Consider the following 144,179-nt stretch of genomic DNA (forward strand, 5'->3'; position numbering starts at 1 on the left):
TGTCAACATACCTATGTAACACATCACAAGCCCATGAAGGATGCAAGCAGATGACACACGTTGGTAACCACACCTGTGAAACCGTAATGGAAATGTACCACTCAGTTAGCAAATACTGCATCAAATTGACAGACAGGATAGAGGTAGAAGTGTGAAAGTAAATATATTAGTAAAAAAATTGTTCTCACCTGTGTGTCACTGGAAATTTTGCTGTATGACAGAGTCCCTGTTATCAATGTCTTCTTCCTCTGCTTCCTCTTCATCACAGTCCACAGGCTCCACAGGCTCCACAGCTGCCACAACACCGTTATCTGGACCATCCTCCTGCAGAAAAGGCACCTGGCGTCGCAAAGCAAGATTGTGAAGCATACAGCAGGTGATGATGATCTGACACACCTTCCTTGGTGAGTAGAATAGGGAACCACCTGTCATATGGAGGCACCTGAACCTGGCCATCAGGAGGCCGAAGGTGCGTTCGATCACCCTCCTAGTCCGCCCATGGGCCTCATTGTAGCGTTCCTCTGCCCTGGTCCTGGGATTCCTCACTGGGGTCAATAGCCATGACAGGTTGGGGTAAGCAGAGTCCCCTAATAGCCACACACTGTGCCTCTGGAGTTGACCCATCACATAAGGGATGCTGCTATTCCGCAGGATGTAGGCGTCATGCACTGAGCCAGGGAACATAGCATTTACCTGCGAGATGTACTGGTCTGCCAAACGTACCATCTGTACATTCATCGAATGATAACTCTTCCGGTTCCTGTACACCTGTTCACTCTTGGGGGGGGGTGGACCAAAGCCACATGGGTCCCATCAATGGCACCTATGATGTTGGGGATGTGTCCCAGGGCATAGAAGTCACCTTTCACTGTAGCCAAATCCTCCACCTGAGGGAAAACGATGTAGCTCCTCACGTGTTTCAGCAGGGCAGACAACACTCTGGACAATACGTTAGAAAACATAGGCTGGGACATCCCTGATGCCATGGCCACTGTTGTCTGAAATGACCCACTTGCTAGGAAATGGAGTACTGACAGCACCTGCACTTGAGGGGTGATACCTGTGGGATGGCGGATTGGTGACATCAGATCTGGCTCCAACTGGGTACACAGTTCCTGGATTGTGGCACGGTCAAACCTGTAGGTGATGATTAAATGTCGCTCCTCCATTGTCAACAGGTCCACCAGCGGTCGGTACACCGGAGGATTCCGCCATCTCCTCACATGTCCCAGCTGACGGTGCCTAGGAAGGACAACAGCGACCACAGAGTCAACCAATTCTGAGGTATGTACCCACACCTACACAGAACACGACACAAAATACAAAAATCTTCCTGTATGTGTGTTGAGTCCAGGCCTAGGTATGTGTGACGCAGTTGTAAATGAAGCCATGTGTGTCCCTGAAATGGCGGATGCCTGACCTCTAAAGTGGGACAATGGGATGTGAGGTAACTGCGCTGGCGTTGTACACCGTCGCGGTAGGCGGTCAAAGACCGCAGCACAATGCTGCATTGGTTAACATTGGACCCTGTGGGTCCCAGGAGCCAATGACGAAGTGCGCCGGCGGTGATGATACGCACCGCCGCGGACGTCACCGCCGCGGACGTGACCGCCATTTTCTATCTGTTCAATCACTCGATACCTGATCTTCGACAGGAGAGGACCTACACTGCAAGTGCTGCTGTGACCTCGGTCTGGAAGAGACAATGGCACGTGCGTCTGGGGAAAGGGCCCCTGCCTTCACTGCACAGGAGTTGGAGAAGCTCGTGGACGGGGTCCTCCCCCAGTACACGCTACTCTACGGTCCTCCAGACCAACAGGTGAGTACATAGGGTGCAAGTTGTATGCCTGGTTGGAGAGGGCTGGAGGTAAGTAGGAAGGGGGCAGAGTAATGTAAGCATGAAGGACTGTGAATGCATGTGCCACATGGCAAGGGTAGGGATGTGGGCCACTCACTTCGATGGTGCAGTTGTTAATGACTTCTCTTCTTCCCCTGTACATTTCATGTAGGTCAGCACCCACCAGAAGAAGGATATTTGGCGTGCCATCGCCAAGGAAGTCCGGACCCTGGGGGTCCACCAGAGACGGAGCACCCACTGCTGTAAAAGATGGGAGGACATTCGCCGCTGGAGCAAGAAGACGGCGGAGGCTCAGCTGGGGATGGCCTCCCAACGTGGGAGGGGTGCCCGTCGCACCATGACCCCCATGATGTTCCAGATCCTGGCGGTGGCCTACCCTGAGTTGGATGGGCACATGAGGGCATCACAGCAGACACAAGGGGGTGAGTACACTCACATTATCATGACTTTGCGCGCAGTGGAGGGGTCTGGGTGTGGGAGGAGGGCTGTGGGTTTCCCCAGGCCAGGGCGAGTTCCGTAGGCTGGGCCCCTCCGTAATGCAGGCAATGTGCCACTCCACTCCACCTCTGTAGAGTGCTAAAAACAGGTATACATGCCCCTGTGTCATCTATGTGGGCAGATGACACTCATAGGCAAGTAGGCCATATCCCAGGAACTGCATCTGTAGAGGCCAAGAGCACGGCGTAGTGCAGGGGGCAGCTGTGTCTGTATTGTCCGCCAACGGTAGCGGTAAGCCATGCATTCAACCTGTCTTTCTTCTGTTTCCCCACCCCTTTTTGTGCTCTCCCTGTTCTTTTGTGCATCAGCATCATCAGGCGGAGGTACAGGGGCACCGGAGCATGAGGGGGCTGCGTCCCACATGGCCATGGAGGGCCACACCGCGGACTCCGAATACACCAGTGGACGGAAGGGCGAGGGGAGCTTCACGGCGGTCAGCGGATCAGCAAACAGCGACACGGACTCGTCCTCCGATGGGAGCTCCCTTGTGGTGGCGGCACCATCTGTGTCTCCCACTTCTGCAGGTACAGCCGCCACCCCCCCCACCAGCACCGTCCTCCCAGCAGCCCCACAGCCTTCGGCCCGTGCCCGCTCATCCAGGAGGGTGGGCATCACCTTCGCCCCAGGCACCTCAGCCCCTGCCCCTGTCACCCCTGCTGCCCTCAGTGAGGAGGCCATTGACCTCCTCAGGTCACTCACTGTTGGGCAGTCTACCATTGTGAATGCCACCCAGGGTGTAGAAAGGGAGTTGCAACACACCAATGCATTCTTGGAGGGCATTCATTCTGGTCAGGCTGCCCATCATCGAACCCTGCAATCTCTGGCCTCAGCACTGATGGCAGCCATTGTCCCTGTGTCTAGCCTCCCCCCTCCAACTTCCTCCACCCAGACCCAATCTCCTGTACCCCAGCCTATCCCAAGCACACCATCAGACCAGCCTGCACACACCTCACCACACAAGGGCAGCTCAGGCAAACATAGGCACCACACATCCCACAGGCACTCACACAAGCATCACCCACATACAGACACAGCAACATCCACTGCCTCCACTGTGTCCCCCTCCTCCTCGTCTCCCTCCTCCCTCCCAGTCTTGTCTACACTCTCACCTGCATGCACTACCACAACAGCCACTAGGACTCGCACCAGAACACCCAGCACCACACCCCGCTCACCTGCACTCACCTGCACTCACCACCCCCACTACCATTTACACGTCCCCTGTGTCCTCTCCCAGTGTGTCTGTGATGCCCCCTCCCAAAGTACACAAATGCGGGCACACACACACCCAACATCCATCCACTTCACGACAGCCTCTAGAACATGCACCTGCACCCAAATCACCAAAAGTTACACCTCCTACAACCACCTCCTCTTCCTCCACTCCCAGACCCCCTCCAGCTACCCGTCCCAGTGTTCGTCAGAAAATTTCCTGTGCAACCTTGACCTCTGTCCCATCACCCCCCACCCCTCCAATTCATAGGTCCCGTAGTAGCACCTCAGCCAAAAAGATTCCGGTACCAGTGGTGCCTGTTCGAGGTATGTGGAGTGCACCGGGCACCAGGGCAGCCTGTGTGACACTGAGCCAAAGCACTGCCAGTCCACCCCCTGTGAAGCACCAGAAGTTGGTCAGTGCCCGACGGGAGAGGGGAAAGACAAAGCCGCCCACAAGGGTCCCGGGGGGAGTGTCGAGTCAGCTGTGACTCCTCCCAAGGTGGTTAAGGGGCAGAAGAAGTCTCCAAAGTCTGGGAAGAGCAGCACGGCGGAGAAGGCCGCCATCCTCCCCGCTGCCCAAGACACCACCGCCAGCCCCATCGTCACTGGTCAGGAGACCACCGCCAGAGTCAGTGCCCAGGAGGGCAGCACTATCGTCACTGGTCAGGAGACCACCGCCGGAGTCAGTGCCCAGGAGGGCAGCACTATCGTCACGGGTCAGGAGACCACCGCCGGAGTCAGTGCCCAGGAGGGCCCCGGCAGCCACAGCCCCGCTGGGCAATGAGGGACCGCCATGGCACACACCGCAGCACAGGTCAGAGACAGCAAAGTCAAGCACCGCTGAACAGGGCAAAGACCGCCATTGCAAGCACCGCTGAACAGGGCAAGCACCGCTGAACAGGGCAAAGACCGCCATGGCAAGCACCGCTGAACAGGGCAAAGACCGCTGAACAGGGCAAAGACAGCCAAGGCAAGCACCGCTGAACAGGGCAAAGACCGCCATGGCAAGCACCGCTGAACAGGGCAAGCACCGCCAACTCAAGCACCGCTAGCCCATGAGCGGCAGGGGCAGTGACGCAACAGGGACCGTCACGGGGTGAGTGATGCACTCTGGGCACCAGTCCCCCTCCAGAACCAGTGGAGACATGCATCCACTCCATCTATCCTTGGCAGGATGAAGCACTCTGGGCACCAGTCCCCCTCCAGAACCAGTGGAGACATGCATCTACTCCATCTATCCTGCACAGGATGAAGCACTCTGGGCACCAGTCCCCCTCCAGAACCAGTGGAGACATGCATCCACTCCATCTATCCTTGGCGGGATGAAGCACTCTGGGCACCAGTCCCCCTCCAGAACCAGTGGAGACATGCATCCACTACATCTATCCTTGGCAGGATGAAGCACTCTAGGCACCAGTCCCCCTCCAGAACCAGTGGAGACATGCATCCACTCCATCTATCCTGCACAGGATGAAGCACTCTGGGCACCAGTCCCCCTCCAGACACTCTGGGCACCAGTCCCCCTCCAGACCCTGTGGAGACTGTTATCCACTTGAGAGACTTTGGTTTTGCACTCCCCAGGATGGTACAGTGGGCAAGCCCCCCACTGTAGAGACTTGTGAGACTGTGGCTTTGCACTCCCCAGGATACAGCAGTGGGCAAACCACCCACTGAAAAGACTTGTGAGACTTTGGCTTTGCACTCCCCAGGATACAGCAGTGGGCAACCCACCCACTGTAGAGACTTGTGTGACTGTGGCTTTGCACTCCCCAGGATACAGCAGTGGGCAAGCCACCCACTGTAGAGACTTGAGAGACTGTGGCTTTGCACTCCCCAGGATCTATCAATGGGCATGGAGCCCCGTTGTGGATCTGGCGTGGTGCAGTCATCCGGCTGAGGTGCCCCCCGTTCCCTTCCCCCTGAGGTGCCTGTTGTATTTCTATCTGATGCCCCTGCAGTGTTCTCTCCGTTCCAGGACAGGTATCGTGTGTGGGCCTCGCCCATGCATTTGGGGCCCAGTGGTCCACGGACATTGAAATGTGCATACCTGTACTACTAATCGTGATGTATATATTTGGAATGTGTATATATTGATGTATATATGAGCTAACTGTTTTTTTGATACATTACAATGGTTAAACTCATTTCCTTTTGTCTTAGCATTCTTCCGGGGGGGTTGGAGGTTGTTACTGTGATGTTCGGAAATGCATTGGTGTGTGTGTTGTAGTGGGTGAGGGTCGGGTTGGGGGTGGGGGTGTTGCATGTGTGTGTCCGTGACTTTTGCCTCCCCCCTCCCCTATGTCGTAGGTGCAGTACTCACCGTTGTCTTCGGCGCCGCCGTTGCTGATGTTCGTAGAGGAGCAGGAAGACAAGCGCAGGGAGTATTTGGAGTTCCGGCTCCATGGTGCCCTCCTTCCTCGTGGAGTTTGTTCAGGTGAGCGTTTTCCCATTGATATGTCTGTTTCCGCCGTGTTTTTATCCACGGTGAATCCGCCCCGGAAAAGGTGGCGGATTGGCCTGTTGTAATACTGTGGGCAGTACTTTGCCTTCCGCCTGTCTGTTGGCAGTGACCGCCGCGGTGTTTGTCTGTACCGCCATGGCGGTCAGAGTGTTAAAGTGGCTGGCTATGTTGGCGGTTTCCGCCATGGTCATAATTCCCTTTCTTTTCCGCCGGCCTGTTTGCGGTCTTACCGCCGCTTTAACACCGTCCGCCAGGGTTGTAATGACCACCTTCATCTCTACAAGAAGGGCTCCTTGTGCGGCAAAATTCGACGCACAGCCTGCCAGAACTGACGCACAGCCTGCACTGCAGTGAAAATTTCACTGCACGCCGATCCGGAACGACGCACCCCGACTTCACAACGAGAAGATCGACGCAGCGCCAGCGTAGCAACTGGAAATTCGAAGCACGGCCCACTGGAACGATGCACAAGCGAACCGGAACAACGCTGCCCGACTTCAAGAGAGGAATCAATGCAGCGCCTGCCGTGCGGTAGAAAATTAGATGCAACACCCACCGAATCGACGCAGCTCCTGTGACTTCGTCCTGCCAGTACAGGAAATCCACGCATCGTCCCAGGGGCGTCTGAAAACCCCACAACCCGAAGAGGATCCACAACTGAGCGCCGGAAATCAATGCACAGCCGTCCCTGCATGAGAACTAAACAACCCATTGCCGTGTGCAGTCTGAGAATTCGATGTACACCCCCCTTTTTCCACGCATCTCCTCCTCTGCGGTTCTTTGCAGAAGTTTTTCACGTGAACCAGGTACTTTGTGCTTGAAAAAGACTTTGTTGCTAAAAGCCTTAAGACACTTTATATCACTTTTCAGTGATATCTCAACATTTACTTATTGCATCTTTAATCGTTTTGACCTGCATTTATCCAGATAAATATTATATATTTTTCTAAACACTGTGTGGCGTATTTTTGTGGTGCTATATGGTGTTATTGTATGATTTATTGCACAAATACTTTACACATTGCCTTCTAAGTTAAGCCTGACTGCTCAGTGCCAAGCTACCAGAGGGTGGGCTCAGGATAATTTGGATTGTGTGTGACTTACCCTGACTAGAGTGAGGGTCCTTGCTTGGACAGGGGTTAACCTGACTGCCAACCAAAGAGCCATTTCTAACAGTGGTGTAGACATCAATATGGCAAGATGATCATGATTCCCCAGCCACACTCATGACTTTTTCAAGGCTGTAAAAATACATAGAAACATATATGACAAAACTATATACACAGATATGGAGGATGATAGCATAAAAAAATGTATGTATAGAAGTAGTGTTAATTTTCTTGTGACGAAAGGGGCAGATAGTTGATCACCCCTACATGAAAGAAGAAGAGGGGGGAACAAGATTGTTGTCCATACTTGCGATTAGTTAGTGGTAGAATATAAGACCAGTGAATAATGTGAGTGGAAAAGAGAAAGAGAGAAAACTCAAAAGAACGCATATGTAGTCCAACCTATAATACACTGAGTGAATAAAACCATGACGGACAGAAAATAGATGAGCCAAAACCAAAAACAATGGAATTAGTCGGTTACAGTGATCCATGAATGGTGTAAATAGCTGTTAAAATTCAATGCAATGTCCTTAGAAACCTGACTGAAAGTGTACAGGTAAATGTAAGAATATTTCAGTACCTTACTACGTCAATAAACAATAATGCCAAGAAAGCAACATCATGCCTGTAAGTATGGACAGTCCGGTGTCTAAAAACAAAAAAGCAAAAAACAAAAAATCAAATGAGTGAAGAAAGAAACCCAGTGGGAGGTATATGTAGATAACCAACAAGGTACTCAGCTTACTCTAGATATGTATAGCTAAAACAACCAAAAGACCATGATAAGTCCATTCCTGGAGGGGAGGGGAAGAAAAGAAACCACACTAAGGTATAATAGCAGCAGAACTAAGTAGTACCTATTGGACATGAGAAATTCTACTAATGAGAATATATAGAGAAAGGACCAATAATTTAAAAACCTGCAAAATAATATCCCCATCAACACATATAAAATGGGAATATGTGGTCGCAGTAATGGGACAGCCCAGAGAAATAATAAAGAACCATTTTTTTTTTTGTGAAAATAGAGTGCTTGAGCACACACTGATAAAGTGTGTCACCGTCAACAATTGAAACCGGCCCTGCACGATACAGTATGAAAGAACAAAAATCAAAGAAATTGAAACCAGGTTACTCATAAAGAGACTACATACAAAATCCCTTAAATGAAAAAAGGCTAGCACAAAATAAGTTAAGACGATTGAAATGTGGCAAAACCATAGGTCTAGTAAAGTCAGAACAACTACAAACGTGCATGGCGAAGATACGGTAAATTCAAATTAAACACGATGGTTACAGAAATGCAGAAGACATCTAAAATCTGCATAGCGTCAGGATAGCAAGGTTTGCATACAGAAGAACTGACGCCTAAAAGAACGAGTTACTTACCTTTGGTAACGACTTTTCTGGTGGATACATTAGCTACCTGTGGATTCCTCACCTAATGAATACTCCCATTGCGCCAGCATTCAACGGAAATCTTCTTCCTAGCTTCTGCACGTCGACGAGGACGTCACATTTGCCCACGTGACGCCGTCTGACGTCATACAGGCAATAAGAGGTCCTCGCCGACGTGCCGACGTCAGTACCAACATTTGTTACGTGCCTGAGAATAATAGGCCATTGAGATAAAAGAACAAATAGCAATATTTAATGATATTCCAAATAAATACATCATTCTAAGAACTTAATTCTTCCTCTTTTTTTTTTTTTTAAATCAAATTAATAAATATATGAACAATATATATACATATGAACATATATACAAAATATATACAAGTCCTCAAAACCAAGAGGAGCACACTCAAGAATTACTTGGTTAGACCAGACAGGCAACGGGGAGGCGGGTGTAACCGTGAGGAATCCACAGGTAACTAATGTATCCACCAGAAAAGTTGTTACCGAAGGTAAGTAACTTGTTCTTCTGATGGATACAACTACCTGTGGATTCGTCACCTAATGAATAGAGTCCCAAAGCAGTACCGCACTCGGTGGTGGGTGTCCGAATGGTCAAACCAAGAAATCCTGCAGCACTGACCGTGCAAAATGGCCGTCCCTTCTGACCTCAGAGTCCAAATAGTAATGTTTCGCAAAAGTGTGAAGGGACGACCAAGTTGCGGCCTTGCAGATGTCGACCACCGGAACACCTCTGGCCAAGGCCGAAGTGGCCGATTTAGCTCTGGTGGAATGAGCTCTAATACCATCAGGAGGATCCTTCTTTGCTAAAGAGTAACACATTTTAATACAAAGAACAACCCACCTGGAGAGTGTTCTCTTGTGGACCGCCTTGCCTCTCCTCTTTCCCACGTATCCGATGAAAAGCTGATCCTCCAGCCTGAAATCCTTTGTCCTGTCTATGTAAAAGCTTAGCGCACTCTTTGGGTCCAAGCGGTGTAGTCTCTCTTCTTCCTTTGAAGGATGAGGCGGAGGATAAAACGTGGACAGAGTAATTGTCTGGGCCAAATGAAAGGGTGAAACAACCTTCGGGAGGAAAGCAGCCTTGGTCCTCAACACCACCTTATCCCCATAAAAAGTTGTATAAGGGGGTTTTACCGATAAAGCCTGCAACTCACTCACTCTCCTTGCAGTAGTTATAGTAACCAGGAAGACTGTTTTAAGAACTAACAATCTTAAGGGGCAAGAATGCATAGGCTCAAAAGGGGACCCCATAAGGAAAGTTAGGACCAAGGACAAATCCCATTGAGGCATAACGAAAGGATTTGGAGGAAATGTATTCATAAGGCCCTTCAAGAATCTAAGTACTATAGGAGATTTAAATAACGAAGGCTGGTCTGGAAGACAAATGAAGACTGACAAAGCAGACAAGTAACCCTTAACCGTAGTCACTGCACAACCCCTCTGTGCTAAAGACAAAGCAAAAGATAAAACGTCTGACAAATGAGCACGTAAGGGATCAATCTGTCTCTCTCCACACCATACCACAAATTTAGACCACCTATTAGCGTAGATAGATTTAGTGGAGTGTCGCCTGGCCGCTAAGATAACATCCACTACATCAGGCGGGAGAGAAAAGGAACTCAGGTTGCCCCGTTCAATCTCCAGGCATGAAGGTGCAGACTCTGGAGGTTGGGGTGTAAAACCTGCCCTTGCGATTGCGAGAGGAGGTCTGCCCTGAGAGGGAGACTGAGCGGAGGGCACTTTGAGAGTTGGAGAAGGTCGAAATACCACACCCTCCTTGGCCAATCCGGAGCAATTAAGATTACCTGGGCCCGATCTTGGCGAATTTTCCTCAACACTCGAGAAATCAAGGGTATGGGGGGAAACGCGTAAAGCAACTGGCCGCACCAGGTTCTCCGAAACGCGTCCCCCAACGCTCCTTGCACCGGTTACTGGAGGCTGCAGAATAACGGGCAGTGCGAGTTCTCCCGGGTGGCAAACAGATCTATCCGAGGAAACCCCCACATCTGGAAGATTAAATGGGCTTGATCTGGATGGAGACGTCACTCGTGGTCGGCTGAGAAATGGCGACTGAGATTGTCCGCACGTACATTCAAGACTCCGGCCAGATGATTTGCTACCAAGCAAATCTGATGGTCCTTTGCCCAGGACCATAGTCGAAGAGCTTCTCTGCAGAGAAGGTACGACCCCACTCCTCCCTGTTTGTTTATATACCACATCGCGGTACCATTGCCCGTCAGGACCTGAACAGACTGACCGCGAAGGGATGGGAGGAAGGCCTTGAGAGCCAGCCGTACAGCCCGTAACTCTAACAGATTGATATGAAACATATGTTGCTCTGGAGACCAAAGCCCTTTGATCTCCAGGTCCCCCAGATGAGCTCCCCACCCTACAATGGAAGCATCCGTTATGACCGTGGTCACTGGTGGAGGCTGCATGAACGGCCTTCCCTGGGAAAGATTGTCGTCCGCAATCCACCACTTCGAATCCGTGGCAGCATCTCTGGAGACCTTGACAGAACCTTCAAGATCTCCGTTGTGTTGAGACCACTGCCTTCGGAGGCACCACTGAAGAGCCCTCATGTGCCAGCGAGCATGCGTGACCAACAGTATGCAGGAGGCAAACAGACCGAGCAGACGTAGGACCTCGAGGACTGGAATGACCGCTCCACTTTGAAACATTGGAACCAACACCTGAATGTCTTGCATCCGCTGAGGCGGAGGAAAGGCTCGATTCAATGTTGTATCCAGTACTGCCCCTATGAACAGGAGGCGCTGAGAGGGCTCTAGGTGAGATTTGGGCACGTTCACCGAAAAGCCCAAGTCGAACAACAACTGGGTTGTCGACTGCAGATGATGCGATACAAGCTCCGGGGACTTGGCTTTGATCAACCAGTCGTCCAGGTAATGGAATACCGCTATCCCCCTCCTCCTGAGCTCTGCCGCAACCACCGACATCACCTTCGTGAAGACTCGAGGTGCTGAAGTAAGACCAAACGGGAGGACCGCAAACTGATAGTGCTGCGACCCTACTACAAACCGGAGATACTTCCTGTGCGACTTGAGTATCGGGATATGAAAATAAGCATCCTGCAAGTCGACAGACACCATCCAATCTCCCTTGTTCAACGCCAAAAGCACCTGAGCTAGGGTCAGCATCTTGAACTTTTCCTGTTTGAGGAACCAATTCAAAATCCTCAGGTCCAGGATTGGTCTCAACCGACCATCCTTCCTGGGAATCAGGAAGTACCTTGAATAACAACCTTGACCCTTTTCCTGCTCTGGAACCAACTCCACTGCGCCCTTTAAAAGGAGGACTTGAACCTCCTGTTCTAGCAACAGGAGGTGTTCTTCTGAACAAAAAGATGGGTGGGGCGGGATGGGGGGCGGAAACTCCTGAAAGGGAAGGGTGTAGCCTTTTCTCACAATGCTGGTAACCCAGGTGTCTGATGTGATGACCTTCCACTTGTGAAGAAAATACAGTAACCTTCCCCCTACATGAGAGGAGTGAGTGGGAATTGGTGGAAGCCTAAGGCTGCTTCCCCTGCTGCACCCCTCCAGAGGAAGAGGAAGAGGCGGAGTGCTGCTGAGAGGCTCCCCTGCTACGGACCCTACCCCTCCCTCTAAAAGATCTATAAGAGAGAGAAGAGGTAGGCTGCTGGAATTTCCCCCGAAAGGAGGAGGAGGATGAGCCACGACCAAATCCTCGAAACCTCCTAAAAAATCTGGAGGAGGCAGAAGAAGTGGCTTGCAATCCTAATGACTTGGCCGTGACCCTGCTCTCCTTAAACCTCTCCAAGGCCGAATCTGCCTTGGCACCAAAGAGCTTGTCCCCATCAAAAGGGAGGTCCAGCAGGGTCGACTGTACATCTGATGAAAACCCTGAGTTACGAAGCCAAGCCTGCCTTCTCGTAACTACAGCCGTGCCCATCGCTCTAGCCACAGAGTCAGTTGTATCCAACCCAGATTGGATAACCTGGGTTGCAGCAGCTTGAGCGTCCGACACGAGATTCAACAGCCCTTGAGGAACCTCTGTATGCGTAGATGTAATTTCGTCCATCAGAGCATAAATGTACCTCCCTAAAATACACGTAGCATTGGTGGACTTTAATGCCATGCTACAAGACGAGAACACCTTTTTGGATTGCATGTCCATCTTCTTGGAGTCTCTATCAGATGGCACAGATGGAAAAGACCCAGGCGCAGACCTTGCCGAGCAGGAAGCCTGGACCACCAAGCTTTCAGGCATTGGGTGTCTGGTAAGAAAGCCAGGGTCAGCCGGTGCAGCCCGATACCTCCTGGCCACAGACCTATTGACAGCCTAAGAAGACACCGGCTTCTTCCAGACCTCCAACACAGGTTCCAGCAGCGCCTCGTTGAACGGCAAGAGAGGTTCTGCTGATGTAGAGGCCGGATGCAACACCTCTGTCAGCAGATTCTACTTCGCCTCAGTCACCGGCAAAGGCAGTTCCAAAAAGTTTGCTGCCTTCCTTATAACAGCATGAAAAGTGGCCGCCTCTTCCGTATACTCCCCTGGAGATGACAAGTCCCACTCAGGGGAAGCATCAAGGCCACTAGCCGTGTCCAGCCCATGAATACCCTCACCAGGGTCCTCAATCTCTCCTTCCTCCAGGTTTTGCTGATACTCCTGTTCTTCCAGGAGAAGGAGAGCACGTCTCCTCGAGTGCAGCCTCTCCTCAATCCTCGGCATCGACATGGCGTCAGCAGATGTCGAAGAATGACTCCGATCTCCGGATCCGTCCGACGTCGGGTCAACAGGCGCCACAGGCAACTTCGGCGCCGAACCAGGAGTCAGATGGAGAGAAGACTGCTTCGGAGTCGCAGAAGGCCTAGACGGCGTCACTGGCCGAAACACCGAAGCCGCTGGAGTCGAAACTCCCGGAGCCGAAGTCTCTGGAACCACCGGAGCCGACACCGGCGCCGAGCCCACGTTCCCCAGGGGGAGAAAGGGCATAAAGGGTGCTGGTCGCAGCGGAGCCGGAGCACCCATGTTAAAAGCCAAAGGAACCGAAGGCCCAGCCGGTGCGCCACCTGGAGCCATCTGCTGAAAGATGGAAAACATCGCATTTAAAAAATGCGGTATTATCGGCTCCAGGGGCCGGAAAAGCTGGATACTGGGGTGCCTGGATTGAAGGCGACACCGACGCCAGCCTTGACGTCTGCAACGTCGGAGAGAACATTTGAGGCTGTGGAACCTCAAATACTGAAGGCGGTTGGCCCGAAGACCCGGGCGAAGTCGGTGAGGCTGGAGAAGGCAACGGCGTCGACGGATGGGGAGTGACTGTGGGACTGACCTCCCAAGTCTTCCGACGCCGAGTCGATGGCGACCTCGACCGAGACCTCTCTTTACTCGACCGGCGCCGTGATTCTCGACGGCGCCGGGAGTCCCGATGACGCCGATGAGACTTCGGTGACGAGGATTTCCGATGGGGTCTCTCTTTTTTCTTCAACTTCGCCATAAAAAGCTTGGCCTCACGCTCCTTCAGGGCCTTCGGATTCATATGCTGACATGAATCACACCTGCCAACATCATGATCGGAACTTAGACACCAAAAACAGTCGGAATTTGGGTCCGTTACTGACATTTTGCCCCCACACTCTCGACAGGGCTTAAAACCTGACTTCCTCTGAGACATAGTAACCTCAGAGAAAAAAAAAACACAGCCAAAAAACACACTGTAACTGTCGAACAGCAACAGTAGCTCCCTCGAAGATAACCGTTTCGAATGGCACGGAAAAAAGGGAACTGACGTCGGCACGTCGGCGAGGACCTCTTATTGCCTGTATGACGCCAGACGGCGTCGCGTGTGCAAATGTGACGTCCTCGTCGACGTGCAGAAGCTAGGAAGAAGATTTCCGTCGAATGCTGGCGCAATGGGAGTATTCATTAGGTGAGGAATCCACAGGTAGCTATTGTATCCATCAGAAACATGCTTACCCGATGTGTGAGGATATCGAAGTAGCGTCCCGGAAGAATGTGGACGCTGCGAAAGAGTCATGACAGTTAAAAGATGCACAGAGACAGAAGACGGACAAAGGCTGTCCTGGAGATGTGACCCAAAGAACATGGTGGCCAACTTGAACTACGTTAAAAAGTGCAGAAATGCAACAGATGTTATCCCAAGGGATATGAGAAAAGGAGAAATCACTCACAATATGACGCCAATGCTACTTATAGGATGGTGTCATAATTGTTGGTAACCACCGTACGTTTGCCCGTATGTAAATGCGGCCTAAAGCAGTAGTGGAGGATATTAGTCAAGCAAGGATACCTATTAAATTGTCCAGAGTCGTAAGTTGTTGCAACGGCCATCTTAAAATCATGCCGGTCGGCGGAGAGTTAGGTAGAGAATAAGACTAAGAGCCAAAGCATTTATGAGCAGCACATACATTTGTATTGCTAACAAATGTCATCCCATGAGTGAAATGCAGTCATAGTGGACTGTGGGACAAAATTATAGTGTAAAAAAAGGGTGTGCCAGACAAGAGAAAACATGTCTCAAGTTAATGTGACATGTGGTGGCTTATTAGGCCAGTGCTGGTAATTGGAATGTATTCACGAGGGAGAGCACATCGGCTAACAAATAAACTCTGATGAGCAATGCTCAAAAGAAAACAAGATATGAAAATAAAAGTAAGAGGTACCATCCATGTGGTGGAAATGTTAGTAACGAGAATGGTGAATGGTGATACAAAACAGGGCAGGATTGGTAGGAAAGTCCATGGGATTATTGGAACCCCAAACATAGTAAGGAACAACACCATTACCGAAACTGATGACATAAAAGGTAATTGTAAATCAGGATATATACATGAAAACAGAATATAAAACTGTTCATTGGTTGTGGTCAATGTTTAAAAACACACATGAGGCAATTGTTAACAAAATAAGAGTGTACATTTCCACAGGCCTCAGCCCATGCAGCAGGTGAAGCCTCTGGGGATCATCTTATTTGCTGGGAGAAGGGCTAAGGCTCCAGGTACTGGGGCAGCATGTGTGCCGGTGTTTCCCCACTGTTACTGGGCCTTTCTACCGGGTTTGGCTCACGACATACCACTGGCAGGACATTTAGATAAAGACAAGACCTTTGCTACTTTTATTGGCCCAGAATGAGGACAGCCTCAGATACATTCTGCAGGTCCCGTCCCAATTGCCAGGCCAGTGGGAAGTCAGGGAAAAAGCTGAAGGATCCCCTGAGCCCAGTTCCCGTGGTTGACACCACCTTTGAAAGGGTGGGCATCAATGTCATTGGTCCATTGGACCAGACAGCCCTAGGCAACAAGTTCATCCTGATCTTAAAGGACCAGCCCACCTGCTACCCAGAGGCAATCCCTCTGAGGATGGTGACTGCACCGGTGGTGACCAGAACCTTAAAGAGGATCTTTACCCATATGGGGTTCCCCAAAGGGATAGTGTCTGACAGAGGCACTAACTTCATGTTTGCATACATGAAGTCCATGTGGAATGCATGTGGTGTAACCTACAGGTTCACCACACCATATCACCCTCAAACCAATGGTCTAGTTGAGAGGTTCAACAACCTTGAAGGGCATGATTGCAGGCCTACCTGAGGCCATGAGGGGAAGTGGGACGTCCTGTTGCCATGCCTTCCCTTACGCTTACTGAGAGGTGCCCTAGAAGCCGATAGGGTTTAGACCCTTTGAGTTTCTCTATGGCTACCCTGTTAGGGGGCGTTTAAGCATTATCAAGGAGGCGTGGAAGAAAGATCCCTGGAACCCCCTCAGGATGTGGTCAGCTACATGTTGGCCCTCTGCAACCAGATGTGCCGCTTCTGGAAAAAGGCCAAAAGATATCTTGAGGCCAGTCAAGAGGTAATGAAACGCTGGTACGATCAGAAGACCACTCTGGTGGAGCTTCAACCTGGAGACAGAGTATGAGTCATGGAACCAGTAGAGCCCAGAGCTCTCCAGGATCACTGAACTGGCCCATATGAAGGAGTGTAAGGGGGTGTCCAATAACATGGTGGACCTCCAGGCCCCTAGGAACCCCCTAAGGGTGCACCATGTAAAGAGACTGAAGTCTCACTGTGAAAGGTCTGATGTCAGAATGCTCCTAGTGACAGATCAGCGAGGTGACTGTTACCAATTACTGGACCAGATTTTCTCCCTATTTTCCCTCATTCCTGGCTCACAAATCTGTGCATCCATGATGTTGACACGGGAGACAGCCCCCATGTAAAAAAACTAAATTTAAAGGTTGTCACACAGGGTGAAGGCCAGCATCAAGGAGGAAGTTGCCAAGATGCTAGCTTTAGGGGTAATTGAAACCTCTAACAGTCCCTGGTTCAGCGCAGTGGTGCTGGTACCAAAGGCTTCCCCACCGGGCGCCAAACGATAACTTCGGTTCTGTGTGGAGTACTGAGGTCTCAATTCCATCACCAAGAAGGATGCACATGCAATCCCCTGAACTGATGAGCTCATTGACAGGCTGGGTGCTGCCAAATTCCTCAGTACCTTTGATTTGACATCAGGGTACTGGCAGATTGCCTTGAGGGAGGAGGCAAAAGAGAAGTCAGCTCCTTTGAAGTGAGAGAAGCTTCTAGAAGTTTCCCTTTGAACTGCACAGGTTTCCTGCCTCCCCTGCCCTATCCTAGGAATAACCACAGACAGGATGCAGCCCTTTCTGTGGTGGCAGGGCACAGCCTATTCAAGTGTAAGTAGGGCTGTGTGAAGCTCCACCCTCCCATCATGCCAGTAAAGGGCCGTTGACAAACCCCTAAACTCTCTATTGTGTGTGTTAGGAGGAATACACAAAGCCCAACTGTCAGTAACACACAGTCATGTGACCCAGAGACAGGCTACATGCACTAAATGATGAAAGAAAACGCAAACTTTCCAAAAGTGGCATTTTCAAAATGTAAACAAAAATCTAACTTCACCATAAGAGAAGATTTTTTATTACAATTCCAAAGACACTAATGGTTTCCTATTCTTATTTGGAAGTTACAGCTTATTAAATGTAATAAGGTAACTCCAATGTTATCTTACGTAAAAGGTAGATCTTGCAGTAGTGAAATACTAATTTAAGATTTTTTCACTACCAGGTCATGTACAACGTAAAAGTACATGCCGTACTTTTTCAATACATTGCACCTTGCCCTCTGAGCTGTTCAGAGCCTACCTTATGTGTGACTCATATGCATTAGAAAGAAAGGTTCGGGCCTGGAAAATGCTTTATTTTGCCAGGTCCAAATGGCAGTTTAAAACTGCACACACAGGCTGCAATGGCATGTCTGAGCCCTGTTTGCAAGGCTACTTAAGTAGGTGGCTGAACCATTGCTGTAGGGCCACTAGTAGCATTTAGTTATAGGTTCTGTGTACAGGTAGTACCACTTTATTGGGGACTCACAAGTAAATTAAAATATGTCAATTGAATGTAAGCCAATTCCACCATGTTTAAAGAAGTAGCAAATTGAAGGATGTATGTTGTGCATTCAGTACAAAGACATCAGATCTGTAACTTCAACAAATATACGCTGTACAGAGTTCTTATTTTGATATGAATCATATTTGTCCTTTCCTCATGCGTATGCAGAGGCAGAGATGTATAGAGTATTGGCAATTGATATGAGTGTTGGCTTTCTAGGCTCTGTTATGTGACTGGATTCTGAGGCCAGTGCAAATAGCCCCAGTGGAGGTGGAAGAGGGGCTAGCAGCACGAGATCTGAAAAAGAGAAAATGACAGGAAAGTTATAAGCCTACCTGAGGCCTATTCGCTGACATTTAACTATGTGAAGAGGGCATTGTCTGAAAATAAAGGTAAGACATATGTATGGCGGTGTTCAGCTACCACAATCAAAGATGCACACCTCCCAAGACTATGGATGTGACAGTGATATTAGTGATGCATACCTGGTTGGATGCATGGACTGTGTTGTGATGCCAATCTTTGGTGGAACGCGCTGCAGGGTAGAGGAGAGGTTGAAATTTGCCATTTCAGTCATCATCCAATGTGGTAAGCTGTGTGTAGGTGACATGTGTGAGATGGTTGCCTATATGTAAAGGGGGGATGTCTCTTGTATGACAACAGTGTGACATGAGTGTTATATCAGAATCTAGTTGAAACAGGAGGAGACAGACCATGAGGTTATCTATAGTTATTTACTGCAAAATTATCTACAAGTTCTGTCTAGTCCTCAGTGAAGTTCTTGTTTCTCTTTAGCAGTATGTTCAAGACAATGTTGTCTGTAGGTGAAAAGTTACACGTCACCTTGCAGCACAAGTGTAAGAGGACAGAGCGCCCTGTAGTTCTATGGTTTTAGTGGTAATATGTGTCAGTTGTGTGTAATTTCTCCAAGATGATGGCAGTTTTCCTATTATTTTCAAAGTGTAGTTGTACATAGCATAGACGGAGATGTCAGCTTACACTACGTAGAACTACTGTTATCAACATGTCTAATATACATCTATAAAGTTAGTATTAGTCACATTATAATAGTCATAATTGGAGTCATATGTATCCCACCTACTCTTTTAAGAAGGTGAGGATACATACTCCTACCACTGGGCATAAATCCCTGCTTGGAGAAATTGCAACAAGGACACATCTACACTACGTAGAATTACACTTATAGGTGTACGTCGAAAATATGTCTGTAAAGTTACTAGCAGTATTTTTACAGTTGTATTTTGAGTCATTCATATCTCAGCCACTAATGTAAGGGGATGAAGACACCTACTCCTAGTTGTGGGAGTAAATCTTTGCCTTGAGTTGCTGAATTGCAACTTGGAAGACATGTACTTTCAGGCATAAATGGAATGCCCCATGTGCAGAGGTCTATGACTGTTGCACTGGGTTCTGACCCAGCAGTACGCCCAGATTTTGTGCGTTTTTTGTTCCCCCGGTTTTTGGACTTTTTACTGTGGGTGAACTTCAATACCGGTGTCTTATCCACGGTAATCACCTGGTAAAGGACTGCACATGTGTATCGCCAGGGCCCATCTTTTAATATAAGGACACTGCAACACAGTAATGGTAAGGGGGACTTAGCTGGCCACATGTGAACACGTGCTGCGCGTGGGAGACTACTGTTGTGTGCAGCCCAGTAACAGCTCACAGGTAGCTTGGCACAATGGGGACTTTGCAGGTACAGGTATTCACCTGGCATAGGCCTCATGGGGATAGTGTACACTATTACAGAAGGTCGGTATACATCTACACATCTACACTACGTAGAATTACACTTATAGATGTACGTCGAAAACATGTCTGGAAAGTTACTAGCAGTATTTGTACAGTTGTATTTTGAGTCATTCATATCTCAGCCACTAATGTAAGGGGATGAAGACACCTAATCCTAGTTGTGGGAGTAAATCTTTGCCTTGAGTTGCTGAATTGCAACTTGGAAGACGTACTTTCAGGCATAGATGGAATGCCCCATGTGCAGAGGTTGCACTGGGTTCTGACCCAGCAGTACACCCAGATTGTTTGCGTTTTGTTGTTCCCCCGGTTTTTGGACTTTTTACTGTGGGTGAGCTTCAATACCGGTGTCTTATCCACGGTAATCACCTGGTAAACAGACTGCACATGTGTGTCACCAGTGCCCATCTTTTAAGATAAGGACACTGCAACACAGAAAGGGCAAGGGGCACCTAGCTGGCTACATGTGAACACGTGCTGCACATGGGAGACTACTGTTGTGCGCAGCCCAGAAACCACTCACAGGTAGCTTGGCACAATGGGGACTCTGCAGGTAAAGGTATTCACCTGGCATAGGCCTCATGGGGATAGTGTACACTATTATTGAAGGTCGGTATACTTTACTGTTTAAACTATAGTGACACACCATTATACACCTAGGGAGGGGACTACCTTAGAGTGTATTTTCCCTTCTCCTTGGCCTAGAGACACCACTGATGCCTTAAACTAAAGTATAACCTGTGCAGGAAAATCACATTTGCCACTTCCAAAATAATAACTGCACATCTTGTGGGTCATTCAGAGTTTTCATATTCCCCTGGCTCATCTCAGGATCAGAGCCCAGACCTGTTCTCACCCTGCTGTATCCAGTAATTTAATTCTCTCCGGCAGCAGGAACAAAGGCCGCCCCCACACAAAGGGAGCAATTAGTACTTCTTCTCCTTGCTCCCGAGGGGAAAAGGGGTGGATGCTCTGTATCAATTACTCAGCTGTCACATTGTAGCTGGGATGGATCTGCCCAAGCCCCCTGAACAAAGGAGAGTGCCCAGACAACTGGAGCCAAACCACTGGGGGCCGCCTTTGAAATTCTAGTGTGCAGGTCCCTGGCAGTGATATCAGCAAGGGTGGAGCTGAGACCCCAGGAGCTGGTGTGACCAGCATGCCCCAACATGCTGTGCAGGAATGGAGAGGTGATGTGACACCCCAGGATTAGTTAGGGGTGCCTGTATTCTGGAACCTTCCTCACCCCTTTATAAACTCTTGCACAAGGGGAAGACTTTCTACTTGCCCGCAAACTTTCTACCTCCTTTGATGCTGGATCCTGGGACTGCCATGGAGAGCTGGAAGGAGGAACCTCCTGACCCCACACTCAGGATCCAGGACTCCTTCCAGTTGACCCAGGGACCAGTGGGTCTTACCAGGGGCCAGTGAAGCTGGCCCGCTCACTCCCCCTAAGGACCAACAAGGGGAAGCCTTGGACTTTTCTGCACCCACCAACAAAGCGTAAAGGAAAACTGGTACAGGGAGCGAGGAGGACCAGCTTTTGGAGGACTACACCACTTTGGAGGTGAGGAGGATTGTCGCAACTGCCCCTGGTTGTAGAGCTCACCAACAGGAGTAGAATGAGCCCATGATCGTCCAAATCAGCCCAATGGGGCCCGAACTATGGCATTTAAAATGTTGGTAAACTTTGACATAATTCCTCCCTCAGAACACGTGGGACCCTGCCGCCGCTTCATTCATTTCCCCCGGGGTGGACCAGGCCCCGGGGATGGCGTAAGAAGAATATTTGCTCATGTTGGGGGGAAGGTGTGCACAGGGCCCCCTCTCCGTGCTTGTATCCTTCCTGGGGACCCCATCCCCCGGTCGGACTTATGATGGAGGGGGCTGAGACCCCATACCTGACCCTGAGTACTCTTGACCACTGCGGAAGCGCTGTTGCGCTTCCCTGGGATTCCCCAGATGGGGAAGCACTGTCACGCTCTCCTGACAGGAGGCAGAAGGGGTCCAGTGCCCATCCCTGGGCACCATGGCATCTACTAATGATGGGGGGACTGCCACCACCCCTCTGCCACGTGGCCAGTACTCCCATTTCACATGTCTGGGGGGAGCGGAAGGCGCCCACCAGCACACATGTCTTCCCGCTGGAGCGTATAGGCACCACAGTGGATTGCTGGCACCTGCAGTTGCACACAGGAGTGTGAGCCGCTAGGGGAGCCAGTGAGGGTAGCTGGGGTGGACTCCCTGTGCTACCCTCTAGAAACAGCCGGTTCTGGGGTGCCCAGGTGGGACCGAGCCTTAAAAAGTAATGCGGCACGAGGCCACATGTAAATATGAAGTAAAATAAGGAAAAGTTCATCGCAGCTCTCCCTGGCATAGCGGGAGAGCCGCTACTTTGTTATTCACTGCACTAGGTAAACATGCCCCATAATGTATTGCAGGCCTTTCATTGACTAACATTTTCACCCATAGCTCAACCTGTGTTGGTTCTACGATGATGGGACCACCACCAACATGTTCAGCACAATGTGCTCTTTCAGACCAGACGATCTTCCGGGTCTCCACCCTAGGTTGGACCCATAATTATCACCTCCCCTGGTTCCACTTGTATTTTCACACTCTCACATGGGTGGAGCTTTTTCTCCACAGCAGGGAGTAGTTTGTTTTGTGGGGGACTTTTGTAAGAAATTATTACAAAATGCCTGGAAGATCTGAGAATGTGTGTATTGTGCCCTCTGGGGACTGAATGTATAATTAAATGATAATTCTCTTAAATGTGATGACATGGCGATGATGTGTTATGTGGTTATGCCCTCTAGAGGCTTAATGTGAGGTTACCCTAAGATGTGTTTCTCCATATTGGCTCCATGTGGTTATGCCGTCTAGGGGCTAATTTTATGCTTACATGCTATGTTTTATTGTGGTGCCCCCTAGGGGCTGTTCTGAACATTACAATCTAGAAAGAATACCCAAATGTAAAAGTTTATCTCAGAAAAATGTTTTTATTGTGTTTACATGAGTATTGGAAATGTTTTATTGATCTATTATTATTGATATTATGACAATGATTGATGCCAAGGCAACATCCCTATCACTCCATGACTCTTTTTTGTTTGGGTGACCCCTCTAGGAGGCAAACATTGGGTGCACAATGTCAACCATGGTGCGTTCCATCTGCCAATGTATACTTGTAAATTATGGCATAGTATTTAGTAGTGTGTGCCTAATAAATGTACTTCTCCTTTTCTAAAGAAATAGTCCTGACTGGACAATCATTTATTGAGTGTTATTATTGCATGCCAGTGATTGGTGATTTATAGCCCACACCACCTCCCTTGAGTAAGCCTTAGACTGCTCCACCTCACTACCCTCTGAGAGTCAAGCTCTACAATGTGGTGTTTTGTTCCCACTGAGGACAATTGAGAAATTATTATTTGTGCTGGCAACACAACTAATGACCCAATGTACAACACTGACCATAGATTTTCCCTTGTGAAGCAGACTCCAAGGGTGCACATTGGAAAGAGAAAGAACCAGGGAATCAAATGTAATGCATCAAACTTCGCTTGTTATTCCTCATTCCTGCCCAGGTTTCCCTCAGAAAGTTTGGCTGCCCGAGAGAAACAATGGACCTCATTTACAAGACCTGACAAATTGGTGCATTGCGGCAGCGATGCTTCAGAAAAACCTGCTCTGTGGGAAAAAAAATTATGACACCATGGATGTGTTATATTTACAATAGGGCGGTCCATGGTGTAGGGTCCCAGAATGCGTCTGAAATACTGACACATTGGAGGGAAGGATGCCGCAAGGCATCCACTCAAAAACTGACGCATTTCTGAAGTTGGTGTCAGAACTGAGGTAACTTCAGCAATGCATCAAAAATCTGAGGCGATGAGTCAGTTCAGATTGGCGCAAGGAGCCTAATGTGTGAGTACCAATATTAAAGACTGTAAAATAGTGGATTGTATATCCCCATCTACACTTTTACATTGGTCCTGGATGTAAGAGGCAATGTAAGTATATGTTGGAATGTGAAGTGGAAATACATGTGTTACCTACCATAAGTGTGCACTTACCTGTTGTCCTTTGGAGTACACAGACCTGGACTTGGGTACCCAGTCCTCCTTGGAGAAGTGACAATCCTGGCCTGACCCTTGCAAAAAGTACACAACAACATATTGCCTTGCTGCAGTGGATGATGGGGTCATAGGTTGGTCAAAGGGTCCTACATCATGATTGGCACATGTGTGGACCTACTACAAACTGGGGGGAGATACATAACAGACATCTTCCAGGGTATGACTTCAACTGGTCAGATTCTGTTTTAAAGGCACTGCATGAGTCCCTACGCCAGGGTTTTGGTGGCGTAGGAATTCTGATGCACTACAGGCTATGTGTGATGCATCTTGAAAAAGTGCCAAAAGATGAAATCTTGTATGTACTGTTGCGTCAGTTGTAAGTGGCTTTTTCTGATGGAATGCCCACTCTGCATGCATTGAAATCTACGTGACGCATCCGGATCCCGTACAGGTTTTTTTGACGCAGGGCCAGGAAAGGTGATGCATTTGGACAAATGCATCCCTTTGTAAATATGGAGCTAGCACAGCGCCACTGCAGCATAAAAAAAAATGCAACATGCCGCAAGCTCCTTTTAAATAAACCTTTATGTGTTTCTGCATTACTCTTGAGTCTGATGTGCCTAGTAACTTCTGTTACTATGACCAAGGTCCATCTATGATTGCAAGCAACTCATAATGAGGCACTTAATGATTTCTCTACTATTTTCCACAATGTTTATTTAGAACCTAAGGAAAATCCTCAACCTGACCTACCCTGTGAAATAGTTTGTAAATTCTGTAGACAATAGTTACTACCCCACAGTACCTTTTAGTTTACCTCTATATTTTCCAAACATAATTTTGGTAACATATTTTTTAAATACCATCCATGCAAATGTCAACAGCACAGGCCGCAACCACATAATATCTAAGACAAATCAGAAAGTCCTTTATCACTGTCGAGGTCACCTATAGCAATATGCAGTGCAATGTTTGAGAAACTCAGTAGCTTGCGGGTTCAACTTACAGGCATGGCCATGTCAAATACTGGCCATACCACAAGCACAGTGACTAAAAAGTAACTATAAAACTTTGCATTTCTGGTTTTATAGGAAGGAAGCCGAAGCCCCGCTCGTTTTCGGCCACCCTATGTGACGTCTTTGGGGGCAATTTTGATTTACCCCCCTCTCTTGAGAGGAAATCATCATAAGGATAGGGCTTCAATTAGGAAGAAACGTCTACTGCATTAAATGCAACACCCAATGGAATGGACAGGACATGCCTGATTCTTACGGCCCATAGGGTTCCATGTGTTGGCACATCACCACAAAACATCAAGGGGGACTGCAGTGTAACATTATTAAGATCACCAGCTCAAAATAAAGTGGTCCTTAAGAAGGAATTGGAAGAGGGTCCCATGATTATCTTTGTAGGACCATTGAGCCGCTGTGATAAGAGGGGTTTAGCATGCACCTGAGGGCACTTTGCCAGTCATGAAGCAATGTATGATGATCTTCTTGTATTGTGCCCTACAAGACCATGAAACATTGTTTCTAGTAAAGCCAAAGGTACATTACACTCAATTCTGATATGTAGATTCGGTCTTGAAGCTTATAGTGCTGCTTTCAGAAGCCCTTGTTAGTACCCTTTAGGATGGACTTGATAACAGAGATGCTAAGCTTCGTAAAAGAAAGGGATCCCGAAGGTAGAGGTCCTTGCTTGGAAGGCAAACAAACATTAGGTCAGTCCTGTGGGCATTTTTGTCTTTTGTTCCGTTGTTGCCACACCTTGTCCAGTTAATACCTGCAGATGGTATACTACAAAAGTGTCATGGTCAAAATATTGTCTGATAGAAATATTGGGGCATATTTACAAGAAAGTGGTGCATTATAGATGATGCGCCACTTCTCTTGTGCCCCCGCTACCAGCACCTAATGACACCATGGTTGATACATGTTTACAATATGGCGCACCATGGCAGAGAAGTCACCCTAACGTAAATAAAATGACGCTATGGTTGCGCTAAGGTGGCGCAAGGGGCATGTAAATATGCCCTATTGTATTCTAAATATTGTTTAAAAATATCTTCCCATTGGTATTAATACTGGACAATTTACAGACAATGAAGTAATATTTTTGTAAACAATGTTTAGGACACCGTCTGTCAGAAAATACGTTCGCAAATTATATTGTGGCATAAAACCCAGGCGGAAACATTTGATTACTTGGATAAGTAGGGTGTGCAGACCAGCATTTAACAATCTGTTGTTGAATCCCAACTTAATTAGTTATGCTTTTGCCAAGTTCCTTATGGCTTTTTTTAGAGCTCACAGAGGTGTCAGGGGAATGATGCTTTTTCTATAATGTGCGAAATGTATGGAACCACTCTTAGTAACTGAATGACTATTAAATGCAATTTTTAAGAGACTTGGAAGCATTCCAGGAGACAAAATTTTATATATCTTAGAGCACTGAAAACCCTTGAACCATTCTTGCATAATTTAGCTCATCCGATATCTTTGAAATAGAATAATTTGCCTAATAACTGATTAACTTAAATAATTAATTATGACAAGGTGTTATCCTATTTGTTTATTTTTCTCATCCTTGATGGGTTGTTCATAGCATCCTTCCACTGGCCGCATGATACATCAAACAAAGAGAAACTTCCGGAACAACGATGCCGGAACCACAACAATGTTGTTAATGCAAGTGGAACCACGCTTGCGTTAACAACTACTCCCTTTTTATCTGCCTTAACCACGCATGCGCTGAACAACGCTGATAGCGCGTCCAGTCTTTATAAATTACTTATACTTGGACACGCCGGAAGTCGGTGAACCTTTTGACCGGGTTGGGTTCTCCTCATCCAAAGAATTGTCGGATCCCTCAAATCAATAATCAACAACCATTTATAATCAATTAACCAATACTCAATTAGTAATCAAACAACTAGTTAGTTAAACAGAAAATCAGTAATTAGACACACCATGACCTTTCAGTCATTAATAACCACACCTGTTTATTAAAGGTTAATGAGTTTATTTCCCTGTATTAACAAAGCTAACACAATATAAGTAAGTCTCAAAATCAAATGATATACATATACGGACATTACTAGCTGTCCATAACGACGGAAGAAATGCAATCTACGCAAAATTTTTATTATAATGCACTCGGTTATAGCAATGCAAATCACTAATAAAAATAACTTAATTTGACTAATTGCATACATTGGTTAGCATAACAATATTTCAATTCAGCATGGTGCCTTAAGTGAATACCTCAACTAACCTCTGATCAGCATTGGCATGTGGGGCTTCATGCAAAAGAATTTAATCGACATAAATTTAGAAAACTTCTAGCTTAGGCTCTGTCAAAATAAGCAGTTGGTACCTAAGAAGGAAAATACAATGAATAATACATTTATCCTTTCATAATTAACAAATACAATCAGCATTCAAGGTAAGTCTTCGTCCTTCAGGTACCGGTTCGATCAGCATGGGGCAGATTTCAAAGGGGCAAAGTTTAAGTCAGTTTTCCTTGCAGCAGCAAGGAAAATGGGGCAAAAGTTATCGTATGGGCAAGACGGGGTAAAGTTAAAGTCTCTAGGTTGAGAATTCTTTAAAGTCTCTCTCTCTGGGATAGAGAAAAAGCATCAAAGTGTCATCAAAATGGCTTCTCGAATCTGGCTTCAAAATGGCATCAAAGAAAAATGGCTGGCTTCTCTTTGTCCGGTGGGTTTAAGTAAGAAAACGTTCCAAATCCTTCAGGGTCTTCCATTGGGGGGTCCATGGGGTGGTTTCTCTTTAACCAATGAATAGTGTCCTTCTCTTAATGTTCACCTACGCATAAGGTGTCCTTGGAGTTTTGGAACACAAGTAGCAACAAAGTTTGCCAATTAATTCTGTATCAGTGTCTTTATTGTCTGCACCTGCAGAAACTGACCTTGCTTCAAAGGGGATGAAACTTGCCTAGCACGCAACTTTTGAGATAAGTGTATTAATCATTCTACTGGAAAAATACAGCTTTTAAAGTTTAAAACATGTCTTTGTTAATACAAGTGAAGACTACGCAGTTAAAATTGAGACCAGGCAACTAGGTCAAAGCCTCTGCTAAATTTCAAGAAATCATAAAATACATCTGCAATTATGACGGATTACTACATTGTCGATTCTTCATGATTAATCAAGCTCGTTTATACTAATGACGACCTACTTCGTGGGCACATTTTCTACACACATTATTTTTCTTTGCTAAAATCACATTGCCTTACACGATTTTGTTACTTGATATATGAATGTTTGTTAGCCTTTCTTTTTCTGCTTCATCAACGCACATGCGTGGTTAAGGCAGAGAAAAAGGGAGAGTGCATTGGGAGAGGATGCAGTCAGGTAAGTGGGGCTGAGGCAGGGTTGGGGGTAGTTTTTAGGGGTGGGGTGTGGATTAAGGGCTTGCGGCAGTGTAGTTTGTTTTTTTAGGGGCGGGAGCCGAGGGATCGGGGTAGTTCTGGTTTTTAGGGGCAGGGGGTTAAGGTAGTTCTGTTTTTAGGGGCGGGGTGGAAGTCGAGGTAGCTTTGGTTTAGGGGTGGGGGAGTCGGGGTAGCTTGGCTTTTGGGGATGGGGGCTGAGGGGATCGGGATAGTTTTCTTTTTGGGGGTGGGGTGACGGGATCAGGGTAGTTTGGTTTTTGGGGTTGAGGGGATGTGGTAGTTTTGTCTTTGGAGGTAGGGGTCGTGGTGGTTTGGTTTTTGGGGTGTGGGTGAGGGGATCAGGTTACTTTTGTTTTTGTTGGTGGAGGATCAGAGTAGTTTGGTTTTGGGGGAATGAGGTAGTTTGGATTTTGTGGGTGGGGTGATCAGGGTAGTTTGGTTTTTAGGGGCGGGGTGGGGGTGGGGGTCAGTTGTTTTTAGGGTGGGTGGGGGAGGTCAGGGAAGGATTTAGGGCTCAGGGTCGGTGGGAGGTATCAGGGGTAGTTTTGTTTTAGGGGTGGGGGGTTGGGGTAGTTTTAGTTTGAGGGCTGGGGTACTTCTGGGACTTAGGGCGGGGGGGTTGCATGCTAGTACCAAGCATGCCGTTCCCATACATGCCTCTCCTAAGCATGCTTTTGCAACAAAAAAACACTGTAAAGGCATGTGTAGTAGAGGCATTCGTGGTAACAACGTGGTCATTGATCCGACCGCGTTGCTCAGGCATGCGTGGTTCCAGCATTCGTTGTTCTATCATACATTCTCAAACGAAACCTACTCACACTAAATTAATTAGTGTAATGTCATAGGAAATATCGGTGCTTGACTTTCTTGGAAATAATACACTTTTGGGAAACCCCAAGCAAGGCAGACATTAATAGAAAAGTGTAAATTACTAGATCAGTGTTCTGAAGTGGCCATTAACCTGTGTTGTTTAAAAAATACTGCACCGCCATAAAACTAAATAAATAAATGTATTTCATTTCATTGTTAAGGTTGCAGATAGTTGACAACCTCTGTTGTTATATGCTGTAAGTCGGTGGTTATGGGTTTTAATTTTACTAGACCAACATTGCCTTTCATTCTTCTGGTAACACCTGATAGTTGCAGTGCTTAGGAAGAGCAGAATTGTGGTATGAAGCACTACACTCAAAGGGGAAGGAATACCAATCACATCACATTAACTCAAACGAGCTCCAGCCAGAATCCCCTTCAAAATGGCCTTCATCACCCACAAGGCTTGTTTACCGGCCTGCCAATGTAACTAAAAAACAAAGGGGCAACTTTATAAAAAGTGGCGCTACACCTAGTGCAGTGCCACTTTTCTTGCACCCCCCCTAATGCCACCATGTGCGCGCCGTATTTACAATGCGGCCAACCATGTCGATAGTCGGGGTACTAGTGCCATAATTTTTTACGCTAGTCAGGCGCTTTGCAGGATTCCTGTCAAACATTTTTACGCTAATCCTGCAAAGCACACAGAGGCCCATTGAAACCAATAGAAGCCTCCTTTTAACGACTGCTCTGAGCAGCCGTTAAATGTGCTGAAAAAAATGGTGCAAGGAAATATCTTAGATCTCCTCGTGCCAGTTTTTTTGGCTCCTCCTAACGGGGGAACGTCCCCTTTGCGGACATTGTGCCTGGTGCAGGTATAATGTGGCACAAAGGGTTAAAAAGTGGTGCAATGCATGCGATGCGCCACTTTATATATATATGGCGCTGCGTTTTTGGCCTTCTAATGCCACATTAGCACTAAAAAAGTACACTAATGTGGCCTTAGAATGTCACAAGGCCTTCTTAAATCTGGGCCAAATTACGCCTCAGAGAGGACGAAGTGGCCCCAGAAATACATCTCCTTAAATGACATCTCCTCCTGGAAGTTCTAAACTCTACAAGATCCAAGACAGCGAACCAGCCCTTCTCTCCCCAAGTGTCAAGACTCCGGATTAGTGTCCTGGTTAAACTAAGACTTATTCATAAAGTACTCTCCTTTCAGCAAATACTATTAACACACTGTTCACAGTGTGCATTAATGGCTAACTCCTCCCCCTGCAGCCCTCTTTTCCCCTCCTCTCCTAGCTAATCTTGCTGCATTCCTCCACTGACCCGTACTTCTCTCTCGTCTTTAAATGGTTACTCTTTCTTTTTAATTCTAGGTTAATCTGAAGCACTCTTTTGCCCTTGTGGCTAGGTTCACAGTATATACATAAATACATATAAAAACAAGTTATCAATATTATTATAGAACTTCTCAACACTGTTGCTGGCAGGAACGTCTTCTTGACCTTATCCCGAAAGGCTTTGTGTGTATTTTTTGCAGGTTGAGGATCAGTTAAATGCATTGGCTTCAGATAATGCCAGACAGAAGTCAATACCTCGTGAGAAAAGAGTCTCTCATAATGTATCTACAGATCCTGTGCACTGTCAGACCCCTTCATCGACCGAGGACACTTTGGCTTATACCATTCATGTGTGAAATGCGCATCAGTTGCTTTGAAGATTTGGTTTAAGTCTTCGTAAAGATAAATGGAAAGGTGCTTCAATGGCAGTATACAGTGGCCATTTTTTTGCAGCAAGCTTTAGCAGTCAGACAGATGACAATTTCTGAATAGGGACAATGATTTGGATGATTAGCATTCTATAGCATTTTGAAAGTTTTATAGTCATATATTTAGCCAGTTCTGTATCATGTGAATGCTGACTTCACATGTTCTTTTTTGCCAGTCATCGGATGTCTTTAAAATAGAATATTCTGTATGAGAACTGATTAACTTAATTATGTATTTAGTTATTTAGTTAACTATTTAATAATGACAAGGGGCATACTATTTGTTTGTCTTTCTCCTCCTTGATAGGTTGCTCATACCATCCTTCCACTGGTGGCAGGAGGCACCAAACAAAATCTGCTCATACTAAATTAATAAATTCAATGTCATAGGAAATATATGTGCTTGAGTTACATGGAATTAATATACTTTCGGGAAATCCCAAGCATGGTAGACAATCATTGAACATTGTAAATAAGTAAATCAGTGTTCTGAAGTTGTCATTAACCTGTCTTTAGTTGTTTAAAAAAAAATCCCTGCCCTCCATAAAATTAAATAATTAAATGTATTTTACTTCATTGTTAACCTAGCAGATAGTTGACAGCCTCTGTTGATATATGCTGTGAGCCGTTGGTGATGGGTTTACATTTTTTAAATATAAATGGAAAGGTGCTTCAATTACAGTGTATGGGGCCATTTTCTTCAGCAAGCTTTGGTAGTCAGACAGCAGACAATTTCTAAATAGGCACATTGATTTGTATTATTAGCATTCTATAGTAGTTTGAATATTTGTTAGTTCTATATATCTAACCAGTTCCCTCTTATATTAATGCAGACTTTACAGGTTTTTTGTTGTATTTCCCCCTCCCAACTTACTTCTTCAATACACCTTTATGATTGTGAGTCTTCAATTTATCAATTTAAAAAAAGGCAATTATTTTGCATAGAAATTTAATAAGCAATTCAGGCCTTCCTGTTCCTGGACCATATGCCACCTTCATCTCAGCTGATTTCTGTCCATGGATGTGGGACCTAGAAGGGAAGAAATGTCTGCAGAGAGGAAGTCTGGGATGGATGCAGTGAAGACTGCAGGTACAAACATCACCATCGTGTTTAGCTTTTGTGTCAAAGTCCTTGGGACTGCGAGCCTCGCAGTGATGGTTGGACTGCCAGAACTGCGGCAGTCTGACCACCACTTTACAACTCTTTCGGGTGGACCCGCCAACGTACGGCCGTTTCCCCCAGGAACATGGTTCCTGACAGAGTGATGACGGTTGGAGTTGTACTCAGCCAGGGCGGCTCTGAACTCAGTGCCACCTGGCTGATTACAACTCTGATTTCTGCAACCGTCCATGGCTAGGACCCTGCCATGGAAAGGCTGGCGGATATCCAGTTTTGGGGGCCACAGGGGGGGGGCCTGCATGCATGGAATGGGCAGTGCAGAGCCCCCCCTGCTCACCACCATCAGAATGCGCACTGTCTGCTTTGCGCATTCTGATGGTGCTGGAGGATCCCCATATGCAGCAGCATTGGCTTCTGTTCTATGTGGAGCCGAGACCAACCCAGTGAAAACCTTGTAATGGGGCTAGTGGGGAGACCTCCAGCTCCGCTGTGGTCTCCTCACTGTGAGTTTAATGAGTGTTATTATTGCGCACCAGTGATTGGTGATTCCTAGCCCACAACGCCTCCCTTGAATAAGCCTTAGACTGCTCCACCTCGCTACTGTGTGAGAGTCAAGCACTTCAATGGCTTGTTTGGTTCCCACTGAGGACAACTGAGGAATTATTATTTGTACTGGCAACACAACTAATGACCCAATTTACAACAGTGACCATCGATTTCCCCTTGTGAATCAGACTCCAAGGGTGCACATTGGAAAGGGAAAGGACCAGGGAATCAAATTTAATGCATCAAATTTTGCTTGTTATTCCTCATTCCTGTCCAGATTGTCCCTCAGAGAATTTGGCTGCCTGGGAGAAACTATGGGCCTCATTTAGAAGAACTGACACATTGGTGCATTGCGGCAGCGATGCATCAGAAATACTTGTGCTGTGGGAAACAAGTTTACGACACCATGGATGTGTTATATTTACAATACGGTGGTCCATGGTGTAGGGTCCCAGAATGCGTCAGAAATACTGACACATTAAAGGGAAGGATGCCGCAAGGCATCCACTAAAAAACTGATGCATTTCTGAAGTTGGTGTCAGAACTGATGCAACTTCAGCAATGCATAAAAAATATGAGGTGATGAGTCAGTTCAGATTGATGCAAGGAGCCTAATTTGTGAGAACCAATATAAAGACTGTAAAATAGTGGATTATATATCCCCATTTACACTTTTACGTTGGTCCTGGTTGTAAGAAGGAATGTATGAAGTATGGCTATCTGTCACATTACAATGGGCATAGTCTGTTTATGTGTATGCGGAGACCTGAGTACGTGTGACATGGTGAGTGACAATGTAATGTAAGAGAATATAAGTATATGTTGGAATCTGAAGTGGAAATACATGTGTTACCTACCTTGAGTGTGTACTTACCTGTTGTCCTTTGGAGTACACAGACCTGGACTTGGGGATCCAGTCCTCCTTGGAGAACTGACAATCCTGGCCTGTCCCTTGTAAAAAGTACACAAAATTAAATTGCCTTGCTGCAATGGATGATGGTATCATAGCAGCCATGGTTTTAGGTTGGTCAAAGGGTCCTATAACATGAGTGGTACATGTGTGAACCTACTACAAACAGGGGAGAGGTACATAACCAACATCTTCCAGGGTATGAAGTGACTTCAAGTAGCCAGATTCTGTTTTAAAGCCACTGCATCAGTCCCTATGCCTGGGTTTTGGTGGCGTAGGAATTCTGATGCACTGCAGGCTATGTGTGATGCATCTTGAAAAAGTGCCAAAAGAGGAAACTCTTGTACATACTATTGCTTCAGTTGTAAGTCACTTTTTTTCTGCTGAAATGCCCACTCTGCATACATTGAATTCTACGTGACGCACCCGGATCCTATACAGGTATTTTTGATGCAGGGCCAGGAAAAGTGACGCATTTGTCAAAATCCATCACTTTGTAAATATGGAGCTAGCAAAGTGTGACTGCGGCGTCAGAAAAATTGCAGTGGTGCCGCAATCTCCTTTTAAATAAGCCCCTATGTGTTTCTGCATTACTCTTGAGTCTGATGTCCCTAGTGACGTCTGTTACTATGACCCAGGTCCATCGAAAATTACAAGCAACTCATAATGAGGCACTTAATGATTTCCCTACTATTTTCCCCAATGCTTGTTTAGAACTTAAGGAAAACCCTTAACCTGCCCCACCCTGTGAAGTAGTTTGTAAATCCTGCAGACAATAGTTACTACCCCACAGTACCTTTCAGTTTGCCTCTATGGCCCTCATTACAACCCTGGTGGTAAATCCCGCATTCTGCCATGCAGAAGACTGCCAACATACCGCTGCAGCCGCGGAATTCCGCTACAGGTATTACGACCCACAGCTCGGAATCCGCCACAATGCAGACACCCACACAAGTCCGCCACACCAAAGGTCAGTGATAAACTGGCGATAGCAAAACCTACACCGTCACGCCAACAAGAATACGCCCACACTATCACGACCCACTAATCAATGCGGCGGTCATTCAACCGCGGTAAACCATTGGCGGTACACACCGCTGCGTTCAAAATACACACACACTAACAAAACACAACCACATTGGACAAATCAAAATACACACACCTGATACACATACACACACCACACCCAATCCAATATAAAGCACACACCCACATCACCCACAAACCCTTACAACCAAAAATTTGAAAGAAGGCCAGATAGAGAGACTACCTAAAACAACACCATCATCCACAGACACACAACAAAATCACTTACACAACATCCACGCACCTCAAACAACACACACCAACACATCCCCTCACACATCACAACAGACACCTCCTCACACATCACCCACACCACATCATGGCACCTCAAAGACACCCCAGGCTCTCTGAGGAGGAGCTCAGGGTCATGGTGGAGGAAATTGTCCGGGTAGAGCCACAGCTATTCGGATCACAGGTGCAGCAGACATCCATTGCAAGGAAGATGGAGCTATGGCGCAGAATTGTCAACAGGGTCAACGCAGTGGGACAGCATCCAAGAACACTGGATGACATCAGGAAGAGATGGAACGACCTACGGGGAAGGTACATTCCATGGTATCCAGACACCAGATTGCTGTACACAGGACTGGCAGGAGACCCCCACCTCCTCCCCCACAACTAACAACATAGGAGGAGCAAGTCTTGGCAACACTGCATCCTGAGGGCTTTGCAGGAGCAGCAGAAGGACTGGACTCTGGTAAGGAAATCTTTACCACTTTATCCCCCCACCTGCATGCCATCACATACCGTCACCCTTACTCTCACACCCATCACCCCAACAACCCACAGATACCCCACTAACACAACCCACACATCCCAAAACCAAGCGCTGCATGTAACACCAATGCATGGACACCCATCACCAAAGCATGTCCAGTAGAGAGACTCACTCATGCCCCAAAATCACCAATCACACACGGGCCACGGCAATAATGCAAGCACAGGAGTAGAGGGTCACTCACCCATTGCACAAGATGGCACACACAGATACAATAACTATGCATTTACACTCCAACAGGACCCATACCCAACGTCACTGGACAGGAGGTGCCAGACATATCCAGTCCCCCCACAGAAGAGGCCCACAGTGACGACATCAGCTCTGCACGCCTGGATCAAGATGACCAGCCCGGCCCAACAGGGACCTCGGGACAGTCGGTTCCCCTGACACAGTCACAAACCACCACTAAACCTCCCCCCTCAGGAAACACCACCACAGCACCCACCCAGCGGGCCCATCCCTCTGTCCCAGGACACATCAATCAGCAGTGTGTCCACCACTACAGGGAACCCAGGCAACCCCACTAACACAGGACGATCAGGGACCTGGGGGCAGTGGCAGTGGGCACACGGTTCAGGGGACAGAGGCACAGGATAACAGGGAAGCTGGGAGGACTGCTGTGCGACAGGGGGAGGACAGGCCCAGGGAACCCACTCTCCATGAAGCACTCTCCAACATCATGGGAGCTTACCACCATTCCCAGGAGACCATGGGCACGGTACTGGCCAAGTTTCAGGAGCCCCAGCGGCTGCAGGAGGAACACTGCCTGGGGATCAGGGAGGACTTGAAGTCCATCAACACCACCCTGGTCACCATTGCAGGGGTGCTGGCAGACCTCCTCAGCACCAGGAGGGATACAGTGGCACACCAACGGGCCCCTGACACTAGCCTGGATGATGAACAGCCCTCCACCTTCGCCGGCGCTAGTGGACAGGAGGCACTGCACAGGAACAACAGGACACCAGCACCCCACCCCCTGCAGATGGAGAACCACCCCGCAAACGGTCCCTGAGATCCAGGAACAAGACAGAGAACATTGCCAAGACCCCTGCCAGGAAATAAGACCCCCCTGAATGTCACTCTTCTGTCCCACTATGTCACCCTGTCCACCTTAAACTGCCATTGCTCCACTTCCTATGCCTCTTTGGACAATGCACCTGTGAAACAAATAGACTGGACTCTGCCATGGACATACCTCCACCATCACCCCAGCCCATTTTACAACACCCTCCACTTATTTGCACAGAAATAAACACACTTCAATGACAAAACAATCTGGAGTCAGCCTGTGCTTTCACAAATGTGTAATTGCAATATCTATGGAACATAGCAATGTCAATTTACTTGTTCACATACCAATGTAACACAGCTGTACGCCAGCAGTAAGCATAGCAGAGGGCACAAAGTGGGACCCAGGTCTGTGAAATGGAAAGTCAAAGTGACAAGTTAGTGTCCATACACTAAGTGAAAATGACAGACTTATGCTAGCTCCAACAATATTATGAGATGTGGGAAGCAGTTACATCTTCTTACCTGTGTCTCACTGGAAGTATTGCATGATGATGTTGTTTCGGTTGTCAGTATCCTCTTCTTCTGCCTCCTCTTCTTCTCTGTCCACAGGCTCCACAGCTGCCACAAGGCCACCATCTGGCCCATCCTTCTGCAGAAAAGGCACCTGGCGTCGCAAAGCCAGGTTGTGCAGCATACAGCAGGCCACAATTATCTGGCACACCTTCTTCGGTGAGTAGTATAGGGATCCACCTGTCAGATGGAGGCACCGGAATCTGGCCTTCAGGAGGCCGAAGGTGCGTTCTATTATCCTCCTAGTTCGCCCATGTGCCTCATTGTAGCGTTCCTCTGCCCTTGTCCTGGGATTCCTCACTGGGGTCAGTAGCCATGACAGGTTGGGGTAACCAGAGTCACCTGCAAATGTTGAGGGACAACTGTTAGACACACACTCACCCTTATGGACAACCCCATACCCAGACACCTATGTCAACTGTATTGGGACCTTGGCCTCACCTATTAGCCACACACGGTGCCTCATGAATTGCCCCCATCACATAAGGGATGCTGCTATTCCTCAAAATGTAAGCATCATGCACAGAGCCAGGATACTTGGCATTCACATGGGAGATGTACTTGTCTGCCAAACACACCATCTGCACATTCATCGAATGGTAGCTTTTCCGGTTTCTGTACACCTGTTCATTCCTGCGGGGGGTACAAATGCCACATGTGTACCATCAATGGCACCAATGATGTTGGGGATATGTCCCAGGGCATAGAAGTCACCTTTCACTGTGGGCAAATCCTCCACCTGAGGGAAAACGATGTAGCTGCGCGTGTGTTTCAGCAGGGCAGATAACATTCTGGACAACACGTTAGAGAACATTGGCTGGAACATCCCTGGTGCCATGGCCACTGATGTTTGAAAAGACCCACAGGCCACGAAATGGAGTACAGACAGGACCTGCACTAGAGGGGGTATTCCTGTGGGATGGCAGATAGCTGACATCAGGTCTGGCTGCAACTGGGCACACAGTTCCAGGATTGTTGCACGATCAAGTCTGTATGTGATTATGATGTGTCTCTCTTCCATTGTCGACAGGTCCACCAGGGGTCTGTACACCGGAGGATGCCGCCATCTCATCACCTGCCCCAGCAGACGTGCCCTATGGAGGAGAACAGTGAGCAGAGAGTCATCCAAAACTGAGGTACCACAATGTGTTATTTGCAGAAACGTTTGTAATCCGCAATGTGCTGGTGTCTGTCTGTATTCCCGGCCTAGATAGGTGTAACGCAGTTTTTATCCATCCCATGTGGCCCCCTGAAATGGCGGCTGCCTGACCTGTAAGGTGGGACAAGGGGAAATAAGGTAAGTGCGCTGGCGTTGTACACCGTCGTGGTAGGCGGTCGAAGGCAGCGGCGCTATTCTGCATTGGTTAACATTGGGCCCTATGGGTCCCAGGAGCCAATGACGATGTACGCCGGCGGTCGTGACTGCGATTTTCTGTCTGTTCCCTCACTTGATACCTGACCTTCAACAGGAGAGGACCTACACTGCAAATGCTGCTGTGACCTGTGTCTGGAAGCGACAATGGCTACAGTGTCTGGGGAAAGGGCCCCTGCCTTCACTTTGGAGGAGTTGGAGAAACCATTGGATGGGGTCCTCCCCCAATACACGCAACTGTACGGTCCTCCAGACAAACAGGTGAGTACACTGTGACCATGCTGCATGGGCAATGCCTGTTTTGAGTGGTGAGGATGGAAGATACATGGGGTGGGGGCTGAGGCCTGCATGTGCGGATGGTGAGTGTATATGCGTCAGGGCATGGGTGGAAACTGGTGGGCAATGAGTATGATGGTCCAGACGGGTGAGTAATCTCCTTTCCCCCTGTACCATTCCTCTAGGTCAGTGCCCACCAGAAGAAGGGTATTTGGCATGCCATCGCCAAGGACCTCCGGACCCTGGTGGTCTACCACAGACGGAGTGCCCACTGCTGTAAAAGATGGGAGGACCTGTGCCGCTGGAGCAAGAAGACGGCGGAGGCCCAGCTGGGGATGGCCTCTAAACGTGGAAGGGGTGCCCGTCGCACCATGACCGCCCTGATGTACTGGATCCTGGCGGTGGCCTATCTGGAGTTGGATGGGCGCTTGAGGGCATCACAGCAGCCACAAGGGGGTGAGTACACTCTCATTCAGCTGACTCTGCACGCATTTCAAGGTGTCTGGGTGGGGGAGGTGGGCAGTGTCTTCCCCTAGGCCAGGGCAAACTTGGTAGGCAAGGTCCCTTGCGAGGCAGGCTATGTGGCACCCCAACCACACTAGTGGTAAGAGCCATCTACACCTAGTCAGGCTCCTGTGACTTCCAGGTATGCAGAAATTGGGCTTTGGCCTCGTACCCTATGGGCATGTGAATTTTCTCAGAACTGTTAGTGCATGGCGTAGTGCTGAGGGCTGCTCCCTGTGTGTTTTGTCCGCCAACGGTAGTAGTGTTGCATGCCCTGAACATGTTTTTCTTCTGTCTTCCCCCCCTTTTTGTTGTCTTCCTGTTTTTGTGTGCATTAGCATCATCAGCATCAGGCAGCGGAGCAGTGGCACCGGAGCAGGTGGGTGCTGCATCCCACTTGGCCCTGGAGGGTGAAGCTACGGAATCTGAAGCCACCAGTGGGACGGAGGGCGAGGGGAGCTCCACGACGGGGACAGGAACATACACCAGTGACAGCAACTCCTCCTCTGATGAGAGCTCCCTTGTGGTGGCGGGCACCTCTGTGCCCACTGCATCAACAGGTACAGCTGCCACCCCCCCACCAGCATTGCCCTCCCAGCAGCCCCTCAGCGTGTTTCCCGTGCCCGCTCACCCAGGAGGGTGGGCATCTCCTTCACCCCAGGCACCTCAGGCCCTACCCCAGTCAGTCCTGCTGCCCTCAGTGAGGAGGCAATTGACCTCCTGAGATCCCTCACTGTTGGGCAACCTATCATTTTGAATGCCATCCAGGGTGTTGAGAGGCATTTGCAACAAACAAATGCATACCTGCAGGGCATTCATTCTGGGCACGCGACCCAACAGAGAGCATTTCAGGCTCTGGCCTCAGCACTGATGGCAGCCATTGTCCCTGTGTCCAGCCTACCCCCTCCAACTTCCACTACCCAGACCCAATCCCCTGTACCTCAGCCTATCTCAAGCATACCATCAGACCAGCATGCACACTCATCAACACACAAGAGTGGACATGGCAAACATAAGCACCACACATCCCAAAAGCACTCACACAAGCACCATCCCCATGCAGACACAGCAACAGCCACTGCCTCCACTGTGTCCCCCTCCTCCACGTCCTCCTCCTCCCTCCCTGTCTCATCTCCACTCACACCTGCATGCACTACATCCTCAACCACTACCTCCATCACCAGCACGCCCATCACCACACACCGCTCACGTGCACTCACCACCCCCACTACCATTCACACATCCTCTGTGTCCTCTCATAGTGTGTCTGTGAGCCCTCCTCACAAAGTACACAAACGCAGGCACACACCCACCCAACAGCCATCCACCTCACAGCATCCTACGGCCCATGCACCTTCACCCAAATTAAGCAGACGTACACCTCCTACAACCACTACCTCTTCCTCCACTCCCAAACCCACTCCATCTTTCCATCCCAGTGTGTCTAAAAAACCTTTCCTGGCAACCCTTGACCTCTTCCCTTCACCTCCCCCCCATCCTTCCCCTAGGTCCAGGCTTTCCAGTTCCCAGACCAGCACCTCAGCCACCAAATCCCCAGGCACAGTGGTCACATCAACTTCAGGGTCATCGAGTGCGCCACCCATCAGGGCTGCCAGTGTGCCACGTAGCGAGGGCAAGGACATTCTGCCACCTGCCAAGGTGAAGAAGGTGCCCTCATCCCGGAGGGAGAAGCCACACCTACCAGCCACCAAGTGCTCTGCAAAAACAAAAGGGGATAGTGGCAAGACACCTGCGGCACCATCAAAGGTGGGGAAGGGACAAAAGCAGAAGAGCAGGTCAGGACAGGGCACAGTGGCACCGACTGTGGGACCAGTGTCACCCCTTCTGGCTACGGCAACACAAACCTGTACGGCGGCGAACATCGCAAGCTGCCCCGCCACCAGTGCCACAACCAGCACCGCCACCTGCACCGCAACATGCACCGCCACCTGCACCGCAACCTGCTTAGCCACCGGCACGTCTACAGACTCAGCGACAGTCCCCAGCATCTTCCCCAGTGGGCAGCCATCCGAGGCTGCAGGAGACGTCTTGCTGTGTACCTCAGCAGGTGCTGACCCATGCACCACCGCCAGCACTGCCGCCACCGACACCGCCACCAGCCCCGCGACATGCTCGGACAGTGGCACCACCGCTGACATGGCTATCCTCCCCAGTAGTCAGTCGTCCGAGGCTGGAGGAGAGTTCCTGGACCCTTGCCAGCATCCATGAGGCATGACTGTCATCACTGTTTGCACCTGCAGGTGGAAGGTGAAGCCGCATCAGTGTGGGGTATGTCGCTGCCTCTATGGCGTATCATGCTACCTGTTCCTCCGTAATCTCGTGGCACACACACCCAGGTGAGGGAATGGTACCGGCCACACTGCACGTGGAGCACTCTGGGCACCAGGCCCCCTCCAGAACCAGTGGAGAAATACATCCACTACCTCAGTCCTTGGCAGGATGAAGCACTCTGGGCACCAGGCCCCCTCCAGAACCAGTGGAGGATGACATCCACTACCTCAGTCCTTAGTAGGAAGAAGGACTCTGGGCACCAGGCCCCCTCCAGAACCAGTGGAGACTGTTATCCACTTGAGAGACTGTGGCTTTACACTCCCCAGGACCAAGAAGTGGGCAACCCACCCACTTGAGAGACTGTGGCTTTGCACTTCCCAGGATAAAGCAGTGGGCAACACTGCACTCCCAGAGACTTGAGAGACTGTGGCTTTGCACTCCCCATTATAAAGCAGTGGGCAACCCACCCACTGGAGAGACTTGAGAGACTGTGGGTTTACACTCCCCAGGATAAAGCTGTGGGCAAACCACCCACTGGAGAGACTTGAGAGACTGTGGCTTTGCACTCCCCAGGACCAAGCAGTGGGCAAACCACCCACTGAAGAGACTTGAGAGACTGTGGCTTTGCACTCCCCAGGACCAAGCAGTGGGCAAACCACCCACTGAAGAGACTTGAGAGACTGTGGCTTTGCACTCCCCAGGATACAGCAATGGGCATGGAGCCCCCTCGTGCAGAAGTGGCGTTGTGCGTTCATCTGGCTGAGGTTCCCCCCCACCCCCTCCTCCTGGGGTGCCTGTTTATTTTCGATCTGATGCCCAAGCAGTGTTCTCCCTGTTTCCAGTCAGGTATCTTGTGTGGGCTTTGCCCATGCATTTTGGGACCAGTGGTCCACGGACAATGATTGGTACACTATCCGGACTTGTGTAGTTGGTGTACATATTTGTATATACTGAATTTTGAATTTTTTTTCACGATTACAATTGTTCCAATCATTTCCTTTTGTCCTTGCGTTCTTCCAGGGGGTGAGGAGGTGTATATGTAATGTTGCTGCATGTATTTGTGTGTATGTTGTTGTGGGTGAGGATGGGGGTGGGGTTATTGCGTGTTGCGTGTGTGTGTCACTCTCTTTTCCCTCCCCCCCTCCCCTGTGTTGTAGGTGCAGTACACACCGTGGTCGTCGACGCCATCTGTCCTGCTCCTGATAGAGCAGGAGGAAGAGCAGCATTGGTAACACCTTTAGTTCGGGCTCCATGGCGTCCTGGTTCCTCGTTGGGTGTCGAGAGGTGAGTGGTGTCCGTTCCTAAGACTGTTTCCGCCGTGCTTTTGATGGCGTTGGTACCGCCCCAGAAAAGGTGGCGGATTGGTGCCTTGTAATACAATGGGCGGTACTTTGTCCTCCGCCTGTCTGTTGGCGGTTACCGCCGCGGTGTTTGTTTCTACCGCCGTGGCGGTCAGAGTGTTAAAGTGGCTGTCTATGTTGGCGGTTTCCGCCATGTTCGTGATTCCATTTTTTCTTCTGCCGGCCTGTTGGCGGTATTACCACCGCTTTAACACAGACCGCCAGGGATGTAATGAGGGCCTATATTTCCTAAACATCATTAGGGTAACATTTTTTTTAATTCCACCATGCATATGTCAACAACACAGGCTGCACCCTCATAATGCCTAAGACAAATCAGAAAATCCTTTACCACTGTCGAGGTCACCTATAGCAATATGCAGTGCAATGTTTGAGTGGCTCAGTAGCTTGCAGGTACAACTTACAGGCATAGCCATGTGAAACACTGGCCATGTCACAAGCACAGTGACTTAAATTCAACTATAAAACTTTGCATTCCTGATTTTGTAGGAAGTAACCCGAATCCTGCTCATTTTCAGCCACCCCATGTGTCGTCTTTAGTGGCTATTTTGATTAACCTCCCCTCTCTTTAGTGGAAATCATCATAAGGATAGGGCTTCAATTAGGAACAGACATCTACCGCAGTAAATGCAACACCCAATGGAAGGGACAGGACCCGCCTGAATCTTACAGCCCACGGGGTTACATGTGTTGGCACATCACCACAAAACATCAAGGGAGACTGCAGTGTAACGTTATTAAGAACACCAGCTCAAATTAAACTGGTCCTTAAGAAGCAATTGGAATGGGGTCCTCTGTGAGTCTGAAAGTTATAGAGCCCGATTCATAAAGAGCCTCTGCAGTCATGGCAAAGTCTCTGCACTTGTGGCAGCACCACCACGATGAGAAACTGCAGTGCAGAGATTCTGCCATGACTGCAGAGACTAAGCCACGGCTGCGGAACCTCAACCACATGATCTTTGTGAATCAGACCCTTAAAGTTGTCCCTTTGGGTTATTGCAGGGGTAAGGGAAATAAATAGTTTGCTAAGTACACAAATATGAGGGTGTGATTCTTGATGATAACATTAATTGGGGGCCACTGCTTGCATCTAGGAGTGCCAAAATGGCAAAGACCAATGCTGGCATACCTAGAGTCTCATTTAAAGGAATCTGACGCATTGGCATCGATGTGTCAGATTTCTTGCGCTTCCCTAAGATCCCCTAACAATGCCTTGGATGCACTGTACTGCATTTACAATACAGAGCTCCATGGCACACGTTTTCACAGATGCATCAGAAATTCAGATGCATCTGTTGGAGCTAAACTCACCCACTACTGGAGTAGCGCTGTAAACATGACGCTACTCCAGCAATGCGGGGAGACTTCCGTTGGAAAAAGCCCTGCATCAATTTTATACCTGCTCTGACCAGGTTATAACATTCTCATGCAGTGAAGTCACAGAATGACCTAGTCAAATGTTGTAAATTTCACTGTGTAAGTTCATGGAAGCTCATTTACCCAGCATGCTTGTGGTGTGCCTAGTAAAAAAAACATTCCAAGTCTAACCTGTGGGAAAATATATTTGTTAGGAGAGTCCTGGCTCAACAGCTCTCCAAGAGGTTGGCCTTCAATAGGTAACAAGCAAAATTAACTGCACTCCATTGGTGCTCTGTTGACAGTCTGTTGTAAGCTCAGCACTCATTTCTTCAGTTAGATGCTTTAAGATTTTAAAAAAGTTACAGCAAACCCCTGGCATGATTATCTTTGTTGGACCATTGAGCCGCTGTGATTAGAGGGGTTTAGCAGGCACCTGAGGGCACTGTAGCAGCCATAAAGTAATATATGATCATCTTCTTGTAGTGTGCTCTACAAGGCCATGAATCATTGGTGCTAGTAAAGCCAAAGGTACAACACACTCCATTCTGATATGTAGAATCGGTCTTGAAGCTTATAGTGCTGCTTTGGGAAGCCCTTGTTGGTTCCCTTTAAAATGGACTTAATAGCAGAGATGCTAATCTTCACGAAAGAAAGAGATCCCAGAGGCAGAGGTCCTTGCTTGGAAGGCAGAAAAACATTAGGTCAATCCTGTGGACATTTTTGTCTTTTGTTCTGTTGTTACCACAGCTTGTACAGGAAATATCTGCAGACGGTATACTACCAAAGTGTCATGGTGAAAATATTGTCTGACAGAAATTTTGGGGCATATTTACAAGAAAGTGGTGCATTATAGATGATGCGCCACTTCTCTTGCGCCCCCGCTACTAGCTCTTAACAACACCATGGTTGCTGCGTATTTACAATATGGCGCAGCATGGTGGTCTTTAGCACAATAATGCAAAACAAATTACGCTATTGTGGCGCTTTGCTACACTACCACCAAAAATGCTGACGGTAATGCAGCACTGAATATAATCGGGTCGTCATTTTAACATCTGCTCTGAGCAGGCGTTAAAAATGATGGACATTATGGCGCAGTGAAATGTTGTAAATTTCACTGCGCCATTTTTCGAGTCTCCCTGTGCCGGAACGCCCCCCCAGGCATACATTATGCCTGACGCAGGCATAATGTGGCGCAAGGGGTCGCAAAGTTTGTAAATATGGCACAGCAGAGAAGTCACTTTAGTGTAAATAAAATTAAGGGACTTAGAAGCGTTCCAGGAAACAAACTTTATTTTGCTTGGAGCACTGAAAACCCTTGAACCATTCTTGCATAATCTAGCTCAGCCGATATCTTTGAAACAAAATAATTTGCCTAATAACTGATTAACTTAAATAATTGATTATGACAAGGTGTTATCCTATTTGTTTATCTTTCTCATCCCAGATGGATTGCTCATAGCATCTTTCCATTGGCGGCATGAGGCATCAAAAAAAGGGAAACGTCCGGAGCAGCGACGCCAGAACCACAACAACGTTGTGAACTAAAGCGGAACTATGCTTGTGTCAACAACGATTTCCTTTTTCTCTGCCTTCACCACATGCGTGGTTAAGGCAGAGAAAAAGGGAGAGTGCATCGGGATAGGACGCGGTCAGGTAAGAGGGGGCTGTGGCAGGGTTGGGGGTAGTTTTTAGGGGTGAGGGGTGGATTTAGGGCTTGTGGGGGTGGGGAGCGGGGTAGTTTTTTTTTTTTAGGGTAGGGGATCGGAGTAGTTCTGGTTTTTAGGGGTGAGGGACCGGGGTAGTTCTGTTTTTGGGGGTGGGGTGTGGAGGCGGGGTAGTTTTGTTTTGGGGGTGGGGTGGGTGGGGGTATCAGGGAAGTTTTGTTTTTGGGTGGGGGTCGGGTAGTTTTGTTTTTGGGGTGGAGGGATCGGAGTAGTTTGGTTTTTGGGGGTGGGGGATGTAGGCAATGTGGTTTTTGGGGGTGGGGCATCAGGGTAGTTTGGTTTTTGAGGGTGGGGGTGGGGTGATCGGGTAGTTTTGGTTTTGGGGCAGGGTGGGGGGTCGGGGTACTTTGGTTTTTGGGAGTGGGGTGGGGGATCAGTGAAGTTTGAGTTTTGGGAGTGGGGCATCAGGGTAGTTTGTTTTTTGGTGTGGGGTATCAATCAATAGTTTATTCGATCCAAATTTGGACCATTTGAATAGTTAGAAGTGATCATACATATAAAAAGATAAAAGCCATGAACCATCACTTAGTAAAAAAACATTTGGCAGTTAATACAGAAAGAAAACATTCATAAAATTACATAAAAAGTTTCATAAATAATTAAGACAAGGCTCTCAAAATAATCTCTGGATCTTACCCTGTGCAAGAGGCTAAGTACTAAAATAATGCTAACCAATTGTTAAAAGCATGAAAATCATTCTAAAACAGGTTTATATATAAAATAAGACATAAAAACTACATATAGTAGCTCCTATTGGCAAAGGCTAGAAGTGAACCAGTGGAAAATAATGCTATAAGTTAATCAGTTCTATTAAATAAGTTAATCGAATAGATTGCAACTTGCGATTTTTAAAATTATATATGCTGAGGAACTATGAGTCACTTCAGTTGGGGTAACCCACTAGCCATCATGCGCGGGGCTACATTCTTTCATCGTCGATAGGTCATACTAATCGTTTTACTTGAAGTCCCAGATTAATATAACAGGGTGCTAGTTCGCTAACTTCTAGACCGTTCTTCGACCGATGGGTTAAGATCTGTAGTAATCCTATTGCGGATTTTCCATGCTGCTGCCAAATATTTGGAAACAGAACTCACTATCAGCATGGAAGTATCATATTTGCATATTCTATATACACTGTTTCGGTTTTGTGATGGCAGTGTTTTACACAGAGGGATAATCCACTTCCCACGAGGGCATTTGTACAGAGGACAGAAAAATAGGACATGCTCAGAAGTTTCCTTGCATAGATGGCAGTTTATACATTTATCAGATAGAGAACTATTTGTTGACCAGCAAGCTGTGAAGCTGTTGACTGCCAATGTTCCGTATCTGAACTGAAGTAATAAGGAACGAGCACGGGCTGGCATAGGGAGATCCAGGAAGCTTTCAGGCAGAGGTTCATGCTTAACCAGCAGAAACTCTGCTGTCAACCGACCCAACCCAATTGAGCCGAGGGATTCCTCATGAATCTTTTCCCAATAGCGATCTTTGATCAGGCGTTTAGCATTGCCAGGGATCATCTCGGGATTCTCCCAATACTGGGCTAAGTTCAGTTTAACCCAAGCCGCCCTCATCTCCCTAAGCCACCGTACTTTTTCCCATCCATAGCAAGGTTGCAATAGTTCTTTAACTGCTAATCTGAAGGGTTCGAGTTCCTCCGTTTTCCATAATCTGACCCAGTACAGAAGTGGTTTTAGGTATGCTGTGTCCTTAATGCTATTTAGACCCAGGTCCAGTCTTAGGGGGAGCATCGGCGTGCCCTTCCCCAGTCTGGATATGCGTCTGAGGAAATTATTTTCTTTGGTTTGAAGAGTGTCCATTTGTCTGTGTAATCCCCAAAGTTCCGCTCCCTATAGGGCCGCGGCACGAATTTGGGCTTTGTAGATTTCAGAGATGAGGGTCAGAGGAGGGCTTGTTGCAGTACTAGCCTTACGTCCTATCACTCCACATCTTTGGATGATTGTTAGTGCCCCTTTCCTTATAGCTGGATCCCAGCTGCCCTTATCAGATAGTCTAATACCCAAATAATCGTATTCCATTACCCTCTCCAGATGAATTGAATCCATCCTAATGTTTGCTCTAAGCTTCTTATTCGGGGCACTGTATATCATGAGTTTAGTTTTCTTAAGATTAATGTCTAACCCGTAGTCTCTACAGAAAACACCGAACTGGTTGACCAGATTCTGAATTCCCATGGATGATTTAGACAGAAGGATAGTGTCATCTGCATAAAGTAGGCATGGTACTTTGGTCCCGGCCAGCTTTGGGGAATCATTAGTACAGTTTGCTAAATACTTAATACAATTATTTATGTATAGAAGAAAAAGGGTGGGGGCCAAAACACACCCCTGTCTGACTCCCCTCTCAATAGCCACTGCTTCTGTTAGGTCACCTTTCTTGCCACTCCTGATTTGAGCATAAGTATTCTCGTGTAGTCGGATAATGAGTTTAAGGAGGCCATGTGGGACACCCATATTAGCTAGTGTCAGCCATAGCTGATTTCTGGGGACCAGATCAAACGCGGCTCTAAGGTCAATAAAAACTACAAAAAGGTTACCTCCGCCTACTTCTACAGTCTTCCATTTTAATGTTAAAAATCTTAGCACCTGATCTATGGTACTAACTGTGGGCCTAAACCCTGCTTGCAAATCAGAAATGGCATTAGTTTCCAGAATCCATTCTTCTAAACAAGACAAAATTTGCTTAGCAAAAAGTTTTTGAAAGTTGTCAAGTAAGGAGATTGGACGGTAGTTAACAGGGTTAGACGGGTTACCTTTCTTAAAGATGGGAACTATCTCTGCTCCCCTCCAGGAGCTCGGAACAGGTGCTCCTGCAGTTACCGCATTGGAAATGAGGTTCAGATATGGGGCCCATATATCTGGGTTTGTCTTGTATAAATCGCCTGGTATTTTATCAAGGCCGGGGGCCTTTCCCCAGTTCAGTGAAGCGATCGCAGCCTTGGTTTCTGCCAGGGTAAATTCAATTTTGGGACTCTCAGTGATCATGGTATGGGTCAGTTCCCTAGAAGTAACACCAGTAATCCCAGAATATAATCGGGAAAAGTGATCTGTCCACTCTACAGGGAGTATTGAGGCTCCAGGCGAACAATTAGGATCTTCGCTGGCATCAGCCACTATTTTCCAAAATTTCGAGGTGTCGTTTATTTTAGCAGACTCCAAGAGGGAAACCCATCTAGATTCATCCCATGTCCTACGGGCTCTACTTTGTTCCTGTCTATACTCTTTCCTGGCTTCCCTTATATGGTCTGATTGGCCTCCTCTTAAAGCTCTCAGGAGTTTGTGTTGTGCTTCCCTACATGCGGCATTGAACCACCTTGCGTTACACTTCTTTTTAGCTTCTTTTGCAGACTCTTTAGTGAAATTTTTTTTAGAGAGTTAAAAAATTGCGTGTGTGCTGCTATAAGCACACCACTATCTTCTATAGGCTGAGATATACTATCCATATGATCAGCCAACTGCCTGAACACAGATGCCAAAGTGGCTGTGTCGGTGCTCAGGGATTCCCATCTAACATTTCGTCTATTGTTGGTCAATGCAAGCAGTTGTTCGTGGGTCTTGGAACAAGAGACTTCAAGTAGGGGTAATAGGCTCCTAAGGAATAAGATCAATGGTTCTTGGTCACTTTCCTCATGTTCTACAATGTTCATGTCGACCATATAGCCCCACAGGCGGATATCAAGCAAAATATAATCTATCTGGCTCTTCTGTGTCCCGCGCCTGAATGTAGGGTGAAGATTGGGATCCGAGCGGGAACGCCCGTTACAAGCCCGCAAGCCATGTGCCAGTGAAATGTCCACAACCTGGTGTGTTAATCTATTTGTTATTGGTCTTTTGCTAGATACCAGTTGGGGGATACCCCAGTAGGCGTCTTCATCTTTATATAATTCCTGGGCCAGCGAATAGGGTTCAAAAGTGACATTAAAATCTCCAGCAATAAGGATAAAGTGAGAAGGTGATTTATAAGAAAGAAAGCTGTCCAAAATAGTCAATGTGTCGGACTCATATTTGCTACCCAGGCTCCTGTTATAAATATTAATTATTAAAAGTGGTTTCTCGCTAAGGGATGGTATTGATAACCCCATTAAATCAGGACAGCCCAAGTCGATTATTTCAATCCGACATTTGAAGGAACAACTGAGCCATATAAGCAGCCCACCTGAGGGTCTCCCTGAATTCACCTTAGTTGCTGGGACCCAGTAACTTTTGTAGCCAATTCTGTATTTGGGCTCCAGAGCCCATGTTTCTTGGAAAATACATATTTTATGTTTGTCTATGAATTTGCCCCATTCAGGGTTGTTCATTTTATTCTCCAACCCTGCAATATTCCAACTGAGGATGGTATCTAGGCCATCTATTATGTCTTGAGGAGCTTCAACCGCAGGATTCTCTCTTGCAGATGGAATACCGTGGGGAAGTTTTATACCCTTTTCAGTTGCGTCTATACCAGCCGTATTTGGATTTCCCACTACAGTATTTCCCAAAGTATTTCTTGCCCCGTCTAGATCGAGGAATGACGTGAGCAGTTCGGGTGTCTGAAGTAGTGGTAGATATCCAAGTTTACTGAGGTCTTCTAAATCTATGGCTAAGTTAGTCTCCATCGCCTTGCGCTCTTTATTTGCACCCCCAGTACAGATTTCAGAACTCTGGGCACAGGAGGAAGGCCAGATGCTAGTTTCCATCTTAGAAGGATCTGACTGGGCAAGTGTAGGAGTTGGTGTAGGGTCTCTGGTGTCTGCAGTGGGGGATTGTTCAACCTCGGGATTACCCTGCCCTATTGCATGAGTTTTATTATTTTTAACTATAGAGTACTTTTTATCCCAATTATTTGAACCTTGGGGCTGAGATGAACTGTACTTAGTGCTGTCTTTTAGTCAATCAATTTCAGAAAGCGGAAGCGAGAAAGGGCTGGGTCTCGGCTGAGAATCAGTCTGTATCTGTGCCCTAGTGGGACCTCTGGGTGACATTGTTACCCCCTTAATAGCTGGTGCAGCTTTGTGAGGGTAAAAAGCCTGGAGCCTGCAAAGTGAGATTACTCCCCCTAGAGGGTTAGAATGACACACATTCAAGGAGAGCTGTTGGACAAGGGAAGGCGCATCAAAGTTAATAACAATACAATCCCCTGTACCGGGGTTTTTGAGTGGACCCACCCAACCCACCCTCCTCACCATTAATATTGAGGGTATCATGTGAAAAGCAAATCTAGCATATCTATGAAGCCAGTGGATGACCTTATTTTTCAGTTCTGTAAATGATTCGGGAATATTAGGCTTAAGCTTAGGAATATTCGTAATAACAAGCACATAAGGGCAAACTTCCGGTGGTAGGTGTAAAGTTCTCATATTGGTTCCTAGATCCCTATGCATCCGGTCTGCTGGAGAGTTTGTATGGACCTTGAGCAGTCTTGTGCCCATGTTCATTGAAGAAGCAATTTCATCAGTCCGCCTTGGGAGGAGGGAATCTCTCTTTGAGTGCCAAGTTTTAGGGGGTTGGCCAGTCTAGCAGTAGAAGCCCTCACTGGTTGATGCGAAGAATCAGGGCAAAGTGATTGGGAGATGTGGGCCATACTTTGTGATAGAGGAGGGTTACTGGCACTGTTGACTGGAGGGCAAGGGGGAAAATATTGTTGCGAATATTGTGAATCTAATGGGGGAGAATTATTTGGCTGATTAAGTTTGATGAGAACATCAAGTTTCTCCTCAATAGCTGATAGGCGCGTTGTTATAGGGTATAGTTTTTTGGAGAGCTCGTCTTTTATAAAATCTATTATGAAAGCTATGTCTAGGCTGCCGTTGTTAGTAGCTTGGGCAGGTGTACAATCCTTAGTCCGAGTAGGCACGGCATGATTGGGGGAGTTCAAAACGCGGGCCCGTTTGTTCTTTAGGTTTACCTCCCCGCGTTTCCTTTTGCCCTTTGAGCTATGCTCTGGGGAGGGTGCAGGCCTATCTGGCATAGACTGTGTAATTTCTGAAGGATATATGACCTTGTCCAAGGGCTCTGCGACGGGCATTCGGGTAGTTTGGATAGTTAGAGGTGGAGTTGGCGGGGCAGGCTGGAGAGCTGGTGGGTGTAAAGGTTGTGGTGGAATTTTCTACAAAGCCTCCGTTGGTGGGGGGGGCAGTCAGACGGCGCTCCACCAGTTCAATTTCTTTTTCTAATGCCCCAACCGCTTTTTGAAGGAAACCATCTAGAGTCTTGTTATTGTCGGCTTTTACCAAGGGCATCCCCCCCTTCCGTCTACCCATCTTGCTTTGATAAGGCACTTAAGTCCAGTCCCAAAGTTTGGCAGTTTATTTCCGTGGGTGCCCTTCCTCTCCTGCTCCCACCTTGTTTTAGCTCTACTGGGGCTTTGTTAAGAAAAACTGAGACACCAGGAGGGCCAGAAGTGCAGCTCACCTATATTAAGAAGGTGTCCGGGTGGGTAAGATATGTTCATCCACTGGTCACCAACCTCGGAAGTCAGGAAGAAAATAATCTGGCCCAGCCCGGCCTCTTCCGGTCGCTGACGGGCGCAGGACCCCCAGGGGGTTTTCTCCTCCCCCTAAGCGCGTCCCGCGAGGCGGGAGCGCTGTCTTCGATTTAAAGGGCTCCTGCCCGTCACGAGGGTTGCCGGGGGTTTTCTCCTCCCCCTAAGCGCGTCCCCTTAGGGTAGTTTTGTTTTTGGGGGTGGGGGATCGGGGTAGTTTGGTTTTGGGGGTGGGGGATCAGGGTACTTTTGTTTTTGGGCCTGGAGGGATTGGTTAGTTTGGTTTTTGGGGGTGGGGGGGGTCGGGGTAGTTTTGGTTTTGGGGGCAGGGTGGGAGAGTCGTGGTACTTTGGTTTTTGGCTGTGGGGTGGGGGATCAGGGTACTTTGGTTTTTGGGAGTGGGCGATCAGGGTACTTTTGTTTTTGTTGTGGGGTAGATTTGTTTTTGGGGGTGGGGGATTGGGGTAGTTTGTTTTTTTAGGGGCAGGGGTGGGGGGTCAGGGTGGTTTGGTTTTGGGGGAGTGGGAATCAGGGTACTTTTGTTTCTGGGGCTGGAGGGATCATGTAGTTTGGTTTTTGGGGGTGGAGGGTTGGGGTAGTTTGGTTTTTGGGGGTGGAGGATCAGGGTAGTTTGGTTTTTGGGGGTGGGGGATCGGGGTAGTTTGGTTTTTAGGGCTGGTGGGGGAGGCCAAGGAAGGGTTTAGGGCTCAGGGTGGGTGGGAGGTATCCGGGTTAGTTTTGTTTTAAGGGTCGGGTGGTTTTAGTATGAGGGGTAAGGTACTTCTGGGCCTTAGGGCAGGTGGGGTGTCGCATGCTAGAACCACGCATGCAGTTCCCACACATGCTTTTACTAGGCATGCTTTTACAACAAAAAATCGTTCTAAAGGCATGCATGGTAAAGGCATTCATGGTAGCAACGTGGTCGTTGTTCCGACCGCATTGTTCAGGCATGCGTGGTTCCAGCATTCGCTGTTCTATCATACATTCTCAAACAAAACCTGCTAATACTAAATTGATTAGTTTAATGTCATAGAAAATATCGGTTCTTGAGTTACTTGGGATTAATACACGTTCAGGAAACCCCAAGCAAGGTAGACATTAATAGAGAATTGTAAATGAATAGATCAGTGTTCGGAGGTGGTCATTAACTTGTGCTATTTAAAAAATACAGCACCGCCATAAAACTAAATAAATAAATGTATTTTACTTTATAGTTAAGCTGGCAGACAGTTGACAACCTCTGCTGATATATACTGTAAGTCAGTGGTTATGTGTTTTAATTTTACTAACACCAACATTGGATTTCATTCTTCTGGTAAGACCTGATAGATAAATTGCTTACGAAGAGCAAAATTGTGGTATGAAGCACTATACTCAAAGGGGAAAGAATACTGATCACATTACATCCACTCAAACGAGCTCCAGCCAGACTCTCCCTCAAAATGGCCTGCATTACCCACGAGGCCTGTATATTGGCCTGCCAATGTATCTAAAAAACAAAGGGGCAGATTTATGAAAAGTGGCGCTCCACGTAGTGCAGTGCTACTTTTTTTGCACCCCTTACTGCCCCCCCTAACGACACCATGTGGGCGGCCTATTTAAAATACGGCCAACCGTGGCAGTAGTCAGGAGTACTAATGCAATAATTTTTAACACTAGTTCGGCGCTTTGCAGGATTCCTGTCGAAAATGTTGACGCTAATCCTGCTGATCACCTACAGGCCCATTGAAACCAATGGAAGCCTCCTTTTAACGCCTGTTCTTAGCAGGCGATAAAATACAGAAAAAAAACGCACAAGGAAATCTCTTAGATTTCCTTGCGCCATTTTATTGGCCCCCTCTAACTGGGGAATGTCCCATTTGCATACATTATGTCTGGCGCAGGCAAAATGTGGCGCAAAGGTTTACAAAGTGTTAAAAAAAGACGCTAATGTGGCGTTAGAATGGCGAAAGGCCTTCTTAAATCTGGGCCAAATTACAGCTCAGGGAGGACAAAGTGGCTCCAGAAATAAATCCCTGTAAATGCCATCTCCTCCTGGAAGTTCTAAACTCTACAAGATCCAAGACAGTGAACCAGCCCTTCTCTCACCAAGTGTCAAGACTCCGGATTGGTGTTCTGGTTAAACTAAGACTTATTCATAATGTACTCTCTTTTCAGCAAATACTATTAACACACTGTTCACAGTGTGCATTAATGACTAACTCCTCCTCCTGGAGCCCTCTTTTCCTGTCATCTTCTAGCTAATCTGGCTGCATTCCTCCACTGTCCCTGTGCTTCTCTCTCGTCTTTAAATGGTTACTCTTTCTTTTTAATTCTAGGTTAATCTGAAGCACTCTTTTGCCCTTGTGGCTAGGTCCACAGTATACAAATAAATACATATAAAAACAAGTTATTAATATCCTTATTGAACTACTCAACCCTGTTGCTGACAGGTACTTTTTCTTGATCTTATCCCAAAAGGTTTTGTGTGTATTTTTTGCAGGTTGAGGATCAGTTAAATACATTGGCTTCATATAATGCCAGACAGAAGTCAATACCTTGTGAGAAAAGAGTCTCTCATAATGTATCTACAGATCCTGTGCACTGTCAGACCCCTTCATCTACCGAGAACACTTTGGCTTATACCATTCATGTGTGAAATGCGCATCAGTTGCTTTGAAGATTTGGTTTAAGTCATCGTGAGGATAAATGGAAAAGTGCTTCAATACAGTCTACAGTGACCATTTTTTTGCAGCAAGCTTTCGTAGTCAGAAAGATGACTATTTCTGAATAGGGACAATGATTTGGATTATTACCATTTTACAACATTTTGAAAGTTTGATAATCATATATTCAACCAGTTCTGTCTTATGTGAATGTTGACTTTACATGTTCTTTGTTGCCAGTCATCGGATGTCTTTAAAATAGAATAATCTGTATAAGAACTGATTGACTTAATTATTTAATAATGACAAGGGGCATTCTATTTGTTTGTTTTTCTCCTCCTTGATAGGTTGCTCATACCATCCTTCCACTGGTGGCAGGAGGCTCCAAACAAAACCTGCTCATACTAAATTAATTAGTTCAATGCCATAGGAAATATCTGTGCTTGAGTTACATGGAATTAATATGCGTTTGGGAAATCCCAAGCACAGTAGAGAATCATTGAACATTGTAAATTAGTAAATCAGTGTTCTGAAGCTGTCATTAACCTGTAATTAGTTGTTTAAAAAATCCCCCACCTTCATAAAACTTAATAATTAAATGTCTTTTAGTTAATTGTTAACATGGGAGATAGTTGACAACCTCTGTTGATATATGCCTTGAGCCGCTGGTCAATCAATCATAGCATTTGTAAAGTGCACTACTCACCCATGAGGGTCTCAATGCGCTGGGGGGGGTGCTGCTACTGCTCGAATAGCCTGGTCTTGAGGTGTCTCCTGAAGGTCAGCAGGTCTTGTGTCTGTTACAGGTGGATAGGAAGAGAGTTCCACGTCTTGGCGGCGAGGTGGGAGAACGATCTGCCACCCGCGGTCGTTCTGTGGATGCGTGGAACGGTGGTGAGAGCAAGGTCAGCAGAGCGAAGCTGGCGGGTCGGGGTGCAGAAGGTTAGTCATCTGTTGAGGTATTCTGGTCTGGCGTTGTGCAGTGCTTTGTGAGCGTGGGTGAGGAGCTTGAATGTGATTCTCTTGTTGACTGGGAGCCAGTGCAGGTCTCTCAGGTGGGCTCTGATGTGGCTGTGGCAGGGAATGCCCAGGATGAGGCGTACAGAGGCGTTTTGTATCCGTTGCAGTCTTTTCTGGAGCTTGGCTGTGGTTCTTGCGTAGAGGTCGTTGCTGTAATCCAGTCTGCTGCTTACGAGGGCTTGGGTGACCGTCCTTCTGGTTTCGGTGGGGTTCTAGCTGTAGATCTTCTGATGCATGCGGAGGGTGTTGGAGCAGGAGGAAGAGACGCAGTTGACTTGCTGGGTTGTTGATAGCGATGAGCCCAGAATGAATGGTTGCGTGCATGGTCGGTGGGTGTCGGTGCGGTTCCCAGTGTGGCTGGCCACCAGGAGTCATCCCAGGCGGAGCGGGTGGAGCCAAGGATGAGGACCTCAGTCTTGTCAGAGTCCAGTTTCAGGCAGCTGTTCTTCATCCATTCAGCGATGGCCTTCATTCCTTCGTGGAGGTTGGTTTTGGCGGTGGTGGGGTCCTTGGTGAAGTAGAGGATCAGCTGAGTGTCATCGGCGTATGAGATGATGTTGAGGTTGTGAGATTGGACGATGTTTGTGAGCGGAGTCATGTAAACGTTAAAGAGGGTTAGGCAATTTATCACTTTAAAAAAGGCAATTATTTTGCATAGAAATTGAATAACCAATTCAGGCCTTCCTCTTCCTGGACCATATGCCACCTTCAACTCAGCAACTTTCTGTCCATGCATGTGGGACCTAGAAGGGAAGAAATGTTTGCAGAGAGGAAGTCTGGGATGGATGCAGTGAAGACTGCAGGTACAGACATCACCATCATGTTTACCTTTTGTGTCTAAGTCCTTGTGCCTCATTACGAGGCTGGCAGTCCAGGGACTGTGAGCCTTGCGGTGATAGTCGGACCACTGCATCTGTGGCTGTCCGACCACCACTTTACAACCCTGGAAGGTGGACCCGCCAAGGAAAGGCCGCCCCCTTCATGAACATGGTTCCTGACATGGTGATGACGGTTGGAGTTGTACTCAGCCAGAGCGGGGCTAAACTCAGCGCCACCTGGCTAATTACAACTCAGCTTTCCTCCAGCCTTTCCATGACGGGGACCCCGCCATGGAAAGGCTGGTGGAAATCCAGTGCTGGGGGCCAGAGAGGGGCCCCTGCATGCCCATGGAATGAGCAGTGCAGGGGACCCCCTGATCAGCACCATTGGAATAGTCACTGTGTGCTTTGCAGACAGTGTGCATTCCGATGGTGCTGGAGGATCCCCCTGTGCAACATCATTGGCTTCTCTTCTATGTGGAGCTGAGACCAATGCTGCCGCACAGTTTCCACTGGACTGAGGTTTCCACCGGTCAACCCAGTAAAAACCCTGTAATGGGGCTAGTGAGGAGACCTACAGCTCCACTGTGGTCTCCTCACTGTGAGTTATTGAGTGTTTTTATTGCGTGCCAGTGATTGGTGATTCCGAGCCCACACCACCTCCCTTGAGTAAGCCTTATTCTGCTCCACCTTTCTACCCTGTGAGAGTCAAGCCCTACAATGGGGTGTTTGGTTCCCACTGAGGACAATTGAGGAATGATTATTTGTGCTGGCAACACAACTAATGACCCAAAGTACAACATTGACCATAGATTTCCCCTTGTGAATCAGACTCCAAGGGTGCACATTAGAAAGGGAAAGAACCGGGGAATCAAATGTAGTGCATCAAATTTTGCTTGTCATTCCTCGTTCCTGTTCAGATGTTCCCTCAGAGATTTTGGCAGCCCAAGAGAATGTATAGGCCTCATTTACAAGAACTGACACATTGGTGCATTGTGGCAGCGATGCATCAGAAATACTTGCGCCGTGGGGAAAAAGTGTACGACACCATGGATGTGTTATAGTTACAATACGGTGGTCCATGGTGTATGGTCCAAGAATGTATCAGAAATACTGACACGGAGGGAAGGATGCCACAAGGCATCCACTCAAAAACGGACGTATTTCTGAAGTTGGTGTCAGAACTGACGCAACTTCAGCACTGCATCAAAAATCTGACAATGAGTCAGTTCAGATTTACACAAGGAGCCTAATGTGTGAGGACCAATATTAAAGACTGTAAGATGGTGGATTATATTTCCCCATCTACCCTTTTACGTTGGTCCTGGATGTAAGAGGTAATGTATGAAGTATGGCTATGTGTCACATTACAGTGGCCATAGTCTGCTTATGTGTATGCAGAGACATGAGTATAGGTGACATGGTGAGTGACAATGTAATATAAGTGAATATAAGTATATGTTGGAATGTGAAGTGGAAATACATGTGTTACCTACCTTAAGTGTGTACTTACCTATTGTCCTTTGGAGCACACAGACCTGGACTTGAGGACCCAGTCCTCCTAGGGGAAGTGACAATCCTTGCTGCAGTGGATGATGGGATCATGGGAGCCATGGTTCTAGGTTGGTCAAAGGGTCCTACAACATGATTGGCACATATGTGGACTTACTACATCCAGGGGGGAGGTACATAAAAGACATCTTCCAGGGTATGAAGTGACTTCAAGTGGCCAGATTCTATTTTAAAGCCACTGCATCAGTCCCTACGCCTCGGTTTTGGTGGCGTAGGAATTCTGATGCACTGCAGGCTATGTGTAATGCATCTTGAAAAAGTGCCAAAAGAGGAAAATCTTGGAAATGCTATTGCGTCAGTTGTAAGTGACTTTTTCTGACGGAATGCCCACTCTGCATGCATTGAAATCTATGTGACGCATCTGGATCCTGTACAGGTTTTTTTGACGCAGGGCCAGGAAAAGTGACGCATTTGGCCAAATAATGGAAATATGGAGCTAACACAGCGTCGACGCGGCATAAAAAATGCTCCTTTTAAATAATCCCCTATGTGTTTCTGCATTACTCTTGAGTCTGATGTGCCCAGTAACTTCTGTTACTATAACCAAGGTACTTCGAAGATTATAAGCAACTCAGGAGACACTTAATGATTTCCCTACTATTTTCTGCAATATTTGTTTGGAACTTAAGGAAAACCCTCAACCTACCCCACCCTGTGAAATAGTTTGTAAATCCTGCAGACCTTTGTTACTACCCCACAGTACCTTTCAGTTTGCCACTATATTTCCTAAACATCATTTGTGTAAAAAAAATTAAATACCATACATGCAAATGTCAACAACACAGGCCGCACCAACATAATGTCTAAGACAAATCAGAAAGTCCTTTACCACTGTCGAAGTCACCTATAGGAATATGCAGTGCAATGTTTGAGGAGCCCAGTAGCTTGCAGGTACAACTTACTGGCATAGCCATGTGAAATACTGGTCATTTCACAAGCACAGTGACTAAAATTCAACAATAAAACTTTGCATTCCTGATTTTAGAGGAAGAAACCCGAAGCCTGCTTGTTTTCAGCCACCCCATGCGACATCTTTAGTGGCTATTTTGATTAACACCCCTCTTTTGAGTGGAAATCATCATAAGGATAGGGCTTCAATTAGGAACAAACGTCTATCGCATTAAATGCAACACTCAATGCAAGGGACAGGACCTGCCTGATGCTTACAGCCCATAGGGTTCCATGTGTTGGCACATCACCACAAAACATGAAGAGACACTGCAGTGTACCATTATTAAGATCACCAGCTCAAAATAAACTGGTCCTTAAGAACGAATTGGAAGGAGGTCCCCTGTGAGTCTGAAAGTCAGAGAGCCCGATTCATAAAGAGCCTCCGCAGTCATGGCAGAGTCTCTGCACGTGTGGCGACATCTCCGCAATGAGAAACAGTAGTGTGGAAATTCCACCACTACTGCAGAGACTCAGCCACAGTTGCGGAACCTCCACCACATGATCTTTGTGAATTAGGCTCTTAAAGTAGTCCTGTTGGGTTATTCCAGGGGCAAGGGAAATAAATGGTTTGCTAAGTACACATATGAGGCTGTTATTTTGATGATATCATTAATTGGGGGTTACTGCTTACATCCAGGAGTGCCAAAATGGCAACGATCAATTCTGGCATACCTAGGGCCTCATTTACAAGAATCTGACGCATTGGCATAGATGTGTCAGATTTCTTGCACTTCCCTAATATCCCCTAACAATGCCTTGGATGTACTGTATTTACAATACAGAGCTCCATGGCACGTTTTCACAGATGCATCAGAAATTCTGACACATCTTCTGGAGCTAAACTCACAGTTACTGGAGTAGTGCTGTAAAAATGACTCTACTCCATCAATGCAAGGAGGCTTCCATTGGAAAAAGCCCTGCATCAATTTTATACCTGCTCTGACCAGGTTGTAAACATCTCACGCAGTGAAGTCTAAGAATGACGCAGTCAAATGTTGTAAACTTCACTGCGTCCATTTAGGGAAGCTCATTTACCCAGCATTCTTGTGGTATGCCTAGTGAAAACCATTCATAATGCAACCTGTGAGAAAATATATTTACTAGGAGAGTCCTGGCTGTACAGTTCTCCAAGAGATTGGCCGTTCATTGGTAACGAGCAAAATTAACTGCAATCCATTGGTGCTCTTCTGTCAGTCTGTTGTAAGTTCAGCACTCATTTCTCCAGATAGATACTTTAAGAGTTTAAAAAAAGTCACAGCAAACCCCTGGCATGATTATCTTTGTAGGACCATTGAACCGCTGTAATTAGAGGGGTTTAGTAGGCACCTGAGGGCACTGTGGCAGCCATGAAACTATGTATGATCATCTTCTTGTATTGTGCCTTACAAGACCATGAATCATTGGTGCTAGTAAAGCCAAAGCTACAACACACTCCATTCTGATATGTAGATTCGATCTTGAAGCTTATAGTGCTGCTTTGAGAAGCCCTTGTTAGTCCCCTTTAAGATTGACTTGATAACAGAGATGCCAAGCTTCACCAAAGAAAGAGATCCCGGAGGTAGAGGTCCTTGCTTGGACGGCAAACAAACATTAGGTGAATCCTGTGGGCATTTTTGTCTTTTGTTACATTGTGGCCACAGCGTGCCAGGTAAATACTTGCAGAAGTTATACTACCAAAGTGTCATGGTCAAAATATTGTCTCATAGAAATTTATTGGAATATTTACAAGAAAGTGGTTCTTTACCGATGATGTGCCCCTTCTCTTGCACCCCCGCTACCGGCACCTAACTAACCATGGTTGCGACATCTTTACAATACGGTGCACCATGGTGGTCTTTAGCACAATAGTGTCAACATTTGTTATGCTATTGTGGCCCTTTGCTACACTAGCATCAAAAATGATGAATGTAATCGGTGCATCATTTTAACACCTGCTCTTAGCAGGCTTTAAAAATGGTCAGGGTAGTTTTGGTATGAGAGGTGGGGTACTTCTGGGCCTAAGGGCAGGTGGGGGGTCGCATGCTAGAACCACGCATTCCGTTCCCACACATGCCTTTACTAGGCATGCTTTTACAACAAAAAATCATTGTAAAGGCATGCATGGTAAAAGCATTCTTGGTGACAACGCCGTTGTTGTTCTGACTGCGTTGTTCAGGCATGCGTGGTTCCAGCATTCATTGTTCTATCATACATTCTGAAATAAAACCTACTCATACTAAATTAATTAGTGTAATGTCATAGGAAATATCGATGCTTGAGTTACTTGTAATTAATACACGTTCGGGAAATCCCAAGCAAGGTAGACATTAATAGAAAATTGTAAATGAATAGGTCATTAACCTACGTTGTTTAAAAAATACTGCACCGCCATAAAACTAAATAAATAAATGTATTTTACTTCATTGTTAAACTGGCAGATAGTTGATAACCTCTGCTGACATATACTGTAAGTCGGTGGGTATGGGTTTTAATTTTACTAAGACCAACATTGCCTTTTATTCATCTGGTAACACCTGATAGTCACAGTGCTTAGAAAGAGCAAAATTGTGGTATGAAGCACTATATTCAGAGGGGAAAGACTACCGATCACATCACATCAACTCAAACGAGCTCCAGCCAGAATCCCTTTCAAAATGACCTGCATCACCCACAAGGCCTTGATATTGGTCGGCCAATGTATCGAAAAAATAAAGTGGCAGATTTATAAAAAAACTTGCGCCCCTTAGCGCCCCCCTAACGCCACCATGTGAGCAGTGTATTTAAAATGCAGCCAACCACGGCGGTAGTCAGGGGTACAAGTGCCATAAGTTCTTACACTAGTCCGGCGCTTTGCAGGATTCCTGTCAAACATTTTGACACTAAACCTGCAAAGCACCCACAGGCCCATTGAAACCAATGGAAGCTTTTTGATGCCTGCTCTGAGCAGTTGTTAAAAGTGCAGGAAAAAATGGCACAAGGAAATCTCTTAGATTTCCATGTGCCATTTTTTGGGGCGCCCCCTTTCCATACATTATGCCTGGCGCAGGCTTAATGTGGCGTAAAGGGTTACAAAGTGGAGCAATGCATTCATTGTGCCACTTTGTAAATATGTTGCTGCATTTTTGGCCACCTAACGCCACATTAGCGTAAAAAATGACACTAATGTGGAGATAGAATGGCGCAAGGCCTTCTTAAATCTGGGCCAAATTACACCTCACAGAGGACAAAGTGTCTCTAGAAATACATCCCCGTAAATGCCCTCTCCTGCTGGAAGTTCTAAACTCTACAAGATCCAGGACAGTGAACCAGCCCTTTTCTCACCAAGTGCCAAGACTCCTGATTAGTGTCCTGGTTAAACTAAGACCTATTCATAATGTACTCTCCTTTCAGCAAATACTGTTAAAACACTGTTCACAGTGTGCATTAATGACTAACCCCTCCCCTGCAGCCCTCTTTTCCCCTCCTCTCTAGCTAATTTTGCTGCATTCCCCCACTGTCCCCGTGCTTCTCTCTCGTCTTTAAATGGTTACTTTTCTATTTAACTCTAGGTTAATCTGAAGCACTCTTTATCCTTTGTGGCTAGTTCGATAGTATACAAATACATACACATAAAACAAGTTATGAATATCAATATTGAACTACTCAACACTGTTGCTGGCAGGTACTTTTTCTTGATCTTATCCCAAAAGGTTTTGTGTGTATTTTTTGCAGGTTGAGGATCAGTTAAATACATTGGCTTCATATAATGCCAGACAGAAGTCAATACCTTGTGAGAAAAGAGTCTCTCATAATGTATCTACAGATCCTGTGCACTGTCAGACCCCTTCATCTACCGAGAACACTTTGGCTTATACCATTCATGTGTGAAATGCGCATCAGTTGCTTTGAAGATTTGGTTTAAGTCATCGTGAGGATAAATGGAAAAGTGCTTCAATACAGTCTACAGTGACCATTTTTTTGCAGCAAGCTTTCGTAGTCAGAAAGATGACTATTTCTGAATAGGGACAATGATTTGGATTATTACCATTTTACAAAATTTTGAAAGTTTGATAGTCATATATTCAACCAGTTCTGTCTTATGTGAATGTTGACTTTACATGTTCTTTGTTGCCAGTCATCGGATGTCTTTAAAATAGAATAATCTGTATAAGAACTGATTGACTTAATTATTTAATAATGACAAGGGGCATTCTATTTGTTTGTTTTTCTCCTCCTTGATAGGTTGCTCATACCATCCTTCCACTGGTGGCAGGAGGCTCCAAACAAAACCTGCTCATACTAAATTAATTAGTTCAATGCCATAGGAAATATCTGTGCTTGAGTTACATGGAATTAATATGCGTTTGGGAAATCCCAAGCACAGTAGAGAATCATTGAACATTGTAAATTAGTAAATCAGTGTTCTGAAGCTGTCATTAACCTGTAATTAGTTGTTTAAAAAATCCCCCACCTTCATAAAACTTAATAATTAAATGTCTTTTAGTTAATTGTTAACATGGGAGATAGTTGACAACCTCTGTTGATATATGCCTTGAGCCGCTGGTCAATCAATCATAGCATTTGTAAAGTGCACTACTCACCCATGAGGGTCTCAATGCGCTGGGGGGGGTGCTGCTACTGCTCGAATAGCCTGGTCTTGAGGTGTCTCCTGAAGGTCAGCAGGTCTTGTGTCTGTTACAGGTGGATAGGAAGAGAGTTCCACGTCTTGGCGGCGAGGTGGGAGAACGATCTGCCACCCGCGGTCGTTCTGTGGATGCGTGGAACGGTGGTGAGAGCAAGGTCAGCAGAGCGAAGCTGGCGGGTCGGGGTGCAGAAGGTTAGTCATCTGTTGAGGTATTCTGGTCTGGCGTTGTGCAGTGCTTTGTGAGCGTGGGTGAGGAGCTTGAATGTGATTCTCTTGTTGACTGGGAGCCAGTGCAGGTCTCTCAGGTGGGCTCTGATGTGGCTGTGGCAGGGAATGCCCAGGATGAGGCGTACAGAGGCGTTTTGTATCCGTTGCAGTCTTTTCTGGAGCTTGGCTGTGGTTCTTGCGTAGAGGTCGTTGCTGTAATCCAGTCTGCTGCTTACGAGGGCTTGGGTGACCGTCCTTCTGGTTTCGGTGGGGTTCTAGCTGTAGATCTTCTGATGCATGCGGAGGGTGTTGGAGCAGGAGGAAGAGACGCAGTTGACTTGCTGGGTTGTTGATAGCGATGAGCCCAGAATGAATGGTTGCGTGCATGGTCGGTGGGTGTCAGTGCGGTTCCCAGTGTGGCTGGCCACCAGGAGTCATCCCAGGCGGAGCGGGTGGAGCCAAGGATGAGGACCTCAGTCTTGTCAGAGTCCAGTTTCAGGCAGCTGTTCTTCATCCATTCAGCGATGGCCTTCATTCCTTCGTGGAGGTTGGTTTTGGCGGTGGTGGGGTCCTTGGTGAAGTAGAGGATCAGCTGAGTGTCATCGGCGTATGAGATGATGTTGAGGTTGTGAGATTGGACGATGTTTGTGAGCGGAGTCATGTAAACGTTAAAGAGGGTTAGGCAATTTATCACTTTAAAAAAGGCAATTATTTTGCATAGAAATTGAATAACCAATTCAGGCCTTCCTCTTCCTGGACCATATGCCACCTTCAACTCAGCAACTTTCTGTCCATGCATGTGGGACCTAGAAGGGAAGAAATGTTTGCAGAGAGGAAGTCTGGGATGGATGCAGTGAAGACTGCAGGTACAGACATCACCATCATGTTTACCTTTTGTGTCTAAGTCCTTGTGCCTCATTACGAGGCTGGCAGTCCAGGGACTGTGAGCCTTGCGGTGATAGTCGGACCACTGCATCTGTGGCTGTCCGACCACCACTTTACAACCCTGGAAGGTGGACCCGCCAAGGAACGGCCGCCCCCTTCATGAACATGGTTCCTGACATGGTGATGACGGTTGGAGTTGTACTCAGCCAGAGCGGGGCTAAACTCAGCGCCACCTGGCTAATTACAACTCAGCTTTCCTCCAGCCTTTCCATGACGGGGACCCCGCCATGGAAAGGCTGGTGGAAATCCAGTGCTGGGGGCCAGAGAGGGGCCCCTGCATGCCCATGGAATGAGCAGTGCAGGGGACCCCCTGATCAGCACCATTGGAATAGTCACTGTGTGCTTTGCAGACAGTGTGCATTCCGATGGTGCTGGAGGATCCCCCTGTGCAACATCATTGGCTTCTCTTCTATGTGGAGCTGAGACCAATGCTGCCGCACAGTTTCCACTGGACTGAGGTTTCCACCGGTCAACCCAGTAAAAACCCTGTAATGGGGCTAGTGAGGAGACCTACAGCTCCACTGTGGTCTCCTCACTGTGAGTTATTGAGTGTTTTTATTGCGTGCCAGTGATTGGTGATTCCGAGCCCACACCACCTCCCTTGAGTAAGCCTTATTCTGCTCCACCTTTCTACCCTGTGAGAGTCAAGCCCTACAATGGGGTGTTTGGTTCCCACTGAGGACAATTGAGGAATGATTATTTGTGCTGGCAACACAACTAATGACCCAAAGTACAACATTGACCATAGATTTCCCCTTGTGAATCAGACTCCAAGGGTGCACATTAGAAAGGGAAAGAACCGGGGAATCAAATGTAGTGCATCAAATTTTGCTTGTCATTCCTCGTTCCTGTTCAGATGTTCCCTCAGAGATTTTGGCAGCCCAAGAGAATGTATAGGCCTCATTTACAAGAACTGACACATTGGTGCATTGTGGCAGCGATGCATCAGAAATACTTGCGCCGTGGGGAAAAAGTGTACGACACCATGGATGTGTTATAGTTACAATACGGTGGTCCATGGTGTATGGTCCAAGAATGTATCAGAAATACTGACACGGAGGGAAGGATGCCACAAGGCATCCACTCAAAAACGGACGTATTTCTGAAGATGGTGTCAGAACTGACGCAACTTCAGCACTGCATCAAAAATCTGACAATGAGTCAGTTCAGATTTACACAAGGAGCCTAATGTGTGAGGACCAATATTAAAGACTGTAAGATGGTGGATTATATTTCCCCATCTACCCTTTTACGTTGGTCCTGGATGTAAGAGGTAATGTATGAAGTATGGCTATGTGTCACATTACAGTGGCCATAGTCTGCTTATGTGTATGCAGAGACATGAGTATAGGTGACATGGTGAGTGACAATGTAATATAAGTGAATATAAGTATATGTTGGAATGTGAAGTAGAAATACATGTGTTACCGACCTTAAGTGTGTACTTACCTATTGTCCTTTGGAGCACACAGACCTGGACTTGAGGACCCAGTCCTCCTAGGGGAAGTGACAATCCTTGCTGCAGTGGATGATGGGATCATGGGAGCCATGGTTCTAGGTTGGTCAAAGGGTCCTACATCATGATTGGCACATATGTGGACTTACTACATCCAGGGGGGAGGTACATAAAAGACATCTTCCAGGGTATGAAGTGACTTCAAGTGGCCAGATTCTATTTTAAAGCCACTGCATCAGTCCCTACGCCTCGGTTTTGGTGGCGTAGGAATTCTGATGCACTGCAGGCTATGTGTAATGCATCTTGAAAAAGTGCCAAAAGAGGAAAATCTTGGAAATGCTATTGCGTCAGTTGTAAGTGACTTTTTCTGACGGAATGCCCACTCTGCATGCATTGAAATCTATGTGACGCATCTGGATCCTGTACAGGTTTTTTTGACGCAGGGCCAGGAAAAGTGACGCATTTGGCCAAATAATGGAAATATGGAGCTAACACAGCGTCGACGCGGCATAAAAAATGCTCCTTTTAAATAATCCCCTATGTGTTTCTGCATTACTCTTGAGTCTGATGTGCCCAGTAACTTCTGTTACTATAACCAAGGTACTTCGAAGATTATAAGCAACTCAGGAGACACTTAATGATTTCCCTACTATTTTCTGCAATATTTGTTTGGAACTTAAGGAAAACCCTCAACCTACCCCACCCTGTGAAATAGTTTGTAAATCCTGCAGACCTTTGTTACTACCCCACAGTACCTTTCAGTTTGCCACTATATTTCCTAAACATCATTTGGGTAAAAAAAAAAAAATACCATACATGCAAATGTCAACAACACAGGCCGCACCAACATAATGTCTAAGACAAATCAGAAAGTCCTTTACCACTGTCGAAGTCACCTATAGGAATATGCAGTGCAATGTTTGAGGAGCCCAGTAGCTTGCAGGTACAACTTACTGGCATAGCCATGTGAAATACTGGTCATTTCACAAGCACAGTGACTAAAATTCAACAATAAAACTTTGCATTCCTGATTTTAGAGGAAGAAACCCGAAGCCTGCTTGTTTTCAGCCACCCCATGCGACATCTTTAGTGGCTATTTTGATTAACACCCCTCTTTTGAGTGGAAATCATCATAAGGATAGGGCTTCAATTAGGAACAAACGTCTATCGCATTAAATGCAACACTCAATGCAAGGGACAGGACCTGCCTGATGCTTACAGCCCATAGGGTTCCATGTGTTGGCACATCACCACAAAACATGAAGAGACACTGCAGTGTACCATTATTAAGATCACCAGCTCAAAATAAACTGGTCCTTAAGAACGAATTGGAAGGAGGTCCCCTGTGAGTCTGAAAGTCAGAGAGCCCGATTCATAAAGAGCCTCCGCAGTCATGGCAGAGTCTCTGCACGTGTGGCGACATCTCCGCAATGAGAAACAGTAGTGTGGAAATTCCACCACTACTGCAGAGACTCAGCCACAGTTGCGGAACCTCCACCACATGATCTTTGTGAATTAGGCTCTTAAAGTAGTCCTGTTGGGTTATTCCAGGGGCAAGGGAAATAAATGGTTTGCTAAGTACACATATGAGGCTGTTATTTTGATGATATCATTAATTGGGGGTTACTGCTTACATCCAGGAGTGCCAAAATGGCAACGATCAATTCTGGCATACCTAGGGCCTCATTTACAAGAATCTGACGCATTGGCATAGATGTGTCAGATTTCTTGCACTTCCCTAATATCCCCTAACAATGCCTTGGATGTACTGTATTTACAATACAGAGCTCCATGGCACGTTTTCACAGATGCATCAGAAATTCTGACACATCTTCTGGAGCTAAACTCACAGTTACTGGAGTAGTGCTGTAAAAATGACTCTACTCCATCAATGCAAGGAGGCTTCCATTGGAAAAAGCCCTGCATCAATTTTATACCTGCTCTGACCAGGTTGTAAACATCTCACGCAGTGAAGTCTAAGAATAACGCAGTCAAATGTTGTAAACTTCACTGCGTCCATTTAGGGAAGCTCATTTACCCAGCATTCTTGTGGTATGCCTAGTGAAAACCATTCATAATGCAACCTGTGAGAAAATATATTTACTAGGAGAGTCCTGGCTGTACAGTTCTCCAAGAGATTGGCCGTTCATTGGTAACGAGCAAAATTAACTGCAATCCATTGGTGCTCTTCTGTCAGTCTGTTGTAAGTTCAGCACTCATTTCTCCAGATAGATACTTTAAGAGTTTAAAAAAAGTCACAGCAAACCCCTGGCATGATTATCTTTGTAGGACCATTGAACCGCTGTAATTAGAGGGGTTTAGTAGGCACCTGAGGGCACTGTGGCAGCCATGAAACTATGTATGATCATCTTCTTGTATTGTGCCTTTCAAGACCATGAATCATTGGTGCTAGTAAAGCCAAAGCTACAACACACTCCATTCTGATATGTAGATTCGATCTTGAAGCTTATAGTGCTGCTTTGAGAAGCCCTTGTTAGTCCCCTTTAAGATTGACTTGATAACAGAGATGCCAAGCTTCACCAAAGAAAGAGATCCCGGAGGTAGAGGTCCTTGCTTGGACGGCAAACAAACATTAGGTGAATCCTGTGGGCATTTTTGTCTTTTGTTACATTGTGGCCACAGCGTGCCAGGTAAATACTTGCAGAAGTTATACTACCAAAGTGTCATGGTCAAAATATTGTCTCATAGAAATTTATTGGAATATTTACAAGAAAGTGGTTCTTTACCGATGATGTGCCCCTTCTCTTGCACCCCCGCTACCGGCACCTAACTAACCATGGTTGCGACATCTTTACAATACGGTGCACCATGGTGGTCTTTAGCACAATAGTGTCAACATTTGTTATGCTATTGTGGCCCTTTGCTACACTAGCATCAAAAATGATGAATGTAATCGGTGCATCATTTTAACACCTGCTCTTAGCAGGCTTTAAAAATGGTCAGGGTAGTTTTGGTATGAGAGGTGGGGTACTTCTGGGCCTAAGGGCAGGTGGGGGGTCGCATGCTAGAACCACGCATTCCGTTCCCACACATGCCTTTACTAGGCATGCTTTTACAACAAAAAATCATTGTAAAGGCATGCATGGTAAAAGCATTCTTGGTGACAACGCCGTTGTTGTTCTGACTGCGTTGTTCAGGCATGCGTGGTTCCAGCATTCATTGTTCTATCATACATTCTGAAATAAAACCTACTCATACTAAATTAATTAGTGTAATGTCATAGGAAATATCGGTGCTTGAGTTACTTGTAATTAATACACGTTCGGGAAATCCCAAGCAAGGTAGACATTAATAGAAAATTGTAAATGAATAGGTCATTAACCTACGTTGTTTAAAAAATACTGCACCGCCATAAAACTAAATAAATAAATGTATTTTACTTCATTGTTAAACTGGCAGATAGTTGATAACCTCTGCTGACATATACTGTAAGTCGGTGGGTATGGGTTTTAATTTTACTAAGACCAACATTGCCTTTTATTCTTCTGGTAACACCTGATAGTCACAGTGCTTAGAAAGAGCAAAATTGTGGTATGAAGCACTATATTCAGAGGGGAAAGACTACCGATCACATCACATCAACTCAAACGAGCTCCAGCCAGAATCCCTTTCAAAATGACCTGCATCACCCACAAGGCCTTGATATTGGTCGGCCAATGTATCGAAAAAACAAAGTGGCAGATTTATAAAAAAACTTGCGCCCCTTAGCGCCCCCCTAACGCCACCATGTGAGCAGTGTATTTAAAATGCAGCCAACCACGGCGGTAGTCAGGGGTACAAGTGCCATAAGTTCTTACACTAGTCCGGCGCTTTGCAGGATTCCTGTCAAACATTTTGACACTAAACCTGCAAAGCACCCACAGGCCCATTGAAACCAATGGAAGCTTTTTGATGCCTGCTCTGAGCAGTTGTTAAAAGTGCAGGAAAAAATGGCACAAGGAAATCTCTTAGATTTCCATGTGCCATTTTTTGGGGCGCCCCCTTTCCATACATTATGCCTGGCGCAGGCTTAATGTGGCGTAAAGGGTTACAAAGTGGAGCAATGCATTCATTGTGCCACTTTGTAAATATGTTGCTGCATTTTTGGCCACCTAACGCCACATTAGCGTAAAAAATGACACTAATGTGGAGATAGAATGGCGCAAGGCCTTCTTAAATCTGGGCCAAATTACACCTCACAGAGGACAAAGTGTCTCTAGAAATACATCCCCGTAAATGCCCTCTCCTGCTGGAAGTTCTAAACTCTACAAGATCCAGGACAGTGAACCAGCCCTTTTCTCACCAAGTGCCAAGACTCCTGATTAGTGTCCTGGTTAAACTAAGACCTATTCATAATGTACTCTCCTTTCAGCAAATACTGTTAAAACACTGTTCACAGTGTGCATTAATGACTAACCCCTCCCCTGCAGCCCTCTTTTCCCCTCCTCTCTAGCTAATTTTGCTGCATTCCCCCACTGTCCCCGTGCTTCTCTCTCGTCTTTAAATGGTTACTTTTCTATTTAACTCTAGGTTAATCTGAAGCACTCTTTATCCTTTGTGGCTAGTTCGATAGTATACAAATACATACATATAAAACAAGTTATGAATATCAATATTGAACTACTCAACACTGTTGCTGGCAGGTACTTTTTCTTGATCTTATCCCAAAAGGTTTTGTGTGTATTTTTTGCAGGTTGAGGATCAGTTAAATACATTGGCTTCATATAATGCCAGACAGAAGTCAATACCTTGTGAGAAAAGAGTCTCTCATAATGTATCTACAGATCCTGTGCACTGTCAGACCCCTTCATCTACCGAGGACACTTTGGCTTATACCATTCATGTGTGAAATGCGCATCAGTTGCTTTGAAGATTTGGTTTAAGTCATCGTGAGGATAAATGGAAAAGTGCTCCAATACAGTCTACAGTGACCATTTTTTTGCAGCAAGCTTTCGTAGTCAGACAGATGACTATTTGTGAATAGGGACAATGATTTGGATTATTACCATTTTACAACATTTTGAAAGTTTGATAGTCATATATTCAACCAGTTCTGTCTTATGTGAATGTTGACTTTACATGTTCTTTGTTGCCAGTCATCGGATGTCTTTAAAATAGAATAATCTGTATAAGAACTGATTGACTTAATTATTTAATAATGACAAGGGGCATTCTATTTGTTTGTTTTTCTCCTCCTTGATAGGTTGCTCATACCATCCTTCCACTGGTGGCAGGAGGCTCCAAACAAAACCTGCTCATACTAAATTAATTAGTTCAATGCCATAGGAAATATCTGTGCTTGAGTTACATGGAATTAATATGCGTTTGGGAAATCCCAAGCACAGTAGAGAATCATTGAACATTGTAAATTAGTAAATCAGTGTTCTGAAGCTGTCATTAACCTGTAATTAGTTGTTTAAAAAATCCCCCACGTCCATAAAACTTAATAATTAAATGTCTTTTAGTTAATTGTTAACCTGGCAGATAGTTGACAACCTCTGTTGATATATGCCTTGAGCCGCTGGTCAATCAATCATACCATTTGTAAAGTGCACTACTCACCCATGAGGGTCTCAATGCGCTGGGGGGGGTGCTGCTACTGCTCGAATAGCCAGGTCTTGAGGTGTCTCCTGAAGGTCAGCAGGTCTTGTGTCTGTCGCAGGTGGATAGGAAGAGAGTTCCACGTCTTGGCGGCAAGGTGGGAGAACGATCTGCCACCGGTGGTCGTTCTGTGGATGCGTGGAACGGTGGCGAGAGCAAGGTCAGCAGAGCGAAGCTGGCGGGTCGGGGTGCAGAAGGTTAGTCATCTGTTGAGGTATTCTGGTCTGGCGTTGTGCAGTGCTTTGTGAGCGTGGGTGAGGAGCTTGAATGTGATTCTCTTGTTGACGGGGAGCCAGTGCAGGTCTCTCAGGTGGGCTCTGATGTGGCTGTGGCAGGGGATGCCCAGGATGAGGCGTACGGAGGCGTTTTGTATCCGTTGCAGTCTTTTCTGGAGCTTGGCTGTGGTTCTTGCGTAGAGGTCGTTGCTGTGATCCAGTCTGCTGCTTACGAGGGCTTGGGTGACCGTCCTTCTGGTTTCGGTGGGGATCTAGCTGTAGATCTTCTGATGCATGCGGAGGGTGTTGAAGCAGGAGGAAGAGACGCCGTTGACTTGCTGGGTTGTTGATAGCGATGAGCCCAGAATGAATGGTTGCGTGCATGGTCGGTGGGTGTCGGTGCGGTTCCCGGTGTGGCAGGCCACCAGGAGTCATCCCAGGCGGAGCGGGTGGAGCCGAGGATGAGGACCTCAGTCTTGTCAGAGTCCAGTTTCAGGCAGCTGTTCTTCATCCATTCAGCGATGGCCTTCATTCCTTCGTGGAGGTTGGTTTTGGCAGTGGTGGGGTCCTTGGTGAAGTAGAGGATCAGCTGAGTGTCATCGGCGTATGAGATGATGTTGAGGTTGTGAGATTGGACGATATTTGTGAGCGGAGTCATGTAAACGTTAAAGAGGGTTAGGCAATTTATCACTTTAAAAAAGGCAATTATTTTGCATAGAAATTGAATAACCAATTCAGGCCTTCCTCTTCCTGGACCATATGCCACCTTCAACTCAGCAACTTTCTGTCCATGCATGTGGGACCTAGAAGGGAAGAAATGTTTGCAGAGAGGAAGTCTGGGATGGATGCAGTGAAAACTGCAGGTACAGACATCACCATCATGTTTACCTTTTGTGTCTAAGGTCTTGTGCATCATTACTAGGCTGGCAGTCCAGGGACTGTGAGCCTTGCGGTGACAGTCGGACCACCGCATCTGTGGCTGTCCGACCACCACTTTACAACCCTGGAGGGTGGACCCGCCAAGGAACGGCCGTCCCCTCCATGAACATGGTTCCTGACATGGTGATGACGGTTGGAGTTGTACTCAGCCAGAGCGGGGCTGAACTCAGCGCCACCTGGCTAATTACAACTCAGATTTCCTCCAGCCTTTCCATGACGGGGACCCCGCCATGGAAAGGCTGGTGGAAATCCAGTGCTGGGGGCCAGAGAGGGGCCCCTGCATGCCTATGGAATGAGCAGTGCAGGGGACCCCCTGATCAGCACCATTGGAATAGTCACTGTCTGCTTTGCAGACAGTGTGCATTCCGATGGTGCTGGAGGATCCGCCTGTGCAACAGCATTAGCTTCTGCTCTATGTGGAGCTGAGACCAATGCTGCCGCACAGTTTCCACTGGACTGAGGTTTCCACCGGTCAACCCAGTAAAAACCCTGTAGTGGGGCTAGTGAGGAGACCTCCAGCTCCACTGTGGTCTCCTCACTGTGAGTTATTGAGTGTTTTTATTGCGCGCCAATGATTGGTGATTCCGAGCCCACACCACCTCCCTTGAGTAAGCCTTAGTCTGCTCCACCTTTCTACCCTGTGAGAGTCAAGCCCTACAATGGGGTGTTTGGTTCCCACTGAGGACAATTGAGGAATTATTATTTGTGCTGGCAACACAACTAATGACCCAATGTACAACACTGACCATAGATTTCCCCTTGTGAATCAGACTCCAAGGGTGCACATTAGAAAGGGAAAGAACCGGGGAATCAAATGTAGTGCATCAAATTTTGCTTGCCATTCCTCATTCCTGTTCAGATGTTCCCTCAGAGATTTTGGCAGCCCAAGAGAATCTATGGGCCTCATTTACAAGAACTGACACATTGGTGCATTGTGGCAGCGATGCATCAGAAATACTTACGCCGTGGGGGAAAAGTGTACAACACCATGGATGTGTTATAGTTACAATACGGCGGTCCATGGTGTATGGTCCAAGAATGTATCAGAAATACTGACACGGAGGGAAGGATGCCACAAGGCATCCACTCAAAAACGGACGCATTTCTGAAGTTGGTGTCAGAACTGACGCAACTTCAGCACTGCATCAAAAATCTGACGATGAGTCAGTTCAGATTTACACAAGGAGCGTAATGTGTTAGGACCAATATTAAAGACTGTAAGATGGTGGATTATATTTCCCCATCTACACTTTTACGTTGGTCCTGGATGTAAGAGGTAATGTATGAAGTATGGCTATGTGTCACATTACAGTGGCCATAGTCTGCTTATGTGTATGCAGTGACACGAGTATAGGTGACATGGTGAGTGACAATGTAATATAAGTGAATATAAGTATATGTTGGAATGTGAAGTGGAAATACATGTGTTACCTTCCTTAAGTGTGTACTTACCTTTTGTCCTTTGGAGTACACAGACCTGGACTTGAGGACCCAGTCCTCCTTAGAGAAGTGACAATCCTTGCTGCAGTGGATGATGGGATCATAGGAGCCATGGTTCTAGGTTGGTCAAAGGGTCCTACTACATGATTGGCACATATGTTGACTTACTATATTCAGGGGGGAGGTACATAACAGACATCTTCCAGGGTATGAAGTGACTTCAAGTGGCCAGATTCTATTTTAAAGCCACTGCATCAGTCCCTGCGCCTCGGTTTTGGTGGCGTAGGAATTCTGATGCACTGCAGGCTATGTGTAATGCATCTTGAAAAAGTGCCGAAAGAAGAAAATCTTGGAAATGCTATTGCGTCAGTTGTAAGTGACTTTTCCTGACAGAATGCCCACTCTGCATGCATTGAAATCTATGTGACGCATCTGGATCCTGTACAGGTTTTTTTGACGCAGGGCCAGGAAAAGAGACGCATTTGGCCAAATAATGGAAATATGGAGCTAGCACAGCGTCGACGCGGCATAAAAAATGCTCCTTTTAAATAATCCCCTATGTGTTTCTGCATTACTCTTGAGTCTGATGTGCCCAGTAACTTCTGTTACTATAACCAAGGTACTTCGAAGATTATAAGCAACTCAGGAGACACTTAATGATTTCCCTACTATTTTCTGCAATATTTGTTTGGAACTTAAGGAAAACCCTCAACCTACCCCACCCTGTGAAATAGTTTGTAAATCCTGCAGACCTTTGTTACTACCCCACAGTACCTTTCAGTTTGCCACTATATTTCCTAAACATCATTTGGGTAAAAGAAATTAAATACCATCCATGCAAATGTCAACAACACAGGCCGCACCCACATAATGTCTAAGACAAATCAGAAAGTCCTTTACCACTGTCGAAGTCACCTATAGCAATATGCAGTGCAATGTTTGAGGAGCCCAGTAGCTTGCAGGTACAACTTACTGGCATAGCCATGTGAAATACTGGACATTTCACAAGCACAGTGACTAAAATTCAACAATAAAACTTTGCATTCCTGATTTTATAGGAAGAAACCCGAAGCCTGCTTGTTTTCAGCCACCCCATGCGACATCTTTAGTGGCTATTTTGATTAACACCCCTCTTTTGAGTGGAAATCATCATAAGGATAGGGCTTCAATTAGGAACAAACGTCTATCGCATTAAATGCAACACTCAATGCAAGGGACAGGACCTGCCTGATGCTTACAGCCCATAGGGTTCCATGTGTTGGCACATCACCACAAAACATGAAGAGACACTGCAGTGTACCATTATTAAGATCACCAGCTCAAAATAAACTGGTCCTTAAGAACGAATTGGAAGGAGGTCCCCTGTGAGTCTGAAAGTCAGAGAGCCCGATTCATAAAGAGCCTCCGCAGTCATGGCAGAGTCTCTGCACGTGTGGCGACATCTCCGCAATGAGAAACAGTAGTGTGGAAATTCCACCACTACTGCAGAGACTCAGCCACAGTTGCGGAACCTCCACCACATGATCTTTGTGAATTAGGCTCTTAAAGTAGTCCCGTTGGGTTATTCCAGGGGCAAGGGAAATAAATGGTTTGCTAAGTACACATATGAGGCTGTTATTTTGATGATATCATTAATTGGGGGTTACTGCTTACATCCAGGAGTGCCAAAATGGCAACGATCAATTCTGGCATACCTAGGGCCTCATTTACAAGAATCTGACGCATTGGCATAGATGTGTCAGATTTCTTGCACTTCCCTAATATCCCCTAACAATGCCTTGGATGTACTGTATTTACAATACAGAGCTCCATGGCACGTTTTCACAGATGCATCAGAAATTCTGACACATCTTCTGGAGCTAAACTCACAGTTACTGGAGTAGTGCTGTAAAAATGACTCTACTCCATCAATGCAAGGAGGCTTCCATTGGAAAAAGCCCTGCATCAATTTTATACCTGCTCTGACCAGGTTGTAAAATTCTCACGCAGTGAAGTCTAAGAATGACGCAGTCAAATGTTGTAAACTTCACTGCGTCCATTTAGGGAAGCTCATTTACCCAGCATTCTTGTGGTATGCCTAGTGAAAACCATTCATAATGCAACCTGTGAGAAAATATATTTACTAGGAGAGTCCTGGCTGTACAGTTCTCCAAGAGATTGGCCTTTCATAGGTAACGAGCAAAATTAACTGCAATCCATTGGTGCTCTTCTGTCAGTCTGTTGTAAGATCAGCACTCATTTCTCCAGATAGATACTTTAAGAGTTTTAAAAAAGTCACAGCAAACCCCTGGCATGATTATCTTTGTAGGACCATTGAACCGCTGTAATTAGAGGGGTTTAGTAGGCACCTGAGGGCACTGTGGCAGCCATGAAACTATGTATGATCATCTTCTTGTATTGTGCCTTACAAGACCATGAATCATTGGTGCTAGTAAAGCCAAAGCTACAACACACTCCATTCTGATATGTAGATTCGATCTTGAAGCTTATAGTGCTGCTTTGAGAAGCCCTTGTTAGTCCCCTTTAAGATTGACTTGATAACAGAGATGCCAAGCTTCACCAAAGAAAGAGATCCCGGAGGTAGAGGTCCTTGCTTGGACGGCAAACAAACATTAGGTGAATCCTGTGGGCATTTTTGTCTTTTGTTACATTGTGGCCACAGCGTGCCAGGTAAATACTTGCAGAAGTTACACTACCAAAGTGTCATGGTCAAAATATTGTCTCATAGAAATTTTTGGGAATATTTACAAGAAAGTGGTGCTTTACCGATGATGTGCCCCTTCTCTTGCACCCCCGCTACCGGCACCTAACTAACCATGGTTGCGACATCTTTACAATACGGTGCACCATGGTGGTCTTTAGCACAATAGTGTCAACATTTGTTATGCTATTGTGGCACTTTGCTACACTAGCATCAAAAATGATGAATGTAATCGGTGCATCATTTTAACACCTGCTCTTAGCAGGCTTTAAAAATGGTCAGGGTAGTTTTGGTATGAGAGGTGAGGTACTTCTGGGCCTAAGGGCAGGTGGGGGGTCGCATGCTAGAACCACGCATGCCGTTCCCACCCATGCCTTTACTAGGCATGCTTTTACAACAAAAAATCATTGTAAAGGCATGCATGGTAAAAGCATTCTTGGTGACAACGCCGTTGTTGTTCTGACTGCGTTGTTCAGGCATGCGTGGTTCCAGCATTCATTGTTCTATCATACATTCTGAAATAAAACCTACTCATACTAAATTAATTAGTGTAATGTCATAGGAAATATCGGTGCTTGAGTTACTTGGAATTAATACACGTTCGGGAAATCCCAAGCAAGGTAGACATTAATAGAAAATTGTAAATGAATAGGTCATTAACCTACGTTGTTTAAAAAATACTGCACCGCCATAAAACTAAATAAATAAATGTATTTTACTTCATTGTTAAACTGGCAGATAGTTGATAACCTCTGCTGACATATACTGTAAGTCGGTGGGTATGGGTTTTAATTTTACTAAGACCAACATTGCCTTTTATTCTTCTGGTAACACCTGATAGTCACAGTGCTTAGAAAGAGCAAAATTGTGGTATGAAGCACTATATTCAGAGGGGAAAGACTACCGATCACATCACATCAACTCAAACGAGCTCCAGCCAGAATCCCTTTCAAAATGACCTGCATCACCCACAAGGCCTTGATATTGGTCGGCCAATGTATCGAAAAAACAAAGTGGCAGATTTATTAAAAAACTTGCGCCCCTTAGCGCCCCCCTAACGCCACCATGTACAGCCAACCACGGCGGTAGTCAGGGGTACAAGTGCCATAAGTTCTTACACTAGTCCGGCGCTTTGCAGGATTCCTGTCAAACATTTTGACACTAAACCTGCAAAGCACCCACAGGCCCATTGAAACCAATGGAAGCTTTTTGATGCCTGCTCTGAGCAGTTGTTAAAAGTGCAGGAAAAAATGGCACAAGGAAATCTCTTAGATTTCCATGTGCCATTTTTTGGGCCGCCCCCTTTCCATACATTATGCCTGGCGCAGGCTTGATGTGGCGTAAAGGGTTACAAAGTGGAGCAATGCATTCATTGTGCCACTTTGTAAATATGTTGCTGCATTTTTGGCCACCTAACGCCACATTAGCGTAAAAAATGACACTAATGTGGAGATAGAATGGCGCAAGGCCTTCTTAAATCTGGGCCAAATTACACCTCACAGAGGACAAAGTGTCTCTAGAAATACATCCCCGTAAATGCCCTCTCCTGCTGGAAGTTCTAAACTCTACAAGATCCAGGACAGTGAACCAGCCCTTTTCTCACCAAGTGCCAAGACTCCTGATTAGTGTCCTGGTTAAACTAAGACCTATTCATAATGTACTCTCCTTTCAGCAAATACTGTTAAAACACTGTTCACAGTGTGCATTAATGACTAACCCCTCCCCTGCAGCCCTCTTTTCCCCTCCTCTCTAGCTAATTTTGCTGCATTCCCCCACTGTCCCCGTGCTTCTCTCTCGTCTTTAAATAGTTACTTTTTCTATTTAACTCTAGGTTAATCTGAAGCACTCTTTATCCTTTGTGGCTAGTTCGATAGTATACAAATACATACACATAAAACAAGTTATGAATATCAATATTGAACTACTCAACACTGTTGCTGGCAGGTACTTTTTCTTGATCTTATCCCAAAAGGTTTTGTGTGTATTTTGTGCAGGTTGAGGATCAGTTAAATACATTGTCTTCAGATAATGCCAGACAGAAGTCAATACCTTGTGAGAAAAGAGTCTCTCATAATGTATCTACAGATCCTGTGCACTGTCAGACCCCTTCATCTACCGAGGACACTTTGGCTTATTCCATTCATGTGTGAAATGCGCATCAGTTGCTTTGAAGATTTGGTTTAAGTCATCGTGAGGATAAATGGAAAGGTGCTTCAATGGCAGTATACAGTGGCCATTTTTTTGCAGCAAGCTTTCGTAGTCAGACAGATGACTATTTGTGAATAGGGACAATGATTTGGATTATTAGCATTTTACAACATTTTGAAAGTTTGATAGTCATATATTCAACCAGTTCTGTCTTATGTGAATGTTGACTTTACATGTTCTTTGTTGCCAGTCATCGGATGTCTTTAAAATAGAATAATCTGTATAATAACTGATTAACTTAATTATTTAATAATGACAAGGGGCATTCTATTTGTTTGTTTTTCTCCTCCTTGATAGGTTGCTCATACCATCCTTCCACTGGTGGCAGGAGGCTCCAAACAAAACCTGCTCATACAAAATTAATTAGTTCAATGCCATAGGAAATATCTGTGCTTGAATTACATGGAATTAATATGCGTTTGGGAAATCCCAAGCACAGTAGACAATCATTGACATTGTAAATTAGTAAATCAGTGTTCTGAAGCTGTCATTAACCTGTAATTAGTTGTTTACAAAATCCCCCACCTCCATAAAACTTAATAATTAAATGTCTTTTAGTTAATTGTTAACCTGGCAGATAGTTGACAACCTCTGTTGATATATGCCTTGAGCCGCTGGTCAATCAGTCATAGCATTTGTAAAGTGCACTACTCACCCATGAGGGTCTCAATGCGCTGGGGGGGGTGCTGCTACTGCTCGAATAGCCAGGTCTTCAGGTGTCTCCTGAAGGTCAGCAGGTCCTGTGTCTGTCGCAGGTGGATAGGAAGAGAGTTCCAAGTCTTGGCAGCGAGGTGGGAGAACGATCTGCCACCGGCGGTCGTTCTGTGGATGCGTGGAACGGTGGTGAGTCAGCAGAGCGAAGCTGGCGGGTCGGGATGCAGAAGGTTAGTCATCTGTTGAGGTATTCTGGTCTGGCGTTGTGCAGTGCTTTGTGAGCGTGGGTGAGGAGCTTGAATGTGATTCTCTTGTTGACGGGGATCCAGTGCAGATCTCTCAGGTGGGCTCTGATGTGGCTGTGACAGAGGATTCCCAGGATGAGGCGTACGGAGGCGTTTTGTATCATTTGCAGTCTTTTCTGGAGCTTGGCTGTGGTTCTTGCGTAGAGGTCGTTGCTGTAGTCCAGTCTGCTGCTTATGAGGGCTTGGGTGACCGTCCTTCTGGTTTCGGTGGGGATCTAGCTGGAGATCTTCTGATGCATGCGGAGGGTGTTGAAGCAGGATGAAGAGACGCCATTGACTTGCTGGGTTATTGATAGCGATGAGCCCAGAATGAATAGTTGCGTGCATGGTCGGTGGGTGTCGGTGCGGTTCCTAGTGTGGCAGGCCACCAGGAGTCATCCCAGGCAGAGCGGGTGGAGCCGAGGATGAGGACCTCAGTCTTGTCAGAGTCCAGTTTCAGGCAGCTGTTCTTCATCCATTCAGCGATGGCCTTCATTCCTTCGTGGAGGTTGGTTTTGGCGGTGGTGGGGTCCTTGGTGAGGTAGAGGATCAGCTGAGTGTCATCGGCATATGAGATGATGTTGAGGTTGTGAGATTGGACGATGTTTGTGAGCGGAGTCATGTAAACGTTAAAGAGGGTTAGGCTGAGGGATGACCCTTGGGGTACGTCGCAGATGATCTTGGTGGCTTCAGAGTGGAATGGAGGGAGGCGGACTCTCTGGGTTCTGCTGGTGAGGAAGGAGGTGATGGATTTAAATGTTTTAATTATACATGGAAAGGTGCTTCAATGACAGTATATAGGGGCCATTTATTGCAGCAATCCTTAGTAGTCAGACAGCATACAATTTCTAAATAGGCACATTGATTTGTATTATTAGCATCCTATAATAGTTTCAATGTTTGTTAGTTATAGATTTAATGAGTTCCCTCTTATATGAATGTAGACTTTACATGTTCTTTGTTGTAAGTATTTCCCCCTCCCAATATACTTCTTCATTACACCTTTTTGATTATGAGTCTTCACTTTATCAATTTAAAAAAGGCAATTATTTTGTATAGAAATTTAATAAGCAATTCAGGCCTTGCTCTTCCTGGACCATATGCCACCTTCAACTCAGCAAATTTCTGTCTATGGATGTGGGACCTAGAAGGGAACAAATGTCTGCAGAGAAGAAGTCTGGGATGGATGCAGTGAAGACTGCAGGTACAGATATCACCATCATGTTTAGCTTTTATACCTAAGTCCTTGGGCCTCATTACAAGTCTGGCAGTCCAGGGACTGCGAGCCTCACAGTGACAGTCGGAACTGTGGCAGTCTGACCGCCACTTTACAACCCTGGCGGGTGGACCTGCCAAGGTACGGCCATCCCCACCAGGAACATGGTTCCTGACAGGATGATGACGGTTGGAGTTGTACTCAGCCAGGGCGGCGATGAACTCTGCGACACCTGGCTGATTACAACTCAGCTTTCCACTAGACGTTCCATGCCGGGGACCCCGCAGTGGAAAAGGCTGGAGGAAATCCAGTGCTGGGGCCACATGGGGGCCCCTGCATGCCCATGGAATGGGCAGTGCAGGTGCCCCCCGCTCAGCACCACCGCTCGGCACCCCCGCTCAGCACCCTGGTGCGACAGCATTGGAGCCGAGACCAATGCTGCCGCCCTGTTTTCACTGGACTGAGGTTTGTGCCTGTCAACCCAGTGAAACTTTATAATGAGGCTATTGGGGAGACCTCCTCCTTGTCCCACCACCAGACTCGTAATAAGGCTTCTTGTTTTGGCCCCTTGTTTTGGAAGGATGTACCATGTCCTCCACTGAGCTCCAACATATTCAAACTCTCGCCTCAGGCTGTGGCGATAAAGGTGATCGTCCTTTTGAAAATCATTTTTCATTTTCCAGACCCTCCAATTGAACCTCCAGCTAGGGTGCTTCCCTCTTTGCAAAAGGCGCTGCCCCACTTTGTTTGGGCAGATGGTCACCTCGTATGAGTCGAGACCAAAGCTACTGACTGTTAGAAATGGGGTCTCTGGTTGGCAGTCAGTTTGCACTCTGTCCAAGCAGGAACCCTCACTCTAGTCAGGGCAATGGATAAACACACTGAGATAACCCCTGCTTACACCCTTGGTAGCTTGGCACAAGCAGTCAGGCTTATCTTAGAAGCAATGTGTAAAGTATTTGTTTCAACACACACAGTAATACAGTGACAACACTAAAAAATGGACACCACATCAGTTTAGAAAAATAGACAATATTTATCTAAATCATACAAGACCAAAAAAACAGAAATCCAACATACACAAGTCAAAATATGAATTTTCAAACGAATAAGAGTCTTACTCCGTATAAAACAATGGAAACGTTGATTTTGCACAAAGTACCTGGTTTGCGTCAAAAATGAATCCGCACGGGCTAGCGTGCATCGGAAACGTCAGTGCAGGTTCACAATGACTTTGACCCCGACGGACAATGCTTGAGAAATCTGGTCGCACAGTGTTAGAAAACCATGCTGCGTCGGGTTTGCATCATTATCAGCAGCCACAAGCGGGTGTTACATCGTTTCTCCAGCCATGATGTGCCGATCTCCCAGCCGATATGCAGGTGGAGCATCAATTTCAGCCGCAAAGTGGGTGGCATGTTGTTTATCAGCCGCATTGCAGATGGTGCATCAAAAAATGTCCTGCAAACTTCACCTTTCAATGGCCCAGGGACTGGCTAGGGCACCACTCGGCTTGTCAGCAGTCTCAGCAGAGAGTACAGGTGCTGCCAGAGGAAGTCGTTGATGGCCCTGAGACTTCAACAACAGGAGGCAAGCTCAGATCAAGCCCTGGAGATTCTTCTTTAAGCAGGAATACACAACAAAGTCCAGTCTTTGTCCCCTTTCACAGGCAGAAGCAGCAACTGCAGGATAGCCCAACAAACCACAGTCACAGGCAGGGGCAGCACTTCTCAGCTCTTCAGCTCTTCTCCTTAGCAGAGGTTCCTCTTGGTTCCAGAAGCGATCTAAAGTCTGGGGTTTTGGGTCCAATACTTATACCCCTTTCTGCCTTTCAAGTAGGTAAACTTCAAAGGAAATTCTCTGTTGTTTACAGGATCCTGACTTGCCCAGGCCAGGCCCCAGACACACAATAGGGGATTGGAGATTGCATTGTGTGAGCGCAGGGACAGCCCATTCAGGTGTCAGTTACCACTCCTCCCTCCACTCCAGCCCAGATGGCTCATCAAGATATGCAGGCTACACTCCAGCTCCCTTTGTGTCACTGTCTAGAGGAGATTCACAAACAGCCCAACTGTCAGTCTGACCCAGACAGGGAATCCACAAACAGGCAGAGTACAGCAAGAACATGCCAACTTTCTTGCATAGTTCAGCCGGGGCGGTGCGATGTGCGGTATCACCAGATCATGGTGCAGGCAGCATCGTCATCATTGCTAAAGTGCTGTCCTCGGTAGGCCTAAGTCGGCGGTGCGGCGCGTGACGGGCTCTGTGTGGCTTCCACAGATTGCAGTGCAGATGAATGTTGAGGACACTGGAGTCGATGGTGCTGGCGTTGGTAGGCCAAGGCTGCGGTGCGTGATGGGATGGTGCTTTGTGTTCCTCACAAGCGGTGTCCACAGGCCACAATTCAAGCAGCAGCGTCGTCGTCGGGGATGCCTAGGCTGCGGTGTGAGCAAGGTGATGCCAGAGTGTGGGGCCCACAGGTCCCGGTGCAAGCAGTGGCTCGGTGGCGGCGTAAGATGACGACGTCAGTGAGACCAGGGTTGCAGAGGGAAGCGCAGCAGTGAGACTCTGTGTGCAATCGGCAGGTCACGGTGCAGGCCAACAGCGTTGTTGCCGGCATCGCAGTGGTTTTTCTTCTTGAACAGCACAAAATCACAGTTCCCAGTGCTGTAGGCAGATGAAACGCAAGTCTTTGGTGTCCCTGAGACTTCCAACAGGAGGCAAGCTCTACTCCACGCCCTTCGAGAACTTTCTCACGCAGGATACACAGCAAAGTTCACCCTTTTCTCTCTTTTAAGGCAGAAACAGCAACTGCAGGCCAACCCAGCAAGTCAACACAGCAAAGGTCCAGTACTCCTCCTCCAGCTCTTCTCCTTGGAAGAGGTTCCTCTTAATTCCATAAAGATTCTAAAAGTTTGGGGTTTTGGGCCCACTACTTATACCACTTTCTGCCTTTGAAGTAGGCATACTTCAAAGGAAGGTCTTTGTTGTTCACAAGATCCTGCCATGCCCAGGCCTGGCCCAAGACACATTCAAGGGGGTTTGAGACTGCATTGTATGAGGGTGGGTACAGCCCATTCAGGTGTAAGTGACCACTCCTTAGTCCACTCTAACCCAGATGGCCCATCAGGATATGCAGGCTACACCCTAGCTCCCTTTGTGTCACTGTCTAGAGGAAATTCACAACAGCCCAACTGTCAGTCTAACCCAGATGTGGAATACACAAGCAGGCAGAAGCACAGAATGGTTAAAGCAAGAAAATGCCTACTTTCAAAAAGTGGCATTTTCAAACTAAATCTAAAAAACAACTTCAGTAAAAGATGTGTTTTTAAATTGTCAGTTCAGAGACACCAAACTTCTGATTTCTATCTGCTCTCAAAGGGAATCTACACTTTAAGAATATTTAAAGGCAGCCCCCATGTTAACCTATGAGAGAAATGCCTTGCAACAGTGAAAACCAAATTTGGCAGTATTTCACTACTAGGTCATGTAAAACACATCAGTACATGTCCCACATCTAACACACACTGAACTCTGCCAATGGGGCTACCTAGGGCCTACATGTAAAAAAGGGAATGTTTAGGCCTGTGAAGTGGGTACATTTGCCAAGTCGAATTGGAATTTCAAAACTCCACACAGAGACTGCAGTGGCAGGTCTGAGCCATGTTTACAGTGCTACTAATGTGGTTGGCACAACCAGTGCTGCAGGCACACTAGTAGCTTTTGATTTACAGGCCCTGGGCATCTCTAGTGAAACTTACTAGGGACTTACTAGTAAATCAAATATGCCAATCATGGAAAAGCCAATTACACATACACTTTACACAGGAGCACTTGCACTTTTGTATTGGTCAGCAGTGGTAAAGTGCCCAGAGTAACAAAAACAGTAAAAACAGAGTCCAGCACACAGTCAAAACATGGGAAGCAGAGGCAAAAAAGACAGGGGAGACCACGCCAAGGATACCAGGTCTAACACACCCACAGCAGAAGGAGGGCTGGGAATCTCAAATCTTCTATAATATTATCAAGTTGTGCAGCTTGGCTACATGGTGGAATGGTCAAGGGACGAGTATGAGAAACACTGGCTATTCATGGACTGGGTGATGGCAGGCACACCATTGTGGAAAGTTCTGTTTCTGAAATGGTCACAATGACCCTGGGGCCTTTATTTCTCCCCGGTCACCATGATGGTGTTAAGGGTATGGGATAACATAGCAACCTGAAATGGCCTGTCCAAGTTTCCATTCCCCCCTCATACCAATAATAGAAAATACAGACTTTACACCGGCCTAGATCAGGCCGCATTCTACCGGTGGGGAAGGTCTGGCTGTCAATCTATGGGCAATTTTTTTTAGGGGATGCCCTCTCCCCTTTGAACACTTTAGACGGATTATTCTCTCAGAGAAACAGAGCGATTGCGCTACTAACAGGTCAGGCATTGCCTCCCACACCCAACCATGCAAGTGGAAGCACAAAGACCACAAACATAATTTGAGAAATGGCTTTTAACCAAAACATCAGACAAATCATAAACATGGAATTATGTAGTATTTTACTACATGCCCCCACATTACCTAAAACACCAGCGCAGAAATGCTGGGAGCTGGAGTTAGGCAGGCAAATGTCACCTAAGGAGTGGGATGAGGTGTTAACCCCAGGGCAGAAATGCTGGGATCTGGAGTTAGGCAGGCAACTCCCCCCTAAGGAGTTGGGTGAGGTGTTTTATAGGGCGTGACACACAGCTCGCAACACTGCTAACATAGAGACATCTACCAAAATTGTCACCTACTGACATCTCACGCCAACCCGTATACAAAAAGGATGTCCAACTCGCAGTGCAGACTGCTGGCGCAACCGTGGGTCACCTGGGACCCTCCTCCACATACTCAGGGACTGCCCCAAGCCAGCGTATTTCTGGGATTTGTTTCTTACTGACATTGATACGCATCTAAACATGCAATTGCTCCTTTTTCCAGCCTACACAATCTTAGGCCTCCCCAACATACTGACCGTCCCACAGAGGCCGTCACACCGGTTTGGCATTAGGGGCAGCACTGGTGTTCCCCCGCAGTCCTGACACACCTGAGCTGGCTCCACTGTCTCTGGCACATCCTAGAAATGGAAAAGCTCACCTTAGTCCTGACTTCCTCCGAGGACTCCTTCAGAGATCTTTGGCACACATATATCTCTCTTCTCTCCCAAGAATTCAGAGAATTTATATGCCCTAAATATCTGCATTTGGCTAATCTGACACAACATCCATTTACTAAGCACTTTCCTATTGGCTGGAAGATAGTGGGAACCCTGGGGTGAGGGGGAAGCTAGGGGAGGGAGGGGGATAAAGTTGTAATTTTGTTGCAACATGTTCTATCACATTATTCGTCAATGCTGCTAGGCATCTTTAAGTTGGCTTAACTTTACCTTTTGGCAATAAAACAGATTTGAATCATAAAGTGCTATGTCCTCGGGTCTTTCTGAAATTGGAGCAGGTGGTGGTTGTCATGATTGATACAGGAATGTTGTTCAAGATCCTGCTTGTACAAATGGATGAGGCCCATTGCCGGTTTCTGATTTTTTGCACTTCTTCATCTCTAATTGTGCCATTTCAGCACTTGTGCTGAGAGCCACCAGAGATGGTGAGATTCTCAGCCCAAGAGGAAGTGGTGACTCTCATATTGGCTTTTTACATAATTAAGAGTACTGTTCATTGCTTAGTTGAGTTATTAATTACATTATTGTTCAGTATCAAGTCAGGGAATTACATCATCTAGCTGATTTTTTTATTCCAAGTAAAAAATACGAAATACGATGGGGCAGATTTATCAAAATGTCATGCAACACAGCGCAGCAAGACATCTTGCTGCGCTGCATTGCCTGACAGGGAGAGGACAGGAATGCTCTATGTTTGACATTGTATGGTTCACTCCAGCCTCTCCTTTTTTGCACACTATAAGCTGCCAAGCCCCAAGGCAGGCACCCTTGCACTCATCAAGTCTCCCCTAAGAAGGTGTAGCATTTTGACTCATTCCCAAGTCTATCACTCATAGTAAATGTAGAAATGCCCCAAAATACATGGGCACACCCACGATCCACCCATGGGACACCTCCTCAGGGCAGAGTAGTGCAAGGGAGCGACTCGCACTTCCTTGCGTTACTTCAGATTTACCAAGCCATGCAGGGTCACACAAGGTGTCTTGCCCTTCTTCAATGTATGTTAAAAAAGGATCAAGTTCTTGTACAGGGAGCAGTCTTTTCATGTAGAGATGGAGACACTATTCCTACTATAGGAGAAGCTCAACAATATTTATCCACCACTTACAAAAACACTATTAAGTGAGAATGTTACAGGCCTTCCATCTGGTACTTGCAAAGGTTTGCTTAAAGGGTCCGTCTCGTAACCCAAGCAGATGTCAACAAAGAAAGTGATGTTCTAGAATACTTATTCTTGGTGATTGTTAGTTATGTTGGACTGGCTAAAGAGAACTGTTTATTTCCCTTTCCTAGGTGGCCCCTTTAAATGCAAGATCACCTGACTCTGTCCCCATCAAAAGTAAAGAAAGACCGTGATCTTGTTCACACCAGGGTTAACACATGAAGGTATGTATGCCTTTAAAGGCAGAGAGATCATCCAGTTTTCCTTCATGGCTTAAACAATCATGATGATCATGTGACACATACATTTTAACCCCTTTACTGCTAGGCCTCCCTCCTCCCCGCTAAGCCATTTTTTATGCTATTTTTTGGAGTAGCTCACACTTAGGCTCCCATAACCTTTTGTCCACATAAGCTAGCCACACCAAATATAAGTATTTTTTTTCCATCATCCTGGGAATTCTAAAGGTACCCAGGGTTTGTGGGTTCCCTTGGAGGGGAATGAGAAAATAAGCCAAAATACCGCAATATTTTGCTTTTTTTTGGGAAGAATGGAAAGAAAGTGCTGCAGAAGAAAGCATCATTTTTTTCCCCGCAAATGGCTTCAACAAAGGGTTTGCAGTTCAAAATCATCACCTTCCCAGCTTTCAAGAACAGAGAAACTAGAATCAGAAAATCAAATTTTCAAACACGTTTTGGTATTTTGCTGAGAAATACCCCATTTGTCCTAGTTTTGTGCTATCAGCCTCTTTCCAGTTAGTGACAGAAATACGTGTAAAACCAATGGTGGATCCCAAAATGCTACCAATTGCAGAAAAGTAGACAAAATGCTGAATGTAGCATAGGGTGATTTGTGTAGATTCTTCAAGGTTTTCCTATAGAAGTGACATCTGTAACTTTTTCTAACTGGGGCAGATTTTTAAAAGCAGTGTACTGTTAGTCCGCTAGACCCTTCTGGTGGTGGGGATATATAGGGCTTGTAGACTCACCAAGAACCCGAAGTTCCCTAGCCAATAATTGAACTGCACCTTGCAATGGGTTGTCATTGTGTACCTAGTATAAAGAAATTAATTTGGTAAAATGTAATGAGTAAAAATAGGTATCAAAGAAACCTATGTATTTATGAAATGGGGACAAGATATGGAGTTTAGAAGCAGTGGTTATTTGCAAATCTATTTGCAAGTCTCTGAATTTGTGGGTACGCATACTAGCATGTGAATTAGAGGGCATTTCTCAAAATTACTTCTTTCTTACACACTGTCTTACATTTGGAAGGCGCAAATGCAGTGAAATAACAATTAGTAATAGCACTTGCTCTACTATTAAATGGTACCTCACTTGTCTGGGTAGGCCTAGTGCCTGAGGCAGGCAATGGTCCAAAATGCAACATAGATACATCACATTTTTCCACTGAAAACTGATTCATATTTTTCAATGTGCCTAGCTGTGGATTTTGGGCCCTAGCTCAGCCAGCACCTAGGGAAATCTAGCAAACCTGTACATGGCAACTAGAGGAATCCAGGATGGGGTGACTTGTGTGGCTCCCACCAGGTTCTTTCACCCAGAAGTCCTTGAAAACCTCACAATATGTCAAAGATGCATTTTCCTCTCATTTCTGTGATGGAAAGTTTTGAAATCTGAGGGAAGCCACAAACTTCCTTCCAACAGCAGTCCCCCTAGTCTCCCAATAAAAATGGTACCTCACTTGTGTGGGAAGGCCTAGTGCAGGCTACAGGAAACAGCTCAAAACGCAATGTGGCTGTCACCACACTTGTTTACCCAGAATCCCTAACCAACCTCAGAATGTGTCTAAAAACACATTTTCCTCAAATTTCTGTGATCGAAAGTTTTGCAGTCTGAGGGAAGCCAAAACCTCCTTCCACCCAGCATTCCCGCAAGTCTCTCGATAAAAATGGTACCTTGCTTGTATGGGTAGGCCTAGTGTTCATGACATGAAACAGGCCAAAATGCAACATGGACTCATCACATTTTTCCGTTGAAAACTGAGCCTTTTTTGTGGTGTGACTAGCTGTGGATTTAGGGCTCTAGTACACCTGGCACCTAGGGAAACCTAGCAAACCTGTACAATTGTGAAATCTAGACATCTAGGGCAACCCAGGATGTGGTGACTTGTGTGACTCTCACCATATTTTCTTACCCAGAATCCTTTGTGAAACTCAAAATTTGTCTAAAAAGACACATTTTCCTCTCTTTTTTCTGATGGAAAGTTGTGAAATCTGAGGGGAGCCATGAACTTTGTTTCTCCCAGCTTTCTCCCACGACAGGAAACAGCTCAAAGTGCAACATGAACACACCACATTTTTCCACTGAAAACAGACTTGTTTTTACAATGTGCCTCGCTGTGGATATTGGGCCCGGCACCTAGGGAAACCTAGCAAACCTGTACATTTTTTAAAAACTAGACACCTTCGAGAATAATTCACAATAAAGTCATCTATTTCTTGGTTCTTATAAATCAAATCACCCTACATTTGGCTAAAGACATAATGGAAACTGTAAGGCAACCTACTGAAATAGAGCCCCAAACTTCGTACAATACATACAGACAGCCCTATTCTCGTATGGCACAGCCTAACACTGCAGTGCATAGTTCTTCATAACAACATCATACTCTGTAAGTATAACAATGACTGCATATCATAGTGGGTAAAAATACAAACTACCTATAGTGGGTAAGATCACTCTTTTAACAATTATGATTGTTTGCTATTCACAAAGCGGCTTAGAAGTAGTGTCTTCACCAGTGCGAAGTCTCTGCACATAATAAAAGACCTATGTTTTTATGTGCAGAGACTCTGCACTTGTAAAGTTATTCTTTGTCATCTCTTTCCGAACAGCAAACAATCATAAACGTACACAAAAGTGTAACTTTACCTTTGTGAATCAGGCCCTCAGTGACTAATAACACATTGATGTGACCCCTCTTAAAAATAAATCCTGTAGGTATCATTAAGGCACAGCCCTGGCTGATCAGGGTTGGGTATCCATACATTTATGCAAAAAAGAACATTTAACAATAAGCTATACTGTCTCAACCTACTTCCCGCAGCAAACAAAATCTGACCTCCTTACTACTAACATGCCACATACCCAAGAAATGGGAGCATTCCCTTCCGAAATATCATGAAGAATAGTCTAACATTAGACATAATGTTGAATCTGAGAAATTGGCATACAAACAGCATACATTGAAAGTGTATGTTTATTTACTAAGGAAGCCAGGTCAACATGCCTAACCCACTGGCCCAGTTTTGAGTTTGATGGAGATGGTACTCCATTGCAACAGCAAAGGAATACCCTCTCCACCAAACTGAGGTCCATGCACCTCATTTGGAGTTGTGCCGACCTTCATTATGTCAACAGCGAAGACAAATCTGTCTCCACCACCTTCAAAAACCTCAGATGGGCTGACAGAGTAAGGACCATCAGAGTTTTGGCCAGGAGTCAACCCAGCCAATTTAAAGTTGGTGAACATGTGGCCAGTATTTACTGTCCGCACCAACAGGTAAAACCTGGCAGTAAGGCACAGTGAAAACTGCAAAATAACCCCTCACAAAGAATAAAACTCTCATGGCCAGGGGGGCATTGTGTTTTTTCATTTTCCCCCAAAAAATCCTACTTTGGGTTTTTGTTTGGAAAAAATAATTGCTGTGGGGCTCCTTCATGTTGATGGAGCTGTCCATCAAAGTTCAAATGTATTGACAGGAACCACTGTTGTGTTGATTCCATCCAATGCTAGAGATGTCTGCTGGGCCAACAGACATCTTGAAATTTAGCAGGTGGGGAATCTGTTAGGGTGACAGAGTACCTTACTATGTTAGCTTGATGGAGTAAAACCCCATATGCCAACATCTAAACTTGTTCTTAAATTGCCTTCTAGGACTAAGATTGACTATTAAAAGAATAGCAATCTTAGTTTTAGAAAACAACACGTAAATAAGGAAAGATCAAGGAGCAGGGTTGAACCATAAAAGTATATTTTCAAATATGTAATTCGGGTAAATGACAAACAAATGTTCAAATTAGTCTAAGCAGTTACAAGCGTGGGGCTAGCAAGGCCTCTAAAATAAAACATGTGGAAATTAACTTGCAAATTTACAGATAGTAAAATCTTTCAAGTGCCATTTCTTGTGCTATGAATTTATTAGGTAAATTAATTACTCAGAGACCCTAAACAAATGCCTTAATTTCTGTGAAGAAAAAATAAACTAAATATGTCAAGAGAGTAGATTTGCTGCTGGATTACTTCACATCCTACTGAAGAGTCTAAATAATGCTGGAACTGGACTTAGGTGCTTGTGTTCCAATTCAGATGACCTGGTTGGGCAGTCGGGTAGACTGTTCCTGAATTAGCAAGACGAAGGATGATTTTCATATGGCTGGGTAAATAGGAGGTGGCATAGCAGGCAAAATAACAATCGACCGGGATGAGGGCACAAGGTAATTACCAGTGGCTGAGATTCATTGAAGCATTCCATTCATTCCTTTTTTTTGTATTTCTCAGTGCTCTGCCCTAAGTACAGTGGTAATGCCCAGACATAGGTCCCGTGCTCGTTGTGTCACTTATACCAAGCTGCACCCAACTGAAGAGGCTGAATTAGACCAAACCTGCTCCTGGGTTGCTTCTGTTCAAATTCAAAGAGGACCTGGATTGGCAGTTCAGGCTGGATTGTTCCCAATGAAAAAGGACAAAGGCTGATTTGCCTATTGCTGGGTCTAATCTGAGGAAGAATGCTAGGCAAACAAAGTAGGGACTGGAATTAATTGCCAGTGGCTGAGATTCATGCAAGTGTTTCATCCATCACCTTTTTGTATTCCTTTGAGAAATTTAAAACTGCAAATAATCTTCAAATTTCGGGGATCCATGTGGCCACAGGGTGTCATTGGGTGTTTTTCCTCCACATAGAAGATGAACTGGCCTCCTTTGAGGACCTTGTACCATTGATTCTCAACCATTCACCTCAGTCCTTTCTGATGGCATCTGTGTTGAACATCAAAGGGGAAGGGGGCATTTGGGAAACCTCTTTGATGTGTTAAAGTCATAGACTTGTCAGGTCTCAAGCATTTTGACCATTTTCATCTGCCCTAATTCTATAAGAAGAAGTAAAGTATCAAATGCAGCTCAAGACACCTAACAATGCCAAATCAAGCCCTCAGGCCATGGATTGTTCCCATGAAGTGAATGCCTCCAATAGTCTTGTCCACTAGTCATCCTTAAGATGCATGCCCATCACTAGAAACAGTTTCAATCCAGGTATTTTCCCAGAAATTTAAAAGTTTATTCCTGTGATCCAACCATGGTTCTAGGTTTCCTCTTGGGTAGTTTTTTTTTCTCTAGGTCTGATAGTTTTCACATTACCAAGCAGAGGCATTGTGGTATGGAGCACCAACCAATTGTGGTGAGTGAAATATTTTTTACCCCGAACAATGAGTAATTAATTTCCCAGCTTATTCGTGGGGTAACCCTTTGCTCATTTTGAGATTTCACTCACACTATTTGATTCTTTGGAGTTGATAGAGCTCATGTTTGTGTCAGATTAGATGTCATCTCTATTACTTTTATTGCTTGACTTTCATGTCATAGTCCTGGTTTCCTGCCCTCCTCACCCGGTAAACATAATTTGACCACTGGACATTAAGAATGCTTAGTAATTAGAATGATGACTGGAGGTTTTCTCATTGTAAAGGGATTTCACCTCATAAGCAGCCTCCTCCAACTCAGTCATCACCTCTCTGGACCTCTACATGAATCTCTCTTGACTCGTCAGTAACAAAATCACTGCCATTCACGGCAACTTCAACCTGCAACTGGACCTGACAGAATTTGCCAAATACCTCTTGAGCTTGTGAGCGAACCAATGCTAACCACATGGCCTATCATCATCCCAGAAGAAATCGCTTCCAAAATGAAGTCTATCGAATCCAGGGTCCCATCTGACCCCTACCTCCACCACGCCTACAGCAGAGGACTGCAACCCTTTAGTGCCATGCTCACACCCATTCTAAATGCTTTACCACTTTAGCAACCTCCCCAGATGCCTGGAAACATGCAACTGTCCTCTTACTGCTTGAAGAAATCCTTTGCAGACCCTCATCGCTCACCAACTATAGACTGATCTCGTTGCTATCATTCCAGGCCAAGGTCTTTGCAAAATCATCAAAAAATGCTGAATACCTTAACAACCTCCACCTCCTCAACACCACTCAGTCTGACTTAAACCCAACCTCTTCAATTCATACACATGCCCTCTTTCCAGCATCATCCACTCTAATGGCATAAATGTCCTCTTGTACGCGATGACACATAATTTATTCACACCCTCAAGGACAAGACACCCAGTACCCTAATCAGGTTCAATGTCTGCAAAATTTAAATTTCCCATTGGAGGAAGAACAACTGTCTAAAGCTGAAAACAGACAAGACCTAAATCATGATCTTTGGGAAGAGCACTTCACTGTGGGACTCCACCTAGTGGCCACCAGAGCTAGGACCAACACAAACCCCCACCACCCATGCCATGAATCTCGGGATCGCTATCAAAAGCAAACTCAACATGACCACCTAAGCCAATGCCGCCACCACCTCATCCTTCCATACCTTGAAGATGCTGAGGAAGATTTTCGAATGGCTCCCAATCAGCACCTGAAAAACTGTCACACATGCCCTCATCACAAGCAAGCTGCACTATGGACACACTTTATGCTGTGATCAACAAAAAACTCACCTGAAAGCTGCAGACCATTCACAACTTGACAGCCAGAATTACTCTCAATCTTCCACGCCATTCTCACATCACACCACACATGAAAGAGCTCCACTGGATCCCCATACACAAACAGGTAGGATTCAAACTCCTCACCCATATTTGCAAGGAACTATATAAAACTTGTCCAGGATACCTCAACAATTGCATCTGCTTTCTCAAACCTTCAAGATGCCTTTGCTCGCCTGGACTCCTACTTGCAAAATATGGAAAACAAAATCGGCAGTCGAGTTTTCTTGTGCATTGCTCCCAAAGCATGGAAAGTCCTGTTGCTACACCAAATAGCCTCCTCTTCACTTCCTGAATTCCCCAAGAAGTTGAACACCTTGTTTTTCAAGTAGTCCCACTAGGTGCTAATTTCAGCTAGACACACACCCTCAGCACCAGGATACCCTCACAGGAGATAGTGCGCTCTACAAATCTTCAAAACACAACATATAATGAACAAAAAAATTTGAGGCTGAAAGTCTAACATCTGTTCAATGCAAAAATAGCCATTATGCAATAAAAATAGTAAGTGACGATTGTCATTTCAATGACTAGACCATCCACCTAAAAGCCAGTTGGAGCATATAATAATAAAATCATGGTTTTCACTGCAAGAATTGGAAGCAAGGCTATGTTTTACTATTAGATGCATAAAATTTGCAAATGTACATGACTAAATAAAATGGCTTCTCATGAAACATAGCATGTATATGAAAACAAATTAACACTTCAGATACGCACGTAATGATGTTTGGTATTACTGCAACATGTATGTACAATTGTACTTCCTCAGCACACCCTGGTTTGCCATGACCCAAAACCTTGCACAACAATTCATTTGTAAAATAGTGCAATACTTTTAACATCTTCATGATTGCTATCTCCATCATTCTCAAAAGTAGCTAGCAGAAAAGATTGGGCAGTGTCTTGATTTGCACAAGTGCATACTATGATGCGCATCAGTAACTTTATTAGCACATACATATTACCCACAATTAGAATAATATCAATGGTTTTCTCAACTACCTTCATAGCTCAGTTTCCACAGATACCCCTTAGCCACAATCAGCTGCCACTGATATTAAAATCGAGCCTGTTTTGTAGCTGATGTAGTTTCTTCATACTATCCTTGATGTGATCTATTTAGTTGTGTATGTTGAGTGAGGTTTAGTGAGAGAGACACCTCTTTGGCACTAGGAGGTAATCTAGAATGATTCTATTCTGCAAGAGTATAGTTTTATGCACATCTATTTGATCAGTGATTAATCCTACAACAATTGTGGTGGGATTTGCAACCTCCTTCAATATTTCAGCATTGTATTTAGTCTCTTGAATGGCATGGCACACTACATACATTGGCGACAGAATGCAAATGAATCTGAATGTCTCAGAAATCTCACAGCAGTCCCACATCTCTGAAGAGGGTGAAGTGTAAAATATCTGAAAGCACGCACAACAGAGGTAGGGTATCAGGTCCCAGTGCTAGTGCAAGGGTAGGCCCTACATCCACAGAAGAAATGTGCATTTCTTTGTTGATAATTGCATTTGTATAACAAAAAATCACTGGGGAATTTATATGAAGAATTATTAAAGTATTTGGCTTCCACAACAGTGTCACACTTAGTTCGACCCACAAACACTTTGACTACTCAGTATACAGTGCTCAAAAACCATCCCCTGCTCAGACATGGGGTGTTGGGTGATATGGGGTAGTAACATCCAAATGGATTGTTATACTTTTCAAATCCTTGATAGGAATCTGGAGAAATACTAGCACACTCTGACAGTCGGTGCCTATGGTAGAACAAGTCGAGATACGTTTTGTTCTTTTCAAGGGGCACTTCAGTCAAATGCACATTTCCTTCCATAGGCATGTAAGTGCAAATCCAGCAAGGGGAGCCATTTATCGTTTGCCTCTTTTTTCTGTCAACAGCATGCTGAATTTGTTTCCATATGCATAGCAGTGGTTCCATCCAAGAACAAATTCAGTACAATGAGTACTTTCCACAGCGATTATGTATCCCACCACTAGCCAGATGCTAAAGACAGTGGTGAAGATAGCAGGTGGACCCCACAATGGTTTGGAGGGGCAGGCAGAGAGAATGGACATGGATGACTTTTCCTACCAGCTGGTGGCAAAACAGTAGAGATAGACTCGACAGAGGGTCCTGATCCGATAGAAGGCACAGGTCCAGAAACAAAGGTAGAGCGATGTTGTCTCCAGGTGGAGAAACTCACTTGTGGTGAGATGACCAGACCCAGAACACATTTGGCAGCTACAGTTGTGATGAGCAGAATCTGGGAGAGTCCATGTCAGCGAGGTTGTAAAGAAGTCTTCCTCTGCTGAACCTGATCTCCAGGCTAAAGGTAGTAACAGGATTCAGTTGGGCACTCAGATAAAGATGCTTCTATCTGAAAACCGAAACTGTAGAGACAGCATATATGCTTTTTGCAATTTTATAAGACTGTATTATCATTTAATTGTTGAGTTAACCTTTTAGCTGAGATGAGTAGGTTTCTTAGGGGACTATTTCTTAGGGGATATTTCTTAGGGGCTTAGCCTCACTTTCTGAGAGGGAATTGCTCTGAGGGACAATCATAATAACAGCAGCGCATCAGGATATTTAACTGAGCTTCTGAACAAATCTTAGCTACCTTATTTTTGAGAGTTCCATTGTTCCTCTCTACTTTACCTGCTGATTCTGGGTGATACACACAGTGGAAATGTTGATCTTTTTATATAGTCTTGCAGACTTCCTGCACAGTTAGTGAAAGGGAATGTGTTCTTCGGACATTAGAAATTGGATTCTGTATTCGGAACTGAAAAATTAAAGAAATTGCTGAGCTGCTGTAATGGCATCTGCACAGGCATATGGTTATACTTTCACTCAACCTGAAAATATGCATGTTATCATCAAAACAGATGAGTAAGAAGCACACCTTGGCATCTGGATAAAATCCATCTGAAAGTGCATGAAGGGGGATAGTGAGCAGCAGGGTCTTAATACCATTAGGACATCTACCAATGAGTTGCTGCAGCAAATAATATGCCATCTCTATCAAAGGGGCCTCCTCCTTTGTACAGCCATGCAAGTTTGAGAAGTAAAATGTTGGTGTGACCTAACTCCCTGAATTGTCTCTCCACACACCCTCATATTCTCTTTCAGAACTCTGCTTTATCCAATATTATTTTCATTTTCAGAAGCTTGCTCCTGCAATCAGCAATTGGCAAATCTTTTAGTAATGACACAGGAAACACACCAGGACCCACAACACCTGGTCAACACCCTGAGGGGCTTTCAATGCTGTCAAGGTGGCTGGATCAGATACCCTCTTTCTTTGACACATCCAACCTTCAAGGGTCTACACTTTGGATCATGGAACTCCTGCTTTTCTTTCATGTCTGCACTACTTCTAGAGCCTACTTGCTCTAAACCATGGATTTCCACTCATAAACATTTCACTGACATTGACATTTTTTATGTAATTAATGTAATACTGATTTATTTTTGTTATATGCCACTTGTGAGCTGTTACGTTTGTAAAGGTATAGAGAGGGAAGTTAAGTAATAATTAATTAACAATTAACTATACATTGATAATTAATGAACTGCTTTTTAATTATATAATTTATAGAATACTTATTTGTCTCCTTATATTTTACTTGCAGGCTACTACGTTTGTGGGGGTGTATGGTGGGAAAATAAATGTGCAATAATTAAAGATTTATTATTGCTTGTTAATTATTTACATGATTTTTAATTATGTAACTATGGAATACTGATTTATTTAACTTATATTTTAGTTGTGGTGTGCTAGGTTTGTAAGGGTAGGGGGTAGGTATTTAATTAATTAATAGTTCAATAGCTATTGATTATTAATTATTATTTGAAAGTTAATGATATAGTTGCATTTTAAATATGTAAATTTTAGAATACTTTTTTAATTTCATTTTAATTTATTTGTGGGATGCTAAGCTTCTAGGTGCCTAAGGTGGGAAGTTAATTAATAATAATTAATTAACAATTGCTTATTGGTTACTAATTATTTATTTAATTTATTTTAAATATATAAGTTATGGAATAGTTATTTTCTCACTTATATTTTAGATACAGGCAGCCAGATTTGTAGGAGTACATGGCAGGAAGTTAAGTAATAATTTAACAATTATTATTTATTAACTGATAATTATTTTTATTGAATAGTACTTATGTCAATTGATTAATAGTTTGTGGTTTCGTAATCCAAATATATATATTTGTATGTGTGTATATGAATGTTTATATATATATATATATATATATATATATATATATATATATATATATATATATATATTTATATATATATACATATATATATGTATTTATGTTAATATTTTTTATAACAGTTTAATATTTTTCAACTTTCGTGGGGTTATTTATACATGTAATATGTTGAAGTGAAGTATTTCCCTACTCTTGCTTAGACTGCAGAAGAAAAAATAAAACTCACCTCTTTGCAGTTAACACTTTTCATACTGTTGCGCAGTTTGGAGTGGGAATAGTTAATTTCACCCCTCCAAAGCTCAACATAGTGGCCCTCATCATGAGTTTGGAGGTCCAAGGATCGCCGTGGTGGAGTTGGCGTTCGCATCGCCGCGGGCCCAGCAGAGCAGACCGCCATATTATGACCATGGCAGTGTTCCGCCTGGAACACAACCAAGTCACCACCAATACCACCAGTGCGGGCGGGCGGCCATGACCGGCGGTAGGCATCTCCAGGCCAGCGGTGAGCATGTTACCGGTGACCATATTACGAGGTCGCACACCCCAACACATGACCCCACACACCCTCTCACATACCACTCACACTACACCCATGGCACCACAAAGACAACCCAGGTTCTCAGAGGAGGAGCTAAGGGTCATGGTGGAGGAAATTGTCCGGGTAGAGCCACAGCTATTCGGATCACAGGTCGAGCAGACATCTATTGCAAGTAAGATGGAGCTATGGCGGAGAGTCGTGGACAGGGTCAACACCGTGGGACAGCACCCAAGAACAAGGGATGACATCAGGAAGAGGTGGAACGACCTACAGGGGAAGGTGCGTTCCGTGGTTGCAAGACACCAGGTAGCGGTACAGAGGACTGGCGGTGGACCCCCACATCCTCCCCCACAACTAACAGCATTAGAGGAGCAAGTCTTGGCGATCATGCATCCTGAGGGCCTCGCAGAAGTAGCAGGAGGACTGGACTCTGGTAAGTCAAATCTTTACTACTATATCCCCCACCATACATGCATGCAAACTCCTACCCCTACCCTCACCCCATCACTCCACCACCTCACATATCCCACTATCACAACCCACCCATCCCAATACCAAGCCCTGCATGCAACAACAATGCATGGACACCCATCACAGACCTGCATGGACACCCATCACCACAACATGCACACTCCAACCGAATCACAACTCACACAAGCCAAAGCTGCCTTGGTAATAACAACCATAAAGAGAAACATACCCATGCACAAGATGGCACACCAGATACAATAACACTGCATTTCATCCCCACAGGACCCCCACTCAACGTCACCGGAGAGGAGGTGCCACCAACATCCAGTCCCCCCACAGAAGAGGCCCACAGTGATGAAAGCAGCTCTGCACGCCTGGATTACGATGATCAACCTGGCCCATCAGGGACCTCTGGACAGTCGGTTGCCCTGCCACAGTCCCAAACCTCCACAAAGCCTCCCCCTTCAGGAAACAACAGCACAGCACCCACCCAGACGGCCCGTACCTCTGTCCCCAGGACACGTCAATCAGCAGTGTGTCCACCACTACAGGGACCCCAGGCAACCCCACAAACCCAAGACAATCAGAGACCTGGGGTCAGTGGCAGTGGGTACACAGTTCAGGGGACAGAGGCACAGGACAACAGGGAAGCTGGGAGGACTGCTGTGTGACAGGGGGAGGACAGGCCCAAGGAACCCACTCTCCAGGAGGCACTTGCAGGGATCCTGGGAGCATACCACTATTCCCAGGAGACCATGAGCCAGATAATGTACAAGTTTCAGGAGACCCAGCGGCTGCAGGAGGGACAGTACCTGGGGATCAGGGAAGACCTCAGAGATATCCACACCACCCTGTTCACCATTGCAGGGGTGCTGGCAGACATGGCCAACACCATGAGGGAGGCAGTGGCACACCAACAGGCCCCTGACACTAGCCAAACCGGAGAACATCCCTCCACCTCTGCCGGCGCTAGTGGACAGGAGGCCCCGCCACAGGAACAACAAGCCACCAGCACCCCGCCCCCTGCAGAAGGAGGACCACCACGCAAACGGTCCCTGCGATCCAGACAGAAGCCAGAGAACATTGCCGAGACCCACGCCAGGAAATAAGATTCTCCTGATTGTCATCCTTCTGTCCCACTCTGTTAGCCTGTCCACCTTGAACAGCTATTGCTCCCCTTCCTTTGCCCCATTGGACAATGCACCTGTAATACCAATAGACTGGACTCTACCCTGGACTTTCCTCCATCAGCAACCCAGCCCATTGCAATACCCCCTCCACTTATTAGCACATAAATAAACACCCTTGGAACAAATATAAGTATGAAGTCTGTCAATTGATTCAAATATGTATTCGTTTAACAAGATGTAAACATTGCAATTCAACTGTGCAGTCATGTATACATAGGTATGACCTGTAGTGGGCAGCAGTAAACACACCAGGAGCCAGAGTGGGGCACAGATATCAGAAAATAGAGATGTTAAAGGGTACAGTAGGTGGCCATAGAATATGGAAAATCAGGCTGCCATGTACATTGTCCAACACAAAACTGCACTGGAAAGTGAAGTTACAGTGTCTTACCTGTGTGTCACTGGAAGTACTGTTGAATGAGTGAACTTCTGTTGTCCACATCTTCTTCCTCTGCCTCCTCTTCCTCACTGTCCACAGGCTCCACTGCTCCCACAAGACCTCCCCCAAGCCTCATCTTCCTGCAGAAAAGGCACCTGGCGTCTCAAGGCCAGGTTGTGCAACATGCAACACGCAACGATGACCTGGTACACCTTCTTTGGCGAGTACTTCAGGGATCCACCTATCAGATGGAGGCACCAGAATCTGGCCTTCAGGAGGCCAAAGGTTCTTTCAATTATCCTCCTTGTTCACCCATGTGCCTCATTGTAACGTTCCTCTGCCCTTGGTCTGGCATTCCTCACTGGGGTCAGTACCTATGAGAGGTTGGGGTAACCAGAGTCACCTGCAAATATTCAAGGGATACCTGTTAGACAGACACTCACCCATAGGGACTGCCCCACACCCATATACCTACATCAACTGGGTGGGGACCATGGGCTCACCTATTAGCCACACCCGGTGCCTCTGGAGTTGAGACATCAAATATGGAATGCTGCTCTTCCTCAAGATAAAGGCATCATGCACAGAGCCAGGATACTTGGCATTCACATGGGAGATGTACTGGTCTGCCAAACACACCATCTGCACATTCAGAGAGTGAAAGCTTTTCCTATTCCTGAGCACTTGTTCATTCCTCCGTGGGGGGGACAAATGCTATGTGTGTACCATCAATGGCACCAATGATGCTCTGGTCAACACGTTTGAGAACATAAGCTGTGACATCCCTGAAATGGCGGCTGCCTGACCTCTGAACTCTGAGGAGAGACAAGTGAAAATGAGGTAATTCCGCTGGCGTTGTTTGCCGTAGCGGTCGGCGGTCGATGACCGCCGCGCAACTTCGCATTGGTTATCATTGGGCCCTATGGGTTCCAGGATCCAATGGCGATGTACGCCGGGGGTGACGGTATGCACCGCCACGGACGTGACCGCCATTTTCTATCTGTTCACTCACTTGCTACCTGACCTTCAACAGGAGAGGACCTACACTGCAAGTGCTGCTGTGACCTGTGTCTGGAAGCGACAATGGCTCAGGTGCCTGGGGAAAGTGCCCCCGCCTTCACTTCGGAGGAGTTGAGGAGACTGGTGGATGGGGTCCTACCCCAGTACACTTTACTCTATGGTCCTCCAGACAAACAGGTGAGTACACTGTGAGCATGATACGTGGGCCATGAATGTATGGAGTGCTGTGTGTGTAAGCCTCATGTAGGGGGGGCTGAGGGGCCCTGGCCAGAGTGCTGCTTGTATGGTGGTCAATGCATGTGCGTAAGGGAATGGGAGGGATATGGTGGGCCATGAGTGTGACAGTCCGGACGGTATGACTAATCCCTTTTCTGCTGTATTTTTCCTACAGGTCAGCGCCCATCAGAAAAAGGGTATTTGGCGTGCCATCGCCAAGGAGGTGCGGACCCTGGGGTCTTTGACAGGCTGAGCACCCACTGCCGCAAACAGTGGAGGACCTGCGCACTGGGCAAGGAAGATGGCGGGGGCCCAGCTGGGGCTGGCCTCCCAACGCGGAAGGGGTGCACGTCATACCCTGACTCCCCCTAATGTTCTGCATCCTGGCAGTGGCCTATCCGGAGTTGGATGGGAACTTGAAGGCATCACAGCAGCCACAAGGGGGTGAGTACAGATTCAGAATCATGACTTTGCGCGCGTTAAGGTTGTACCTGGGTGGGGGATGTGGACTGTGGGCCACTGCGAAATGTCAGGGTAGGTCCCTTGTTGGTCAGGCTCTGAAACACTCCAACCCCAATAGTGTTAGTGGGCATCTACTACTGGGCAGGGTGCTGTTGGTTTCAGATGTGCAGTTAATGGCGTTAGGCATTGTACCCCATGGGCTGGTGACTAGCTTTGTAACTGGTAGTGCATGGCCTAGTGCATAGGGCTAATCCCTGTGTGTTGTGTACGCCAACGGTAGTGTTGTTGCTGGCATTGACCAAGTGCATTCTCTGTCTCTCCCCCCGGTCTTGTTTTGTCACCCTGTCCTTGTGTGCATTAGCATCATCTGGCGGAGGATCAGAGACACCGGCGACGGATGTAGCTGCATCCCACATGGTCCTGGAGGCCTAATCCACCGGTGGTGAGGGCACCAGTGGGACCGAGGGGGAGGGGAGCACCACGACGGAGACAGGAGGGGACACCACGACAGCGACTCCTCCTTTGATGGAAGCTCCCTGGCGGTGGGGTACACCTCTGTGCCCACCCCAACAACAAGTACAGCCGCCACCCCCGAACCAGCACCGCCCTCCCAGCAGCCCCTCAGTGTGTTTCCCGTGCCCGCTCACCCAGGAGGGTGGGCTTCTCCTTCGCCCCAGGCACCTCAGGCCCTGCCCCAGTCAGCCCTGCTGCCCTCAGTGACGAGGTTATTGACCTCCTGAGATCCCTCACTGTTGGGCAGTCAACCATACTGAATGCCATCCAGGGTGTTCAAAGGCATTGGCAACAAACAAATGCATACCTGGAGGGCATTCACTCTGGTGTGGCGGCCCAACAGAGAGCATTTCAGGCTCTGGCCTCCGCACTGATGGCAGCCATTGTCCCTGTCTCCAGCCTCCCCCCTCCAACTTACTCTACTCAGTCCCACTCCCCTCAACCCCAACCTATCCCAAGCACACCTTCAGACCAGCATTCACCCAAATCAACACACAGAAGTGGCTCAGGCAAACACAAGCACCCCACTTCATCTCACAGGCACTCACACAAGCACCATCCCCATTCAGACACACCAACATCCACTGCCTTTACTGTGTCCCCCTCCTCCTCGTCGTCCACTTCCCTCCCAGTTGCGTCTCCACTCACACCTGCACGCACTACAGCCTTATCCACTACCTCCATCACCAGCACGCCTATCACCACACGCCCCTCACTGGCAGTCACCAGCCCCACATCCATGCACACGTCCCCTGTATTCTCTCCCACTGTGTTTGTGACCCCTCCTCCCAAAGTACACAAACACAAGCACACACCCACCCAACAGCCATCCACCTCACAGCAGCATCCAGCTCATGCACCTGCACCCAAACACAGCAGACTGACACCTCCTACAACCACTCCCTCTTCCTCCACTCCCAAACCTTCACCCTCTTCCCACCCCCGTGTCCCTAAGAAGCTTTTACTAGCCAACATTGACCTCTTCCCTGCCCCTCCCCCCTTCACCTCGGGCCAGGGTGGCCAGAACCAAGCCCCGCATCTCAGCCACCAAGTCCACGTCAGCTGTGGTTTCTGCAGCTATCAGAAGCTCTAAGGAGGCACCTGTCAGCCCAGCCAGTGTGCCACCAACACCTGGCAAGTCCAAGAAGGTTCCGCCACCTGGCAAGGGCAAGAAGCGGACAGCATCCAGCAAGGAGAAGGAGCCACAACCAGCCAGCAAGGCCAAGTCAAAGATTCCAGCTGGCAGAACCAAGGAGGCACCACCATCTTCCAAGGGCAGGAAAGGGCACAGAACACCAGCCAGGGCACTTCAGCTGTCCGAGGCTGCAGGTGAAGGCCTGGTGGCTACCAGCACAACTGGCAGCACAGCCACCAGCACTGCGGCGAGCACCGCCACCTGAACCGCTGCAAGCACCGCCACCTGAGCCGCCACCTGCACCACCACAAGTAGCACCACTGGCAGCAGCAGCAGCCCCAGTGGGCAGCCGTCCGAGACTGCAGGGGAAGGGCTGGAGCCTCCCCCCACCACTGGCAGCACCGCCACCTGAACCACGGCCAGCACCGCCAACTGCACCGCCGCAAGCACCGCCACCTGCACTGCCCCAAGTAGCACCACTGGCAGAAGCCCCAGTGGGCAGCCGTCCGAGGCTGAAGGGGAAGGGCTGGAGCCTCCTCCCATCACTGGCAGCACCGCCACCTGCACTGCCGCAAGTAGCACCACTGCCAGCAGCAGCAGCCCCAGTGGGCAGCCCTCCGAGGCTGCAGGGGAAGGGCGCGAGCCTCCCCCCACCACTGGCAGCACTGACACCAGTATCAGCACTGCCACCACTAGACAGCCGTCCCCGCCGGCAGATGGACTGTAGTCCTGCCTCCATGGAGTGTCATACATCCTGTCCACAGAAAATCATGTGGGTCTGACACCCAGGTGAGTGACTGTGACCTTGCATTCCCCAAGATCTGCATCACAAGGCACAAAGCCCCCTCCAGAACCAGTGGAAGAAGGCAGCCACTCACCCTATCCTTGGCAGGATGAAGCACACTGGGCACAAAGCCCCCTCCAGAACCAGTGGAAGAAGGCATCCACTCACCCTTTCCTTGGCAGGATGAAGCATACTGGTCACAAAGCCCCCTCAAGAACCAGTGGAAGAAGGCATCCACTTGAGAGACTGTGGCTTTGCACTCCCCAGGACCAAGCAGTGGGAAAACCACCCACTTGAGAGACTGTAGCTTTGCACTCCCCAGGAGCAAGCAGTAGGCAAACCACCCACTCGAGAGACTCTGGCTTTGCACTCCCCAGAACCAAGTAGTAGGTAAACCACCCACTTGAGAGACTGTGGCCTTGCACTCCCCAGGAGCAAGCAATGGGCATGGAGCCCCCTCCAGGATCAGTCACATTGTCCCATCTTCTGGCTGAGGTGCCCCCACTTCCTCGTCCCCCTGAGGTGCCTGTGTGTTTTCAACCTGATGTCCCTGCAGTGTTCACTTCGTATTGATGCAGGAGTCAAGTGTGGGCTTGGCCTATGTGTTTTGGCCCAGTGGGCCACGGACAATTTTTGTGTGGACATTGTCCCACCTTTTGTATATATTGTAAATCCTGCTATTGCTTTCTAAACGTATTTCTAAGTATTTCTAATATTACACTCAGTTGACTTCATTCCTTTTGTCCTTGCATTACTCCTGAGGGTTACGGGGTGTATATGTAATGTTGTTGCATGTGTTTGTGTGTATGGTGATGGGGGTGAGGGTGGGGGAGAGGGTGTTGTGTGTTGCATGTGTGTGTCACTTTCTTTTTCCTCCGCCCCTCCCTTGTGTGTTAGGTGCAGTACTCACTGTGGTCGTGGCGCCGGCGTTGGTGCTCCGGGTATATGAGCAGATACACCAGCATGGGGAAGACCTGCAGCTCGTGCTCCATGGCGTCCTTGTTCTTCCTTGAGTGTCGAGAGGTGAGTTGTTTCCCTTCAGAGTACTGTTTCCTCTGTGCTTTTGATGGTGTTGGTACCGCCGGAAAAGGTGGAGGATAGGCGTGTTGTAATGCAGTAGGCGGTACATTGTCTTTCGCCTGGCTGTTGGCAGTTACCGCTGATGTGTTTGTTGCTACCGCCGTGGTGGTCGGTGTGTTAAAGTGGCTGTTTGTGTTGGCATTTTCCGTTGTGGTCATGATTCCAATTTTTTTACCATCAGCCTGTTGGCGGTGTTATCGCCAATTTAGCACCGACCGCAAGGGTTGTAATGAGGGCCTTAATGTTGCTGCTTCGAAAACTACACTACATGACATGACTCGAGCTAAATTCACCAATTAAAAAAAAAAAAAAGAAAAGCTGGCCAGTGTTATTTACAGTTGTTATTCATTTATATTTTATATTATATTATTCCTTTTGTCATTTAACAAATATGTTCCGAAAGTTCTCATTTGGGTGGATATGTTGATTTTTAATTATTCCATCCATCCCACTGCTTTTGCTGTATATTGTGTGTTGTGTAATTGTGTTGTTCAGTTGGTTTGTTGTCAAATTATGGGGTGTGGAATGGAAATGTGTGGAGTTGAACTGTGTAGTGTGGAAGTTTGTGGTGCTGAGTGAAATTATGCTGGTTGGAATTATGTGACATGGTGTGGAGTGTATTTGTGTGGATTGGGTTACCAAGTTTAAAAATGATGAAACATAATTACAAAGAATGGTGAGCTTTCATTGCATGTAAATTCACAAAATTAAAACATGTTGCTTCCACCAAAAAATGGCAAAAATGCACAACATAAATCTGTGAGATATGGGAGACTCAGAAGGGCTTGTCAGATTCTGCGAGGTGAAGGAAGGGGCTAAAGCCTCAGGAAGAGACTAAGGGGGTCATTCTGACCCTGGCGGTCAGTGTTAAAGCGGCGGCCAATCCGCCAACAGGCTGGCGGTCCAAAAAATGGAATTCTGACCCTGGCGGGAACCGCCAACACAGGCCGCCACTTTAACACTCCGACCGCCACGGCGGCACAAACAAACAGCGCGGCGGTCACCGCCAACAGCCAGGCGGCAGACAATGTACCGCCCACCCTATCACAACTCACCAATCCGCCACCTTTTCCGGGGCGGGAGCACCGCCGATAAAAACACGGCAGAAACAGACTACGAAGGGGAAAACGCTCACCTCTATACACTCCACGAGGACGGAGGACAGCATGGAGCCCGAATTGAACATCCTACCTGCTCTCGTCTACCTGCTCATCTACCACGAGTACGAACTCCGGCACAGACGACAACGGTGAGTACCGCACCTACGACACAGGGGAGGGGGGAGGAGGAAGGGTTACGGGCACACACCTACGCAATACACCCACCCCCCAACTATCTACACACCAATGCAGAGCACCAACTCAAAGTGACCCCACCCAAACCCCCCGGAATAATGAAAAGATATAATTAAAGTGAGAAACTAAATTTATGTATAAAATAGGTTCATTGAAGTCATGGTAAAATAGGAAAATGAATTAAAAAAATTCAAGTTTAAACATTGCGTAACCGATAAATAGAGGCAATAAGTCCAGCACAGTCACTGAAATTTCAACTGTCCGTGGGCCAAAGTGTATCAACACATGGGCAAAGCCCACACAGGAGACCTGAGTCCGTTGGAGAGAACACTGCAGGGGCATCAGATGATAAAACTACAGGCACCGCAGGGGGAAGGGAAGGGGGGGGCACCACAGCCACATGAGTCCACGACGCCAGATCCAGGAAGGGGCCACCATGCCCACTGTTCAATCCTGGGCAGTGCAAAGCCACAGTCTCTCAAGTCTCTACAGTGGGTGGCTTGCCCACTGTCATATCCTGGGGAGTGCAAAGCCACAGTCTCTCAAGTCTCTACAGTGGGTGGCTTGCCCACTGTCATATCCTGGGGAGTGCAAAGCCACAGTCTCTCAAGTCTCTACAGTGGGTGGCTTGCCCACTGTCATATCCTGGGGAGTGCGAAGCCACAGTCTATCAAGTGGATAACAGTCTCCACAGGCAATGGAGGAGGCAGGGTGGCCCGAGTGCAGCGTGAACAGTAGCTCGACACAGAACCGGCAGTGTCATTGGGCCAGAGGTGCTTGAGACGGCAGGGCCCAGCGGAGCGGTGCTTGAGATGAAGGGCCCAGCGGAGCGGTGCTTGAGACGGCGGGGCCCAGCGGAGCGGTGCTTGAGATGAAGGGCCCAGCGGAGCGGTGCTTGAGACGGCGGGGCCCAGCGGAGCGGTGCTTGAGATGAAGGGCCCAGCGGAGCGGTGCTTGAGACGGCAGGGCCCAGCGGAGCGGTGCTTGAGATGAAGGGCCCAGCGGAGCGGTGCTTGAGATGAAGGGCCCAGCGGAGCGGTGCTTGAGATGAAGGGCCCAGCGGAGCGGTGCTTGAGACGGCGGGGCCCAGCGGAGCGGTGCTTGAGATGAAGGGCCTAGCGGAGCGGTGCTTGAGACGGCGGGGCCCAGCGGAGCGGTGCTTGAGATGAAGGGCCCAGCGGAGCGGTGCTTGAGATGAAGGGCCCAGCGGAGCGGTGCTTGAGACGGCGGGGCTCAGCGGAGCGGTGCTTGAGATGAAGGGCCCAGCGGAGCGGTGCTTGAGACGGCGGGGCCCAGCGGAGCGGTGCTGGAGATGAAGGGCCCAGCGGAGCGGTGCTTGAGACGGCGGGGACCAGCGGAGCGGTGCTTGAGACGGTGGGGCCCAGCGGAGCGGTGCTTGAGATGAAGGGCCCAGCGGAGCGGTGCTTGACAGGAAGGGCCCAGCGGAGCGGTGCCTGTCTTGGCGGGGCCCTGTTCAGCGGTGCCTTTCTGGACGGCGGGGCCCTGTTCAGCGGTGCCTTTCTGGACGGCAGGGCCCTGTTCAGCGGTGCCTTTCTGCACGGCGGGGCCCTGTTCAGCGGTGCCTTTCTGGACGGCGGACCCTCTTCAGCGGTGCTTGTTCTGTAAGTCAAGGGAGTCAGACCTGGCCAGGACTCCCTGCTCAGTCGCCCTCCGACCATGCAGTTGCTGGACCCTTCGGTGACGGTGTCCTGGGCCCTTGGGTGTCCTCCCTCACACCCGGGATGGGGCTTGTGGGGCCCTCCTGGTCCGCGCTCCTGCTGGCTGACTTCTCCGCCCTGCTGCCCTTGCCCTCCTTCGATGTGGCTCTCTGGGCCTTGCCTCCCCTGGATGTTGTGGCAGGTGAAGTGGCAGAACTTTGGTCCTTGGGGGCAGCCGTGTCAGTCTTCTCGTGGCGGCCCCTTACTTTATGGGTCTTCTTTCCAGGGGGGGGGGCTGGCTGTCCCCTTGCTGCTGACCGATGTATCACTGCTGGCAAAGGGGGGACTCCAAAATCCATGCACTACGGTGACCCTTGAAGCCGGGCTGGTGGTGGCTGAGGCGCTCTTGGGACTCTTAGCAGATGGAGGGGGTGGGTCAGGTGAGGGAAAGAGGTCAAGAGTGGAGAGGTAAAGTTTTTTAGGACCAAGGTAAAGGGTAGGTGTAGTGGTTATGGGAGTGGAGGAAGAGGAGGTGGTTGTAGGAGAGTCAGGTGTGCTGTCCTTGGGTGAAGGTGCATGGGCTGGAGGCTGTCGTGAGGTGGTTGGCTGTTGGGTGGGTGGCTGCCTGCGTTTGTGTGTCTTGGAAGAGGGGGTGACAGACACAGTGGGAGAGGACACAGGGGACGTATAAATGGCAGTGGGGGTGGTGACTGCACGTGTGCGGACTGTACTGGAGGGTGTGCTGGTGATGGAAGTACTGGCTGTTGGTGGTGTGCATGCAGGTGTGAGTAGAGACGTCACAGGGAGGGAGGAGGGAGACGAGGAGGTGGGGGACACAGAGGTGATAGTGGCTGTTGGCATGTCTGCATCTGGGTGTTGCTTGGGTGAATGTTTGTGTGATCTGTGGTGCTTATGTCTGGATGAGCTGCCCTTGGGTGTTGAGGTGTGTGCAGGCTAGTCTGATGGTGTGGATGGGATAGGCTCAGGAACAGGAGACAGAGACAGGGTGGAGGCAGTTAGAAGAGGGAGGCTGGAAACAGGGACAATGGCTGCCGTCAGTGCTGAGGCCAGAGCATTGAACGATCGTTGATGGGCAGCCTGACCCGAATGAATGCCCTCCAGGTATGCATTGCTACGATGCACCTCCCTCTCTACCCCCTGGATGGCATTCAAAAGGGTAGACTGCCCAACAATGATGGTCTGTAGGAGGTCAATAACCTCCTCACTGAGGGCAGCAGGGGTAACAGGGGCAGGGCCTGAGGTGCCTGGGGCGAAGGAGACGCCCGCCTTCTTGGGCGAGCGGGCACGGAGCGAAGGCTGAGGGGCTGCTGGGAGGGCGGAGCTGGTGCGCTGGGTGGTGGCTGTACCTGTAGAGGCGGGGGGCACGGATGTTGCCGCCACCGCTAGGGAGCTCCCATCCGAGGATGTGTCGGTGTCGCTGGAGTCACCACGGGTCCCCGTTGGGAAGCTCCCCTCGCCCTCCGTATCACTGGTGGCCTCGGTGTCTGTGCCATGGCCCACCGGGGCCTTGTGAGTTGCAGCTCCCTCGTGCTCCGGTGCCAATTCTCCTCCGCCTGATGATGCTAATGCACACATGCACAAGAAGATAAAGAAAAAGGGTGGGGGGAGAAATAAAAACAGGTTGAGTGCATGCATTGTCAACACCGTTGGCGGAGAGGACAGACACAGGAGCCTCATGCACTAAGCCGCGCAATCGGGGTACACTACTCAGTACTTGTGACTAGGCCAACAGGTCTAGGGACAACAAACGCGCACATGGGTGATGCAGGACCATGGATAGCTGTACTTGTCACCCTACAGAGGTGTGGGGCGGGGGCACAGGGACATGGCTAAAGGAGAGGACTACACTACAGAAAGCGCCCTGGCCTAATGTCACCCACAGCCCTCCTCCCCCACCCAGGCACCTCCACTGCGCGTAAAGATAGCTGAATGTGCTGGTACTCACCCCCTTGTGTCTGCTGTGATGTCCTCACGCGCCCATCCAAATCGGGGTAGGCCACCGCCAGGATCCGGGACATCAGGGGGGTCAGGGTACGACTGGCACCCCTCCTAGGTTGGGAGGCCATCCCCAGCAGTGACTCGGCGGTCTTCCTGGTCCCGCGGCAGATGTCCTCCCACCTCTTGCGGCAGTGGGTGCCCCGTCTGTTGTGGACCCCCAGGTTCTGGACTTCCTTGGCGATGGCACGCCAAATGTCGACTTTCTGATGGGCGCTGACCTATTTGACATGTACAGGGTGGAATTGGAAATATCATCAATTGTCCACATGATAGATGCGATTGGCCCCCCCTCCCCAACCTTGCCATGTGGCACATGCTCTCATCTGTCGTGCCTTGCACTCGTCATTGTCTCCCCACCCCACCATCTAATATCCACCCTACTCAACACAGGCATAGCCCATTCAACGTGCACACAGTGTACTTACCTGTTGGTCTGGAGGACCGTAGAGTAGCGCATACTGGGGCAGGACCCCATCCACAAGTTTCTCCAACTCTTCTGTAGTGAAGGCAGGGGCCCTTTCCCCAGTCGCAGCAGCCATTGTCTCTTCCAGACCAAGTTCACAGCAGCGCTTGCAGTATAGGTCCTCTCCTGTGGATGATCAGGTCTCGAGTGATTAATCAGATAGAAAATGGCGGTCACGCCCGCGGCGGTGCGTACCGCGACCGCCGGCGCACCTAGTCATTGGCTCGTGAAACCCATAGGGTTCGATGTTAACCAATGCGGCTTGGCGCCACGGTCTTCGACCGCCTACTGCCACGGTGTGTCACGCCAGCGCATTGACCTCACATCCCACTGTCACACTTCTCAGGTCAGGCAGCCGCCATTTCAAGGGCCCACATGGCTTAATTTCTACTGCGTCACACAGGCCTAGGCCTTGCATTGCCACTCATACAAGCCATTCAATGCATAGCGATTCGTGTACTGTGCAAGCTGTAGTTACGTACCTGTGGGTTGCTTGACTCTGTACTCCATGTTCTCCTTCCTAGGCACCGTCCGCTGGGACTTGCGAGGAGAAGGATGAATCCTCCCGTGTACCGACCGCTGGTGGACCTGTCGACAATGGAGGAACGTCATATAATACTTCGATACCGACTTGACCGAGCCACTATACATGAACTGTGTGCCCAGCTGGAGCCAGCACTGATGTCCCCCATCCGCCAACCCACAGGAATTCCCCCTCTGGTGCAGGTTCTGTCAGTCCTCCATTTTTTGGCAAGTGGGTCTTTTCAGACAACAGTGGCCATGTCACCAGGGATGTCTCAGCCTATGTTTTCTAAGATTTTGTCCAGAGTGTTGTCTGCCCTGACGAAATACATGCGGAGCTACATTGTTTTCCCTGAGGAGGGTGATTTGGCCACTGTGAAGGGTGACTTCTATGCCCTTGGACATATCCCCAACATCATTGGTGCCATTGATGGTACCCATGTGGCCTTAGTACCCCCAAAAGACGATGAGCAGGTGTACAGAAACAGGAAAAATTACCATTCTATGAATATGCAGGTGGTCTGTTTGGCTGACCAGTACATCTCCCATGTAAATGCCAAGTTCCCTGGGTCAGTGCATGACGCGTATGTTATGCGAAATAGCAGCATCCCCTATGTGATGGAACAGCTACAGAGACAACGTGTGTGGCTAATAGGTGACTCTGGTTACCCCAACCTGCCGTGGCTACTGACCCCAGTGAGGAATCCCCGGACCAGGGCAGAGGAACGGTACAATGAGGCCCATGGGCGATCTAGGAGGATCATAGAAAGGACCTTCGGCCTCCTGAAGGCCAGGTTTAGGTGCCTGCATATGACAGGGGGATCCCTAATGTACTCACCAAAGAAGGTGTGCCAGATCATCGTGGCCTGCTGTATGCTTCACAATCTTGCATTGCGACGCCAGGTGCCTTTCCTGCAGGAGGATGGTCCAGATGGTGGTGTTGTAGCAGCTGTGGAGCCTGTGGAGAGTGAAGAGCAGGAAGACGACGGGGACGACACGGACAACAGGGACACAGTCATACAACAGTATTTTCAGTAGCACACAGGTAAGAATCCCCCACGCCATTTTACATTTACTTCTGGCCTCCTGCATCTCTACTTTCTGTGTTTCCCCCCAGTTCCTTTCAACTGAATTGTGACTTTCCCTTCCCTTTTCAGAGCTGTATGACCCACTGCGTGACTTCTGCTTTGTTCGCCCATGGAGTAAAGCACATTGACATTGGTATGTTGTCATCACAATGTAACTGAACATTTTTGAACCGTTATGTGTAATACATTTGTTAAGAATACAAGCAGACTCCTGAGTGTTTTAAGTGCAATTAGTGATTTATTTAAAGTGCTACATATAGGTCCATGATAGTAAAACTTGATGGGTGGGGGTGGAGTGATGTCCATGGCAGAGTCCAGTTCTCAGTCGCACAGGTGCATTGTCCATATGCCTGTGGAAGGATGGAGCAGGGGCAGTTCAAGGTTGGACAGGGTGACAATGTGGGACAGTGGAATGACATCAGGGGGTATCTTATGCTGGCGGGGGTCTTGGCATCCTACTCTGTCTTCCTTTGTGATCTCAGGTTCCTCTTGCGGGGTGGTTGATCTTCAGCAGGAGGTGGGGTTCTGGTGGCCCGTCGTTGTGTGGGGGCCTCCTGTCCACTAGCGCCGGCGGAGGTGGTAGGCTGTTCCTAGTCCAGGCTGGTGACAGGGGCCCTTTGGGGTGCCACATGGGATGACTATTTGTGGTGACTATTTGGTTCAGGGCCAGGACGATTTCCTGAACTCCTCTCTGTACCCCATGTACCGTTCCTCCTGCTGTGCCTGGATCTCCTGGAACCTGGCCAGTACCGTCGCCATCGTCTCCTGGGAGCGGTGGTATGCTCCCATGATGGTGGTGAGGGCCTCTTGGAGAGTCGGTTCCCTGGGCCTGTCCTCCCCTCCCTGTCGCACTGCAGCCCTCCCAGTTGCCCTGTTTCCCCGGGCCTCTGTCCCCTGGACGGTGTGCCCATTACCACTGCCCCCAGGTCCCTGTTGTTGTTGGGGTGTTGGGTCAGCCTGGGTGCCCTGTAGTGGCGGACACACCGCTGATTGACCTGTCCTGGAGACAGAGGCATGGGCCCGCTGGGTGGGAGCTGTGCTGATATTCCCAGAGGGGGTTGGGTCTGCTGTGGCCTGTGTCTGTGTGTGGGGAACCGACTGTCCAGAGGTCCCCGATGGTCCGGGCTGGTCATCAGGTTCTAGGTCGACAGAGCTGCTGTCCTCACTGGGGGCCTGTTCTGGGGGTGGGATGGACATATCTGGACCCTCCTGGCCGGTGTGTTGGCGTTCGGGCCCTGCAGGGGTGAAAGAGTATGGTTATTGCTTCTGTGTGTTCCATGGCGTGCGATTTGTGGGTGCCATTGTCCCCCAGTGCTGGCATTCCCTTGTGGGAGGAGTGGTGAGGGTGGTTTGTGGGGGGGATGGGTATGTGCAGTGGTCATGCATAGGTGATGGGTGTCCATGGTTTGGGTTGGCATTCAGGGTTTGGTTTTGGGTTGGGTGGGTTGTGCTGGTGAGACATTGGCAGGGAGGATGTGTGCGGGGGGGGTTGGGGGTGAGGGGGTGGGTGTGGGTTGGCATGCTGGTGGTTTGGGGGGGGGGGGTAGTTGAGATTAGACTTACCAGAGTCCATTCCTCCGCCTACTCCAGCGAGGCCCGCAGGATGCAGGATGTTCAAGACCTCTTGCTCCCATGCAGTGAATTCGGGAGGAGTGGGTGGTGGTCCGCCGCCAGTCTTCTGCACAGCGATGTTGTGTCTTGAGACCATCGACCGTACCTTCCCCCGTAGGTCGTTCCAGCGCTTTGGGATGTCTTCCCGTTTTCTGGGATGCTGTCCCACAGCGTTGACCCTGTCGACGATCCTTTGCCATAGCTCCGCCTTCCTGGCTATTGTGGTGTGTTGCACCTGTGTGCCGAAGAGCTGGGGCTCTACCCTTATTATTTCCTCCACCATGACCCTGAGTTCTTGGTCCGAAAACCTGGGGTGTCTTTGGGGTGCCATGGGGTGGTGTGGATGAGGTGTGGGGTGGTGTTTGTGGTGATGTGAGTGGTGGTGTGTGGTGATGTGTGCGTAGATGTGGTGTGGTTGATGATGTTGGGTTCCTGTGTGTGTTGGGGTTTTCGATTGCTGTGCTCTCTCTCTCTCTCTCTCTCTATCGCCTTCTCTCTGATTTTCTAGTAGTGGGGGTTTGTGGGTGATGTGGGTGTGTGTTTTATAGTTGCTTGGATGTGTGGGAGTGGTGTTTGTATGTGTATCAGGTGTGTGTATTTCAAATTGTCCAATTTGGCTGTGTTTTGGAGCTGGGTGTGTATTTTGACCGCGGCGGTGTGTACCGCCAATGGAATACCGCGGTTGAATGACCGCCGCGTGGATTCGTGGGTCGTAATGGCATGGGTGTGTTTGTGTTGCCGTGGCGGTGGAGGTTTGGTCATCTCCAGTTTATCGCTGCCCGCTGATGAGGCGGCCTTCCGTGGATGTCGGGTTTTTGGCGGCTTGGCAGTTGTGGGTCAGAATGACCGTGGCGGTTTACCGCGGCCGCGGCGGTAGAATGGCGGTCTTCTGACCGGCGGTAAGAGCCTTTTACCGCCGAGGTCAGAATGACCCCCTAAAACCTCAACTAAATGTTAACCAGAACGAGAAAAACAGTTTATGGGTGGCTTCAGCCTACAATTCATTGCCTGTTTCTTCGTAAGTGCTGGTTGACTGTGACACTGGATGTGCTTTTTTATTGCAAGGATTTAACAGTTTTCCTCAAAGCATTGAAAGTAGATGGACGTTGGTCATCAATTTATAAATATATAGCAGACCTTTGTAGCCATGGAGAAATGACACTGTAAGTGTATTATGGGAGCAATAAAATAGTCATGACTATCACTGTAGATAATACCTTCATTTGAGGCAGTAACTGTTAGGGACCATTTTTGGGCTTTTCAAAATATTTTTTATTGATTTTCTGTATATATAGATGTGTTGTTTAAGAAATATAGGAGTGATTATGCATATATCTTTTTGTTTTTTCTTGTCACTATTTTTGTATAGTTTGTTTGTTATGCAGTGTGTGTATATATGTCTTTATGGTAGAAATGTGTGGAAAGTATATTAGAATATGTTTTTGTAGTATTCTTTTGTATATTGCATATGTTGTTTTTTTGTTTTTTTTAATGGGTGTATAGATTGCGGGTGTCCCTTGTCTGGATGTTAAGTTATTAGATAATGGGTTATTAGACAATGTTAAGTATGTCTTGTTTATTTAGAATATATGATATGTATGTGGGATCTTAATGTTAGGATATTGCATTTATTGTATTATAGCACTGAAGAAGTCCTGTGTTGAGGACAAAATGCGTTGGCTGATGTTGTTATGATATGCCTTTAAGAAAAAAGAAGAATAAAGAGAAAACAATAATGAAATTATATTGAATCATTGGACTTGTTTGGACATACCTAAGTGGTGCACCATCAAAATATATAAATTATATAGTTGGTGATCTGTTTTTTCACAGCAACCTAAAAAGGGATGGAAAGTTTTCAATATTTGTATGTGAGAACCTACATGCAGAAACTTTCAGAAATATGGTGGATTGTCAGTGTTGTATTTGCTAAACCTAAGGAAAGTTTGTGAGAAAAAAACTAAGCAACTTTGTATGCCATTAATTTCACACCACTGCCAGTCAGTGCTTACACTCACCACAAACCCATCACATTGTTACTGATGTGTCAGCTTCTGTTGACATTGATTACTTGAAAATGCATTCCTACATGTATACTTTAGCAGCATTTCAATTTGATTAATTCAGTTAACTGTAACAGTAACCTTCACCTACAGTGGATCGGCAGCAATGGAGTGTGGTTTTCACACTTAGCTATATGTTTGAAATAAACCCTATCAGTTTAGACCGACCATAAACATTTTCTAATTTGCAATATTATTGTTCCCAGAATGTAAAGTGAGGGTACCGGCTCCATAGTATGCCCCTGTTAGGTGAGTGCAATAGATGGACTGCCGCCTTATGCCTTACTGGTACCTAATATTTATGTTTGAAATTAGAGTCATGCAGCGGAAAACCGATGATTAATCAAGGAAATGGGCAGCTGCGCTGTCTGTGAGTTATAAAGCATACAGTGACAGCAGTGTGCATTCAAAATGTTAAACAAATAAAACACACACACAAGCTTTCTTCTCAAACACACAGAATGTTCATGCAAGTACTTAGCCAGATATAAACCTTTCAGGGACTCCCTTCTTATCACTCAGCAGTGACATCACAACTACTTACTGATTTCTGACAATTTGTGGGCACTTCACGGTGCATTAGTTTAATGAAGACTATACAAATTTTAAAGTCTGCGTTGCTGCAAACAAAAAGTTTTGCTTGTCGCTCACAGCTCATCATCCTTTCGATGTGCTGCGGCTTTCGTCTGTTCGTGTCAAGCAAGGATAGAGGCATTGTAGAGGCTGGTGTCCTGGAGGAGGCAGTGCTTTAGGTCTAAGGGAGACACACACCGCCAGGCACGAAAGAAGGGGGAGGTTGATATGGTATTCGCACAAATGTGGCTCTGACACAAAATGGTTTCTCTGGTGCTTGAGGGATTAAACAAAATTGGTATGTCTACACTTCCATACACCAGCTGTTGATGTTTCCTTTATTACGTGCTGTTGACCTTTTAGGGAAGTGGCTATGACACTGCCCTTTTCGAACATCTGACACAGACTGGTTGGTGGGGGCAGAAACAGACACGAGGGGGGGAATGAGATGAAGCATCAACAGGGTGGTAGGGGGATCGAGATAAAGCAGGGAATTTTAAAAGTGGCCATATGGAATGCAGCTAGAGAGCTAGAATGAGCAGAGTGGGTTGGGGGAGGAAGGGAAACAAAACATGCACACATAGAAAAACAAAGTCAATGCATGCAGCAGTTTGCAAAATGAAACTAGGCTAACCATAGTAGTATATGTTCAGGAGATGGGGCATTTTCAAAGGAGGGCATCACGGTATGCTCTTCCTGAGACGCCTTTAGAGCACTGAAGTGCCTTATTATGCCATCTGCGGAGGGCGTGGGTGGGGTCTTGGCATCCGCTTATCCTGTGTATTTATTGTAAATTTCTTTTAAAAACATGGAAGCTATGTGTCTTTGACCAAAAACTATGTCGTTAGCGGAGGGCATGGGCGGGGTCTCAGCATCAGTTCTCCCCTATATTTGTTGTTAATTACAGTAAAAAATGTGACTCAAAGTAAACAGAACACAGACACTTATCAACAAGGCGCCCAAAGTAAACATCAGAGCTTGGCGTCTGTGAAGAAAGATGAAACGTGGCAAATGAAGCGCCACAAGCCTTTCTTTTATCAATCCGGTGCACGAGCAGAGGCAAAAATAAAAAAAAAGTTCACACAAAGTAACATAAATAACAGCCCTGTTTATAGCAGAGCTTGGTAAGCCATAAGCACTCTCCTCAGTGCTCCAGATGAAAGAGAAAAGTAGTCCCTGAACACATCCTAAAATGGTGACGAGTGTATTTACATACTACTTAGTCCTTGCTCCGCTGGAAGAATGGAAGAGAGAAAGGAGGGACAAAGGGGGAGGACTGACCACTAGCAAGCAAGGATTTTTAAAGGACACTGACATAGATGAAGGAGAAGCAATGGCAAGCAATGGGTGGACTTGAACCTTACAAAGCATATACAACAGGTCGCCAAGCGACAGCTCATGCACCGTCTAGGCTCAACCTAAAAATAGGGGGATGCCCAGGGAAGAATTAGTTGTCACTGTTATCATTTTGGTTGACCAAATGGAACTCTTAGCAGAACATCCTTGTGCAATGCAGCACTGAACCTATCTTGTGCCTGCCCAGCCACTACAAATGGGTAAAAGACTCTCGTCACAATCCTAGGAACTGGTAAGAGTTAAGAATTCTTGCAAAATGGGTGGTGGTTCTGTCTCCATGGTCCTATGGTTCTCTGCGCCTGTCCCTGAGTGTGGTGCCAGGTGTAGTTATGTGTGGATTTTTGTGTTAGTGTGTGTATGTATTTATTTGCGCATGAGTGCCTCTATGTTTATGAGTGTGTTTTAGCTTGCTGTGATTTTGTTGGTTTGGGCTCTGCATATTGGCATGCCTTTATTAGGATGTTATGTTTTTTGTGTGGCTGCTGGAGTGGCTTTATCTGTTTTGTGCTTTCCTGTGTTTGCTTGTGTCTGTTTTCCAACAAGAGTCTATTCTGGTGTAGGTGTGTATGAGTATGCATGTGTGGGTATATTTGTGTAGTGTCTTTCTGCCTGAACTTGCTGCTGACACCTGCAATGACTTGTGGGTCAAGACTTCAAATGCATAAGTGGCAATTCAGATTTTCAGTTTCCCAATGTTTGTGAATACAGAACCAATAAACTGGCTAACAGTAACAAGTTATTTACAATGTGCAGCAGCAGCAAAACCTAGGTTTGCATGTGTCATATAAAAAGTACATTCTGTCTCATCTCTTGAAATAATGTCCACTATGCAATGTAAATATAATGCTACAACACCTCTTTCTTCTCAAGGGGAATATATTTTCCAAAGCCCCCCCAAAAATGAGACATTTACACAGAGCTGAACATTATGCCTTAGAATCAACCATGTGCCTTTCATCCTGACCCACATATAGGTCTTCATTCTGCAAAGGATGCTGCCCATATCACCACACATACCACTTGCCCTCATAAACTGTGAGTCCCCACTTTACTTAGACCACTGACTCCCTTTTCTCACCTCCTTGTCCCCTAGCATCTATCAAATCACTCAACCATTCATCCATCCAGCCACTTGCTCATCCATCCATTCAGTCAACAGCTGACTCTTTCTTACATTCATCCACTCGCCCGTCCTTACAACAATGCTCACAAACTTGCCAACCATTGAAGAACCATGTTTGACTGTCAAAAACCCCAGGTGTATGGGGCGTGCCAATGCTGACATTAAGGAGGCTTGCAGTGCATATGCATGCATTGACAAATCCAAAAGCTACGCAGACAACTATTAAGAGGCAGGCCTATTGTCTTTGCCAATGCTTGTCTGTCTGCTGAACTGACCAGGCACAATGTTTGGAAGAGGTTAGTTCTGGCATTTATAATTTAGGTCAGACTAAATCATGACCCAATAATCCGTACCCTAGCTATACCAGTGTGTGACAACACCTAGGCCACATAGGCATAATTTCAAAGGAAGAGCAACACAGCTGCTGCAACAATTTGAAAGACAAAACAGTTGACTGGAATGCAGCCCGAGCCCAGTAGCTTAATTCAGGCATTTCATCAAACAATTCTCTTGCTATCTCAGAGAGTCTCCCTTAGTAAGATTGGTGAGCCTAGACGTGATTGCTAAGCCCTTTGTACCAAGAATTCATGCTTCCTTTTCAAAGCAACCTGGTCTGGCATTTGGGTCTTGATTGTCCCTTGTGTGGACTTCAGTGGCGTAACGAAACATGAGGGGACTCCCTGCAAGGTACATGGAGGAGCCCTCCTCCGTCAGGAGTTCTCAGGAAAGGGTACTGTGCTGAGGGGCCCTCTGGAGCTCCCCCCCCCTAGCCCCGCAACACAGGGTCTGCAAGGGGTCTTATGTTATGCCACTGTTGGACCTCAAGACCGATTTGCATATGGCTGGCACCTACCTGTAATTGCACAAACAAGCTAAAACAGTGGAATATTGTTATGCTGTCTAAGTAACTATTTGAATAAAATTAATTCTGCAGATTGTATATAGAAGCTCTCCTAAGAAGACACTATCACTTTAGACCATTCTGGATCATACAAATCTATGCATTGCTATCACTTGAGAGAGGGAATACTATACGGCAAGGAAGATTTGATTATTTTAGGCAATATAAAGAAACTACGAGTCTGCTACTATTTTAGAAGAACCCCTATTTTACTGAGGATCACTTTTAGCAAGTTTCCTGTCATCCATCAGCTTACCGTGAGTAGCTTGACCTCAAAGTGGTAGCTGACTCATGATCCTGCAGTTATTCCCTTCAGGCAAATAATACTCTGAATATCACAAGCAACTGGTACCCAGCGCTACTGCCTTTCATCTCCATACTTAACATGCAAGGCCAGATTGAGCAGTTCAATACTTATGCAAGATCAGAACTTCTCTGGGTTCTAAAAGAGTGTTATTCTCTGGATATGTGGAAGCTGGATTGTGATTGCAAAAAAGCAAGGGAACTGTATGAAAAGTCACAAATTGCAGTATTTGGGAGACAATCCTCAGTGTGGTTTTCTACTAAATTACACAGCTCCTGTGACACCAGGTGAGATAATTCCTTAAAGGACCTTCGAGAGCAAGGGTCAAGAGGGAAACCCATAATGCGAAAGGACAGAGGTAGCCAGCCTTCTTTAGGAGCTTGGAGTATATTGACATTCATAGAGAGATTTTGCTGGTGTATTTACAGGTGCAGGTCTTATTTCCTCCTAAATACTTGCCCTTAATTTTATCAACTTTTCAGAGAAATAGTTTGAAAATTATCACATGGAGCATGAGGCCCACACTACTTTAAGGGAGATTAAGTCTAAGTCAAACACTGGAGGGCTTGTTAGGGAAAATTGGGGATAAGGAAAGTATTTGGTATGAAATAGCAACTTTTGTCTTCAGCGGTATGCACTCTGTCCAAGTACGGACCACAATCCTAGTCAGGGTAAGTCACAACACAACCCATATTATACTGTGCTCACCCTCTGGTAGCTTGGCACAGAGCAGGTAGGCTTAACTTAGAAGGCAATGTGTAAAGTATTTGTGCAATAACTCATATAGTAACACAGTGAAAACACCACAACAATACCCCACACAAGTTTAGAAAAATAGATAATACTTATCTGAATAAAATAAGATCAAAACAACAAAAATTGAATTAGCACAAGTTGAGATATCATGTTTTAAAGTTTAAAAGAGTCTCAATCCTTAAGAATCAATTGTTGTATCTTTTTAACACACAGTACCTAGGATGCATCAAAAATAAAGACGCACGGGGCCGCAGAGGAGATGTGTAGAAAAATAAGGCGGTGTGTCAGATTTTCCGGCACGGCATAGACGAAGAGTTGTTTCTTTCCACACTGCAAGGTGATGCGTCGATTTCCAGGAGTACAGCGTTGGTTCCTCACTGCGATGCAGAGATATTTTGACGCCCAGGGACGATGCGTTGAAAATCCTTGACGTGCTGGTAGAAGGAGCAGGCGCTACATTGGTCTGGTTGGCATACAGCGATTTCAGCCACTAGGCAGGTAGTGCATCTGATTTCCAGTTGCGAGTCTAGTGCTGCGTCTTTCCGGTCGGCGGTGCAGTGATTTTCCAGCCGCGATGCTGGTGCCGCAGCGATTTCTGCAGGCGTTACGTCGATTTTCTGACACACAAGGATTTCCTGAAGGGATGAAGTCTTTCTTGGCCCTGAGACTTCAGAAGTAGGAGGCAAGCTCAATCCAAGCCCTCGGAGAGCACTTTAGGAGGAAGGCAGAGTCCTTCCAGCAGAGTCAGGAGCACCAGGCAGCACTGCAACAAGCAGGAAAGCAGTCCTTCACCAAGCAGTGCAGATGAGTCCTTTGAGCAGCCAGGCAGTCTCTCTGACAGAGTCCAGGTGTAGGTCCAGAAGTGTCTGATTTGCTGGGGTCAGAAACCCAGTTTTTATATCCAAAAAGGTCTTTCAAGTGGGGAAAACTTCAAAGAGTAGTCTTGAAGTGCACAAGCTCCCCTTTCAGCCCAATCCCGTCTGCCAGGATCCTGTGGGGGGGTTATCAGTCCTTTGTGTGAAGGCAGGCCACTTGCCATTGAAGTGTAACAGAGCCTCTCCACCCTTCCCACCCAGGAAGGCCTATTCAGTATGCAGATGAATGGAGATGTGCAGAGTGTCCTGTGTTTATGGTTGTCTGGGTGGAATGCACAAGGGGATCTGTCAACCAGCACAACCCAGACGTGGATTGGAGACAGGGCTATAAGACACAGATGGCAGTAAGTGCAGAGAAATGCCCACTGTCTAAAAGTGGCATTTCTAAAACAGTAATATTAAATCCAACTTTACCAGTAAGCAGGATTTTCTATTACCATTCTGGCCATAGTAAACATGACAGGGCTACTCTTTCAGGATCAGAATCTACCACCTAAAAGTATATGAGGGCTGTTCTAATGCTAGTCTATGAGAGGAGCAGGGTCACAGTAGTGGAAAACAAATTGGTGAGTTTTTCACTACCAGTACATGTAAAACACATAAGTACATGTCCTGCCCTATGGGTTACTTAGGGCCTACCCTAGGGGTGACTTATACGTAGAAAAAGGGGAGTTTAAGGCTTGGCAAGTAGTTCTAAATGTCAAGTCGAAGTGGCAGTGAAACTGCACACATAGGCCTTGCAGTGGCAGGCCTGAGACACGGTTAAGGGGCTACTTATGTGAGTGCCACAATCAGTGCTGCAGGCCCACTAGTAGCATTTATTTACAGGCTCCCTGCGACCACAAAATGAACCCTCAGTAGAGGCCTCTCGAAAGCATAGTAATAATCTGGCACTCTTTTTTCAACAAAAGGTGCTAGATATCTATTCGACTGTGCCCATGGTGGCAGATCAGTCTCCAGGGTTAAAGGCACAGCAATTAGCTCGTGCCGCTACCCTGACGGAATTCCCTCCAATATCAGAAGACACGGTATGGCAATCCCTTACGACTTTGAAGTCAGGCTCCCCTCTAGATCCGGCTCCTCCATCTGTTCTAGCACCAGGTGCCCCTGCTATTGTACCTTTCATGACTATGCTGCTTAACTCCTCCCTGGTAGGGAGTACAGTGCCTGATCAATGGAAACACGCCATTGTTAAACCACCTCTAGACGCCTCCCTGCTTAGCAATTATAGACCAATATCTCTTCTGCCGGTGCTGTCTAAAATAATTGAATAGCATGTGAACACCCAACTATCACATTTCTTAGAGGACAATAATATTCTTCATCCTTCTCAGATGGGTTTCAGACCCAATCATAGTACTGAGTCAGCACTGATCCTAGTTACAGAAGAGGCTAAAAGACGTATGGATCAGGGATTAACTACAGCAATCATTCTCCTCGATCTTAGTGTGGCATTTGATACGGTGGACTCCGACATATTATTGGAAAGAATTCGAGACATAGGAATAAGGGGGCAGCCCTGGATTGGATCACTTCCTTCCTGAAGTGAAGATCGTACCAGGTCTTGGACAGGTCATATTTCTCAGTACCAGTGAAGAATAATTGTGGAGTACCCCAAGGGTTCTCTCTAAGTCCCATTCTATTTAACATTTATATGTTACCCTTAGCTGATGTTGTCAAGGCTTTTGGGCTGTCCCTAGTGTCATATGCGAATGACACACAGCTGGTTGTATCTTTATCTACAAATTCCAGCTCAAATGACTCAGCACTTGCCCCTTGTCTACAAGCAGTTGCTGCATGGATGTCCCAAAGCAGGCTCAAGCTTAATGATAACAAGACTGAGGTTATGGTACTCAGTCACAAGGTACAGGAGAAACTGAACTATACCATCCAGGAAGAATTGGGCAATCTTCCGCTCCCTAAAGAACATATTAAGAGCCTGGGAGTCTTGCTGGATCCGCAACTAACCATGGCCTATCAGGCCAATAAGGTCTCTGCAACTGCCTTTGGCCTGCTCAGACTTTTGAGGCAGGTCCTCAGAATCCTTCCTTTTGAAGCCAAAAGACTTATAATACAGGCCGTGATTAGTTCGCGCCTCAACTATGGGAATGTTCTACACATTGGTTCTCCCATGTATGTGATCCAGAAGCTGCAAGTGGTACAGAATGCTTCTGCTCGGATGCTCTTAGATATCCAAGGTACGAATCAGTGAAGTCAGCTATTTCCTCTCTTCACTGGCTCCCCGTGGCACGACGGACAGAATTTAAAGCCCTTTGTTACTTTCACAGAGCTCTGTACAATAGAGGTCCATTTCTGCTTAGGACGTTAGCCTCCTGCTATACTCCCTCAAGATATCTCAAATCCTCCACTGCCTTCCTAGCAAGGATCCCCAGAGTTAGAAAGACTAGATGGGGCGGAAGCTCCCTAAGGTATAGAGGAGCTAAGCTATGGAGCTCCCTCCCTCTCAGTATTCATCTTACCAGCAATGAACTAGCCTTCCGGTAGGCTCTGAAAACATGGTTGTTCAAAGCATAACTCTCATGGTGGTCTGGGTTGTCTCGATATCAGCGCTGGGAGGCCTACGGTGAGCCATGCGCCTTATAAATCATTATAACATAACATAACATAACATGTAGTGCACTGTACTAGGGACTTACAGGTAAATTAAATATGCAAATTGGGTATGAGTCAATGTTACCATGTTTTTGAGAGACAGCAAATGCACTTAAGCACTGTTTGGCTGTGGTAAAGTGCCCAGAGTCCTAAAGTCAACACAAATGCGGTCAGAAAAGGAGGAGGAGGAAGGCAACAAGTTTGGGGTGACCCTTCAGAGAGGGACATTTTCCAACACATACCCCTTTGAGCCTAAAGCCAGGGTAGACTAATCAATACTTTGATGGACGTTCCTGCTTAGTGCGATAGAACATGGATAAAGGCCCACTACTGCAAGGGCACTTGCCAGTTCTATGTCTTTCTGAACTCAGTTGGGTCTCTCTGTCTATACTCGCTGGGGCCACTGACTTGACCTTTGGGGAACCCTTCTCCTCACCTGTATACCCCATCTGTGAAGCACCTAACCTTAATTAGCTCACAGATGCTTCTTAGTAGGCAGATAGTACAACCATGACCAACAGAGTGATGTGGCCCATTCCACTCCTTGGGTCTGACTTCTGTCCCCAACCCAGGGAAAACTCTGTCCATAAGGACAGTGACCAACAGATGTCACTGACAGTTGTCAGTGTCAGGAGCCAGCCCCCAGGCCATCCACTGCTAAGTGGAGGCCCTAAGCAGGGCCATTGGGAAGGCTTCTCCTCCAGCCTTGGGGCTGGCAGGGAGTTCCCTATGGGCTCTTGAGGATTATCAGACATCTGAGGCATCTCAGAGTGGGGAGCAGTAGACCCAGGTGACTTACACCCTTTCTCCACTCTACCTCCCACCAGGTCAGAGGTGGTATCCTGACACTGGCCCATCAACCCAGGGTCTGTACCCTGAGGCTGAACAGGGGACAGGGGTGAGTCCTCCCTCACCGTGCCCCTACATCCGGGCTCCCATACTCTCCTCTGGGGATTGGTACTTCCAGATAACTGAACTGTCAGGGGTGCCCTTAAGGGTCACCCCTCCCAGCTCTCCTTCCACCAGGGGTAACTTATTCCCCAGAATGCATTCTATGGGCATCTTGGTACTAACTAGGACCCTTCTCTGGGTCACCTCCCCACCCCACTCCAGGGATACCAGGGTCATAGGGCGGAAAAAATCCTCCCAATGGGCTGGAGTCACCCTACACACCTGGCCGGTGTACTGCTCTGGGGAAACTATTCTCTCTACCATCATGGTATGTCTCGCCCCAGTGTCCCTCAGAGCAGTGACTGGGACGCCATTCACTCCCACTTGGTGAAAGTGACGACTCCCACCATCAGGGATCAATAGCTCACCCTCTGAGTCTATATCCCAACTGAGGGAGATTATGGCATGGTCTATGACCTGCTCCTGGGAATTACCTTCCAGGCCACATTGGCCACCCCTGTAGAGGTCCCATCAGTGGGTGGTTTCTTTGGACAGAGTCCACCTGCTTGTATCCTAGCTGGGAGCACTCAAAGCAGTGGGGCTAGAAATGGGGTGCCCAGGGGCCATCGCTCCCAGAACCACCACCCTGTTTCTCAGATCGGGCATGGGAACCCTTTCCTCTCCCCTTACTCTGGGACTTGTCTGGGTCATCTTTAGCCTCCCCTTCACTCTGCTGGGGAGAAACCGAACCACCCTTCTTGGGGTCACTCCCAGGAACCTTCTTGGACACCCTGGTGCTATCCCTGAGGTCCGCCTCCTCAGCAAGCTTTCTGGGATCAGTCAGCTTACTGTCAACTAGGTGCTGGCACAACTCTGTAAAACATATACTGAGCAGGTGCTGCATCATGATTAAATTGTACAACCCAACATAATCACTGACTTTGCTGTCTTGCTCCCAGCCATTCAGTGCTTTACTGGAGCAATCAATGAAGTCTGCCTAGGATTGGTTGGGGAGCTTGTTACAGTCCCTGAATCTTTGGCGATACTTCTCAGGGGTCAGTCCAAATTTGGCAATCAAAATGGCTTTCATGGGAGTGTACTTGTTCTGGTCCGCAACCTCTAATGTCAGAAGTGTGCCCCTCCCAAGTGTAGGGATGTCTTTCCACAGACCCATCCCCGGTGCTCTTCAGGAACCCCATGTGCCCTGAGTGCAACTTCATAACCAGAGAACCAATTATCAATGCCATCTCCCACCACATAACTGGGCACCAAATCCTTGGGTATACAAACCTTCTTGTCTCCATCAGATAAAGTATGTAAGCTGCCACCATCACTACTGGACTCAGACTGCCTAGACTTGAGGTCTAGCTCTTTTAGACTCAGTTCATGAGTCAGAATTAATTTATTTTTGCCAATGCTCTTTCAGCCTCTTTTTCAGCTTTTCTTTTAGCTTCCCTCTCCTCTGCCTCCATCTTTAATTTCACCAACTGCAGCCTGAATTCTCTCTCCTCTCTCCTTTCCTCTGCAGCCATGACTGGAGAAACAGCTTTATGAGACACAAAAAGTGGCTATGCAAATGGTTCGCACTTCCTGTGTGTATGTAAAGTAAGTGGTCCAAAATTCATATATTGTTGGTAGTCCTTAAGAGGGTGCCAGACTGGTATTATACCCAGCCACTCCGGGTATAGTCTTGTCAGCTGGAGGCCAGTCAACAAATACTAGTACAATGTTCAAAATGCCACAGCACACCCCACTTAGTCTTGTAGTCCATTCAGAAATGATAAGTCTTAAGTTTTGCACTTCACCATTCTGGAATGTTTTATTCTTCCATAATTGAAGAAAATGTACAAAGAGCAGCTAATCCCATGCAACAACAGCCGTCACGTGTTTCGTCAAATTGACTTTCTCAAGGCAAGGAATGTCTGTCTCTCATGGACACGTGTTTCGTCAGATTGACTTTCTCAAGGCTGTGGATTTAATGATTAACAAAAAGTGCAGTCAAGAACAAAAGTACACAGGAATACTCAATCCAAATATTAACATGCTCCAAACCCAGATACCATAAAAAGAATCCATTCGGCGTCCAGGCGGTGGTGCAAGACAGATATGCCAAACACAACTTAATGGTATGAGGTGCCCCCAACTGGGTCACACAACATGCAACAGTGAGGTTTGATAATCGTACACCTCAATCAAGTGTGTCTTTAGAGAAGAGAAGAAAAGTACGGTGAAAAAACATGGTGTCACATAGTGAGTGACGCGAATACCGGTGACTAAGATCATCCAGAAGTTTACAAGAATAGAGTATCCACCACCAAGTGATGTAAGCATGATTGCCACACGACATGATAAGTAAAAAATGGAAAAACCTGAAAAAAATGAAGAACAAAACACCCAGGTTGGGAAAAAGAACAACTGAGGGAGAATATAAGTAAAATAGAGAAAGGTGACATTCCAAGGAATGTATGTCTCTCATGTTATCCAATGTGCTGCAGAGTCCCATAGATGATGCATACATAGTAAGCGCGTAACGGGATTGTCCCAAAGCAGTGTGTATCACAAATCAAGAAGTATATGCGACCATGATAAGTCTAAAAAGAAGAAACAGGCATGTCAAAAGAGTATATATCCAGGAAACCACAGGATAAAAGCATACACTAAGGAGTAAATACGAGTAAATCTCGCTCTGTACATGACCATAGTATGGTCACCCCACTACTAGAAAGTGTCATGGGTAATGTATAACCATCCCAAGACAGCAGAACAAAACAAAGACAATTGTGTCCATTATCCCCTGTTATGTGTGCCACATCCATAAGATGTGCTGGTACTAGTGAGCCGCGGGCAGAAGCCACATCTAAACCATGTGAACATACCCATAAATGACATAGAGTATATCGAAATACTGAGGAATACAACATGGGCTATTGACCTATTGTTAGATAATCCGAAATAAATATTGCCATACATCATAATGTAATACATGCTAGCAAGCAGAGTTTATAAAACATGTAGTGGTATATACTTGCTAGTCTTCAATGCTATACCAAATGCTAGGTCTGGATAGGGAGGACAAACCTATGCGAAAACGGCAACCACGGAATAGTAGATATAACGTAAAACGCTTACCGGGTTCAAAAGTTTGTTTCTTGCATTGTCGATAAACGTGCAATGTACTTCCACCACTATGTTGCTTTATACGGAAGAGCCGTATAGGTAAAACCGAGAAAGGTCTAAAGCTATGAAAGAAATGCCTTCAATACGCTTGTGTATGATGGGATGTAAAAAGTAAAAAGGTGACTGCAAAGAACATAACCAATATGCGTCACCATCTTGGGATAGGTCCGCAAATCCCAAGGACGGTGGAGTTCAAAATTAAAATGAGGGAAAAAACAAAATAAGTCCTCATTGGTATAGAAATTCGAGAATGAGGCATATTAGAGGATACAGTGAACCAAAGGCCAGGTGCCCAAGTGCCATTATCTATACATGTAGACGTGATGCGAATGTTCAGCAGGTACACGAGGTAATACATAAGCAATAGTACATACAATAATGCAAAATTTGTTCTGTTCAATTAGAATACAATAATGTTACCACATAAAAAATCCCATAAGGCACTGGTACACGTACAGAAAATAGAGTTCATAATAAAATAGAAACATAATGATAGCAGGAGGTTTTACAGGAAAACATGTAAATCCTTCTCTACGTTCAACCCCTCCTCCACTGCTCTAAGCTTAATGATCCTTCTGCTCTCCATGCACCTGAGCATTAGTGTCTTGTCTCCATCCGTGGGACAGGTACCCAGTACTTCAATGCCATGTGTGGTAATCCCTAATACCTCTCTTTGTTCATGGGCGGAATTGTAGTGAACTGCAAAAGGATAATCTATTTTATTGTGCCTGATTGCCCTGATATGCTCATGTATCCTCTCCTTAAAAGTCCTAATGGTGCTGCCCACATATATGCGTTTGCAAAGACAGATTAGGCAATAAACGTCGAATCTCGAATTGCAATTCGTGAAGTCGGAAATTTTATATGTTATCCTTGTGTTGGACTGTATTGAGGTGATTTTGTTTTTGACATAGCAGCAGATGTTACACCTCCCACATTAATGGAAGCCCCCTGGCGGCTTAGGTAGCCACATGTCACTCTTCTTTGGGGGCAAGAAACTGTGACAGAGTCGATTATGTAGTGTACGCTCCCTGCTGTGTGTGATACTAGGTCCGTTGGTGATCCCTTTCACTAGGGTCCTATCCGCTAATAGGAAAGACCAATTCTTTCGTAGAATCTTGTAAACATCAGAACTCAGAGTGCTATATGGCATAATGAGGGACAGCTGTGTGTGCTCTTTATGTTTGTTTTTGATGGGGCCAGTAAGAAGGGTCTGTCTGTTTACTTTCCTGATCCTCCTGTTGGTTTTTTAAGAGGTTACTCGAATACCCACAAGCTAAAAGACGCTGTTCTATGCCAAGTATTTCCTGCATGAATACCTCATCCTGGCAGCAGTTACGTCTTATCCTAGTGGCTTCCCCATAGGGTATAGCCATGATCTCTGATTGAGGACGGGCGCTTGTGGCATGTAAAATCAAATTGGAGGCTGTTGGTTTTCTATGCAGCTTAGAACATATTTTGTTATTCTCAATGTACAGAGTAACATCCAAAAAGTCAATATTTGTAGAGCTATATGTGCTTGTAAATCTAATGTTGAAAGTGTTAATGTTAAGATGCCTGATGAATGAATCTAGAGAAAATGAATCCCCTGACCAAAACAAAAGCACATCATCAAAGTATCTGCCCCAATATATAATATATTGTGTGAGTTCAGGGGGGCAGGTGCGCCATAGATGTTCTTTCTCATAGTAGCCCATATATAAGTTAGCAAATGAGGACGAAAATTTGGCACCCATGGCTACTCCTTGCATTTGTTTGTACCACAAGCCATCCTGTACAAAAACATTTTTGTCTAAGATCTATAAGCATGTTAGAGTGTTCCAGTAGGGAGGCATCCTTTTTGTCCAGGAAGTGTTGTACTGCAATTAGGCCTTCTTTTCTCAGAATAATAGTGTAAAGAGATGTCACATCCAAAGTCACCAAATAATGTCCCTTAGTCCATTCAAAATCAGTTACCTTGCATAGCAAATCCTTGGTATCCTTAATGTAGGATGGAAGATTAGGAACAAAAGATTGCAAAAACATGTCAATGTATTCTGATAGTTTTTCTGTTGGTGACCCTATCCTTGAAATTATGGATCTGCCTGGTGGGAATATGTACGTCTTGTGTATTTTCGGAAGAATATAGATACACAGAGATTTTGGTGTGGGGTTGAAAGTGTACCCATATTCAAAGTCCATTAAGAGACAACTGTCCCTTCACATACTGAGTTTTTCTTGTATGGTGTTAGTAACCTCCTTTAAAGGATTGTGTTTCAGTTTGCAATAAGCCGAAGTATCAGACAGTAGTCCATCAATTTCTTTGATGTAGTCCTCCTTGTTCATCAGAACTATGTTGCCCCCCCCCTTTGTCTGCCTCCTTGATCACAATTCCATGTGCTTCAGACAGTGAGCGTATTGCCTCATGTTCGTGTCTTGTGATAATGTGTGTAATAGATTTGTGCTTGTTAGTGTAGAGGTATTTTATTCTGTAAAGATCACATGTGACACGCTTGTAAAATATATCTATCACATTATCAGGAGGTAGGGGTGGGGTGAATTTGGATGTTGGTTTAAGGCCACTGTCACTACTCACATAAGGATCTATGTCAAGATCCACTAAGATCTCCATAATCGAAGGCTTGAAGGTAGTGTCCGTAGTGTACTCCAAAGCTAGCAGTGTCTGAATGTCCTTCACATCTTTGATGGTAAACTCACAATGTGATGTCGTGCTGAGAGTGGGAGAGACCGTTGGCCTTTTCTCCTGAAAATATTTGTATAGTTTACATTTTCAAACAAATTTAAATAGATGGATGTGAATATCAGAAAAGCCTGGCAAAGAAGTTGGTACAAAACTCAGGCCCTTACTCAGAATATTCAATTGCTGTGAATTAAGCATCATGTTACATAGGTTTATGACACAGATCTCATTATGTATAGATTTAGATGTCTGCGGGTTGCGACCTACTTCTTCCGGGTGAGCGTTGTTACACCCTCCCTCCCCTTTTCTGTTTCTTTTGTTCTTTCTTTTGCCTCTTCTAGTTCTCTTCAGTGGGTTTCTTGCCCTGTACGCAGTTGTTTTTGCCTCTTGCGAAACCTCTCTAATTCCAATAAAAAAGGTGATTTTGTACTAGTACTGCCCAGACGATTCCGATCTGTATTGTTTGCATTCTCACTAATGGCTCTAGAGTTGCTGGACAAATCAGTATCACTAATGGAAATAGTAGATGATGCCACAATATTCTGTCTCAGATTGGTATCTCCCTGTTGTTCAATTTTTATATTGTCAAATTTGCGAGAATATGTAAAAACCCTGCCGCTCTCATAATCATTTGCATCTCTTTTTATTTTGCATACTTTCTTTTCTCTAATGTATTGTTGATGTTTTTGGAGAACACCTTTCAGTATTGTATAGTTTTTGTCAATTACTTCCGAGAGATTAGTCTCCAGAATTTATTTTTCTAGAATATGAATTTTTTGAAGCAGTTTTGCTCTCTTGCATTTGGCATCCCTAATCAGGATGTCCATCATCCCAAAGGAGGAGATAATTAACAGTTGTTCCCATTCATTGAGGAGTTCCGGATTCAGGTCCTCAAAGGAAGGAAAAAGAACCACCCATAATCCCCTCAGTATTTGTTTATTCTCTATATATTTCTGGAGTGTAGTGTAGTCCCACCATCTGGACAATTCTTGTTTTTTCAGATGCTCTAATCTGACAAATTTCATTTTTAAGCCCTCTTTACTTGTGCTTTTAGTGCTCATAATGTACGTTAGTATTGAAAAGTTCCTCCAGTAGTAAGTCCCTGTTGTCATCAAATGTAACCATTACAAAAACTTCGTGTTGTATACACAAGTAAAATGCAATAAGGTAAGTACAATAGAATACTAGGAGTGCAGAACCGTACACAAATACATTATGAGACACAAAAAGTGGCTATGCAAATGGTTCGCAGTTCCTGTGTGTGTGTAAAGTAAGTGGTCCAAAATTCATATATTGTTGGTAGTCCTTGAGAGGGTGCCAGACTGGTATTACTCCCAGCCACTCCGGGTGTAGTCTTGTCAGCTGGAGGCCAGTCAACAAATACAAGTGCAATAGTTACTTCTGGATGATCTTAGTCACCGGTATTCGCGTCGCTCACTACATGACACCATGTTTCACCTTACTTTTCTTTTCTTCTCTAAAGACACACTTGATTGAGGTGTATGCTTATCAAACCTCACTGTTGCATGTCGTGTGACCCAGTTGGGGGCACCTCATATCATTAACTTGTGGTTGGCATTTCTTTCTTGCACGACCGCCTGGACGCCGAATGGATTCTTTTTATGGTATCTGCGTTTGGATCATGTTAATATTTGGATTGAGTATTCCTGTGTACTTTTTTCTTGACTGCACTTTTTGTTAAACATTTAATCCACAGCCTTGAGAAAGTCAATCTGACGAAACACGTGTCCATGAGAAACATACATTCCTTGCCTTGAGAAAGTCAGTCTGACAAAACATGTTTCGGCTGTTGTTGCATGGGATTAGCTGCTCTTTGTACATTTTCTTCAATTGTGGAAGAATAAAAGATTCCAGAACGGTGAAGTGTAACTACTTAAGACTCATCATTTCTGAATGGACTACAAGAATAAATGGGGTGTGCCGTGGCATTTTGAACATTGTACTGGAGAAACTGCTTCCTGGCCTCGCAGGAGGAACAATTCCAGGAGTGTCATCCCCTACTGCTTTTGACAGCTCCTTGGAAGAGCCCTTCTCAGGCTCCCCTAACTCATCATTCTCTTGGATGCAGGACTCTGCTCAGGCTCTCAGCGCCTTTTGAAACTCTCCCTTCTTGGAAGCTCAACGAGCAGGTACCCCATATCCTTGCAAAAGCCTTTCAGCTGGGGGACTGTGTAATTATCCAGTTTAGCCAGGTCAAGCTCCTCAGCTCTACTTGTGGACCCAACCAGAGACATGATGGATAAGATTTAAAAGATGCAAAGCAGGGAAAATTGCAGAAAAAGAAAACAACTTAAATTGACCTTAACTGTGGGTGGGTAGTGTACACGTAGCTATTGTATGGCACTGCACAAGCACAGTTCCTATCCTGACCTTGATAAGCAGTGTTAGAAATTGGGTCTTTAGTTGGCAGATGGGTGCACCCTATCCAAGCAGGGACCACAACCCTAGTCAGGGTAAGTCACAACACAACCCAAATTATCCTGTGCTCACCCTCTGGTAGCTGGGCACAGAGCAGGCAGGCTTAACTTAGAAGGCAATGCGTTAGGCATTTGTGCAATAACTCATGCATTAACACAGTGAAAACACCACAAAAATAAACCACACAGGTTTAGAAAAATAGGTAATATTTATCTGAATAAAATAAGCTCAAAACGACAGAAATCCAAAATGCACAAGTTGAGATATCACTTTTTAAAGGTTTAAAAGAGTCTCAGTCCTTAAGAATCAGCTGTTGTATCTTTGCAACACACAGTACCTGGGATGCGTAAAATAAAAAGACCCATGGAGCCACAGAAGAGGAGATGCATGGAAAAAGAAGGTGGTGCATTGGATTTTCGAGTTTGGTACGGATGATGCATCGTTTCTTTCCATGCTGTAAGGTGATGCATCAATTTCCAGGTGCGCAGCCTTAGTACCTCACTGCGATGCAGAGATATTTTGACGCCCAGGCACAATACGTTGAAAATCCAAGGCATGCTGGTAGAAGGAGCAGGCGCTGCACCGAGCCGGTTGGCAATACAGCAAAATTTCAGCCGAGAGGCAGGTGCTGCATCGGATTTCCAGTTGCGAGTCCGGCACTGCGTCTTTCCGGTTGGCAGTGTAGCGATTTTCCAGACGCGACGTAGGTGCTGCGTTGATTTCTGCAGGCGTTGCGTCAATTTTCCGATGCATGAGGAATTCCTGAAGGGGTGAAGTCTTTGTAGGCCCTGAGACTTCAGAAACAGGAGGCAAACTCAGTCCAAGCCCTTGGAGAGCACTATAGGAGGAAAGCAGAGTCCTTCCAGCAGAGTCAGGAGCACCATGTAGCAGGTCAACAAGCAAGAAGTCCAGATGAGTCCTTTGGGCAGCTAGGCAGTCTCTCTGACAGAGTCCAGGTGTAGGTCCAGAAGTGTCGGATTTGCTGGGATCAGAGACCCAGTTTATATACCCCAAAATGCCTTTGAAGTGGGGGGAAATTTAAAAGTGGTTTTGAAGTGCGCAAATTCCACTTTCAGCCCAGTCCTGTTCGCCAGGATCCATGTGCGGGTTTATCAGTCCTTTGTGTGAGGGCTGGCCACTGGCATTTGAAGTGTAAGAGAGAGCTCCTCCACCCTTCCTGCCCAAGGAGACCCATTCAGTATGCAGATGAACGCTGATGTTACTGAATGTCCTGTGTTTATGGTTGTCTGGGTGGAATGCACAAGGAGATCTGTCAACCAGCATAGACCAGACATAGATTGGAGATTGGGCTGTAAGGCACAGATGGAAGTAAGTGGAGAGAAATGCCCACTTTCTAAAAGAGGCAATTCTAAAATAGTAACATTAAATCCAACTTCACCAGTAAGCAGGATTTTCTATTACCATTTTAGCCATACTAAACGTGACAGGGCTACTCTTTCCAGATCAGAATCTTCCACTTAAAAGTATATGAGGGCAGTTCTAATGCTAGTCTATGAGAGCAGCAGGCCTCACAGTAGTGGAAAACGAATTGGTGAGTTTTTCACTACCATGAAATGTAAAACACTGACGGCATCATTATGACCCCGCCGGTGAGTGTTAATGTGGCGGTATGACCGCCAACAGGCCGGCGGTACATACTGCCACATTATAAGAATGGCTGCAGCCACCCTGCCACTTCTCCACTCATACCGCCATGGTGGTATGAGCCGCCGAGCCGGAGATGTGTATCTCCAGTCCGGTGGCTAGCACAGTACCGGCGGCTACATTATGAGCCTGCCTACCACAATGGTTTTCATGGTGTTAGCGACGCCACGAAAACCATGGCGGTAGGCCCTAATTATGACAGGGAATTCCTTTCCTGTCACCGGTAGGCAACTCTTCCATCCCCCAACACACACCAGATGCCCCCCACCTCCTCTCCATCCAAAGCCCCCCCATGCACACACTAACACCCCTACCTTCTACATTCAAATATACCCCCACCCCAATCCAAATACACACTCCCACCCCTTGATCCAAACACACAGACCCCCACCGATCCTCTCACTCACCCCTCAGCCCCCATACACGCACACACCCGCAGATACGCATCACACATACACCCAATCATTCACACCGGCATACATGCATTCATACACACACTGGCATACACGCATTCATACACGCATACTTCCAGACATGCTCGCACACATTCTTACACACAATCACACTGACAAGCAGACACGCACTCACTTCACCATTCTTACACGCATTCACTCACATGCATACAACCACGCAAACAACACAACACACACAGACGCATTCACACACACACACATGTACACACACATTCATGCACACACTCAGACACACACACACAACACCCTCGGACAATCCCACCGTCGGAAGCCTGACTTACCTTTGTCGAGGAGGTCTTCCGGCAGGGAATGGGAAGGGGCACTGCTACCACCAGCAGAACACCGCCAGGCCGTGTTACAGGTCATGATACGGCTGGCGGTGTTCTACTGGCGTGGCGGTGCTGGTGGTAGCAGCGCTAGCTTACCACCATCCGCCAGTATGATCACTGCTGGATTTCCACCCTTCTTGTGGCGGATGTCCGGCAGTGCTCATAATATGGTGGATGGATGGTAGCCGCGGTGGCAGCATTTTGGCAGCCGTCACCATAGCAGTAGGTGGTTTTTACCACCACTATCAAAATGACCACCATAATTACATGTTCTGCCTTTTACTTACATAGCACTTTGCCCTATTGGTTACCTAGGGCCTACCTTAGGGGTGACTTATATGTAGAAAAAGGGAAGTTTAAGGCTTGGCAAGTAGTTTTAAATGCCAAGTCGAAGTGGCAGTGAAACGGCAAACACAGGCCTAGCAATGGCATGCCTGAGACATGGTTAAGGGGTTACTTATGTGGGTGGCACAATCAGTACTGCGGGCCAACTAGTAGCATTTAATTTACAGGCCCTGGGCAGGCACATGTAGTGCACTTTACTAGTGACTTTCAGGTAAATTAAAAAGGCCAATTGAGTATGAGCCAATGTTACCATACTTTTGGGAGAGAGCACATGCACTCTAGCACTGGTTGGTAGTAGTAAAGTACCCAGAGTCCTAAAGCCAACAAAAATGAGGTCAGAAAAGAGGAGGAGGAAGACAAAAAAGTTTGGGTTGACCCTTCAGAGAGGGCCATCTTCTAAAAAATAGCAACTTCTGTCTTCCATCTTTGTATTTAGTATAGCATTTTTGATAAATTGTTCAACCTCAAACATCATGCTTAGCCCCCTGTTATGTTGAGAGCTTCTAGTTTTAGGACTGATACCTTTGTAGCTGTTTTATCTCAATTTGATTTATTGGATAGATGTCTCTTAGAAGCAATATTGTCAGTTTCCCGTATGCAGAGCCACTGGAATTATGCTATTCGGTAGCTGTGGCGTTTTCCACATAGTTATGGATTTGCCACATAATCCATCATCTGCTCAATAACCTGCAGATTTTACACCATTTGTTTCTATCTCAAATAGATCAAAAATGAGTGAAAACAGTGCAGCATGTGTCCTCGCGTGGTGGAAGGCCCTTCGCAAAAGATTACTAATCCTCTTTAAGTTGATTATTGCTGTATTTGGTTGTCAGTGGGTTCTAATGAGGTTAATAAGAGTAAAATGACAAAATAATGAAGTCATTCATGTTATTGGAACACTAGAGGTATGAATGGAATCACTCAAAAAACAAATATGTTACAAATTCTTAAAAGCTTCCACATTATTTGTATACAACCCCCACTGAGGACTACACAATTTATTTCCGTCCCACAACACCTTCGACCCATGAAGGTCAGGCCTCTGGAGGGGTTGCAATCTAAGTTCATAACCAAGGGCATAGGAGACACTACATTTCTGTGGGGGGGACAGGCCTGGGGACATTCCTATACAAAGTGGCTGTGGTCTGCTATGTCGCAGGCGCTGCTAAACATATACAATCACAAAGATCTGCACCAAAATATAAAGGCAGACATGTAGTCATAGTATGCAAGTTTGCTTTATTGTAATATACATTCTGCAATAATGCAAGGGTGGTCATGTGATGTCCGGCATAGGTATTGGAGTGGAAGAGTACCCTTTAGCACTTAACACTTTGTGTGGATGCTATAAAGTGCAGTATATATGCAAAGTTCTAAAAGTTGAGAGAAAAGAAATCTTTTCTCAAACTGTACGACTGCCTCGAGGAAGCATAAATTTTGGCATAAAGTCCTGTCCACTTATTTTTTATAGATACAACTTTGGATCAAAAGCCATGGGTGATAGCATGGAAATGCCCATTTACAACCCATGGAACATCCCCCTGTTGCAAAGTAGCCCGTAGCTCTACTCTGCATTACGATAGGCAATTTTCAAATGCAAATCAGAATTTGTGTTGGAAAGTAAATCACAGCACAAAACTTTGTTTGTGTTTGCATTATTTTGTGATGCAAACCTAAAACCCAATGAAAAGTGTTAATATGTTTCCCACTAAGTCTTTTTGTACATTTTGTGGCAGCATGTAGAGCCTATCATACACACTGTTTGTGATATAGGCCATCATTATGACATTGGCGGTAAATACCGAATACCGCTGCGGTGACTGCCGCCAACATACCGCCGTGTAAGTGAACATCCGTCCACCAGATTATGACACATACTCACAAAACAGACAAAAAGCAGCCTCAACCAAAAATCGACCAGACACACTGAACGCGATAAACTGTTGGAACTATCACCCATACCGTTACGCCACCAAAACAACGCCCTCCAAATAATAACCCACGAATCACCACACCGGACATACAACGGTGGTAAACCATTGGCGGTGACCACCGCCAAGGCAAGAATGGCCAACCAAATACAAAAGAATACAAGACTGGCCAGAACAAAAAAACTAAACCTGACACAATTACACACAACCCACACACCCACCAATGGCACTATAAAACACACCCCCACAACACCCACAAACCTTTGCAAACATGAGAAGACTGACACTCCTTGCCACATCAATCCCGGAGACAACTGCACACACATACCACAACTACCCATACTTCCGTCATACAGCACACACCACACACCCCACCACTTCACACATCACCCTCTGCACAAAACACACATGACACAACACCCATATCCCCACAAAAGCCCCCCCGTTTCACTGATGAGGAGTTTCGGGTCATGGTGGAGGAAATAGTCAGGGTAGAGCCACAGCTGTTTGGAGCATAAGTACAGCAGATCTCCATTGCCAGGAAGATGGAGCTATGGCATAGAATTGTGGACCGGGTGAACGCCGTGGGACAACATCCACGCACAAGGGACGACATAAGGAAGAGGTGGAACGGCCTACCGGGGAAGGTGTGTTCCTTTTTTAGCAAGGCACCAGCTCGCAATCAGGAAGACTGGTGGTGGACCTCCCCTTCCTCCCCCACAGCTGACAGGTGAGTCACCATTTACAACCCATCACCCCCCCATTCCGGCATGCCATCTCACACCCTCACCCTGACTCCCTTCACCCCACTCCATCCTACACAGTGCTCCACCCCAATTACCACACCAAAAATGTCAACCCCTACATGCCATACACACTGAAAGCACATCCATTCCAGCTCTGCATGCACACCCACAACCAATGCATGCACAGCAATGTAGAACTACCAATCCCACAATCCATCACCACACTACCAAAGGTGGGAGGATAATACCAATATCCTTGGGAAAGCCAGAAATGTGGAATATGTAACAGACAAGTACCCTTACACATCACTTGCATCCCCACAGGTGCCCAGCCAATGTCAGCGGTGAGGAGGTGCTACAGCTACCCAGTCCCTCACCAGAAGATGCCCCCAGTGATGACAGCAACTCAGGAGGTCTGGATCTGGATGAACTCCCTGGCTTATCTGGGACCACTGGCCAGTCGGCTACCCCATCTCAAAGCCAGTCCACTACAGGTCCCCCTCTGAATCCAACACCACAGCAGCCAGCCAACGCCCCCAAACCTCTGTTCCCAGGACATGACAATCAGTAGTGTGCCCACCTGTACAGGGACCTGAGTCCACACCACACAGGCAAGACAATGGGGGTCCTGCTGTCAGTGCTAGTGGGCACACAGTTCAGGGGGCACAGGGGGGCAGGGACAGTCAGAGGACAGGTGTGTGCCAGGGGGAAAGCAGGCCGAGGGAACCCACTGCCCAGGAGGCACTCACAAATGTCCTGTGGGCATACCAAAAATCCTGGGACAGGATGGGTCAGGTGCTCAACATCATGCAGGAGAACCAGCGGCTGCAGGGGGAACTCCACCAGGAGGTCATTCAACCATTGCAGGCCTTGAATATCACCATGGCCTCCATTGCAGGGGTGCTTGGTGACATGGCCAACATCATGTGGGTGTACACAGCACACCAGCGGGCCCCTACCACTATTCAGTGTACTGACCAGCCCTCCACATCTGCTGCAGCTGGTGGAAGGAGGCCCTACCACGGGACTCACAGGCCACCAGCACCCCTCTCCCTCCAGAAGATGAACCACCCCACAAACATTCTCTGCGACTCAGAGAGACACCAGAGACAGTTGCCAAAACCAAGACTACCACAAGTAAATGACCCCCTCCAGAATGTCCCCCTTATGTTCCACTGTGTCACCTTGTTCACTGTGAACTGCCATTGCTCCTCTTCCTATGGCTGTCCCACTACACTGGACTTTTCCCAACCATCATCCCACCCTATTGCACTTTGCATTGTATACCTAATTTATAAATAAACACCTTTGGACACAACTTGAGTAATAGTGCTTTATCAGAAAGAAATGTACAATGTATTGAACTGTAATGAACTACATGATGCTGTGAAATTGTCCTGTAATGTGTTAATCCACCCTACATAGTTGTCTCAGCAGTCTGTACACATCACAGCATTACATTGTTGTAACCACACCAAAATCTGCAATAAGGGAAGGCATAGGTGACAATCAGTTGGAATACAAAGGTAGTGACTGGCATTATACTACAGCCACACAGCACAACAGTGAAATGGAGATATGTATAGTTCAACAGTCTTACCTGAGTGTCACTGGAAGTACTGCTGAATGATATGTGTCCTGTTGTCCACATCCTCCTCCTCTTCCTCCTCCTCTCTGTCCTCAGTGTCCACTGCTGTCACAGGTACATTTTCAGACAGGGCACATGGAGTCTGAGGGCCAAATTGTGCAGCATGCAGCACACCACAACAATCTTGCAGACCTTCTCATGGGAATAGCACAGGCCTGTCAGATGGAGGCACCTGAACCTGGCCTTCAGGAGACCAAAGGTCCCTTCAAGAATCCTCCTGGTACGCCCATGAGCATCATTGTACCTATTCTCTGCCCCTGTTCTCGGATTCCTAATAGGGGTCAAGAGCCAGGAGAGGTTTGGGTAGCCAGAGTCACCTGGAAGAAGTGAGGGACACACATTAGCCTTGCAAAATGGCATGGGGTATGACTCCTGTAGGCATACACAGACATACATTGGGTGGAGGCTCAAGCTCACCTATGAGACACAATCTGTGCCTCTGTAGTCGTGCCATCACCTGTGGGATGCTGCTATTCCTCAAGACAAAAGCATCATGCACAGATTCAGGCAGTGACGTGGGAGATGTACTGGTCAGCAAGACACACCATCTGTACATTGAGAGAGTGGAAACTCTTCCTGTTCTTGTACACCTGTTCATTGGCCCTGGGAGGGACTAAGGTAATATGGGTCCCATCAATGGCCCCAATCACATGTGGTATGTGTCCCATTGCATAGAATCCAGCCTTCACAGTGGAAAAATCATCAACCTGGGGGAATGCGATGTAGCTGCACATATGTTTAAGCAAAGCAGCCAAAACACTTCCAAGCACAAAAGAGAACATTGGCTGTGACATTCCTGCAGCCAAGCCCACAGTCACCTGGAAAGAACCTGTTGCCAGGACATGCAGCACTGATAGTACCTGCACAAGAGGGGCAATGGCTGTGGTGCAACGGATAACATGTAGCAAATCAAGCTCCAATTCTGCACACAACTCCGTTATTGTGGCCCTGTCCAGACGATAGGTGAGTATAATGTGCCTGTCCTCCAGTTTAGCAAAATCCACAGGGGGTCTGTACACGGGTGCTTGCCTCCTCCTCCTATTCCTCCGCAGTGGTTGGTACCTAAGTGAGCCAAAAGTTAAAAGGGTGTGACAACAGGACCTACGGACACACAACATCAGAGTACACAGAGCATGTATGTATGTTGGACACTTGAATTGTCTAGGTGTGTACATTCAACACCAATGACGTACTTTTATATTCAGTACGTGAGTACTAGCAGTAGGAAATGGCAACTGCCAGTCCTGTATGCAGGGACATGTGGAAGTAACCTCACTCAGCCGGCGTTATGCGTCATGGCGGAAGGCGGTCTGCACAAGCATGCAATTCCTTATTGGCTAACATGGGCTCTATGGAGTACAGGACTCAATGATGATCAACGCCGGTGGTGACGGTGTTCACCGCCGCGGATGTGACCGCCATTTTCTTCCTACTACTTCACTTGATTCCTGACTTTCCACTGGACTACATCTCCACAGTGTGTGCTGCTGTGACCTGAGTCTGGAACCTGCCATGGCCCGTGCAACAGGGTAAAGGGCCCCAGCCTTCACGTCGGAGGAGTTGGAGAGGCTCGTGGATGGGGTCCTACCACTGTATGGGCAGTTGTATAGGCCTCCAGACCAACAGGTGAGTACATCATGGGTACGTTGCATGCGACATGGCTGCTTGGAGATGTATGTGTGTTGGCAGTGTGTCATTTGGGGGGTATGAATGCAGGCAATGTGAATGAAGAGGTAT

The sequence above is a fragment of the Pleurodeles waltl genome, chromosome 5 (assembly GCF_031143425.1).
Source record: "Pleurodeles waltl isolate 20211129_DDA chromosome 5, aPleWal1.hap1.20221129, whole genome shotgun sequence".
Taxonomy (NCBI): domain Eukaryota; kingdom Metazoa; phylum Chordata; class Amphibia; order Caudata; family Salamandridae; genus Pleurodeles; species Pleurodeles waltl.